This window comes from Xyrauchen texanus, chromosome 2, assembly GCF_025860055.1.
Source record: "Xyrauchen texanus isolate HMW12.3.18 chromosome 2, RBS_HiC_50CHRs, whole genome shotgun sequence".
Lineage (NCBI taxonomy): Eukaryota > Metazoa > Chordata > Actinopteri > Cypriniformes > Catostomidae > Xyrauchen > Xyrauchen texanus.
The window spans coordinates 8,126,820-8,251,725 of NC_068277.1; the positions used below are offsets into that span (position 1 = coordinate 8,126,820).

General features: G+C 38.0%; 2 protein-coding genes across 4 annotated transcripts; one reads left to right on the forward strand and one right to left on the reverse strand.

The window, feature by feature from the left end:
• Positions 1–1,781: 1,781 nt before the first annotated feature.
• On the reverse strand, positions 1,782–80,069 carry LOC127653970 (anoctamin-1-like). Of its 3 annotated transcripts, none has more exons than XM_052140871.1 (25): positions 79,911–80,069; positions 66,925–67,094; positions 64,289–64,627; positions 58,158–58,256; positions 56,643–56,794; positions 51,449–51,503; positions 50,553–50,604; positions 49,072–49,127; positions 48,943–48,984; positions 42,967–43,031; positions 35,828–35,962; positions 33,638–33,798; positions 28,831–28,913; positions 23,847–23,915; positions 17,840–17,914; positions 14,679–14,880; positions 14,466–14,577; positions 14,152–14,209; positions 13,815–13,915; positions 11,594–11,730; positions 8,411–8,563; positions 7,158–7,210; positions 6,634–6,818; positions 6,444–6,549; positions 1,782–3,464 (listed from the first exon to the last, which is right to left on the reverse strand). In XM_052140871.1, the coding sequence occupies exons 1-25, from the start codon at positions 79,924–79,926 to the stop codon at positions 3,267–3,269; spliced, it is 2,874 nt and encodes a 957-aa protein (XP_051996831.1). In that variant the 5' UTR covers positions 79,927–80,069; the 3' UTR covers positions 1,782–3,266. The 3 variants fall into 3 exon arrangements, with proteins under 3 accessions (XP_051996831.1, XP_051996841.1, XP_051996823.1); XM_052140881.1 differs by lacking the exon at positions 79,911–80,069 and adding an exon at positions 76,125–76,364; XM_052140863.1 differs by lacking the exon at positions 79,911–80,069 and adding an exon at positions 71,706–71,938.
• Positions 80,070–90,822: 10,753 nt separating this feature from the next.
• Positions 90,823–120,364, forward strand: LOC127654024 (apoptosis regulator BAX-like). Its single transcript, XM_052140960.1, has 7 exons — positions 90,823–90,966; positions 91,129–91,283; positions 99,980–100,028; positions 101,282–101,443; positions 106,053–106,185; positions 110,505–110,609; positions 119,329–120,364. Exons 2-7 carry the CDS (start codon positions 91,217–91,219, stop codon positions 119,425–119,427), a joined length of 615 nt encoding a protein of 204 aa, XP_051996920.1. The 5' UTR covers positions 90,823–90,966; positions 91,129–91,216; the 3' UTR covers positions 119,428–120,364.
• The last annotated feature ends 4,542 nt before the right edge of the window (positions 120,365–124,906 follow it).

The window sequence follows — 124,906 nt, forward strand, 5'->3', positions numbered from 1 at the left end:
CTTTGAGTTGCCACAGTATGAAATAGACTGGCATGTCTTAAGGTCAATATTAGGTCCAAAATGGCAAAATAGAAACAGCTTTCTCTAGAAACTCATCAGTCAATCTTTGTTTTGAGAAATGAAGGCTATACAATGCTTGACATTGCAAAAAACTGAAGATGTCATACAAAGGTGTTCACTACAGTCTTCAAAGCACAACTGGCTCTAACAAGGACAGAAAGAGATGTGGAAGACCAGATGTACAACTAAACAAGAGGATAAGTACATCAGAGTCTCTAGTTTGAGAAATAGATGCCTCACATGTCCTCCGCTGATGGCTTCATTGAATTCTACCCGCTCAACACCAGTTTCATGTACAACAGTGAAGAGAAGACTCAGGAGGCCTTATGGGAAGAATTGTAAAGAAAAAGCCACTTTTGAAACAGAAAAACATAAAAAAAGGTTCGAGTGGGCAAAGAAACACAGACATTGGGCAACAGATAATTGGAAAAGAGTGTTATGGATCTTAACCCCATTTAGCTTTTGTGGGATCAGTTAGACTGTAAGGTGCGTGAGAAGTGCCCGACAAGACAGACACATGCTTCCGCAAAACACTTCCTCTCCCTGTTGGCCAAAACAGAGGGAATGAGTTGGAGCTTCTTTCCTCAGGCCATCCGTGTCTTGAACCAAGGACAACACCAGGACTAGGTTCACTATTCAACACCACACACTAGAAGCAATATTACACTTTACGTTATCATATTATTATATTATCATTATTATACATCTACAACATCACCTCAGTAACATCAGCCTGTTGCAGGTCAACATTACTGCACAATTGCACTTTAACTTAAAGCAGAAACATGTCATCACAGTATGTTAAAAAGGTCTATTGTGAATTTATATATATCCCGATAGTGTATATCCTCGTAGTTGGGACTATATGTCAGAACTGACTTTATTTCATAATTTGAGTTTGTCTCATAATTGCAACTTTATTTTTTATCATTTTTATATTTTTTGTAATTGTGAAATGACTTTATTTCTCATAATTGCAAGTTGGTCTTGCAAGTGCAACTTTATTTCACGTAATTGTGAATTTATATCTTGTAATAGCGAATTGCTCGCATTTGGGTATTTATATTTTATATTTGTGACGGTCACAGTTGACTTTATTTCTCGCAATTGTTAGTTTGACTTGGAAGTGCAACTTTTTTCTTGTAATTGTGAATTTATATCTCGCTATTGTAACTTTCTCACATTTGTGTCTTTATATTTTGCAACTGTGACTTAATTTTTGGTAATTTTGACATTATATCTCCTAATTGTGACTTTCTCATAGCTGCGACTGTCACAATTGTGACTTTATTTCTCATAACTGTGACTTAAACTTGGAATTGCAAGGTTATATGTTGTAATTATGAGAAATAAGTCTGAATTAATTAAATGTTTTCCTTCCATAACGGGATTAAGGCACATACTATTTTACAAAATTAAATACATGTAGGGACCTCAAGGGAGTGATAACTCTTATGACTCAAAGATGACATGTTTCTTTAACCAAAAGAGTCGATTCGGCTAAATGAATCAAACTTTCCTACAGTATGGAGGAGGGCTGGGCAGCTTAAGTTTACTACTTCCTATTGCATTGCACCTACTTCCTGGGTGTATTGTAGTAAAAGGAGCAAACTATATGGGCACAGTAACAACAACAAGTTTTTGTTCCCTCTCTCCAAACAAAAACATCCTGGGTGATTGGCCTTTCAGTGAGTGTAAAAGTCAAAGAATGCCTATTGGCTATCCCATGTGGAATGTGCAGGACGTGTTTATTTAAGAAACATAATTGAAAAGCAAAAGTACAGCCATAACCCCAGTAAGCAGTTTGAAACATTGAAAATCTATAATGACGACTTTACATTGACAAAGACAAAGCTTTCTCTTTTTCATCACAGAGATAAACAGTATGTGGATTATGTAACATTCCCAAAATGGATTTACAATGTATATTCGTAATAAAGATGGAACCAAGGCATTTTTGGTACACATTGAATATAAGAAGAGCTGTAGTGTCTTTTGTATGATAAAAACAAATGTTTCCAAGAATTTTAATTTTGCATTTAAGAATTACAAAATGTTCTGTAGTAATTAATGCTCAAAGCACAAACAAACACACAAAATAATTAATTTGTTTTCAAGACGCTGAATATTACATTTGGATTAGAATAATTTATGTAAAAAAGCTTTTAGAGACACAAATAATCAGCTTACTTTGAATGGAAGACACATGCAACATACCTTACCAATGTAACATTTGTTTCAGTCTTTGTTCTCATTTAATCAGAGATTGTTGGACGTCATGAATCAAGACAAGGGAGAGAAAACATTCAGACAGGTAGACCAAAATCAAGAGACACATTTAAGTCTGTCTGTATGATATGAAACCAATAAATGCAGTGCATTTTCATCAATATTAAGGCCTCTTGAAGTTTATGGCATTGTTATATACAGCATACCCTATCCCAGGACAAACACATGGCATTTTCAGATGCACAACCTAAAAAAAACAAGCATTTCATTTCATGTGCACGGTCCAAAATCATGTGGATCAGTCGATATCCCTCCGTTGAAAACATCACCACATGTACTAGATAAGACTAGACAACTAAAAACGACCAAGTGAGGATTGCATGTTCTTAATAACTGCTAATTCACTTGACCAGAATGATCCTGAATGAAATGTCTCATAGTAAATAATTAAAAAAGCACTTTAAGCAACTTTGAGTTGGTATCAGTCCTAACCTACTGATCACTTAAACATAAATGTAACATATTCATTTGTTAAAAATTCATATAAAAGCACTGTATTTCTAAATAAAACGCTCTCTCCATAAATGCCACAGCAGAGCTACTTCACAAAAACTTGTACACTATTCTTCAGTCAACAAATAAAACAACAATACGCACCCTAGAGCCAAATTTCCAAATAAACCCACCTGCAGATATTATATGTAGCTAATAGAAAATATTATTATTATTATTATATATATTTTTTTTGTCGCAACTTCTTTCTGGTGTGCAAGTGAGATTGCCGTCACGTAACATTTCTTGTATCAAATTCGGTCCTAAGTGCCATCGTCCTCTCAGACCAAGTTTTCTACAGCCTTTCCATGTTGTCATTCAGCTTTTGAGAGGGTCACCAGAGCTGTATTGAGTTAACCGCAGCCTCTGGGACGGGCAGTATAAGTGATTCCCTCTCAGCACTGGGATAAGTGAGCGAAGATGGGCTATGCTTGCGAGCTGGGGCGAGACCGAAGTTGCGTTGGGCTTTGTTCACTCAGAGTATTCCTGTACTTCCTTCCCTGTTCCTCCTTCATGAAAAGCTCAACGATGAGGTTCCTCTCCTTGTGTATCTGGAGGCTAATGTTTTTGGGAATGTCTGGGATCAGCCAATCCACAAAGTCACTCATCAGCATTACAACATTCTGCATAGAGGGACACGAAAGAATCAACTACACTTGAATCACCCCAAATCAGAAGACAAATAAGACATTATATAAGCATAAGGCAAATCCAGCCATTAAGCATGTTCAGCCCCACTGTAATGAACAAATACTGTTATAATGTAAAATTAGCATATATTTTGATATTATAATGTACATTTTTAAAGAACGTTAAAAAAAATGTTTGAATTGCGCATAAAATTTTAAGCACACATGATATTATTTATTGCAGTGAATTTAATTTATGCTGATTTTAATAGTTACAAATATATATAATTTAATAATGTTTTATGTGTGTGTGTGTGTGTATGTATATATATATATATATTCTGTATATACTGTATATACACACAAATATAAAAAAGTATTGTCGTATTAAATAAATATAATAAAAAACTATATACATAAATAATAAATAAATCACTATGTCACGACAGTGTGACTTTCATTGATCTATTACAGTATAAGAATAAGAAAAATATATATAAAAAATTATATATTATTTAAATGATAAAGTACATGTGTAAAGAATGTCAATTTTTTAAATGCGTACATTTTTAAGCACACATTATGCATTTATTGCAGTGAATTTAATTAATTTTAATAATTATAAATACATTTTAATAATTATTAATAAATATTATTAATAAATATGATTTATATATATATATATATATATATATACACACATACATATACACACACACACACACACACACACACACACACACACACACACACACACACACACACACACACACACACACACACACACACACCGATCTGCCACAACATTAAAACCACCTGCCTAATATTGTGTAGGTCCTCCTCGTGCTGCCAAACAGCACAAACCCTCATATTAGAATAGCATTGAGATGATATTCTTCTCACCACAACTGTACAGAGGGGTTATCGGAGTTACCATAAACTTTGTCAGTTCAAACCAGTCTGGCCATTCTCTGTTGATCTCTCTCATCAACAAGGCATTTTCATCCACAGAACTACAGCTCACTGGATGTTTTTTTGTTTTTGGCACAGAATATCCAGACTGGTTCAAACTGACAAAGTCAACGGTAACTCAGATAACCACTCTGTACAATTGTGGAGAGAAAAATATTCTCTCAGAATGCTTTTGAGATGCAGGTTGGTGCTGTTTTGGCAGCACGAGGAGAACCTACACAATTAGGTAGGTGCTTTTAATGTTGTGGCTGATCGGTGAAGATATTGTATATGCACACACAAAAATAACATATTTTTGTCACACTAAATAAATCTAAAATAAAAATACCTAAATATATAATAAATTAAAAACTGTCAATAAACAAATGTCAGGACAGTGTGACTTTCGTTGTAGAGTTTAATTGTAATAATTTATATATATATATATATAATTTAATAATGTTATACTGTATACATACACACATGCATACAAAATATTTTCTCATTAAATAATAAATAAAATATTATACATAAATAATAAATACATATGTCAGGACATTGTGACTTTCGTTGCTCTACTACGGTTTAAGAATACAAATTATTTATTAATTTATTTTTGCATTATGGTATTGTGAATTTGGGGCAGAAATGTGCTTAATAGCCTTTAAAATACTGTTTCAATTCAAAACATATTAACCCTTGTGCATCCTAGTGGACATTTTTGTCTGTGTTAATGCTAACTGCATACAATTTTCCACAGGTGTGAATTTTTATTGGAATTTTAATATTTCACCCTATTTTCTTTAAAAAAATATTTTTTGCACTAGTTACACAAAATACTCCCTCTTAGCGTCGTTTTGGACAAAAATGGCACATTGAAACCCATTAAAACTGCGATTTTTAATCCCAGTGCCATTTAACTATAAAATTACGCAATCTTGTTTAACATGCTTTCATTATGTTGGCAAGGCTTCAAAATTTACATTTTAAATATTTTTTACCAGATCGTGCCATTTTTTCAGGTTTGGCATATCATCGCTTTTGTTGTTGTTTTCTGCTGTTTTTGGCTTATGCATATTATAGAGCCAATTAGATACATTATGAATATATAATTGTGTGAGTGTGTTGGTATGGATTTCAGAGTGTGGTTTGTATGTGTCTGAGGCTCTAATAATAAAAATAAAAAAATTCTGTTTAGCATTTATTAAATTGAAAATAATTATAATTATTATATTTTTTATAAAAAACAACAGTGGCATTATGTAAACAAACCGGCGTTTAAAGTGTTAAAATTCTGAAAATAAATGAATGTTTGGTAATTATGATTAGAACTGATGCTGGTTAAAATATAAGTCAGTGAAAGTAGAAAAAAATATTATTCTATAATATTTTTGACAATTTTTGACATGGCCATTTTTGTCCATTATGGACCTAAGTGGTAGCTTTTTTTTAAATCTGATACTGCATAAAAAATATGAAAGCATCAAAATGAATGTTGTTGTTAATCATTGACATATCCGAGGCTCTAATAATCAAAGAAAAAAAATTCTGCTTAGCATCTATTAAATTGAAAATAATTACTATTTTTCATTTTTTCCTAAAAAAACAACAGTGGCATTATGTAAACAAACCAGCGTTTAAAGGGTTAAAATTCTAAAAATGAATGAATGTTTGGTCATTATGATTAGAGCTGATGCTGGTTAAAAAAATTATGTCAGTGAAAGTGGAAAAAAATATAAATCTATAATATTTTTATGACAGTTTTTGGACATGGCCATTTTTGTCCATAATGAACCTATGTGTAACTTTTTTTAATTGATGCACAAGGGTTAATACACCAAAAGAATATTATGTAAAAATAGGACGCAAAATACCATTTTAAATATTATTGATTTTGTTTTGATTTTGAGGTAAAGTATGACATTTCATTCTCTTCAGAGATTCACACCTTCAGCAACCGCAATCAAAAAAAAAATTGCAAATATTTGTAATTGCATTTTAATAAATATGGTTGTGACTGACCTGAAAGACAATGACAAAAGCTAGCCGGGCAGCCAGAATTGCCCAGAATTCTCGGGAGAACTCGTATGGTGTGTCAGACCACGGAGGATCCCTGTAATCTTTATATCTAGGTATAATGTAAACATTATGACAATATTAAATACTGATACACCACATTTAATAAAAACAGTCTAAAGAAACCAACATATACCTGCAAATTTCCACACTGTATCCCAGGTGCAAAGGCTCAAGCGGTTCTGTGCCCGGCTGAAAATGACTAACATTGAAGTACGAGAGGGTGTGGTTGACAAAGCCATGAAGAGTCCCGTCTGGACTGTACATGTACTGATAGACCAGCCGTGGGATGAGGTCAGAAGTGAATGAGATCACGAAAGCCTGGGGAGTGACAGGAGGATTTATTTTCTTAGGCCTTAAATTAACGATCATCTAGAAGAATATCCATGGGTGTGGCAAGTAAAATATGTGCTAGTTCTGGTGTTTACAGGACATTTGGTGTGACTGGTGTTTAAGCTGGGAGCCCAGTTAAATTCTGCAGTTCTTATTTTGTGCACTGGTCTATGTTAGTACAACAACAGCATTTTGAACAGTAGCTTGCCATGGTGTTGCCACACAGGTGTAAATGTGTTCTGATTGTTGGTGCTTTAAGCATATAGCTATGCTGTTACTCGGGTGTTTTGGGTGGTAAGAAATAAAAACATGAAATCGGAAACCTACATTAACAATGACTGCCACTTTACTTAGTCCTCTCAGAAGGGTGTACCAGATTCCTTAAAGACAAAGATAAAAAAAGACATTACACAAAAGGTGACTATTTGAAAAGTGTACTTTTGTTTACACACACACACACACACACATATATACACATACATATATATATATATATATATATAAATAGGACAACTTAAAAGGATGAGATCAGTGTTTATAAACCCATACATTTTAAAAACATAAATGACTAACTAAATACTGCTGAATGAAGACAGAAAAAAAAGATATTACCACTAGGTGGTGATACAGGGCTGTCACAAAAAATTTTGGCCACGAACGTATTCGTTTTTAAAACATTTTTAAAACATTAATGACCAATTACTGAATACATCATCTGTAGCTAAACATAGCAGGTGCATTTGTGCATTTGTTTAAAGCCTTTTTATTCAAAAATTACAGTAGGAATCGACATTATACTTAGGATAATGAAGGATACTGGGGCTAGTTGTCAAATTCTTTACTCTTGTGAACATTTCTCAAGGTAGTTTTATGTTTATAAGTCAAATTCTGTATTAGCGACATACCTATAAAGTCCTAGTTTTAAAAAAAGCTATTGAATATTTACAGTGGAACGCAAAGTATGTTAATTTAACACACACTGACCACACTTTGAGTATGATGTCACAATAGGTATTTATAGTTTTGACGGGAAAAAAGCTCTAGCTAGACAAAAACAAGCATTTTTGCATCAGGACATTTGACTCAAAATGTTATAGTTACTTAGATATACTGTAGCCACTGTGACAACTTGCCCCAGCGTCCACTAGATGATCGCAAAGTTAAAAACATTGAGCAAATCTTTAAAGACCCAAATTAAATCTGGATTTATTTATGAAAATAATGAATTCTTCCAAGAAATACAATGATTTAACAAAAAGCGAAATGAAACAAAAAAGAATGCATGAGTGTTTAGCCGCCCGATCTCATGAAATTTCTGGGATAATGGCAAAATTTTGGCAAACATAACAGTCTATGAGTAATAGAGTGAAGAATAAGTGTTCATAGAGTCCTAAACAGCCATATTATCCTTGATTTGTGTGAAAGTGAATAAAAAAACACAGATGTTGTAGCGCCTTTAGTGTTCTTTTGACCAGGAAACTGCGGCGAAACGTAGAAAGCGGCACGTGAAACTCAGTTTGCAAAAATGTAGTTATAGTAACATTTATTCTATGAGACGAAGTCAGTGTTTAGATGCTTACCGATGTCTTTTGCTCTCATTGCGATAGGTCGTCTCAGCTCTGTGACAAACTTTTTGGCATCGAGTCGGATCTCAATGACGTTGTTGAGAAGAGCGAAGAGGGGAGCCAGAGGGAAGGAGGCCACAAACAAGGTCACCATCCCAAACTGGATGACTAGATAAGAAAAAAGAAAATAAAAACACAGTGAAACTTCCATAGAAGGTTCTTCTGAAGCTCGCAGACCATAATATTATTTGTAAACTGATGCTGAGAACATCTTATCAAACAGTGAAATAATTCATCGTAAGATGACATGTCAGGGAAATTGTTCTAAAAGGGATAGTTCGCCCAAGGCTGAAAATTCGGGATGTTGTTCCAAACCCATATGACTTTCTTCCGTTGAACACAAAATGAGACTTGGCAGTATGTTTAGTCTCAGTCACCATTCACTTTCATGTTGCATGAATGTGAATGGTGACTGAGGGCTGTCATTCTTCCTAAAATCTCCTTTTGTGTTCAACCGAAGAAAGAAAACACATAACGTTTCTTTAAAACATTAAAATAAAAAACACATAAGAATCGCCCACAAAGTAATTCACAGGGATTGAATCATGTAATCATCCTCAGAGCACAGCAGTTTCTAATTTTTTGTCATTTCAGGTCTTTTCAAAATGGTTCAAAATGGTTTGCGATTGCTGACGCTTCTAGCTAACAGCATTAGTGTTACTAGTTAAGGGTCTCAGGAGTTTGGGCATTGCCAGGCTCATATAGGGAGAAAAGGCTTGGGAGATGGCTGATGAGGGGGTGGGCTCTTATTAATGAATACAAGCCAGAACTAAAGCTCATAATCACACGCTGCTCTGCCAGCCCCCCTTTTGGCCCATAATGCCTCTCTCTTAGCAGAAGGCCAGCCCACGCTATAGCACAAATGAGGCGAGATAAGAGGAGGGACCAACAACTCCATATATACTACAGCAGCTCCTTCACAGAAACAACATGCATTTACCATTTTTACTGTGCACACTGTTTGGGCTTGGATAACAGCTTTAAACAGAGGGGGCAAAGATAAATAATTACAAATCTGTCCAATTGTGAATTAAATTGGTTCATACGGAATACAACTGAATTTAAGGACCTATTATTATGCACAGTGGAGTGGGTGTGAATTTAATAACCATATTATAATTTATTAAAATAGTAATAGTTCTGGTCCTGGATGCTGATTGGTTAATATAGCATTTCAGCTGTGCTAATAAACAATATAGTGACATCTATGACACTTAACACTTGTTCACTTAACTACTATATGACTACGCAGTACCCACAGTGAATCGCTATTTTTGTTGCATAGCAATGTGTCTTTTATTTCTGGGATTATTTTATATATAGCAGAAGGATGGCAAAAATGAATATGATTAATAAAATTGTTTTAAAATGGTTTTATTAAAGTATGTACTCACAGTTGTATTTAAAAAAAAAACGTTCTGGAATCCCAGCTTAATATCCATAGACAATAAGTAAGCCATAAATAGGCTGATTCCCCCGAAATATGATTCTCACGAAACCTGTCAAAAAATGTCCTGGTCCTATTTTACTCCACAATAAATAGAAACAAATCAGTTATATTTTGGATATAGAAAATTAAGCCTATTTTTCTCCCCTTTTCTCCCCAATTTGGAATCTCCATTACCCAATGCGCTCTAAGTCCTCGTGGTGGCGTAGTGACTCGCCTCAATCCGGGAGGTGGAGTTGCCTCCACGTCTGAGACCGTCAATCCATGCATTTTATACCGCGGAGACATAGCGTGGAGGCTTCACGCTATTCTCTGCGGCATCCACGCACAACTCACCACGCACCCCACCGAGAGCGAGAACCAGATTATAGCGACACGAGAAGGTTACCCCAACGTGACTCCACCCTCCTTAGCAACCGAGCCAATTTGGTTGGTATGTTTTGGCTAAGAAATTTTGAGTCTGGGTCATTTAAAAAATATGCTCAATTTCATTAATATCAGTCTGTATTGAGGCATACTGTGAAATTCAACATTATGGTAATGATTTAAAACCAAGTGGCAGACATGGGGAGTGTTCGGGAAATCACTTTGAAAACACTCTTTATTTGTGCAATTCCATTTTGTGCCACTAGAAGGAAAAATTGCACACTTCAGGGCAAATTCACTAAACAGTTGTGCCACTTTTACACGTGATCTTTCAACACAAAAATCTGCATCTTATTCATTAACAACCACACAATCAAGTTTAAGCAGGTGCAATCAGCACTGAAATTGAGTTGCATATGGAAAATTTAAAGTTAGTCATTGTCATTGCTTTCCATGCAAACACTGCTTTTTATGTAAATTAGGCTCATGATAGATTGTGCTTCATTCACATCATTCATAAAAATTGCCTGCCACAATTTACATAGCGTTACTGCCAGATGAAAGCAAGGGGTAACATTTATTTTCCTTTAAAAGAGATGTGTTTGTACATTTCTTTCCATCATTTCAGCAGTAATTCATAAAATAAATTCTAAAATAATGGAAGAGCGTGTTATAACCTTCATATATCCAGATGCTTAGTTTAGTCAAGTGCACTTTCGGCATGTTAAAGAGATGATTCAGGTGTCTGGATCACAGCAGTCAGTGATGCTGTTCAGTCCTGCCGAAGTGTGTCAGATCATGGTGGTCTGCTGCATCCTCCGCTATATAGTGCAGCTCGCAAGATCAGAATTGTGAGATTTTGTGGCCGTGATTGCGCCGTGGCCTGATATGCACAATTTCTTTAATGAATTGGGCGATAAACCAGTGCAGACAGTGCATGTAAATAACCGGTGCTTTTACCAGGTGCAATTCATTGTTAGTGAATTTCCCCCTCTACTTTTAATATTCACATTATGTAGTATAGTAACAATAAAAGCAATAAAGTACACAAGGCTGTGCTATATTGTGAAAACCATCAAGGCTGAAGGGGTTGCTGTGCGTCATGCCTAACAATGCCTTTAGCAATATTCAACATATAGCACAGTCTCTACCTTATTGCTTAAATTGGAAATGTTCCTTATGATAGATGTTTATTGATGCTATGTTCCAACATGACTACAGTGGACAGAGCTAGCAGGACAAGAAGAGAATGCAAACAAATGTTCATATATGTGTGTGTGTGTGGGGGGGGGGTTCAGTGAGCAGTGTAGTGTGCAGTGACTCACTCATTTCCATGTACTCTGGATTGAGTCCCACAAAGGGCCCAAGGAAGTGGTCCTTCTCGTGGCGATGAAGCGTTTTGTTAAACTCTTCCTGCTGCTTTGAATCCATCTTGCGTTGCCGGAGCAGTTTCTTCAGTTTCCTGCGACACACATACATAAATAATCACTGTTGTTTTAGCATATAAATAATGGGGTAATTTCGGTTATGCAGAACATTTTCAGGTTCCCATCATAAAATATTAAAGTCAGTACTTGATGGGGCCAATTTTAAGAGGGGTTAAAAGGCAGAAATGTAAAGCTTATAATTGTATAAAAGCACTGACATTTATTCTCCTGTTACAACTTGTGTATTATTTGAGCTGTAAAGTTGTTTAAATTGTCACTTTTACTGTTGTTTTATGGTTTACAGCATTATGCCGTCATGGTAACGAAGTTGTATTTAATGTTTACGAATTGGCCCCCATTCACTTCCATTGTAAGTGCCTTCAAACTGATCATTTATTTAGGTATTTTTCCAAATAGATTTTAAATATAGATTTGTACTTTTTTAGACTTGTCCCAGACCTAGACTTTCAATATTAAACTATAAAAAGCCATAATAAAAATACAATGCATTTTTTAATCTATGATAATCTAAACAAAGAGTAAAATGAACAATCTGTTTAAAAATGTACAGTGAGAAAAATATTTCTATAATTTCCACCACACCAAACAATTTATTTTAGTTAGTGTACTTGTTAACCAAGTTGACAAAATTGTCAGTGATGCATCCTTGAGATAAAACATGAGTGATGTTTGAAGAAAACAAAGAACATTCAAGGTAAATATCACTTTTATTGTTGTGAATAGTGCACCTTTAATTGTGTGTATTTAGGATACATAAAATCGTATTTATGAAATTAGCCTTAGCCAGACAAATGAGGTGACTTTTTTTTTTTTTTTTATTAAAACAACACTAAAAACATCATTTCCATCACCGTCATTTTTTAATTAAAATCACTGTCATTTCCATCACTGTCATTTCTATCACTGTCCTTTCCATCACTGTCATTTTTTTATTAAAATCACTGTCATTTCTATCACTGTCATTTTTTTATTACAATCACTGTCATTTCCATCACTGTCATTTCTATCATCACTGTCATTTCCATCACTGTCCTTTACATCACTGTCATTGTTTTATTAAAATCACTGTCATTTCCATCACTGTCATTTCTATCACTGTCATTTCCATCACTGTCCTTTACATCACTGTCATTTCCATCACTGTCATTTCTATTACTGTCATTTCCATCACTGTCATTTCCATCACTGTCATTTCTATTACTGTCATTTCCATCACTGTCATTTCTATTACTGTCATTTCCATCACTGTCATTTCTATCACTGTGGTGGGAATTTCCATGATTTCCAGAAGAAGAAAAAAAGAAGACAAATCTCATGTGATGTATGTGCATACACTGTTGGACTTATGGTTAAAAAACTTGACCAGAGCATATTTTTGAAAGTTTGTTATACCTTTTTTCTAGAAATGATCTTAAATTAAAACAAAGGAATATAACGTTTTAAAAGATACAGAACTCAAAGTATTGCGTAATGACCCAATTAACAAGTCATGTATCTGTCTATCCGTTTCATTATGCACTCATTTGTCACATGACTTTATTTACAATTTATTTAGTTTGAGAGACAGCAACTGGCTAACATGGTGTCCTGACCAGGGCTGATGGGACAAGTTGAAAAAAGTTACTTATCCACAGTGAAAGCAAAAATGCTGCACAATGTAACAAAAACAGATCAGATTTGATGTTTAACAAACATCTGTATGGAGTGAGATTTTGAACTGATGTGATACTGCAGAAATAGAAAACAAGAGACAGACTATATGTCATGTCACAGTTCACAAGAACAAAAAGCTAATTTTTACAAACAGTAGAAGAGATGATATATTTGCATTCGCCCACATACAACACAATGCATTTACTGTACAAGCACAGCAAAAGAAAGGGATTACATGAATTATGCATCACTTTCAGTAAAGGGGTGTAAAACTCTGGTTTAAAAAACAAAAGACAATTATTCTCGAAATGAACCACATCAAGAAAAGGTGCACCTTATCTGCACAGCGGGAACAGGTTACTATTGCATCACTTACAATGCTGCAAGCGTAGCGGTTTTAAAAAGTGTCTGTATGTACTGTATGCTTGGGTACACGTGTACTCACGGTATGCCAATCTCAAACAGGTTGTTCTGGATGAGCTGCTTGCCAAGCATGGTGATGCAGAGCTGAATACACAGTTCCATCAGACAGCCGGCATGGGCACACTGCAGAGAGAGAATTCAGTGAGTTATAGTGGAGTCGACTGGCTACACACCTCCAAATGGGTTAGTCATCAGGTCTGAGGTAACTAGAACAATCTGTGAAGTAACTGTACGTTTTCGTGGAGGATGTGTGGTGGAGACTATGAGAATGGAGCATGGTTAAGAATGGATTTTGCTTATACGCATCCAATAGGAGGATGTTTTGGCTAAAAAATAAAAAAATAAAAAAAGATATATACCTCTTCCATCCGGTATGACCCCATGACGTATATGTAGTTACCTGGACGTCCGATGAGCCTGGAGGAATTATGTAGAGGAAGGTCAAGAGCTGAGTTTACTAACCACTGTGAAATCAAGTGGAGATTTACATACAGTAACAGGTCTAATAGGGGTTTTTTTTGTGTGTGAATCTCATGAAACCTGTCAATAAATGTCCAGGTCACATTTCACCCCCAAAACCAAAGAAAAAAAAAAAAGTAAACAATATTTTGCATGAAGAAAACGCAGACATGCATTCAGTTTCAGAGTGACATGTTGGTCCCAATGCTCTCACCGGCCTCTGAAGAATGCCAGGTACACAATGGGGGTAAATGCGTTCGCAAACTTTAGGATGAACGTCTTGAAGATCAGCCTCTCCTCGAAACTTTTGTCTGTTTTTGGCACCTCTGATGGGTTGAAAGCATAGGTAAGTAGTAGTACTACAGTAAACAAAGCGTTTTGCAAGACCGCTTACAAACTTCATGCTTTTAAGAACAAGCAGACGCACCGAGAACAGTGAGCCAGCGTGCGATTGCTCCGTAGATCTCATCCATGATGATGATAATGATGAGATTGATGACAGCCGCAGTGGTTTTAACGGTGGCCCGTACATTCGAACGGAATGTGGACGTTGAGCTCATGTGCAGGGCAGTCTTGATGGAGATCCTGTACAGCACCACGCCAAACACGATGGCCAACGTCACACAGATCTAAGAAGAGCGCACAGTAAGTAAAGTAACTCGACATGTTAAACAAATTGGCCCCGTTTACACCTGGCTATTAAGATTTGTCTCAGGTGGACAGCACTAAATGTGTGTGTAAACAGGGGCCAAAACAAATAGTCACATTTGAATGTGACCATGTTGCATTTGTAGTGTAAACACTAATACTGTATGCAGCATTACACAGAAGTGAAAGTTTACGGATTTCATTATAGAGACACCCTATTCACAGACACACTAAGATAAAGTGACTAGTATTTGGCTGGTCATGTGATCTCAATATGTCAGCCCCCATGAGTGGAAGCCATCTGTATGTTACATTATAAAGCAATAAGCTGTAAAATCATTATGAGTTTATGCACAGACTCGAGAGCCTTAATGCTTTTAGAAAATGATGGCAACAACAATATGATAAAAGATTGTTCAATAAACAGTTACATTTCTCATTATTAATGTTTTTAATAATAATTATGATTATTGTTTCAGTGTATTTTTATTCAATTTAGTATATTAACTAACCATATTTTGTATATTAATTTATTATGTTATTTGTATATTTATATCAATATTATTAATAATGTATTAATATATTTAAAAATATTGTATTCATATAAAGATTTTACTTGTATTAATTATATTAATTAATAAAATTAATTATTGTAAACTTAGAGTATTGCCTTCATAAAACATTTACATTTATCCTTATTATTATTAATATAATTATTATTATTATTAATAATAATAATAATAATATTTTTCAATGTATATTACTTCAATTTAGTATATTATTTAATTAATTTTATTATTTTTGTATTTAAATCAATATTATTAATATTAAAGTATTAATATATGAATACATTTTGTATCATTATATATATATATATATATATATATATATATATATATATATATATATATATATATATATATATATATATAAATTATTTGAATATAAATACACACACACACATATATATATATAATAAAAATAGTGTAGTTTAATTTTATTTATTACTATTTGAATTATATATATATATATATATATATATATATATATATATATATATATATATATATATCTATAATAAAAATAGTGTAGTTTTAATTGTATTTATTATTATTATAAATATTATTCTTATATATATATATATATATATATATATATATATATATATATATATATATATATATATATATAATAAAAATAATGTAGTTTTAATTGTATTTATTATTATTTAAATTATTTATATATATATTTATATATATATATATATATATATATATATATATATATATATATATATATATATATATATATACCGTAATTTCGGACTATTGAGCGCACCTGAATATAAGCCGCACCCACTGATTTTTAAATAAAATATTATTTTGAACATAAATAAGCCGCACCTGTCTATAAGCCGCAGGTGCCTACCGGTACATTGAAACAAATGAACTTTACTAGGCTTTAACGAAACACGGCATGTATCAAAAATAAATAGGCTTTAACGAAACACGGTGTGGCAGCGGGGGCGTGGTCAAGCGCCCGTCCGGGAGAGAAAGCGGTAAGGGCGCTTACACCTGAGCTAAATTATGTCTAACACCGGTGTCTAATTTCAGTAAGCATGGGGAGAGCGGCATAAAAGGCAGCAGCCACAGAGCTGAGAAAGTGACACACGTCAGTCTAGTGTTGGCGCATAGAAGAATTGAGAAACTTTATAAAATTGATTAAACATTGCTGTGGCCATTAAAAGCCTTACCTGGAACGTCAAGTGCCCTGCTGAAAACTGTCACACTGGTGCCCGTGTGACAGTTTTCCCAAGAAGGACACGTGAAGCAGGGCACTTGAAATTAGACACCGGTGTTAGACATAATTTAGCGCAGGTGTAAGCGCCCTTACAGCTTTTCTCTCCCGGACGGGCGCTTGACCACGCCCCCGCTGCCACACACGGCTTGTAATAAAACATTTGCAGTAAACAGTAGCCTACCAAGTCATTGGTCACTATCTTCCTCGTCCTGTGCACTGAAACCACTGAAGTCATCTCCTTCGGTGTCGGAGTTGAATAGCCTCAGATTTAGTTGTCTTTTTGCACTGAGTCAATTCCTCACGCTGCTGTTTCCAACGTCTTATCATCGACTCATTAAGACCAAGCTCCCGTGCAGCAGCTCTATTTCCTTTTCAACAGCCAGATCAATCGCCTTCAACTTGAAAGCAGCATCATATGCGTTTCTCCATGTCTTTGCCATGGTGAGGGTGACAAAATGACTACCGTAATCAGAATGATGGGAAGTTTGAGCGCGCTCGATTTAATCTAAACTGTAAACAAAAAAAGTTGTTTTGACCTTAACCCGTTCGGCAATTTCATTGGTCTAATGAAAGCTTCACGCCGCCAAAAAACTGAGCACGTCACAGAATGTTTTTTTTTTTTTAATAAAATTTGAAAGCGGGAAAAATCCATATATTAGCCGCGTCATTGTATAAGCCGCGAGGTTCAAGGCGTGGGAAAAAAGTTGCGGCTTATAGTCCGGAAATTACGGTATATATATATATATATATATATATATATATATTAGTAATAGTATTTAATAATTTAATAATTGGAATAAACATTTAGGTCTAGCCAAATAGTACTGTTCATTATCCTAACTGTAGGAGTTCAGAAGCAAATTGGCACATTAATATAGAACATGCAGTAGCATGTGTGTTTATAGTCCTCTAACAATGGCTTTTGATCCCATCACAATTTAGAGTCACAAATGTGTAAAACTTGTAGTGAAAAAAATCATTTAGTGTATCTAAACTGTGAAACAAAGAGTTAAAATGGCCTTTATTTATTGTGATATTCAAAAACTATGCAGAGTATTAAACCATGATAGACCTAATCCATGACATATAGAATGTATACATTATACATGATAGAATATTTGTGAATTTACCAGGTCTTACCAGAAAAATCATCATGATGATAATGGTCATATATGCTGGCATTCTGTCAGTGCATGTCAGCTTCTCTTTTCCTGGCTAGAATAAACATGAATTGGCAAATGTGAGAACATGAATTATAATCCAGACACACCCTAACACATACGTTTTCTAATTGATCAAAAAGCAGAAGCTTTGTTGACCTCAGTTGTGAAGGCACAGGCCTCCAGGATCCCTCTGTGAGGCTTTGGCCTCAGAAGGGACAGACAGGGTCAAGCCAAGCGAGCAAATACAAGCCCTTGGACATGGCTCACAGCTGTGCAATCACATCATATTTCAGTATACTGCAACTGGGTCAACATTTACGGAGCGTAATACCCAGAAATCCAGGCTACATTATGATTGCTGTCCTGGCATGTAAAGTCAACAAGCAAAATTCATGCAACAAATCAGCTTTGCCTTTGCATTGCAAATAAAGGCTTAGTATCGCATAGCCAGATTTTACTTTCAGGATAAAATCTGGTCCACCTTGAAGCTTTAAGGAATATTTTGGGTTCAATGCAAGTTAAGATCAATCGACAGCATTTGTGGCATAATGTCGATTACCAAAAAAAATATTTTCAACTCGTAACCCAGAATATTCCTTTAAGGTTAATATTGCAAATATTCTCTATTGACGAACTCAATTGCAAAATGGATTGCTGTCGACAGTAGGATTTGTTCAGTGATATGGGAATTAAACAAACAATATTTTGACTTCTAAAGCCACTTTTTGGATTGTCTTAATTCTTTATTCATCTGCCACAATAATGCAATATATTTCAATCTAAATATCTGATTAATTATTTGAATAATTATTTATTCGTTATAATGAATCGTCTTTATTTGGGAGCCTTTCTCAGCAAATATTGATATATGTGATTAATTGTGATTATAATTTGCATGTCATGTAATTAATTTGATTAATTAAAACATTTTAACAATTGACAGCCCTTGTTAAAACATTATCAGAATCTTTTCATGACTTGTTTCCCCCATTCCTTATTTTCCATCAGGGTTATTTAAATTCCTTCTTAAATGAGTCCTAAGCCATGAACCAAACCAACCAGCTCCAAAGTGAATCACAACATTACAAACTTTGATTTGAAGTGAAAAAGTAGTTGAAAATCGGACAAAAAGACAAAAGGTACAAGACTGTCCTTTAAGTCTTTATTGAGGGAATGAACTAATAAAAAATACAAAAGGCAACTAATAAAAAAGACAAAAGGCAACTAATAAAAAAGACAAAAGACAAAAGGTACAAGACTGTCCTTTAAGTCTTTATTGAGGGAATGAACTAATACCCCAAGCATTGCGAATTACATGATTATAACAAATTATTTCTAAAGTATAGAGACAATAAAGATGGTGTGTATTTTATTGCACAGTATTTAGATATTAGAAAATATATAAATTAACTTTATTGTGCAGGAAGCAGGGGCGGATCCACCGGGGTAGCATGGGGTGGCAAATGCCCCCCTAAGAAAAAGCACTGCCACACCATCTGCCACCGCAACATAAGTATGTATCAATTATAAATGTAAGTATATTATCATTGATTTTGACATTGTGTAGGGGTTTATTCATATCGAACTGTTTATTCATATCGAACTGCCAATAACAGCATCGACCAATCACGTACCTACTACTGCAGTGCAGCCAATCACAGCATCAGCCAATCACGTACCTACTATTGGTCTGTGCAACACAGCCAATCACAGCATCGACCAATCACGTACCTACTATTGCAGTGCAGCCAATCACAGCATCAACCAATCACGTACCTACTATTGGTCTGTGCAACACAGCCAATCACAGCATCGACCAATCACGTACCTACTATTGCAGTGCAGCCAATCACAGCATCAACCAATCACGTACCTACTATTGGTCTGTGCAACACAGCCAATCACAGCATCGACCAATCACGTACCTACTATTGCAGTGCAGCCAATCACAGCATCAACCAATCACGTACCATCTATTGCAGCGCAGCCAATCATAGCATCAACCAATCACGTACCTACTAATGCAGCGCAGCCAATCACAGCATCAACCAATCACGTACCTACTATTGCAGCGCAGCCAATCACAGCATCAACCAATCACGTACCTACTATTGCAGCGCAGCCAATCACAGCATCAACCAATCACGTACCTACTATTGCAGCACAGCCAATCACAGCATCAACCAATCACGTACCTACTATTGGTCTGTGCAACACAGCCAATCACAGCATCGACCAATCACGTATCTACTATTGCAGCGCAGCCAATCATACCATCAACCAATCACGTACCTACTATTGGTCTGTGCAACACAGCCAATCACAGCATCGACCAATCACGTACCTACTAATGCAGCGCAGCCAATCACAGCATCAACCAATCATGTACCATCTATTGCAGCGCAGCCAATCACAGCATCAACCAATCACGTACCTACTATTGGTCTGTGCAACACAGCCAATCACAGCATCGACCAATCACGTACCTACTATTGCAGTGCAGCCAATCACAGCATCAACCAATCACGTACCTACTAATGCAGCGCAGCCAATCACAGCATCAACCAATCATGTACCATCTATTGCAGCGCAGCCAATCACAGCATCAACCAATCACATACCTACTATTGGTCTGTGCAACACAGCCAATCACGTACCTACTAATGCAGCGCAGCCAATCACAGCATCAACCAATCACGTACCATCTATTGCAGCGCAGCCAATCACAGCATCAACCAATCACGTACCTACTAATGCAGCGCAGCCAATCACAGCATCAACCAATCACGTACCTACTATTGCAGCGCAGCCAATCATACCATCAACCAATCACGTACCTACTATTGGTCTGTGCAACACAGCCAATCACAGCATCGACCAATCACGTACCTACTAATGCAGCGCAGCCAATCACAGCATCAACCAATCACGGACCTACTATTGGTCTGTGCAACACAGCCAATCACAGAATCAACCAATCACGTACCTACTATTGCAGCACAGCCAATCACAGCATCGACCAATCACATACCTACTATTGCAGCGCAGCCAATCACAGAATCAACCAATCACGCACCTACTATTGCAGCGCAGCCAATCACAGAATCAACCAATCACGGACCTACTATTGCAGCGCAGCCAATCACAGCATCAACCAATCACGGACCTACTATTGGTCTGTGCAACACAGCCAATCACAGAATCAACCAATCACGTACCTACTATTGGTCTGTGCAACACAGCCAATCACAGAATCAACCAATCACGTACCTACTATTGCAGCGCAGCAATCACATCATCAACCAATCACGGGTTCACGTGGGTTGATGAGCTTATTTCCTCAACAACAATGACCACAATGACAAATACGTAGAAAAACGTTGTTCCCAAGTATTCACTGAAAGATTATTAGATACACTGCTGTCAGTTTTGGGTTGAGATGGGTGAGACGTGTCCTTACCACTTTTTTAAATAGCTGTTGTCAGGTACGTGTATAATCCAGATGAAACATCTCCAGTTCTTGAGTGAGTGCTTTGACTGGCGATCCGGCGCTGGAATGTGTTATTATGAATGTAATGATAAATGTTTGTTGCAGCTGTTATAGGTGTCATTTAATGTCAGCAGTTTTTCAGCAGCTTGCGCTCTTTTCTGTGTCCCCCATTGTGTTGGCCTTCTCGGCCAAATTGTTTGTTTGTATGTAGTGTGTGAGTGTGTGTGTTGTCTTTTTCTCTTTCTCTCCCTCTCTCTTAATCAATCTCAGGTGTGGGGTAACCAGGTGAGCTGACTGTTGATGTGGCGCACCGGTGCGCAGTGCATTTCCTCCCTATATAAATGTGTTTCATTGCTGGGTTGTGCGACGGGATACATTTGTTTGTGCGCTGCATCATCTCGTTCAAGGGCGCTAAGGTGTATATAGATTTTTTTTTTTTTCCGGGTTTCTGCTTCTGGTGCGGAGAGTTTGTAGTTGTTGCGGTCTGAATTTTGGAGATTGCTGTTTTGTCATTTACAGAACTGTCAATAAATTTGTCTGTGTTTCTGCTGCTCTCGTCTATTTTATTTTTAAACATTTAATTTAGAAACACACATCCACTGATGTACAGATGCAATCTTGTTTAACTAAAATAAAAAGTTATATTTGGGCAAATTAGAATCCAAAACCTCTAAAAACTAAAGGCAAAAAGTTACCATTAGATCAATCATTCGTGTTCTTAATCAAAGTGCTGATCTACGTATTCATCTACCGACTAACAAAATCCCAAGACTGATAGAGGCAGATGTATAAATGAAATTACCAAATTATGTAAAATATTTGAGTGCTTGAAGCGGTCATTAAGAATGACTGTTGATCAAAACAAGTAACTTAAAAAATATTTTACTGTGCATAACATAATTAATATTCATGAGTTTTGCAGTACAGTATATCTTTATTTAGACCTAATGTTGTGTTAATCTTCACATTTAGATGGATTATTCCAGCTGTTACAAAGGTGATAGGCTTTCAGGACTTTATTAGTAGAATATCACGGGATATGCACTCTCCATACATGGGTGCACTTAACAAAGGTAGTGAAGTTTAGTCCAGATTGATGATTCTATATGTGAAGCTACGGAACATTTAGAATTTATTGACATGTTTAATAGACAATGTCTTGGTGCTCTGGAGATATACATTTTGCTACTTAATTTTTATTATGCAAAAAAAAAATCATTTTATAATAATAATAATAATATATATATATTAATATTGAGGTGGTTTGGGCATCTGGTAAGGATGCCCCCTGGCTGCCTCCCTAGGGTGGTGTTTCAGGCATGTCCAGCTGGGAGGAGGCCTCAGGGAAGACCCAGGATTAGGTGGAGAGATTACATCTCCACACTGGCCTGGGAACGCCTCGGGGTCCCCCAGTCAGAGCTGGTTAATGTGGCTCGGGATAGGGAAGTTTGGGGCCCCTGCTGGAGCAGCTGCCCCCGCGACCCGACTTCAGATAAGCAGTTGAAGATGGATAGATATTAATGTTGGCAAATCAGTATCAAAATAATTACTATGTGTTGTTCCTGTGGAAATGCAGTTGTATCGCAAATAATGTACATTTGTACTTTGATAATGACTCCAATTAATGAACTAGTACTTGTTGCAATGAAGCTTGGTACCTTAATCCATAAGAACTAAGCATGGGTGCTTGCTTTGGTGTTGCCACCCCTCATAGTTTGCATGCCACCCCATAAAAATTATTCTAGATCCGCCCCTGGTAGGAAGACCCAGTTGTGTCATTCGCAGTGATCATAGAAGTGGGCGGTCACTGCAAAGCTCTTTTGGTTCGCTTTGTTGGCCGCAATTCTCTAATTGGTGGAGCGTTTCTCTTTAGGATCATAGGTAGTGTAGCTCTTCACCAGGAACTCTGATGTTAAACACAATTTCTAAAAATGATGTTGAAATAATGCAGACCGATGGCCTTGACAGAAGATTAACAATCTCAGAGTTCAAGGTAGGTCTGTATTTAAACGTTTATAATTTAGCATTAAAAATGTATTAGCCTATGGAAAAAATGAATGGGGTTTTTACGTCCGGAATCAGACTGTTGCGCTCTATGTAATAAAGCCAATCAACTTTTTTTTTGAGCTTGCAATTTTAAGAAAGCTCTCGCCATTTTTATGCGGGACATGCAGCAGATGCAGGGCCTCCCAAACCACCACAAAATCAGACCATTAGATTAGTACTGGTGAAATACTTCACACAAGCAAGAATGTGATAGATGTTTAAAGACGACTTTGAAGATAATAGAATTTGTTAGTAAGAAAATGCAAAGATTAGGAAGGAAATAAATTCTATTAATAATGTCAAATGAACGGATACCAAACCTTATGCTTCCCCTATAAAAACAGGACAATAAAAACAAAAAACAGTTTCATTAAATGGCACTGAAATAGTACAAATCGTAGCTCTTGCCATTTTTGAGTGCAACATGCCATTTAAGGATGAGACCCACCTGTGTGGACAGCACTTTCTTCCTGGCCTTCTTCAAGACACGAAACTCGTACTCTGCTCTGGGATGACTCTGAGAAAGATATAGAAAATGATTCACAATGCATGACAAATTCAAACTCACTCTTTAAAAAAAAACTCACCAGTTAAAAAGTGAAATACAGCCGAAGCAGCCGTGTGCATGGTCAGTGAACGGAAACAGAAATTCTGGTAATAGCAACACATTGACACATTCAGTGGAAGTATAATCCTTAAAACCAAAAGCTCTCAGCGCCACAATAAATAAATAAATAAACAAATAAAATACAAATAAATAAACATTCCTTTCACATTCAGCAGTTTCAAGTTTAATTTTCTTTCCTCCTGCTTATTTTATCCACCCAAACAGTGGCAAGCGTGGAAAGATCAAATATGACTGCCAAAAGGAAAGTGAGCAGCTTTTGACCTGTAAGGCCGGAGGAGAGAACACGAGTCTCTCGCTACGTTCACACAGCAGCAGAACATGGTTGTCTGTCCTGTTTTAGACTGCTAATTATGTTTGGTTTGGGAAAAAAACAACAACCACCATTTAACAACCATGTAGTTCTATATTTAAGTGTAGGATGTGTTAGTATTGTGGCAACGTTTCTCAGTGCAATGGAAATGTTAATAGGGGACCTAATAGAGGCTAATTGTCACCCTATACCCTGAATCAGGGCTAGACTGGTTATCTGGCATACCGGTAATTTTTCCGGTGGGCCGACGCACTTTGGGGCCGATTAGGGACGGAATGGCCATTGGTAGAACCGAGCGGGCCAGTGGATCGGCTGCAAAACGTGCCGAATGGGCTGCGATAAGCAAAAATGGGCCGTCGTGTTATGCAGAACGGACCACAAAAAGGTGCCACGATATGCAGAAAAGGACAGTGAACATAACACCACCCTCAACATTTGGGCAAGTTGCCATGTAAAATCTCAGGCCAATTTCTCTTCCCTGTCCAGCTCTGCGCTGAATGCACTGAATGCATAAATGTATAGGCTATTGATTATTTTCAGCATTATTGCCCAGGAAAACTTTGTCTTTCCATGACAACATGCCCCAATGACTTGCAACTTACAAACCATCAAACTATTATTTTTGCCAACAAATACTGTAATTGATCAATTGTATAAATGTACAGAATTTAATACACACGTGACAACCTGCTCCAGTAAAAATGAGATAACTTGCCCCGACTTCACTTTCATGAGATATAACACAGTTTAACCTTCCGGTAAAAATTTGCCTTCATAATATAGTTGACTCTTGTCTGAATGTCTGCCGTTTTGGTTTGATTATGTTTACTTGTTCATCCAACAGCAATTAATGTTTTAATTTTTATAATTGTCATAATTCACAAATATGATTCAAATTTTAGAGGGTTTTGAACTTGGTGATTGAAACCAACATACAAAACTTCTGAGTTGTACTAGCTTGTTTTAATTATTGGGGGGTTAGCCTGCCCCTCCCCCCAAATACTTGGACTTTTGACTTAAGACTAGGGGTGTGACGATTTATCGTAGCACGATAGATCACGGCTCAAAAATGTGATGATGCACACCGTGGATATGGGGTGTTTTCGTTTAATTTAATTGGCATTTTTTAATTATTATTTTAGCATCTGTTCTATGCAATAACGTGGGACGTCCTAAGCCTACGTAACGCAGGCACACAAATGGAAATCGCTTCATTGCACACAAGGAGCTATAAAATACGATTACACACTAGCAGCCACAGGTGTTGTACGATGAGTTCGGCTAAACCTGCGGAAACTGAAACTGAAACCAGCAGCGGGAGAGAGACGCGCCTTTTCTGTGCGAGGGATCTAATGTCCTTTAGAAGCGCAAGAGTGATCTGCTCTGACACAAGTGTGCTGCACAAGCCCTCAAAAGTGAAGCCAAATCGTCTCGATCGCCCCCCGGTGACTGGTCCTAGTATAGGTCATAAACCCCTCCTCCCCATGTTATTCAACGGGACGTGAGACCAACTAAACAATGAAATTACACTTCACATATCTTTTTTCTAAAGATAGTTTCTGTCATTTACTGTAGTTTCCATCACGTTGATGTAATTTCAAGTGTTTGTTTTCAAAATAAGTTTGTTTTTAGTTATTTGATGCTATAAAAACGGTGCTCTGACATCATGATTGACAGCTGTGATTGACAGGTTCTCTGAGCGAAGTAGTCACTGAAGCACCAACTGACTTTTTTTCGGGATCTTCGGAGGACTGAGGAGATTGGAGCTTTAAATTTAATATCTAAATTTCTCTAATTAATTATTTCACACCGTCATAAGTCAAAAGTCAAAAGTGCAGGGGCGTGTGCTTGCGATTTATTCAGCGAGAGTGAGGGCGGGGCCTTGATTTCGCGGCTTTACTTCCTGCTCACTACTGCGCAGGTCTGGTCCCGAAATCGCAACTGCGCAGACTCAAGTCCCAAGATGTCAGCGCCATATCGGGACATTGGCGGCGTCAGTTCTCACCAATGGAAAAGAGCGAAGGGGCGTCGTCCATCTTTTTTTACAGTCTATGCTCTGACATTACATGAGAGAAAATGAAGGTTACAGAGGTTTAATGATAATATGAATCTAGTGTATACAGTAGATTATATATATGCAGAATATTATGAATAATAATGTCAAATGTTATGTCTTTTTATTATTATTATTATTATTATTATTTAAATGCATAAGCATGCACTTCCATTAAATATGTATTTATATGTAATCAGAGACAATATTATTTGGGACAAATACGATTTTAATCTAAAATATTTTAAATGTATGTAATCAGTGACAGTGTGTAAACAGTGTGTAAACATAATTATTCATTTTTCAGTTAGCAGAATTATTAGGCAGTATTTCCATTTGGTGTCACCATTGCCCTGTTCTGGGCAGATTTGTAGTCCCATTACATCTCTGATAAATCATTTAGCACTTTTAAGAACAGTGCTTTTAGATACATTTTAGGAACTGTTGGTAACACTTTTTATGAAGCCTATATTTATAATGTGTTGTTAAGGCATTATAATGCATTTGTAATATCTCAAAATATGTTACAACTTTAACCACAATAATAATACATTATAATACTTACCTATTCATAGTTATAGCTTAGAGTATAATGCATTATAACACAAGCAACATCCAATTTTATCTGCAGAATTATAATGAATTATATATTTGTAATATATATAATAGGTATGCTTTAAGTAAAGTGTCCAAAGCAATGTCTTATGACCATTTAAAAACATATTATGGATGTTTATAAGACATTACGAGTTATGCTGGGAGTTATATACATTACACATGCACAAAATACAAAATAACACACATTGAATGTAAATTTTGAGATATTACGAAAACCACTTGTAAAGCTAAAAGTTGTAACGTGGCCAATCTTAAAAAAAAGACAACATAAATAAATATCTAACTGATTCTATACTGGACTCTTTTCGATAACATTTGATGTTTGTTCATCTTAGTTGGAGACTTATTTTACAAATAACTTCCATTGTATAAGTTTGACTTGTAATGTATTTTACAAGTTTATGTTATGGCTGTTTATAATACGATATTGCTTTTGAAAATTAAAGCAGGCAAAAACCCACTTTTGACTGTTTACACTATGCTGCTTTTGCATGACAGCACTTATAAGATTCACTTCATTAGCCTTTGCTGTGTTAAAATTGGATGTTGGTTGTTTAATAAATAGTGCAATATACTCTACGAATAGGGAAAGACTTATAATGTCTTATAACTGCAGTTATAATTATTTATGAGAAGTTATAACTTATTATAAGGTGTATTACGAGACATTATGAATGCAGTATAATGCATGTATAACGCCTTTACAATGCAAAATAAATATGGGCTTCATAGAAGTGTTATCGAACTGTTTTGCACATGTCATTAAAGTAATAACAACAAAAAATTTTTCCATCTAAACATTTCTTGATTAAGGCTTAGTACGTGAACCGTACTGAACCGTCAGATGAGTGAATCGTTACATTCCTACTTTAAAGAATATAGTTACTGTGATTATGCCCATGTGACCACTAGCCCCGGTCTCTGCTATATAATTACAAAAATATATTAAGTAAATAAAATAGACCAAGATAGCTAGATCACCATGCATTTTCGCTGTACGGAAAACAGCAACCTTGATATTTTGTTAATAACTCTTTAGTGTTCCACGGGACAAGTTTCAAATGACATGACAGCGTGTACTGTAGCTAATAACTAAAGTTTCAGTTTAAAGCAAATGATGTGTAGAAGATGCGACTTGACTCAGTTGTGTAATAAAAGTTTCCGGTATTATGGAAGTCGCTTTCGTCACCCTCACTACGGTTGCAAGAGTTGCTGCAATCACGGGACAGAGAAAGGGCTTATTCCCTTATACAGACTGTAATTCGATTTCCTCCTGTAAGTTGTTGTGTGAACGGTACCATTTAAGAGTCACACCTGTTAGGAACTACGGTTGTCATTCCCAAACACTGACTGTGTGAACGCAGCCTCCCGGACCTCCACAAAAACAGACCAAAAGATAGAGGAGTGCTGGTGGAGTACTGTACACAAGCAAGAATGTGACAGATGTTTGAAGACGAATTTAAAGATAATATGAAGAATTTGTTAGTACTAAAATGCAACTGTAAGGTTAGGAAGGAAATAAATCCGGTTAATATTGTTGAAATGAACCAATTCCAAACCTTTTGCTTCTCCTATACAAAAACAGGAAAAAAACAAACAAACAGTGTAAAACACAGTTCGATTTAATTCCACTGAATCAATAATAATAAAAAAAAGGCAACATCTTCAAAAGACACACTCAAGCCTCAGGATTAAGTCAATACAAATAAAATAATGGTGCACGCCTACAAAACACACATGCACCCACATCACTATCTTATCAACATGGGCATCCATGTCTTACTGTTGACAGTTTCCTTGATCAACATGGGTGTGGGACTAACCTCTCCGTCTTCGAAGCCGGTCAGATCCCAAACGTAATTGAGTCTCATCTGTCTTCTCTTCCAGTGCTCCATGAACATGGTGGCTGTGTGAATCAGAGCAGAAAACTTCATCAACAAACCAATATTTATACATAATGATCGGTTCAGCCCTGCTCAGGGTGGTTTAACAATGAACATAAATACAATTGACATAAGCAGTTTCTCAAAGGCTTGTTCAAATAATGAGATCAACAATGCAGATGAAGAAAACACTCTGAAAATTATGGTTCTTATTTGGTGAAGCATCTTAAGCTCAGAAAAGATATCTTTGCTTATCTGGAACTATTCTTCTTGAGGTGGCTGTATGAGTCTGCATTGAAAATGTGAGCGATTCAAAATCTAATTTAAACCAGGAAGTAAAACATTGTGCCATAATTGAATACAAAATATGTACGATTCTGCACTGCTTCCAGGTCATTGTTCAAATTAGCATGTTGGCTTCTGTTGAAGCACAAAAAATGCTTTTAGGAATGTTTTCAAACCACGCTGGATAACATCATGGATCATCAGGTTTTGCACAAACTTGTGGAGTCCAGGCCAGCTTGAGTGCAACGTTAAGGCAGAATGGGGACTTGGCGAAAGAGAAGACATTCTGAAATGCTAATTTTCCAAATCAACTTTTCATTAAAATTATGCTGATAATATAATTTGTAATGAAAAAAAAAATGATGAAATTAGAAAAATGCAAAATAGATGCATTTTTACAGGCTAACTTTTAACTAACATACTAACCCCACTGTAGATGGTTTCCTAAAGAATCATGGAACTTATAAAGGTTCTCCAAATGCATCAGGCTCTAAAATGTCTTTATTTTTAACCCTCCTGTTATGTTCGGGTAATTTGTGACCCGTTTATAAACAGTGAAAATCTAGTCTTAATCCAAATGCATTTTCACCAAATACAAGATTATCCACAGCAATGAATAAGAAAAAAAAATAAATAATTAAAAATAGAAGTTACAGTGAGGCACTTTCAATTGAAGTGAATGGGGCCAATTTTTTTGGAGGGTTTACATACACTCACCTAAAGGATTATTAGGAACACCTGTTCAATTTCTCATTAATGCAATTATCTAATCAACCAATCACATGGCAGTTGCTTCAATGCATTTAGGGGTGTGGTCCTGGTCAAGACAATCTCCTGAACTCCAAACTGAATGTCAGAATGGGAAAGAAAGGTGATTTAAGCAATTTTGAGCGTGGCATGGTTGCTGGTGCCAGACGGGCCGGTCTGAGTATTTCACAATCTGCTCAGTTACTGGGATTTTCACACACAACCATTTCTAGGGTTTACAAAGAATGGTGTGAAAAGGGAAAAACATCCAGTATGCGGCAGTCCTGTGGGCGAAAATGCCTTGTTGATGCTAGAGGTCAGAGGAGAATGGGCCGACTGATTCAAGCTGATAGAAGAGCAACTTTGCCTGAAATAACCACTCGTTACAACCGCGGTATGCAGCAAAGCATTTGTGAAGCCACAACACGCACAACCTTGAGGCGGATGGGCTACAACAGCAGAACACCCCACCGGGTACCACTCATCTCCACTACAAATAGGAAAAAGAGGCTACAATTTGCAAGAGCTCACTAAAATTGGACAGTTGAAGACTGGAAAAATGTTGCCTGGTCTGATGAGTCTCGAATTCTGTTGAGACTTTCAGATGGTAGAGTCAGAATTTGGCATAAACAGAATGAGAACATGGATCCATCATGCCTTGTTACCACTGTGCAGGCTGGTGGTGGTGGTGTAATGGTGTGGGGGATGTTTTCTTGGCACACTTTAGGCCCCTTAGTGCCAATTGGGCATCGTTTAAATGCCACGGCCTACCTGAGCATTGTTTCTGACCATGTCCATCCCTTTATGGCCACCATGTACCCATCCTCTGATGGCTACTTCCAGCAGGATAATGCACCATGTCACAAAGCTCGTATCATTTCAAATTGGTTTCTTGAACATGACAATGAGTTCACTGTACTAAAATGGCCCCCACAGTCACCAGATCTCAACCCAATAGAGCATCTTTGGGATGTGGTGGAACGGGAGCTTCGTGCCCTGGATGTGCATCCCACAAATCTCCATCAACTGCAAGATGCTATCCTATCAATATGGGCCAACATTTCTAAAGAATGCTTTCAGCACCTTGTTGAATCAATGCCACGTAGAATTAAAGCAGTTCTGAAGGCGAAAGTGGGTCAAACACAGTATTAGTATGGTGTTCCTAATAATCCTTTAGGTGAGTGTACATTTACATTTACATTTATGCATTTGGCAGATGCTTTTATCCAAAGGGACTTACAGTGCACTTATTACAGGGACAATCCCCCCCGGAGCAACCTGGAGTTAAGTGCCTTGCTCAAGGACACAATGGTGGTGGCTGTGGGGATCGAACCAGCAACCTTCTGATTACCAGTTATGTGCTTTAGCTCACTACACCACCACCACTCCAGTTTAATGCAAGAAATGTGAAGCTCATAATTTTATAAATGCACTATATAATGTATATGCATGTATAATTCTTCTGTTAAAACTCATTTGAGCTGTAGAAATGTTTAAATCGTCATTTTTGAAGTTTGTTGACATTACATTGTCATGGCAACAAACCTGTAAAATTGGCTATACAAATAAAAGGGAAGCGATTTTAGCACACTAAAATCGAGTCAGGGGCCTCATTCACTTCCATTGTAAGTGCCTCAATGTAACCCAGATATCAAGCTCCTGAAGTTTGCAGACAACACTACTGTCATCGGGCTCATCCAAGATGACGATGAGTTTCCTTACAGAAGGGAGTTTGAACGGCTAGCTCACTGGTGCAGTCAAAACAAAAAAGTGGGTTCTTTTTCCACTCAGTTCACTTTTTTGATCCATTAAACCCATTTGTAAGCATGTAATTCAGGTTCTCTTTACTCCATCTCCCTTTACAAAGTCTTTTTTTTCCACTAGATGGCAGCAAGTACTACGAAAATATTTTTTCCTCAATTACCTTCCATCACAAAATTCATATCTGAAATGTAGGTGGCGCTCTAATGCATTTTAGCCCTCCCTAATGAGCTGGTTATTAGACATTCAGTCTAGTTTTCAGTTCATGCACCACTCAGCCTTTGAGTGGACTAGAAGCGCAGTCTAGGCGTCCTTACGCCGGTTTCACACATCCTCCGTGAGCGTGGCATGAGCGGTGCATTTTCATTTCGGAGCCTGTATTAATATATTACATCATTCCCACTGCAAGTGCGAGTTGCGAGGTGATGCATCCCAGAAGCATCCCAGTCGTAGCAGTGAACGGATAGTTTTGGCGTTGAGCCTATTTTTTTTTGTCCGCGTGGCTCAGTTGAGCTCAGCGGCTCTGGGTGCAGTACAACACTAAAATAGTCAGATGATTATAGAAAAGACACAAAAGCAAATCAAAACTATTCAATCCGAACCTATCGTACACTACAATTTATATGACTGCATGTAAGTAAACTCAATAAAATAACTTAATAAAGGAAATAATGAATAAACTGCCAGACCTTTTGCCATTCTGTGTATTTAGGTGTACAGTATAGACACAACATTAACCAATTACAACCAAGTCTGCTAATAAAGATGAAGTGCACGTGACTGCCCGCTGTTGTCCTTGAAGCATCACTAACCGTAGCTTATTATGACCTTGTTAAAAAAAATTGGCATAGGACCCCATAGATAACTTTATTTTCTGCACAGAGGTGTCGCTGTTTCTCGCGGAAGAGACGCGGCCAATGTGAACATCCAACGAGTCCGTCCCACTCACGTGATGCTCGCGCCTCGCTCATGGAAGTTGTGTGAACCCAATGTTAGAAATCTGAGATTATCCTCTTTGCAATGATATAAAACATTTGATCACTTATAGTCGATAACATATTATACTGATGATTTGTTTAGCATGCTTTTCCATGCTTTTTAATATTTGAGATATAATTGGATTATTCACCCAAGCAAGCTCACAGACAAATAAACAGTTTTAGAAAACTGCCTAAGGTAAAAGCCGATATTACGTTTTTAGCTATTTGGGGCTTACGGCTGCATTGATCGGCGCATTAAAAAAGATGTTTGTATATGATGTCTAACAGGAATCATATTTCAATTTGTGATTCTTTTGAAAATCTTTCAAATTTTGGTATTGGAGCAACAAAATAAACGGTACAGTCACATTCCTGAGAATGAGAGCTTTCATTTGATATATGACTTGTCCTTTAATGTGCAAGACGTTTATATTCACATTAATATTTCTACCACATTACCTCTAGGTGGCGCTTTTTTCAACACGGATGCTTTCAGCCCTTATTTTGTTATTCATAATTGATTCAAAGCGTTCAAATGATACCCCATATGCCTGAATAATGTATCCGGCGGGGACTTAAACGTTTTAAGCGTAAACTTATTTTGCGATATAACGCCCCCCCTGTGGAGCCGCTGGCGGGTCCATAAGAAGTTTATGTTTGGTTCTTTTAAACAGGACTTAACTGTAGCTTTGTTGTAGGGTGTTATTTTCCATTTCAAAGCTTGTATCTATCGGGAATCAAACCACCACAGGCAAATGTAGGGCTTCAACTCAAATAATCTGCTTTTTAAGCTCAGCATCAGTGCTGGATAATTACAGGGGGAATTAATGAGAAGGAGGGAGACAGAGAGCTAAAGCAGAGCCCAAATCTCTTCAACATTTGTCAAATCTGCCCTCAATATGTACATTACACATAACAGTTGGTGTACAGCATCAACAAAGCATATGGGTTATAGAAACAGAAAAGCTGCTGACCCCATAGTGCCATAAAGATGGCGAAGAAGACAGTGGCGGCGTTGTCGAACAGGTGGCTGGCCCTCGCCGTGCCGCAGGCGGTCACCAGCTTCCAGTAACTGCAGGCTCGGTCACACAGTGGACACATGGTGATGTTATTTCTCTCGTCACAGATCTCCATGCTGAGCATGCAAAGAACAAACCTGATTTCAAAATTGTGTCATCTGTTTATGTTTCCTAGACACCGTAAGAACAAACCTGATTTCAAAATTGTGTCATCTGTTTATGTTTCCTAGACACCGTAATTGTGCTTCCCTGAAAGCTCTTAATGACATGAGGTTACATGTCAGGTTACATTGGGTGTTTTTTCACATGTCTGAAAGCAAAGCACCTCTAAAGTAGGCAACTGCCTTTAAAAGAAGCCTTATAACTGAACATGTAACCTCATAAGTGACTGATTTGAAACACACTACACAGGGTCGTTGCTTAAATTCCACATTTTTATACACTTATGTGAAGCACACAAGAGACAAAATCATTTGACGTTAATATGCAGTATGTCATTATTTTTAATGATTTTACTCTATATACGTTATAATACGTTATAAAAGTTACTGTGATGAGGGGGAGGGCGTGGCCGGGCCGTGTGGGTGCAAGACTGCCGCTGAGTCTCACTGTCTTCTTGCCCATCCTTTACCCGTTACATTCCAATGTAACATGGGAAAGGAGGAGGCGGGATCTGGCAGAACAGTCAGCATAACTTTACTGTAAATGTACTTAAAACAACATAAAACAAACATACACAAACAGCACCCGTGTCTCTCTCTCCCTCTCTCTCTCTCTCTCCCTTTCTCGAACTGGCATCTCCAGCTCTATATTTCACTCAGTACTTAAAAGCAAGTATCAATATGATATATTTGGAAAATCATATTATCATTTCACACTTTGTTAGTATGTAGCATGTCCATTTTTAATGAGTTTTACCATTTACCAAGTACTTGTACGCCATGTTTGGAAAAGAACACTATCATATTACACTTAATCTGACGTTAGTAAGCAGTATGTAATTAAACTATTTTTTACGGATATATTTTGTACTTATTTGCTAAGTTTGGAATTGCATACCATCAGACTTTGACAACACAGTCCCCCTTGAATTTGTTTTTACAAACCGACCACTGCTTTTAAGTACTGAATGAAATACAAGTCTTTATATGGCATGTTTGGAAAAGCATGCTATCATGCAACTCTTACTTTTGCTGCAGTATTTAGTACATAGTGCATAGTATGTGATTTGTTTTGCAGGCTATGCAGGGAATACTCAAATGACCTACTACATTTCCTGAATTGAATTGTGTGAGTGCACAACCGAGTACTGAGTACTGTATCCAGCAATGCAATGCGTCCAACCTGACTTGCATTGTAACTAACAAACTAGAAGTCATTATAGTTGTGATTTTTAGCATATATTTATTGACTCATTATTTGATCTTACATACAGTTCTGCACTTTATTTGCAACCACCTCATCACAATGCATTATGAGATTATGAGATAATGCTGCCTTAGACTTTGTCAGAAATTAGGTGTCTTACAAGGCAGCATGATTATGTAACCTTTTGGAGTAGCCTTTGCGTCAGAAGCCCACCTACAGTAATATTCTGTCTAGGTAGGCAGCTCAAAAGTCATTGTCTTCAGCAGTGACATTTGTGGTATTAAGTAATAATGTGGTGAGAAAGCCAACGAACACTGAGTCACTCTCATTATATGCTACATTACAGTCCATTTCAGTAGCACCATTTCAAACACACTCAACTCCCCAGTCACTACTTGCTGCAACAGCATTTGTTTTCTCTCAAAGTTATGTAGCAATTACTTTCTTAAGTGACTTGGCATATTCTTCCCTAAAATATCTTCCCACAAAGTTCAAAGCCATTGCTGAAGAGCACATATTGCTGAAGAGACACTGTCAGGACTTGTTTCCAAGGGGTGTGAGACTGTGGAATGTGTTTCAACTCGATGACACCGATATATACTGTATGTGTCCATCACAAGCCTTGGTCTATTCAACACAAGATATTCCTGTTTATTGAAATTCAATAATAGGCTGCTAATATGCATAACACTGTTAAAATTGTTGAGAGCTGAATATAAAATGCTATTTAGCACATTATGTATAGAAGTCCCAGTAGATAAAGTTCATAAGGTTGACCTGGGTATGTTGTCGTCCACAGTGGCACAGCCATATAAGAACACAATGACGCCCACGACTGCTGCAGGGATTAGCATCTGAGTGTACACACCCAGCCAAGCGAAGTACAAGCCCACTTTCTCACCAAAGTACTTCCTGAGAGAGAGAGAGAGAGAAATAATTTTCTGTTGTGATTGACTTTATTAAATGTTTGGATTTCCAGAGATGCAATTACTGTACATGGAATACATAAAATTAATGACGTCACACACAGATTTACAGGTTTTTCAGGGCAGCAGTTTTTAAAGGGGTCACGACATGCCATTTTTACAATTATTTTATGATGTACATTTATATTCACTTATACTATTAGTAAACATTTGGTATATATTTGTAATATATATTTATTATTTTTCACACTCATTCTGACCCACTGTCAGAAATGCTTGGTTTTGGTGCTGCTTCTCCTTTAAGACTTGACATATACGCCCACTGTTCTGATTGACTCTCTGCTCTTGACTGACCTGCTCTCTGTTCTTGCCATCTCACTGCTAACCACTAATGGGCAAGCTACGAAAGTGATTAAAGTGTTGATATGTTGTTTTGGAGGCGGTCACATGCAAACGTATACAACAGTGTGACATCATAATGTGGAGGAAATGGAGAACGAATCGTTTTGGCAGCTTGGCCTTAACAAATGCTCTTTTTATAGTGAGAAGGAAGTTTTGAGTTCTGAAACATACTGCATGTTTTTATAGTACAACGACCTCTTATGTGTCAAAAGATCATGGAGAATGTGATCCTGTGTGTCATGACCCCTTCAATTGTGTTTATGAGCAGTGCTGCAGTTTTAATAATATTTTAAGCATTATATAAATTAATAATGTTTGTTTATGTTAATAAAAAAAAGTTATTAGGAGGCCTGGGTAGCTCAGTGAGTAAAGATGCTGACTACCACCCCTAGAGTTGTGAGATCGAATCCAGGGTGTGCTGAGTGACTCCAGCCAGGTTTCCTAAACAACCAAATTTGCCCGGTTGCTAGGGAGGGTAGAGGCGCATGGAGTAACCCCCTCGTGGTCACAATAATGTTGTTCTCTCTCTCTCTGTGGGGTGAATGGTGAGTTGTGCATGGATGCCGCGGAGAACAGCGTGAAGCCTCCACACACACTACGTCTCCGTGGTAACGCGCTCAACAAGCCATGAGATAAGATGTGTGGATTGACGTCTCAGACGCGGAGGCAAATGAGAATCATCCTCAGCCACCCGGATTGAGGCGAGTCACTACGCCACCACAAGGACTTAGGAATTGGGCATTCCAAATTGTGGAGAAAAGGGGAGAAAAAAAACAATGTGGCAAGGTGGAGGGCGGGCCAGGTCGTGATTCCGCTCACCCAACCCCTAATTAGGCTGATGAGCCCGAGAGGGATAAGGCCGACCAGAGATGGCAGTGCGACAGAGAGATACGGACAGCTGTCCGACACCTGTGTGTGTTCGTCTTTTTGGTTATTAAACTATTATTTATATTTTCAAGGCGGTTCTCGCCGCCTCCTTTCCATTGAACTGCTTTAAACCTGCCCCAAAGTGTGGAGTTTTGCTCTAAGGTCAAGAACGCATTGAATTAGTTTTTTACTAATTTTTACCTTCCTCCCAAGCTTCCCTTATGACGTCAAGCATGCCGCTTGCCGGTGCCCATACAGTTGCTTAAATGGCGAAAACCCGGTGGAGGCTTGCGGGACCTCTCGTACTGCAGGGGTTCAAGCCATTATGCCAGTTTTTAGCATCTTTGTGTACGAACTTAAGAATCATGTTTTTAAGGTCTTATTAAAACGTTCGACCAACCCGTCGGTTTGCGGGTGATAAACGTTGGTACGAATCAACTTAATGCCTAATAATTCCTATAGTTCGCGAAGTGCACGTGACATGAATGTTGTGCCTTGATCAGTGAGGATTTCCTTTGGAATCCCCACTCGAGAGTGTAACGCAGTTCAATGGAAGAGAGGAGGCGAGAACCGGCTTGATAATATAAATAATAGTTTAATAACCAAAATGAAAATCACACAAACAGGTGTTGGACAGCTGTCCATAACTCTCTCTCTCTCTGTCATACTGCCATTATCCCTCTTGGACTTCATCAGCCTAATTAGGGGCTGGGTGTGCGGAATCACGACCCGGCCCCGCCCTCCGCCCTGCCACACAAAAAAAAAAAAAAAACATTATTATAAAAGGGATATCTATGGTTTACAGTGGGAAAAAATGTTGGTTCTTTCTGAATTACCTGCAAAACCAGTTTTAACTTAATCATACAGGCCTATTGAAACAAATAACAGGTTTATGAAAACACATCCTCACATGTTTAACACTTCTAACGCTTGAGAAATGTGGCATATAATGATTAAAACTACTATCAGACATACAATGTGCATCTTTACTGCTTAAATTATTGGTCCACATACAGTAAATAATATTGACTTCAACATCATCATATTACTTGATAAACAGGTTCAAGTGAACAAGTTACTTACCGGTACTGTATTCAGAATAAATGCAAATCATTTTAGAAGTATTACATTACTTTTGCATATGCTTTAACAAACAGTATGGAGATGGGGTCCCGATCATCCCTTTAGATCTTCCATGGTGGTATAAGATCATCGAAAGATCATATTTGACCTCATATCTGTCGCAGCACGAAACAGCCCTTTTCGATCGGAGTTCATAAATATCATAAATGTTGTCAAATCTTCAGGTTGTCCTGATCCACCGGTACTGATGGAAATTTAAAGAAGCCAAAATCTTAAATAATCTTTTGGAAATGGGCTGTATCAACTCTTGACTTTTTGGGCATTTTCAGCACCCATTGAAAGAAGTTATTTTCTGGGGTGCCAAAAGAACCCGGAAATACCGTTTGTTTGTAAACTTTATCTATAATTCAAATAATATATTTGGAATAAACATATTATTTTCCCTTCAAATTCAAATTCTGAATTAATCACAACCCAGTGTACAGATATTGCTGAAGAATTAATCCTCTGTAGTCAACGATACCAGAATTAATATCACCATCACCCTCATGTTGATCCAAACCCATATGACTTACTTTCTTCTGTGGAATGCAAACAAGGCCCTGATATATACTTCATATTAAATCGAAGTACAAATGAATATGACGTCATTTAGAACAAAAATTATTAAAAAATTTTTGCATTCGTTTCGCTTGGGTGAACTTTTAGGAAATATTCCTACCAGTTGCTAAACACTTCTTATTGCCATTGGTCCACGTCATCGTTAGGTGTGACCTGAAGCTCCACCTACCTTGAAGTCGACATCTCATACTGTTTAAGTTGTTCAGTCAACATGAACACAATGCCGTGCAGTTATTAGCGAGCTGGTGCAAATTAGCCTACATCTGTAGGATCGTTCACTTAGAGACATTTTTTTGTGCTTCGTTTAATTAGTCTACAAAAGGAATCAAATCTACTCAAATACTCTCAAGTGCCCCATTCACTCTAATATGCTGCTTTACTCATGTGCCAGCTGCAGCACATTCACACCAGAGGTGGGAGCAAGTCACAAGCAAGTCTCAATCATAAAGTCTCGAGTCAAGTCTCAAGTCCAGTGCAGACAAATCAAGCAAGTCGAGTCGGGTCAGTGACTCACCTCAAGCAAGTCAAGTCGAGTCAGTGACTCACCTCAAGCAAGTCACAAAAAAATCTCACAAAAGTGTGTACACCCCTCACATTTTTTGTAAATATTTGATTATATCTTTTCATGTGACAACACTGAAGAAATGACACTTTGCTACATTGTAAAGTAGTGAGTGTACAGCTTGTATAACAGTGTAAATTTGCTGTCCCCTCAAAATAACACAAAGCCATTAATGTCTAAACTTCTGGCAACAAAAGTGAATACACCCCTAAGTGAAAATGTCCAAATTGGGCCCAAAGTGTCAATATTTTGTGTGGCCACCATTATTTTCCAGCAATGCTTTAACCCTCTTGGGCATGGAGTTCACCAGAGCTTCACAGGTTGCCAATGGAGTCCTCTTCCACTCCTCCATGATGACATTACGGAGCTGGTGGATCTTGTGTTCCTCCACGTCCCGTTTGAGGATGCCCCACAGATGCTCAATAGGGTTTAGATCTGGAGACATGCTTGGCCAGTCCATCACCTTCACCCTCAGCTTCTTTAGCAAGGCAGTGGTCATCTTGGAGGTGTGTTTGGGGTCGTTATCATGCTGGAATACTGCCCTGCGGCCCAGTCTCTGAAGGGAGGGGATCATGCTCTGCTTCAGTATGTCACCGTACATGTTGGCATTCATGGTTCCCTCAATGAACTGTAGCTCCCCAGTGCCGGCAGCACTCATGCAGCCCCAGACCATGACACTCCCACCACCATACTTGACTGTAGGCAAGACACACTTGTCTTTGTACTCCTCACCTGGTTTCCGCTACACATGCTTGACACCATCTGAACCAAATAAGTTTATCTTGGTCTCATCAGACCACAGGACATGGTTCCAGTAATCCATGTCCTTAGTCTGCTTGTCTTCAGCAAACTGTTTGCGGGCTTTCTTGTGCATCATCTTTAGAAGAGGCTTCCTTCTGGGACGACAGCCATGCAGACCAATTTGATGCAGTGTGCGACGTATGGTCTGAGCACTGACAGGCTGACCCCCCACCCCTTCAACCTCTGCAACAATGCTGGCAGCACTCATACATCTATTTCCCAAAGACAACCTCTGGATATGACGCTGAGCACGTGCACTCAACTTCTTTGGTCGACCATGGCGAGGCCTGTTCTGAGTGGAACCTGTCCTATTAAACCGCTGTATGGTCTTGGCCACCGTGCTGCAGCTCAGTGTCAGGGTCTTGGCAATCTTCTTATAGCCTAGGCCATCTTTATGTAGAGCAACAATTATTTTATAGATCCTCAGAGAGTTCTTTGCGACGAGGTACCTTGTTAAACTTCCAGTGACCAGTATGAGGGAGTTTGAGAGCGATAACACAAAATTTAACACACCTGCTCCCCATGCACACCTGAGACCTTGTAACACTAAGGAGTCACATGACACCGGGGAGGGAAAATGGCTAATTGGGCCCAATTTGGACATTTTCACTTAGGGGTGTACTCACTTTTGTTGCCAGCGGTTTAGACATTAATGGCTGCGTGTTGAGTTATTTTGAGGGGACAGCAAATTTACACTGTTATACAAGCTGTACACGCACTACTTTACATTGTAGCAAAGTGTCATTTCTTCAGTGTTGTCACATGAAAAGATATAATCAAATATTTACAAAAATGTGAGGGGTGTACACACTTTTGTGAGATACTGTATGTATATTAGTAAATTGTGTTAATGAACACGCACAGTATTTTTATCGTGGGCACTTAAAAATACTGTGAATACTTCTAGATACCTTATAATCCTAATTGTTTAGATTATTAGAATTAACCAGTTAAAATGTACACTGCGTGTAAAATGCTGTGTAAATGTGTAAAAATGCAGTCAGATTTTCACATTGATTAACAAAAACGGCAGACGGGCTGAATGAAAATGCAAATTCACTCTCTGACTGTAGGTGGCGCTTATGCAGCAGAAATATAGCTGTTACCCTTTTAACGCCTGAACACAAAGCATCCCTGCGCTTATAAACAATACTTTATTAGGCATTATACGGAGGTAAGATGAAAAGAAAATGCCATCGAAACTTTTCTGAAGACAGTCAGTTCCCTTTACTGAGAGACATTTATATAAAATAGTCATAAAGGTATTGCATTCGAGGGCTTTATTTAAAGTCTTCAGAAGTCATTATCACTATGAGAGGGCTTGGATTTCGTCACGAGCCATTCTGTATATTTTATACTACTTTTTAAATAAAGTGTTGTGACTGCAAATCTGCATGTTATGTTTTTATATTGCCAACAAATGGTTACGGTATATTGTTGACTGTTGAGAAGGTTTAGAAAAGGCGTTTTTTGAAATGTCTGATGAAATTCGAGGTTGTGGTGGCTGTAAGTCACACAGTCCATTTCGAAATCCTTATATCTAAAGGTTATTATTTTGGTAACTCGACAATCATCTGCCAATCATTGGCATGTTGTGAGCACAGCATTAACTGCGCAGATGCAGATCAGTGGTGCTGGCGGGCTTACATTTTTGCATATGAATTAATTGATGTCGCAATATTTATTAAGCACATTTCATTAATGTTATAAGAAGTTATTGAAAATAATAATAATAATAATAATAAACATTCAAGTCAAAGTCAAGTCATTTTCTTCATTTAGTCAAGCAAGTCACAAGTCCTTAAATTTGCAACTCGAGTCCCCCACCTCTGATTCACACATCTGCCCAAAGGAAGACATGCCTATCATCCTTCTTTTGTCTGTATTCTGCACATTTTTATATACTCATCTTTGCAGTAGTATCAGTGTCATCATAAAATACAATAACAGAGTGTAATCAGCGCATATTATGGCATATTAGTATAATAGCGTATTGAATTCAGAATGTAAAGAAGTCAAATTAAACATTTTTGACTGCATTTAAATCATCATCGTGTGGTTAAAACATTCTTTTACTGATCTCATGTGAATTCTACTCCTATAATGAGGCATGAAGTCATTGATAACACATTTTAATGTCACGTTAGTTAAGGTCTTGCTAAGCATCCTCAAACGCCTCCCACAGCGGTGAGACAGGTGTCTAAATGTTGGCAAACAGTATCATGTTGATCGGCTATTTTGAACTACTTTTTACCCTCTGAACCATGAAGATCTTCTCTGGAAGAATATCTTTGCCTTTAGGCAGTATCATTCAACCTTTTATTTAATTCCATCTTTTTTCCCCCACACAATGAATGCGAATGGTGACCAAGGCTGTCATTCTGCCTAATATCTTCTTTAGTGTTTCAAGGAAAAAAGAAAGTCATTCAGGTTGGGTGAGTAGTCATGAGGGTGAGTAAACGCCTTTTGGGTGACCCATCCCTTTAAAGACTATGGAGTCTCTCAGGAACAATACATCTCCTTCCTTTACAAACTGCCTCCTGAATAATACATATCAATAAGGCATTTCTTAAATCTCTCCTCTGGCTAAATGATAATTCCAGGGCAAACTCTTGTCTCTGTGTCTGGTGGTCCACTCATCGTCTGTATAATACCTGATCAGTCCAATGGGCTGGTACTTGTAGAATATGCTGTAACTCGCCCACTCCTCACACAAGAGCTGCGAAGACAGTAAGAGAACTCAAATGACATACTGTACATCCTGGAACAACCGCAACGATACCATGCACACGCTGTGGTTGAAATACACAGTAAGTGCATTTAGAGGTTTAATGGAGATGTCAAAAAATGATCGATTATTCCAGTGAAAGCTAAAGAAAAAGGCCTTTCAAACATCATGTCAGTAATTTGAAATGTAATGACTTTGGTTAGGTGCACCTCGGGGATGTAATGTCTACGAGTTGAATGCATGAGCGCTCAGTGCTAAGCCTTTCTAGAAGACTGATGCTAATTTCCAATGCATTGCGATTTCTTGTCTGCAGTGTATACTGCACATAAGCACACTTTTCCTACACGGTAAGGCCAATGGCGAAGTGTAACTGGGTTGGGATTTGAGAACTGGTTCGAACTCAGAACTGGTTCAATTTTTGTAAAAAATGTTGGAACTGAATTATTATCATGATGTGCAGTTCCGATAATGTTAAAGCTGCTTTCTGCGCCACATGTGTCACCAAACGGAATTGCAAAAATACATGTTGCGGTCCTATATTGGGTGTCTTTAACAACTAAGGCATGTACTAACATTTAAATTCAATGCACTTATTGTGTAACAACATATTGCTCAGCAATATTCACATTTGCTGCTACTGAGGTTGAAGTATGGGTAAGTGTAGGGTTTAGGGTGCTTTAGGGTAAGGGTTGGGGTTGGGTTAGAATTAGGGGAAAGATTTACATTGTAACTATAGATGTAATTAAAAGCAGGTACTTTAAATGTAACTACAATGCAACAATATGAATGTACATAATAATGCTGAAGTACATAGTAGTTAAAGAAGCCTAATATCAAATGGGTCCAGGTCCCACTTTATATTAGGTTTCTTTAACTACTATGCACAAGTCCTGCCCCAAACTCATGCCATTGGTTGAGTCAGTGTTGCTGTGTCTGGCTGGTCACAAAATAATTTCAACTTATCATTCGTTTACTTAAAAATAAAAAATAAATAAATAAAAAAAAGCCAAAATCTTGGTTTCAGTGAGGCACTTACAATGGAAGTCAATGGGGCCAGTCCATTACATTACATTACATTTATGCATTTGGCAGACGCTTTTAAGGGACTTACAGAGCCCTTATTACAGGGACAATCCCCCCGGAGCAACCTGGAGTTAAGTGTCTTGCTCAAGGACACAATGGTGGTGGCTGTGGGGATCGAACCAGCAACCTTCTGCTTAACAGTTCAGTGCTTTAGCCCACTACGCCACCACCACTGTCCATAAACAATAAAAATACACACTTTTTCAAAAGTCTAGGCACAAGAGGCAAATATACGTGTTAACACGGTTTGATTGCGATAAACTCAGGGATTTATCACTCTAAAAGTTACAGTGTTTATGTTTTTTTCTGGTGTTACATCGTCATGACAACACCATTGTAATATTGGGTATAACTTCACACAGATAATGTTAGTAAGCAATTTGATCTCCTCTAGAATCAGGTGAACACGTAAAATGTTTTATATCTTTACTTTTGAAACTATTTTAATGATTATGGTCTGGCCCCATTCACTTCCATTGTAAGTGCCTTACTTTAACTGTGATTTTCACTTTTTTTTAATTAAAGGGATAGTTCACCCAAAAATTTAAATCCTCTCATAATTTACTCACCTTCATGCCATCCCAGATGTGTATAACTTTATTTCTTCTACTGAACGAAGATTCTGTAGATCCATATAATGCAAGTAAATGGTGGCCAGAACTTTGAAGGTCCAAAAAAAGCACATAAAGGCAGCATAAAAGTAATCCCTATGACTCCAGTGGTTAAATCAACGTCTTCAGAAATGATATGATAGGTGTGGGTAAGAAACAGATCAATATTTAAGTGCCTTTTTTTTTACTATAAATTTTCCTCCCTTCCTAGTAGGTGATGATAAGCACAAAGAATGTGAATGCCAAAAACAAAAGAAGAATGTGAAAGTGAAAGTGGAGATTTATAGCAAAATAAGAACGTAAATATTGATCTGTTTCTCACCCACACCTATCATAGTGCTTGAGAAGACATAGATTTAACCACTGGAGTTTTGATTAGTTTTATGCTGCCTTTAAATGCTTTTTGGACCTTCAAAGTTTTGGTCACTATTCACTTGCATTGAATGGACCAACAGAGCTGAGATATTCTTCTAAAAATATTTGTTTGTATTCAGCAGAAGAAAGAAAGTCAAACGCATCTGGGATGGCATGAGTGTGAGTAAATGATGCGAGAATTTTCACTTTTGGGTGAACAATCACTTGGGAGAAGGGAAAAGTCGAAAAGATTTCTTATGGTAATAGACACTATGCCACAATTTGAGCTTAACTTGTATTGAACCCAGAGCATTCCATTAACAAAAAACATAAATATGTTAACACAGTAGTATTTAGTAAATAATTAGGACCAATTGTTGTTTCTTAAAAGTACTAAAAGTATTTTTAATGGAATCGCAAGCCTATGAAACCATCCATCCATCCATCCATCGTCAACCGCTTATCCTGTGTACAGGGTCGCGGGGGGCTGGAGCCTATCCCAGCTAACATTGGGCGAAAGGCGGGGCCTATGAAACCAGAATAATTGTATTCTTCATGATTCCAATCACTAATTGTTAAAGCTGGCACGGAAACCCGATGATGGATTAACAAAATGGGAACGGCAAGAGAAGCTACAGTAGATATTCTACAGACATCTGAAATGTGATTTTTTTTTATTATAAAGGAATCAGGTCCAATTTGGGTTACTGCCATTTATTTTAATTTTATTTTTCATTTAAAATAACCGTGCCAGTTTATTTTGAGAATGCCTGCACTAAGACTCAACAGTATGTCTGCAGGGGTAATGCTCACAGATGGCTGAATAGGGTAATAATCCTGTTGCCTTGGTGACTTACACACACTGATACTTATTTTGTGGTTGCTGCAGGCAGGTCCAGAGTCTCACCGGATTTCCTCGATACAAACCAGGTCTTGAGATTTCGGAGCCAATTTTTCAATCTGACAAGATTTAATTGTACCCAAAGTGGTCAATAGCTTCTACACACTTCCATTGCTTCACGATATTATGCTGTAAAACTGTCCAAAAAGGTGGAACGGTGGAGCGACAAGAATCATTCAGAGGACAATTAAAGTGGTGATAAAACAGATATAAGCCGTTTTAGAGAGAATGCATTGCTCACGACTCTTCCCACCTTGACAGATGGGAGAACAGAGGCCTGAAGGCATCTATTCAATCCTATTCAAATTTATTCATATCGAACTTTCCACAATGCAAATCAGTCCAAAGCAGCTTTACAAAAAATAGTGCCTTATAAAACCCCTGTGAGCAAGCCAAAAGTGACCATGGCCAGGAAAAAAATATTTAGCATTATTAAATATTGATTATCCTCCTTATTACAGGCACCTTTAGGCCAATGCAAATACTCCAAATATAAAATTATGGATTCATTATCAAAAGCAGGTGACACAAAATGTCATTAATATGGTATTATTTCTAGGGATTAGGAATCATCGGGAATGTAACAATTCTGGTTCCGATTCCACTTTTTTATTCTCTTAATTATTATTAGTTTAAAGACTCTAAGTAATTTTTTTGTAAAAAAGGAATGGATGTAATTTTGATTGGGAAAGAAACTCTTATTGCAACCTCTAACCGGTTGTAAAATGATCTCTATGATATGGGAACATGTTATATGATAATATGTAAACTATTACTTGTTATGCTCAAAGGGAGAGAACGACAGAAGTGGAGAACCCAAATGCAGATTTATGAATAGACAAAGAAAACACAGGGATTCACGGAAAAACTGAACTGGATACAAAAACAAAGATGAAGCTGAATGCAATACAGATACCGGAGATATCTACTCGAAATCTATCACAAGAAGGAATGGCGAGAACATGTAAATCCAGACGAGACTAGGCCAAGAATGAGAGCCTGAGGTGAGAATTTAAAGTGTTTGTGATGACATGATTAATGGAGAGCAGGTAAGCGTAATTAATATTCAGGAGAGTTTGAGCGGGGAAGAGAGGGAGCAGAGACTGATGAGGGCCTGACAGTTATGACAACTGCAACAGTTAATCGACAGAAGGCGGCAGATGATCTAGAATCGTTAAGGGAACTGAACGTCATAAAAATCATTCAGTTCCACAAAATATTTTTTTTTTGCTGCTTGTTCAATGTACTTAAAGGAGACCTATTATGCCCCTTTTCACATGAGGTAAAATAAGTCTCAGATGTCCCTAGAATGTGTCTGTGAAGTTTCAGCTCAAAATACCCCACGGTTCATTTATTATACCATGTTATAAATGCCTCTTTTTGGGTGGAATCAAAAACACGCTAATTTCGTGCATGTCTCTTTAAATGCAACTGAGCTGCTGCTCCCCACCCCTTTTCCGGAAGAGGGCAGCTTGTGCTTCAGTTACTACAGCAACAACAAATCAGAACCAATATGACTGACAGCATAAATACCGGAGTTCAGGTAGGGCTGGGAAGAGTAACTGGCCAGAGAGTACTCTTAACTGGCAAAAAGTTAAGTGGGGGTTGGGGTGTGTTCGCAGTCCTTTTATGCATTTTACGGCGCCGTTTTGTGGTCCGTTCTGCATAATGCGGTGGCTCATTTTAGCTTATTGCGGCCCATTCGGTGGCCAACCCACCGGCCCGCTCAGTTCTCACGATGGCCAGTCCGCCCCTGAATGGCCCAAAGTGTGTCGACCCACCGGGAAAATGCCCGGTATGCCAGATTACCAGTCCAGCTTGTCCACCGCGTCTTCAGTGGCTCTGCCGGGAGTACATGAAGACTCTTATGTTAACTTTTACAGCCAACAACAGAAAACTTATGACGCTAACGAAGCTGACACATTATTCTTCTCACTGAATCTGCTCCAGCGCGGAAAAAAAATGGCGGACTGTGTGTGTAGATCACCAAGGGGAGGATCTATGATAATAGGGTGGAGTCCGTCACCAGTTGTGGGCCGTTCATTTTGACACACTGTTTTTGATTAATAGAAATATAAGAAAGAGGAGTGGGTGGACTTTTAACATTGTAGGTTGGTTGTGTACACACAGCTGACTCACATTTATGTACAAACACCATTTAAAAGTGAATTTTGCATAACAGGTCCCCTTTAATTCCAATGAATAAAATCAACACAATTCTAGAACAACATGTCACAACTTGATTTAAATGCAGTCCATCATTTCAATTTGTTTACTTATCCATTTGAGTTGGTACTGCATGAATATGTTTTGCAGAGTTATACTGTAGCATTGATGAAACTTGGTGGGGAATTTCCATTCCCAGCTTGCTTTGCATGGGACGCTTCATAGGGAAAGTAAATGTTAAAATGAAGTGTTATTTTATGTGTTTTTGTGCAATGAATGAATATAAACGAGGATACTTGTTAGTGTGTAATGTTTTTGGGGGTTTCCAGGATTTAGCTAACGACGAGGACAGGTAGATGTCACATATGAAATTGATTGCTCGCTTCATTGAGCAAATGCTAAGCTAACCATAACTAAACTACACTTTGTAGTTCTTCCAACCAGTATGTAAACAGCTTGCTAACATTCACTTTCACTAGTTAGTACATAAAGAAATTAAAGATTTATTTGAGTTATATTGACATATCTAATTGTGTTAGCTTCTTTATACACAAAGTATTTGTGTTGAGATTACATAATAATTATACATTGAAAAAACAAATTTCAAACACTTTAATACACTGTCCTCGATTAAATCAAATTTTTACATTTTTTTGTATTACTTTATATTTCTATTTTATTATTTAATATATTTTTTAATATTTTTAAATGGAATCAGTTTCTCTATTCCCAACCCTGATTGTCATACACTCCCACACAAGTCCCAGTCTTTAAAAATGTATTTTACCTTTCTGTCATTTGGTTCAGCATCCACATCATCGATATCTCCCTGTTATTAAATAAAGAACATTTAAGGACACAAGAAATAGAACATGTATCAATTAGAGAGAAGTGAGTAAAATGTGATATCACTCACATCATGCAGGGGGTAGGCAGCAGTGTAGATACCATTAGCAAGTAGACTGCTGAGGCCTGTGAACATTAAATTATTTCAAATGGCTTTAAAATGTTCAGAACATCCATGATACTTAAAATGACACTTCCATTGTCTATTTTTCAACCCAAACCAGTATTGTTTACTGTCAAACCAATACTGCCAGTGCCAGGATACAGCAGGTACTGTGTATAAAAGCTAACATGATTAACACGTTAAACACAATGAGAACATGTTCCTGAATCAACATTCTTACCAACAAATAACTTACACAATAACTTAATAGGTGGGATTAGGCAAACTTTACATAAAGAATCACAGATTAGGTCTGACAAGATCAATCCCAAAATTCTGTTGTCATGCACATAGCAACGGGAGAGCTGATTCTTGACAAAAGGTCAGCAAACAACATAGAGGAAAGGTTTCCTTAAAATAAATGAGACAGTGGTTGGGTTGACTTTGTTTTTGCTCATAGCTGTTCTCTTGCTCGTCAGAGACAATCCACACACCTGAATACAGATCGCCTAGATTTCAAACAGCTTTGAGTAGTTGTAGATGCTCAATGTCTCAAATGTGTGCTAGGCTTTAGAGTTAGAGCTAGGATTATTTGAAAGCAATGTTGATCCAGGAACATCCTGCTTGTGTTCAAACTTATGCAAAATGCATTACATTTCCAGCATTCATAATGAGTGAACCATTGCTAACCATAGTTATGCACATTTTGACATCAGTGCATAACTTTTTGAAAAGTAAATTATCACTTTTTAACAAAAAACAAAAAAACAAAAAAGCACAATACACAGCATTTAATCAAATAAAATATTCCAATATGTAATGCTGGTCAGTTCATCAATACAAACGTTGATGCTGTAATCATTTAAAATAGTTTTAAAAGCTTGAAAGTTTAAAAGTTCTACTGTAGATCAGGTCAAGTGCCCAATACGTCGAAATGTTTATAAAAATAAATATAATGTATTTCCTTCTTTTAGTTTCTGTCTGACTTGCACTTGACGAGTAAATATTGACCAGGCGAGGTTTTGTTTATTCAGTTGCCATGACAACTAGGTTTGCGCATACACGCCTTCCAAGGACTTCTGAGAACAGAGCGCGAAATTGCGATGCTACTGCCCGGATTAGCCAAAACTGTCTGATTCCGTTCAGTGCAAGTCATCAGAATAAGGTCAATGCCCTGGCTATTGTAATCTATTGTGCTGTAGGTGTTTTGGGTTTAGTTTTAAAACTGAATGATATCAACATTGAACATTATTATATGTTTTTGTATTAATTAGAAGATGAATTCCATGTAGGGATACATGCAGTAGTCCCAACAAGCATTTTCTTATTTTAAATGAAACTGTGTTTTTTTTTTTAGTTGGTAGATCTTATTGAGTTGGTCATTTAAAAGTAGATCATCACACAAAAAAGTGTGGGCACCCCTGGTGTAGATGGATTAATATTCTTACCCATTATATACTTCGCCCGTGTGCACTTTGTTCTTTTTAAAATCTCATATACCTGCAAAAGATTATTATAAATATTATGATTATACATTTTACTCAAAACCTCATTGTCATTGGTGATACTAAACTAAAAATGAAACTAGAAAGAAAATATAGAAAACAAATACATTTTAAATCTAACCTACATCAATCAGTGTAAATACAGCAGTCAGGACATTTAAAGGAATATTCAAGTTCAGCTCAGTTGACAGCATTTGTGGCATTATATTGATTACCACAAAAAATACATTTGACTTGGTCCTCATTTTCTTTAAAACAGCAATGTTAACCAAACCCTAAGCATTACCATAACCCTAACCCTAACCATAACCATAACCCTTCCAAAGAGGCACTTACAATGGAAGTGAATGGGGCCAATCAATAAACATTACAAATTCTCATTATTTCAAAAATATAGTCCCAAGACATCAACATATGATGTTAATGTGATATAATTGCTTACCTTTTCTGTGTAAAATTATAGCCAATTTTACAACTTCGAAATTTGGCCACATTAACTTCCATTGTAAGTGCCTCACTGCAACTTGGAAATGGATAGACGAGCCGAATACATTTTATGCCAAAAATGGTGTCGATAGAGCTTAACTTGTATTGAACCTGGAACATTGCATAAATCTCTGAGGACATCCAATAAATGAACCTTTAAGAGACCTCTAAAGTGGCTGTAATAAATAAGCTGTAGAGCATAAGCAGCTAGATCAAGCGATTGAAATTACTCTCCAAAAGAAGACAATTTAACGGCATAAATACACACATCACCTTTCCGAATCAAATCATGGGATCAATCTCTGATTGGATGGGGAAAACATTGATGGTTTCCTATAGAGACTGGTACTTACTATTGAACTCCTGGTTTTGCTGTCAAAGAATGAACTTCTGTCTGATATATCAAAGCTGTGAAGAGAGAGCTAATGTTAGGTCATTCAATTTACCGTTTAAATTGAAGGCCTGGAGGCATGCAAATTGCTTAATTGAGGATTTTTAGTGACAATCCTCCAAAATAAGGCTCAATAAAAAACTAAAATGCATTTGACAAAATCAGCCGTGATGATTTTCATTCATCTAAGTCATTTTTAAAGGTGAGGTGTTGGTGGTTCTCAAATAGTTGACCCAAAGATCAGCCACAGGTCTGTTCTGATAGGTTCGTAGACAGCAGGGAAAAACTAAAGTATATACAAATAGTCAAATGTACAGTGGCAAGAAAAAGTATGTCAACCCTTTGGTAAATGGTTAATCGTTCTTTGGCCACAATAACCTCTATCAAGCATTTCCGGTAGATGCGGAGTAAAACCTGCACAACATTCAAAAGGAAGTTTGGACCATTCTTCCTAACAGAACCTCTTCAGCTCAGCCATATTCTTAGGATGTCTGGTGTTCAATCGCTAGATGTCATTCTACAGCTATGGTTGCAGCGGTATACCGGTTTCATGGTATACCACGGTTTGAAAATTGACGGTTATCTTACCATGTACATTTGCTTATATATGGTATTGAGAAAAAAATGCAACCGGGCGTGCGTGCGCATCTCCTTTCCACCTTGTCTGCCTGTCAGACTCGTCAACTTGCGACACACGCACGCGCGCAGCGGAGAAAATGTCAGAGAGAAGCGAGGTGAGGGGGTCTGATATGAGCAATGCTATGGTTCTCCCATTGAAGATAGTTTGGCGGCCACCCAAGGTATAGACTATTTAGGACTGCCGACGTAGATTTAATGATAATCTCGTAAACAGCTAAAGCAGACATGGGCAATTTACAGCCTGCGGGCTGGATCAGGCCTTCCACATGGTTTAATGTGGCCCGTGGCTCATTTATCGTAAAAGCGTTTTTATTTTTCATTGGATATTTCAGTTAACTTGTATTGGGACGTCACGCGTCTCCACAAGTGTTTAACATGCTCAGGGTTGCCAGATAAGAGACGCAACACCCCCAGTTTGAGGTTTATACTTGCGCAAATTGGAAATATTCCACCTAATGTAATACTTATTTTTGCAATCTGGCAACCATGCACACGAATGCGCTTTTTCCATCTCTTGCTTTCCCCTTTGAACAAACTCAACTATCTGTAGTGCAATATTCTGCTCAAGGAAATGTTTTATAGGGCTACTCTGTGTCCATTCTTGAGGCTGCTTGTGATGTTTGGTGCTACTTTGCAGGTAAACCTTCTCAGTGATTAAATTAAATATAAAAGTAGATCTTGGCATCATTGACATGCGAGCAAAAGCAAGCCAGAGACAAATATGTAAATGTATTTATTATTTGTGCAATTTAGAAAGGTTGAAGTCCCTTCGCACCTTTGTTAATCTAACTCTTGCAGTAATCATTTATCATAGTCATGCAGTTGTGTTATTCAGTTGTGTGCTGAAAGTCAATCCATCGAGGAGACCGGATGACCCTTTTAGCATGTAAACGGTTAATGCTTTAGAAAGTAAACTCGCCCGCTTTGCCCAAACATTACAATTTTTATACATTTCTTTATTTTATTATTATTAAAACTGAATAATAAATTAACAGGGAAGTAGAGATGGTTAAATAAATGTATAAGCTCAGCCTTTATTCCGTTGTTTAATGCCTGATTGAAAAGTATCTATCTTTGTAGAGCAATATAATACTTCAGGCAATTGCAGAATAGTCCCATTAGTCACAGATACACTTCAGAAAGTTGAGTACACAACTATTTCTGGGCTTAAAAGTTACAAAAACCAAATCAATGCAGAACATTGTATCTCAAAAGAATACAATATGGCCCCCCCATGCACTACTTACAGCCCGATGTGGCCCATTGTCAAAATAGTTTAAAATATTAATAATTACACATATCACCTTTACAAATTTGTTTCAGGATTTTACATGAGTAAAATAAACTAAAGTTATATTATGAGAAAATGTTTCAGTTTAATTATAAATAATCTAAAAGTAGAGTCTATTAGACCTCACTTTATATCAACAGTGGCAGTTTTAGTTAAAGTTTCAAGAAGGGTGTTTCAGCTAGTATTTATTTTTCATAAATACATTAATTTATTATTATTATTACTTCTATTTAAGACTAGCACACTGACCTAACCATGGTAACAAGGAGCCTTTCCTTCTGTGTAATATGTGTGTAAATATGTAATATTAGGTAACAAACAGGATAATAATGGGTTCATATAAGTTATGTACATTTTTAAAAGGGGGAGAGAAAACTTCCTGTAGATTTTGTTGTTGACATCATCAACAAAAATAATGTCACTTGATGCATGTCCTTGTACTGGAAAACCATGAACAAAACTTTGCAACAGAAAAGGAAATGCAACCCAGGATACATTAAATACAGGTTATGTTTAATCTATGGCAGGTCGACACTTGATTTCCAATGTAAAATCTGTCCTGAAGCAAAACCAGTTGAGAACCACTGAGTTAAAGGGACAGACAGGAGCAGTCTGGCCTCACTGTCGTGCACCTACAGTATATGTTAACTGTTAATAATCATAGGACATTACATTAAAAGCTCACACAGCTGATGTTATTCTTCATTTAGTAGTTCATTTAACATGTAAACTAACATGCTTTAGTTATATAACATGTTATAGTTATATGATATTTTATTAGCATGTTTATAATTCTGTTTATTATTATTCTGTTAGCTTTCTTATTTATTCTATTTATTTTATTTTCAAAAGGGAGACATTTTTTACACATATGTAACAAGAGTGGACGCCGCATCATTCTTAAAAGTGTAACACATCAATAAATAAAAGGTTTCAAGTTTCAAATATAATAAAGTGTTTGCTCAAAAATAAATAAATAAATAAAATAACCATTTTCACTGATAATAGTAATTGTGTAATACCGTATACCGTGATATTTTCAGAGACGGTTATCATACCGTGAAAATCTCATACCGTTGCAACCCTATCTACAGCATCTCATTTGGGTTAAGGTCTGGGCTCTGACTGGGCCACTCCAAAAGGTGGATTTTCTCTTTTTAAAGCCATTCTGTAGTGGACTTACTTCAATGTTTAGGGTCCTTGTCCTGCTGCATTACCCAACTTTTACTGAGCTTTAGCTGGCACACAGCCACCCTGACATTATCCTGTAGGACATCTTGATAAACTTGGGAATTAATTTTTCCCCTCGATGATGGCAAGCGGTCCAGTCCCCGAAGCAGCAAAACAACCCCAAATCATGATGCTCCCTGCTTCATACTTCACTGTTGGTATGTGGAGCCCATTTTACATCATACATAGTGCTGCATGTTTTCCCCAAACTATTCAATCTTAGTTTCATCATTCCACAAAACATTTTCCCAGTAGCGTTCTGGAGTGTCAAGGTGGTCTTTGGCAAACTTCAGGTGTGCATCAATGTTTTTGTTGGAAAGCTACTGCTTCCTTCATGGTGTCCTGCCATGGACACAATGCCTCCTTAATGTTTTCTATATAGGAGACTCATGAACAGAGATGTTAACCAGTTCCAATGAAGTCTTTAGCTGTCACTCTAAGGTTATTTTATTTACCTCATTGAGAATTCTGAGGTGTGCCATTTGAGTAATCCTGGCTGGACGCTTTTTTTTTTTTGCAGACTCTTTTATACAAAGCGACTTACAGTTCACTTAATACAGGGATAATGCCCCCGCAGCAACCTGGAGTTAAGTGCCTTGCTCAAGGACACAATGGTGGTTGCTATGGGGATAAAAACAGTAACCTTCTGATTTCCAGTTACGTATGTGCCCACTACACCCAGCACCACTCCATTTATAGACAATTTGTCTAACTGTGGTCAGATGAATTTTTAATCTTTTCAAGATAAAGTTGTAACCCTTTACAGCTTTATGCAAAGCAACAATTATTGCTCCAAGGTCTGCTGAGATCTCTTTAAACGAATCATGGTCCACGTCAGCAGATGCTCCTTGTGAATAGCAAACTTAAAATGTTTAAGTGCTTTTTATAAGTCAAAGTAGCTCTAACCCACACCTCCAATCTCGTTTCATTAATTGGAAGCCAGTTTTGCATCTCCTGACTTTAATTAGCTTATGTTAGCATCATTAGCCTAGGGCAGGGGTGTCAAACTTGGTTCCTGGAGGGCCACAGTCCAGCATAATTTAGCTCCAACCCTAATTAAACACAACTGAAGCAGCTAATCAATGTCTTCTGGAGTGCTTAAATATTAAAAGGAAGCATTTTGGAGCAGGGCTAAACTCTGCAGGGCTGCGGCCCTCCAGGGACTGTGTTCGACTCCCCTGACCTAGGGGTTCACATACTTTTTCCAAACCACACAGTGTATTTTTGAATGATGTATTCAGTATGCACTAGAACAATACAATAATTTGTGTGTTATTAGTTAAAACTAATTGTGTTTGCTCATTACTGGAACACATTTATGCATAAATGCAAGTTCACATACTTTTTCTTTCCACTGTATTTGACCATATAATTGTACATAAATAAGCTATAAAGGCTTCTCAACTTTTAAAAGGGAGGACAAAACCACTTCCTGTTTCTTTTCTGTTGACGTCAAAGGCTGTGCATCTGATCAAACTCCACGGTATTTTGGCAGAAATTCATATATCACTTGGTAGATGAATATCTAGTTTACTTGCTAGAATCAAATTCTTCAAACAAAACTCTGAATATCTGTCAAAGATTTGAGGTGCCAAACTTTGGCAAACCCAATGATTATTGCATCTTTGCAAAGTGTTTGTAGTTTCAACCCGGAACCGTCTTTAACATGACTGTTTCCAGGCTGACTTGGAAAAAAAAACCCTGTGTGCTCTTACTCAAGGACGTTACGTAAAGCCTGCCAATCAGATTAGAGCTTACTAGATCGAAAAAAGTGCTTTTACAGTTTTGTGTGCAATATGCATCAGACAGTCAGTAAACAGACTGTGGGTGTACCATCTGAGGCAGATGTCCATTGTAAAATCTGGGTCCTGGTGAGAACCACTAGTAAAAATCGTACATGACATCAGGTAAAAACAGCAATGAAGCTGCCTATATGGTAACTATCATCCTATATATGAGCTAAGGATGGACGCACATGACCATTTTCTGTACTTACAGATGCTGTTTTTCCCGTGAGAATGGATAGGAGAGATGTTTCTCATTTTGCATTCGATTCTCCCCAACTTTTGGCTGCAATGGTGCAGTAACTTTGTGCATAAACATGTTGATCTTCTCCACAATGTTACTTCCCTGACTTACTTCATATTTCTGTAAATGTCATGAGAGGACAATTTTTCTTTTAGGTCAGATGCAAGCAGAGCAGTAAGATCAGAAGTTAACTTTTTATAATATACACTGGCGGCCAATAGTTTGGAATTTTGTACAGATTTTGCAATTATGGAAAGAAATTGGTACTTTTATTCACCAAAGTAGCATTCAACTGATCACAATGAATATTCAGGACATTAATAACGTGAAAAATTACTATTAAAATTTTTTTCTTCTTCAAAGTTCTCGTCATAAAAATCCTCCATGTGCAGCAATGACAGCTTTGCAGATCCTTGGCATTCCAGCGGTCAGTTTGTCCAGATTCTCAGTTGACCTTTGACCCCACACTTCCTATAGCACTTGCCATAGATGTGACTGTCTTGTCGGGCACTTCTCACGCACCTTACAGTCTAACTGATCCCACAAAAGCTCAATGGGGTTAAGATCCATAACACTCTTTTCCAATTATCTGTTGCCCAATGTCTTGAGTTTTTTTCTCAACTCTAACCTTTTTTCAGTTTCAAAAGTGGCTTTTTCTTCTCTTTACTCTTGCACATGAAACTGGTGTTTAGCGTGTAGAATTCAATGAAGCTGTCAGCGGAGGACATGTGAGGCGTCTATTTCTCAAACTAGAGTCTCTGATGTGCTTATCCTCTTGTTTAGTTGTACATCTGGTCTTCCACATCTCTTTCTGTCCTTGTTAGAGCCAGTTTGTCTTTGAAGACTGTAGTGACACCTTTGTATGACATCTTCAGTTTTCTTTAGGCAATTTCAAGCATTGTTTAGCCTTCATTCCTCAAAACAATGATAGACTGATGAGTTTCTAGAGAAAGCTGTTTCTATTTTGCCATTTTTTTTTTTACCCAATATTGACCTTAAGACATGCCAGTCTATTGCATACTGTGGCAACTCAAAAACAAACACAAAGACAATGTTAAGCTTCATTTAACGAACCAAATAACTTTCAACTGTGTTTGACATAACGGCAAGTGATTTTCTAGAACCAAATGAGCAATTTAGCATGATCACTCAAGGATAAGGAGTTGGAGTGATGGGAGCTGGAAATGGGGTTTGTCTAGATTTGATCAAAAATGACTTTTTTCAAATAGTGATGGTGTGGTTTTTTACATCAGTAATGTCCTGACTATACTTTGTGATCAGTTGAATGCCACTTTGGTGAATTCAAGTACCAATTTCCTTCCGAAACAGCCAAACCTTTGGTTGCCAGTGTTTAAAAAAAGTTATTAAGGAAAGAAGGAATGTCTTATGGGTTTGGAACAACATGAGGGAGAATAAACAATGACAGAATTGTAATATTTGTGTGAACTATCCCTTTAATTTCTGACTAATAAATGACAAATACCTTTATTGTTGGCATCTTGAGCTTCATAAACTCTGCCTCTCGACAAAGGACTTCCCAAGGTGCATGGATCTTCAAAAATCCCACACCTGAAATTTTAAACTGGAAAAACAAAGAAAAGCAAAAATGCAGTCAGCATTTCAATAGCACTCTACTCTGCTATCAGAAGTAAGACAGATCTACATGCAGTCTGACTGAAGGAAGAAGATATCTGCAGTTGAGTGTTATAGCACATTTAAATGAGATTTGAATGATATATTTTCTAGAAAATATGAATGGCACTTAATCATACAAAAGTTATCACCATGATGCTAGAGTGTTTTCGCTGGTATTTAGCATGTTGTTATGCAGTTGCTAGGGTGTCTGGGTGGTTTTAAGCCCATTCCCATGCGGTTGTGTTCTGAGTGGTTGCTTACTAGCCCAAGACAAAAAACAATTCCATTTTCACTTTTACATCTAAAAGTCACATATGGCGCCCGTTTAATTTCACTTTCACATCAGAAAGTGAAAGTGGAGATTTAGAGTGAAAAAAGGACTTATCATATCACTTCTGAAGACCAGGATTTAACCACTGGAATCATATGGATTACTTTTATGTTTCCTTTTTGTGATTTTTGGAGCTACATAAAGGTCTGGTCGCCATTCACTTCCATTGTATGGACCTACAGGGCTGAGATGTTCTTCTAAAATTCTTAAGTGTCCTGCAGAAGAAAGAAAGTCATACACACCTGGAATGACATGAGGGTGATTAAATGATGACAGAATTATAATTTTTGGGTGAAGAATTCTTTTAAATTAAGAAAACCATTAGTTCTAATTGGAAGTGTAAACACAAATACCATAATTGTTGGCATTTTGGTCCCTAGATATGGCTCGGGTACCTCCTTGAATGTAACTCTATGAGATTTAATTTAATTAATGTTTTTATTTTGTGGGTGGCAAACATTTACAAGTCTGATAATTTAGGAAAGTTAAAGCACACCGCTTCCCAACAAGCCTTGCAATTTGAGGTATCATTCATGCCCATTTGTTCAAATAATCTCAAGCACGTACAAGGTTAGGACACTCTGACAAAAGATAAAGCAGGAGTAGAAAATCGTGATTATCCATGTCGTGGAAAGACATGCCGTCAAATTGGACAGACGGAGAATTGAAAGAGCTTCTCTCCAAATGAGCACGAAGAAAATGATTGACAGATTACTAGAACAGTTACAGATTTGCTTAAATAACAAAAAAATAACTTGCCTCTTTCAGGAACAAGGTACTGTATACACATGACCAAAGACCCAGTGATCATGACATCACAAAGGTTTAAATGCATTTTGGTGCAAACATGTGAATGGTACCAATGGAGCACAAAACTACCATTAATTTTTTCCATAGACAAATTGATTTTTACCAATATCTTACAAACCTTTAAAGACAGACCTACTGTGAGATTCGAAGTTGATAAACAATTGTATATGCTTCTGTTGAAGCTATCAGTCTGCTTTATTTCAACTATATTGTTAAAAAAATGTTGTTTAATATCAGAGTTCCTGGCAAACAACTACACTACCCGTGGTCCAGCTGAGAAAGATCCACCAATCTGAGAACTGTGGCCAAGAAAGCCTGCCAAACACGCCCTGAAGCGACCGCCCACTCCCATTACGCACTGTGAATGATGCAATCGAGTAGGTCTCCCTTCACCCTCAAACTACTTTTATATTTGTATATATATATATATATATATATATATATATATATATATATATATATATATATATACATATCGAATATTTTGCAATAAACGTCAAATAAACTTTCAATACTAATAATCAATAACCTACAATCAATAGGTTCCATCGCTTTATTTTTGGTATTGTAGTTCATTCTAGAGGTAGACCGATATATCGGTTTTACTGTACCGATTAATCGGTGGTAACAAATGTTGATAGTTGCCGATAGTTTTTTAATAATTTCATAATAAGAGCCCCCTGCATGTTTCGGGCTTGTTTATGCGTTTTGCATCAAATCTTGGGTTTTTGTGTTGAACCTAAAACTGCATCTGGGATTTTATTCATTATGGATTGATTGCATTTTGTCTTTTCCCACCATAGTAAAGCAATATATATATATATATATATATATATATATATATATATATATATATATATATATATATATATATATATTTGTTTTAAATTCTACTGTATAAATCGATCTTTAGAACTATCTGCCTTTCCCACCATCTTAGTTATCGGTATCGGCAAAATCCACTATCGGTTGACTTCTACTTCGTTCCCTCATTTAAAACGATAAGAACACAGTCTTGTACCTTTGTCTTTTTATCTGAATTTAGAAATGTTTTTGCTTCAAAACGAAGTTTGCAATGTTGTGATCCCCCTTGGAGCTGGTTGATTTGGTTCATGACTTTCAGCTCTTTTATGAATGACTTTATGAAAAGTCTATGGAAGAAATTGATGGTAAAAATACTTCCAGAACCAAGAAACTGAAAAAGTGGACGGGCACTGTTGCGCTCATTAGACCTAGTCCACAGCAGCTCCAACTTTGATTTTTGACAGTAATGACAATGAGGCTGTGAGGTATATACACTGTACTTATATATATACAGTACAGCCCCTTCAATTGGTTGAACAGCATGTTTTTGGATTGTTCCACTGTCGAAACACTGAAACATGTTTTGTACTGTATGAATTGCTTTTAGAAATGTCTTGTTTTGGTGTGTAGTAAATGTAATTGTTAGTGTTTTATGTTGAGACCAAAGAACAATTTTTAGCAATAGCTGGACAATAAAGTGAACTAAACTAAAAATTTAACAAAAAATATCTTTACTAGATATTTCAGTAGACAAAACCTCCATACAACATGAACTGTGGAAAATGAGATGTGATCCACAAGATTTTGATTGCTTTATACAGTGAATGGTAAATGGTCTGCACTTATATAGCACCTTTTTAACCTTAGCGGTATTCAAAGCGCTTTACACTGCGACTCATTCACCCATTCACACACCAATGATGGCAGAGCTGCCATGTAAGGTGCTAGCCTGCCATTGGGAGCAACTTGGGGCTCAGTGTCTTGCCCAAGGACACTTCGGCATGTGGAGTCATGTCGGCCAAGAATCGAACCACCAACCCTGCGATTAGTGGACAACCCACTCTACCACCTGAGCCACAGCCGCCCCTTAGTGCATGTGATCGATTTTTGACGGGAATGACAACAAGGCTGTGGGGGATAGACTTACCGTCTCTTCAAAGATAGCACTACTGTGAACAAGGTCTACATGGATAAAAGAAGGAAAGGTGTTGCATGTGTGAGTAGCAGATGTGGTACATTTACCAGCAATTTGACTACAATTTAAAGGGTTCCATGTGTGAAATTGGCTATTCAGAGAACACAAGAGTATTCTTAAACATGAGAAACAGGGAAACCATTCATAAAACCTCTTAAAAGACTAGGTCTTTTCTTCACAAAACACCTTGTTGTGAGCATATAAATTCACAGAAAAAAAATCAAAACCATATCTGTGAAGAGAAGGACTGCTCTCTTGGTTTTCTGAAGCTGACAAGAGTGTTATGTAAGATTTGCTTCAAATGACCCACTCTTGTTATAACTCTCAGCCCACACAAGGGTCTGACCCTGTCTGTTCAATCCCAGCCATTGCTTTCTGTACAGAACAACACAAAAGGGTATTTCTACTATTTAACAACATAAAATAGTATACAACATCTTCAAATGTAATTTTTTTTTCTACTGAAAAACATCTACAGTATGTTTAATGAACACTCCCAAGGGAAATGAACAAATAACCCTCTTAAATTAAGCAAATTGTGGAAATAAACATTACATCTTCTAATATTGTCCAATTACACCCACACTTCATTTGCTTGCAAAACACGCTTTAAATGGACATGGTCCATTTGGTCCAAGCATGGAGGTTGCTAACGTTCCCATGGCTCCACCTGACTTGGTGGTGACGCATTTAGTAACATATTTTGTGGTGTCTGCTACAGAAATCACTATTATAAATTCTCATTCTTATGGTTAGGGGGTTTGTTGAGCAGGGACATAGAATCCAGGGGTGAGGTAACCCACCCAATAATCAAAACAAGTGAGTACAACCCCCCCCAATATTTATACCATGATCAATACAATGATCAATGGAAACATGTTCAAGCCAAATCGACGCCCTTGGGCATGAGTGTTACCACAAATCGTGCGGCCTATTGAGGAGAGGTGTATTTTTTACTTTTCTAAGAGATTGGGCTTACTATTTGAAATAGGCTCTTATATGACTAATTGAAAAATAAAACAACAAGATGACGATTAAAAAGATTCCAACTACTTACATTTGGATGAAAATTCAGAGAGCTGCTAATCCTAGGTCATATTACACTAATACTGCGATTTATTATCATCCGCACAATAACACTCTTACTTTGTTGACGATTAGTCCATTGTTGCATTTTGCCTAATTCTAGCTGGATTGTCCTTAAGAACATCCAATGTAAAACAGAGAGCTAAATCCCTGTAATCTGTGCAATAAAGCAAATCTACAGAGCAGGTTAACAGAAGTTGAGCTTCAAAGATAAGACAATAATAGTATTTGGCTTAAGTTCAGTTTTTGGCAAATTAATCATATTATACAGTAATAAAATGTTCAGACAATTGATCACTTCCATTAATACCAGCGTGTAATGTGTTAGCTTGTTTGATAATTGCCAACAGTCAAATTAACTCATTTCACAATTATAGCCCCAGTGGGACAAGAGAACAAAATTTAAAAAATAATTTCTGATGGGTGACAACTTGTTAACATTAGGTCTTACATTTTTCCAGATAAGCTGACCCCAACCTCAATAAACACCCTATAATACATAGAAATACAATTTCTTCAGATTTCCTGAACTGTAGGGCTGTAAATCAATTCAAAATGTAATTATTTCAGAGTTTTCTGTGATTAATCGTGCATGACACAGAATCAGTGGGCATGCTGTAATTAAAAGTTGCCATTTTCTAGTGGACTTTTTTAATAAGAGGATCAAACGGGCAGATTCAATTTACATCAAGCCTTATTGGCAAGTGCACATTGCCAATGGATTATAAGACAAAATATCCTGTATACAGGTATAAAACAAATTGAATGCTGAAATGTAATTTACTGAAGTTTAAAATCGTCAAAATATAATTTTCTCTGGCTGTCGTTCAATCTCGCACACGCTTGGTCTCTCTCACAGTGAGTGAGCCTTTTCGGGCAATGTTGGGCAATACGGGCAGCTTGCCGTATCTCTCCCACACCTGACTCACCACTTGTGGCTTAAGTCTCCTTTGTTCATTTAGTAAATCTGTAAGCATGCACCACTCAACAAAATTACTTTCTGTGCAAGAATGCACAGAAACTGATGCATGAGTGAGTATTGACGCTGACTACCACCTCTGGAGTCGCGAGTTCGAATTCAGGGTGTGCTGAGTGACTCCAGCCAGGTCTCCTAAGCAACCAAATTGGCCCGGTTGCTAGGAAGGGTACAGTCACATGGGATAACCTCCTTGTGGTCATGATTAGTGGTTCTCACTCTCAATGGGGTGTGTGGTAAGTTGTGCATGGATTGCGGAGAGTAGCATGAGCCTCCACATGCTGTGAGAGCATTCTCCAAATGTCATGCACAACGAGCCACATGATGAGATGCACGGATTGACTGTCTCAGAAGCGGAGGCTACGGAGACTGGTCCTCCCCACCAGGATTGAGGTGAGTAACCGTGCCACCATGAGGACCAAGTAAGTAGTGGGAATTGGGCATTCCAAATTGGGGAGAAAAGGGGATAAAAATGTCAAATTAATTGCATTAATTTTTTTGTATACAATATACAGTCAACTATTAATTGCAGAAATTAACTGGGGGTTCAAATAATTGTACTTTATTTAAATATTGATTGGACACATGTCTGGTACAAATATGTGGTAGCTTTCTCTGCATATTAAGTTGGAATTGAAGAAGGAATTTTATCATCAAAATCATTACACACTTCAGCTTTTAAAAAATTCACCAAACCATAAAATCCTGCATGAAGATACAAAGCATCATATATACACAGTATATATATATATAAATAATAAATGAATGCAAACCCACCCCTTCTTCTTTCTCCATCTCAAGTCCCATATCTCGCAGATTCTCCTCAAACTCCTCCCTGCGGAGCCACTGGTCATCTTCATGGTAATCAAGCCTCTGCCCTTGGGCTGCAAGTTCAGGGTCCTCTTGAGCTGATGGGTTGTCCCGCTCACGTCTGAATCTGCGGCCCATGCTTTCTCTCAGGCCCCTGCAGCATGAGTGGGATGATTGCCTGTGAGTGCTCTGGGGCTTCTGGACCTGGTAGGTGAGGACGTAATCTATACGCCTCTGGCCATCCTCGAAGTATGGCTCTTGTTTCGAGTGCCTAGGTCCCTCATCGATCTTTCGAGTGTTCCGGAGCTGAAAAATAAAGAGAGGATTTAGTTTGTAAAAGGGGTCACAATTTTATGCATCTGTGTAGTTTCTCTTGTGCATTAGTTCATGATTTATTTTCCACAGACATCTTGGGATAGACACTTGACCCTAAATCCTGTTTATGTCACTGAGGTAGTATATTTGTTGGACTGATTTATTTAGTGTAAAGTTTAGAGAAGACAGGAAATAAGAATAGAAGTGTGGGGAAAACAATCTGGAAATGTTCCGAGCCAGATTCAAACCTGCATGTGCACCACGACACAATGTATGAGCTCCAAACAATAGTCCACAGCTCCACAAGGTACCGGTAGTATATTTTGTCTCTTATAAATTGAGTACATCTCAAAAGACATACCACATATTTCTTAAAGAATTATTCCACTAAATATATTGTTATTCAATTTGACATGTTATTCCTTCTTGCTTTGGTTAAGATGCTGTAAAACCCTCACGGGAAGGAGGACAGGAAACGAAGGTTACAACGAGAAAGGTAAGGTTCTTTAATGGCTGTCTGCCTCACAATTATTTACAAAAACAACCAACACATAACAACACAAGCGCACTGGGTTGGCTTGCTCTGGTCGGCTCCCTCTGCTCTCAGGCTGCTGGCTTTTTCACCGCTCTCCTCACTCTACTGCAATTAGAGACAGGTGTTAGTCATAATTTGGCCCAGGTGTGAGCCCTTACCGCTTCTCTCTCCCGGACGGGCGCTTGACCACGCCCCCGCTGCCACAGATGCCAAACAAATAAATTAGACAGCTTGAAGACCTTACAAAAACAAAGCAGCTTTGGCGTTTGTCATGGCCTTCAACTCTCGAACAAATGTGTTTTATGCTTGTTCAATTTACTAAACTAAAATGAGCTACAACACAAATATTGAACTTTAGGCAAGGGTCAAACTCTTATCGCCAGACGACTGGGGCAGAGCATCTCTGAAACGGCAAGGCTTGTGGGGTGCACCCGGTCAGCAGAGGTAAGTATCTACTGACAGTGGTCCGAGGAGGGACAAACCACAAACTGGCGACAGGGTGTTGGGTGCTCAAGGCTCATTGACTTGCGAGGGCAATGATGTATGTGGCTGCGTAGCCGAAAACTGATCAGAGTGTCTATGATGACCCCTGTCCACCATTGAAAGTGCCTACAATAGGCACGCAAGCATTGGAACTGGACCTTGGAGCAGTGGAAGAAGTTTGCCTGGTCTGATGAGTCCCATATTCTTTTACATCATGTGGACGACCGTGCAAGTGTGCGCCGTTTAACTGGGGAAGTCATGACACCAGTATGAACTGTGGTAAGACGACCAGCCAGTGGAGGGAGTGTGATGCTCTGGGCAACAACATCATTACAGACCAGGTACACCCCTTCATGGCAATGGTATTCCCTGATGGCAGCGGCCTCTTTCAGTAGGATAATGCGCCCTGCTACACTGCACACATTGTTCGGGAATGGTTTAAGGAAGGGTTCAAGTTGTTGCCCTGGCCTCCGAATTCCCCATATCTCAGTCTGATTGAACGTCTGTGGGATGTGCTGGACCAACAAGTCGGATCCATTATTTTGGATTATTTGTTACAGACCCAAACAAACAAATCACATTACAGCCCCATCAGAGCAGGAAGTCAAAAGGGAAAAGTAATTTCTCAAAAGGGAAAAATAAGGACACTCAAAAAATACCAAATCTGTAATACTGCGTCCACCACATTCACAAATGGCTGTAAACATTTGTATATAGTTATTCAGGCTCGGCAGAGGACATTACAAAGAACCAACATGTCTTGTAGATTTGCATAGGCGTTCAAATCATCATTCAGTATGCAAAATAGCTTTGCCCACCCATAGGGTACGCAAAATCGGCAATTCTTAAAATTCATTGCACCATCTGGAGTACTGGAAAGGAAAATGGTGCATGAAATTGTGTTTTGCCAAGAGACTTTTGGCAAGCTTTGGCTACTCACAAAAATGTATTTAGGCTGTTTTATGATTTCAGTCATAAGAGATAATTGATAATTGCCTTCAATGAACACTAAGATTTTAGTGCAAATTTAACTTCTTTTGTGCAATTTAACCTCCCTAGCTTTAATTTCATTCATCGCCTGTTCCCAGCGACAACGTGACAAACTGAATCATTCAAATGTCTATATAATGCAGGTCTCCATGGTTTGCCTGGCAAATTATTCTGAACTACAAAGAAAAGGTAAACTGAGAAGTGTTTGTATTGGAGCCGGTAATCTTTATCTCTGAATGAAAAATGGACAAAATGAATGCAGAGCAATGCTCTTACTTACAGCAGAGTCATGCTGAGGGTATCCAGAGTCACTTGTGCCTTTTGAATTGTCTTCCTCAATCCCCCTCACATCCAAAGGGACAGATTCATACTTTTCATTTCGCCACATGCTGTCCTCTGCCGACTCTGTTAGCTGCTCTTCGGTGCTGTTAAAATCCAAAAGTTTCTCACCTGTTGAAAAGCATACCCAATTTCATCAATGCAAACTGTTCCTTTGTGCTAGAAACACAATGCTGCAAATGCCAAATGAGATAAATCATGATTCTTATTGACATTATGAATTGCAAATAATAAAAGTATTTTCAATAACCAGATGGGTCAAACTAAGATTGTAAAAATCTAGTATTTGGACACATGAATGTCCAAATGAAGTATTTGGACACAGAATTTTTGGAACGACTTTTAACCACAGCATAGAAATAAAAAGCTAATGGCATCTGCAAGCAAAATGATGCTAAACATTTTCATCTGAACTGACTTCACTTTCTAAGCTATTTTTGGAATGACTTTTAACCAACTGTGCCTTCTTTCATCAAAATAAATGTCACTTGGTTGGATATGTTCTTATATAATGCAATGCCATTTACACTGTTTTAGGGCCAGTGCAGTGAGATTAAAGTAAACACAAATATGTAAATCAATGGGTCTTAGAATTTGAAAGGACTAGCAGTGATTTAGCAGTGAATAGCATCTTCCTGCTCACTTCTTCAAACAAAACCATGCATGGCTATTTGTAATAAATATATTTATATACATCTATATATACATGTTCTAGAGGTCAATATACACTCACCGGCCACTTTAAGTACACTTGTACACCTACTTATCCATTTTTTTACATTTACATTTATGCATTTGGCAGACGCTTTTATCCAAAGCGACTTACAGTGCACTTATTACAGGAACAATCCCCTCGGAGCAACCTGGAGTTAAGTGCCTTGCTCAAGGACACAATGGTGGCATCTTGGTGGTGCTGGGGCTTGAACCCCCGACCTTCTGGTCAGTAACCCTGAGCCTCAACCACTGAGCCACCACTTATCCATGCGCTTATCTAATCAGCCAATCATGTGGCAGCAGTGTAAATATATAAAATCATGCATATGGGTCAGGAGCTTCAGTTAATGTTCACATCAACCATCAGAATGGGGAACATTTTTATCTCAGTGATTTAGATCGTAGCATGATTGTTGGTGCCAGACGGGCTGGTTTGAGTATTTCTGTAACTGCTGATCTCCTGGATCATCAGCTTGGACCAATCTGGCCATTCTCCTCTCACCTCGGTCATTAACAAGCCATTTTTGCCCACAGAACTGCCGCTCACTGGATGTTTTTTTGTTTTTCGCACCATTCTCTTTACACTCTAGACACTGTTATACGTGAAAATCCCAGGACATCAGCAGTTCTTCACGGCCAGATTGTGTAACAGCTTCTTCCCCCAAGTCATCAGACTCCTCAATACTCAGAGACTGGACTGACACACACACACACGTGTACACCATCCAACTTTTGCACATGTCCAGAGTTGTCCTGGCTGCTACCTCAATAACTGCTATGTCCATAGAACACTATTTCACAGTATGTTATGTTTACATTTAGCATTTTTAGAAAGTGTCATCTTTTTGAACTACTCATTATAAATGGTCGGTGCTGCACTGTCTCTTACTGTGTCTATTGTCCCGTTCCTTTTAGTAATTTATTGTACAGTCCCGTACTTTTTTTGCACACGTTTGCACATGCACTTTATGTAGAAATATTATGTAGAAATGTTATTTAGTCTGTGTAGTCTCATGTGGTTCTGTGTTTGTCCTATGTTGTTTTATGTAGCACCATGGTCCTGGAGGAACGTTGTCTCGTTTCGCTGTGTACTGTACTAACTGTATGTAGATGAACGACAATAAAAACCCCTTGACTTGACTTGACAGTTAAAGAAATACTCAAACCAGCCCACCTGGCACCAACAATCATGCCACGGCCAAAATCACTGAGATCAAATTTTTCCCCATTCTGATGTTTGATGTGAATATTAACTGAAGCTCCTGATCCATATTTACATTTACATTTACATTTATGCATTTGGCAGACGCTTTTATCCAAAGCGACTTACAGTGCACTTATTACAGGGACAATCCCCCTGGAGCAACCTGGAGTTAAGTGCCTTGCTCAAGGACACAATGGTGGTGGCTGTGGGGTTAGAACCTGTGACCTTCTGATTAACAGCCCTGTGCTTCAGCCACTACGCCACCACCACATCCATATCTGCATGATTTTATAAATTACACTGCTGCCACATGATTGGCTGATTAGATAAATCACATGAATAAGTAGATGTACAGGTGTACCTAATAAAGTGGCCGGTGAGTGTATCTTCAAAATGAACGGGGCAGTTCTTAGAGATCGGATAACAGTAACTGCTTCAGACCCAACAACAGAGCAACTGAAACCAAATAAATTCCATTTAAAAGTGTTGCAAGCAATATTTTGCACATTTCAGCAGTTTTATCTACAATCCCCATAGAAAGTCATCATACCATGTCAAAATCCTTATCATTTTTCACATTTCACCCAGGAAATTTAAATAAATTCAATGCAACCCAACCGTTTTTAGCTGCATTTACAAATTATAACCTTCAACATGAAATGGAAAATAACTTTCTGAACAATCATTCAAAATTTATTAGTAAAATACCTGGTTTGGATAAGTGATCAGCCCACTACGTGTAACTATTACAAACTTGCTCAGGTGCAACCAATCACCTTTCAGATCACACCTGGCTAATTGGCTCCCACCTTTCATCAATTGTAGTGGTTTTGATTACTTCAGAATAAAACCGGCAGTTCCATGAGGATTCTATTACTAGCATTGCACGGTAATTAATTAAAAAAATAAATCAGCACTGTGGGAAAGGTGCTTTTAAAAGGGTACTGGGATAGAATTGTGGAAAGGCGCAGATTAGGAGAAGGGTAAAAAAGATTTAAAAGGCTTTAACTATACCTCTGAGTACCATTCAGAGCATTGATAAGAAGTGGAAAGTGCATGACACCACAAAAACCTTGCCTAGATCGGTCCATCGCTCCAAAGTGGATGACAGTGCCAGGAGGATATTGATCAGAAAAGCTATCAAGAGACCAAAGGCAACTTTGAAGGATTTACAAGCCCATATGTCTGAGATTGATCGGTCTGTGCATGTGAAAACAATGCCCCAAGCTTTAAACAAAGCTGGCCTGTATGGCGGGGTGGCAAGAAAGAAGCCTCTTCTGAAAAAGTGCCACACTAAGTCTTGTTTGCAACATTTTGATGATTTGGATGCCATGCGACAAAAGGTTTTATGGTCAAGAGGAGACACAAATTGAACTTTTTGGACTGAACTCCAACCACTAAAAAGAGAGAAAACCAAATGCCACACACCACCCAGAAAATAATGACTGTCTTTAAAGCAAAAGATAGCTCCTAAGTAGTATTATATCCAAGGGTATGATCACTTACCCTGTTATTGTAGTTTTTCATCTTTTATACATTTTTGGAACTGTTGCCTTATTTCCTTACTTAAATGTTGTAAGGCAAAATTTGTAAATTAAACTAAAGTTTTTTTTATGGGTTTTGATTTCAGGCTGTAAGAAATACAAAATTACTTCCAAAGGGGTATGATGATTTTCTATAGGCACTGTACGCCCAAATTCAAAGATAAAAAGAAATATAGTAACACGCAACCTTTTTGAGAACTTATGTATATAGCACTATCTAGAGATATAAAAATATAGATGTTATTTTCAGCAATTTAGGCAACACTTCAATACTGTGCGATTCATGTTCCACTGAAATGTTTAACGTTTATATTTCTAGTTTTCGAAAGTACAGATTCTGATTCCCGTATAGGGTACAAAAGGGCAAAGATCCCTTTGCTGCAGGGGCTTAAGGCCCCCCATTAATCGAACTGTATTTCTTAAGTGGGGTGCAATAAATTTGTCATGAAGAATGTTAAAAGTGGTCAAGTCACACTGACTGATCCAACCACAATGGAGATTCATCAGCTCATATAATTCTTGAGATGTTATAAAAGTGTCATACAGGAAATGGTGCACCCTTTTCTGTAGGGGTTAATTTCAATATGCATTCTCTTAATAGCATCTTGATGTCTAAAAAGTATTTCCATAAGTTGACCAATTTTGTCCTATAACTATTGCCCGTTTTTCCACACTGTATCACAATAAACACAACGAAAAGAGGCTGCTTAGTGCAAAAGCCTTTGCATTATAGGCAAATCTAACAAGAATAAATCATCTCTAAACGCCCACTTCACCGCGGGGTGACCCAACGCGAGAAAATCCCCTCTGACAACTCGGGTTTACATGCACCGCCCCCTCAAATCAGCGTCTCTCTGCTCTCATCCTCAGGTAAAAGATGATGCTGTGATGGATTTTCCTCTTGTGCACTCATGCTTTCAGTCTGTTCGCAGCCTCCGGGCAATGCGTGACTCCATCGGACACAAAATTCCAACCCAAAGCGACAGTGTCCATTTTATATATATATATATATATATATGAGGTTATCTGAATCATAGTAGCAACATTAGAATTAACATATTGTTGGATAATGCCCTGTTTAAAATAAAAGCCACGTGTATTTTTAGCAAGATTTAAAAGGTACACATTTGGCACAATAAACAAACGTTAAAAATAAACAATTGTCAGTAAAATAAAATATTAAATACCTTTCGATTTTTGCAATAAAAATAATAAAAGGCACACTCAAACTACACCGAATAAACAGCACAAGCAACTCACCAGATCCATCAGTTTCATCATCTTTCCTCGCAGTATTTACATCACCTTCACCCTTCATTGGCGCGCGGGGCGAATTTGCGTTTTTATCTTACTAAGTAGATGTAGATGTAGTTGAAGTTGTGTCGTTTTCGTGGTGCGGATAGAGAGAAATATTCCTCCACGTTCGTTTGTAGAGTATTTACATAAACTCGAGGAGAGGATTGGATACGTGCGCCTCGGCAAATGGGTTTTCGTCTCCTCCACCAGCCGTGGCTCTACACATCCCTACATCACTGCCAACCTCACAACCAGTTGAATGCTCGGTTTATCTCATCCTGCATTTTGTCTCTACGCTGTTAAGAAATTACAGTATCTGTTGAGCGCTTATACCGGCTGATTTTCCCATGCAGTTTGAGTTTTTCCTTCAAAACAGTCCGCCAGATGTAAATAGAGCAATGTATATGGGACTATCCCGTCCCGTCTATGCCAAGGATAGGTTTAATAAAAGTTATTAAATTCCCTTAAAGGGATAGTGCACCCAAAATTGAAAATGCTCTCATCATTTACTCGTCCTCATGCCAGACGTACGACTTACTTTCTTGTTTTTTTCTTCTTCTGAATGAACTTTCAAGGTTCAAAATGCACATAAAGGCGGCATAAAAATAATCAATACGACTCCAGTGGTTTAATCCATGTCTTCAGTAGCGATAGGATAGGTGTGGGCGACAAACAGATCAATATTTAAGTCTTTATTTTATTTATTATAAATTCTCCTCCCTGCACATTCGGTGGCGATATGCACAAAGAATGTGAATTGCCAAAGACAAAAGAAGAAGAAAGTTAAAGTAGAGATTTATAGTAAAAAAAGGAATTAAATATCGATCTGCTGAATTTGTCTGCCACACCTATCATATCGCTTCTGATGATATGAACTAAATCACTAGAGTCGTATGGATTATTTTATGCTGACTTTGTCTCCTTTTTGGAGCTTTCGGAGTTCTGGTCACCATTCGCTTGCATTGTATGGACCTACAGAGCTGAGATATTTTTTTTAAAAACCTTAAGTTGTGTTCAGCAGAAGAAAGAAATTCATAGACATCTGGGATTGCGTAAGGGTGAGTAAATGAGGAGAGAATTTTCATTTTTGGGTGAACTGTCCCTTTAAAAAAATCTTCATGCCACCTAGTTTCCACCAAAATAAGCTACTTTAAATAGTGCTACTAAAATACTTGGCATTAGCCACCATTGTACAAATAGCAAATATGCTATCATAAAAATAAAATGTTTTACTATGAAAACATGTGTTAGAGTACATCTTTGAGCTCTGCACTGTGTCTCTGTTTTTTCAGCGTCTCACGCAGGAACGCCATGTTTTTAAGATACCGTGTCAAGTTAAATAATTTAAGCTGTTAAAAACACTTCTGTATACACCAGCGTTCTGCTCTATACACCTTATTCACAGTGTCACCATATTTAATTTTTGACGGGAATGAAAACGAGGCTGTGAGGGACAGACTCTCTTCAATGGTATTCATTGTATAAAGCTGTATAAAGGTTCTAGATCACATCTGATTGTCCACAACTCGTGTTTTCTGTTAAATTTTTTTCTATCAATGTTTTGTCAGTGGAACAATCGAAAACCACTTAAAAAAAAAACAGTACAACCCATTAAAGAGATATACTCGTAAGTCTGAATTTTAAAAATGTCTACTTTGCTACTGGAATGCCACCCGAGGTCGGACATCCGACTTCTGAATTTGATTGATCTACACCGACTTCAGCGTCATTTGAAGTCAATTAAAGAAATGGTGGCGACCAATGAGCATAAACCAGAGCTGGGTTTTGTGAAACGTTTAAGAAATGTATGAACATGCAATTTACAATAAATATACAAGAGTATGTTAAGGAGAATTGTTTGTGCATCAATCAATGCTAACGTTTTCACCTATTGTGCTCATTAAATAGCTACTAGATAGCCTGCTAGCTAGCATCTGGAAGGCTGTACATGTGTGATTAACGTGGGGAATTCAATTTGGATAAACGCCCCGACTTATTCTGGAATGCAGCATGAGTCTATGCATCACAGCCTAATTTTCATTCACATCAGATATTAAAGATGGCGCTGCATTTATTGTTTTTAGCGCAAGAACATTTTTGTGTGAGTGGCTCCTGAAGGCATTTGAGGCATGACATCCACTTTCAACAGATGTTTAAAGGTGCACTCAGTAACTTTTGTCTTTGTGTCATCTTGGATAACACTGAAACCTAGCGGCTTGGATGCAGCATCAGCTGCCATTGTGGAAATGTAGTATTCACAGTCAGCCATGATGACTTTAATCAATGAGTAAAAGTGTCAAATAACAGGATGGTTACTGAGATTAAGCGAGTAGTATTCGGCTGGTCATGTGATTCTAACATGGCAGCCCCCATGTGCGACCCGCTCCATGTAGGATAAAACAGCTTTTATAAGGTTATTGATATGACTGGAGTCATTTTAATGCGAGTGCTCATGATTTCCTACATATACTGCACAAGTACAACTCATGTCTTTAGGAGTTTTTCATGAGGAACAAATTACCGAGTGCACCTTTAGAAGCCATTTTAACCATTTAGGGTGTGATGTTACACCCAAACCACCATGGATTGACACTTACTCATAATTATATATGATTGTCATTTTTATATGGCATTGTATTTGTATTATTATTTATGGCAGCCTAAACTCAACATGACTGACGAAACAGGTGATGCATCAAGTCGCCTCTGGAATTTCTATACTATCTTCTATTGCTGAGGACTGATATGTAACTCTATCATTTAAAATCAATGGGAAGGAGAAACGTAAAAATAAATAAATTTACCCTTCACGAATGTCAGTGTCAAACACCTTTCTGCAACACTTGTGAAATAGGCTACTACACATAGGACCCTAAAAATAATACAATGAATAACATAATGAAATAGGCTAATGATAAATACAAATAATGTAAAATACTAAAGAAAACCTAAAAATAACCATTAGATTGCATTTTTAAAAGTTATTTTTAGGTTGTCACAAAAACCTCCATGCAACATTTTGGGAAGATTAGTTTATGGTTATACACAAAAAAAAAAACTAAAAATGAAAAAGAACGTTCCAATTTGGTTCCTCAATATACAATCAAATGGGAACCATAAACTAAAATGTTAGGGGAAGGTTTTGTGTTTGCTGGTTTAGTCCATCAAGGGGGTTCATTATTTATTTATTTAATTATTTTTTTTTATTTTCTCCCCAATTTGGAATGGCAAATTCCCAATGCGCTCTAAGTCCTCGTGGTGGCGTAGTGACTTGCCTCAATCCGGGTGGCGGAGGACGAATCTCAGTTGCCTCCGTGCCTGAGACTGTCAACCGCGCATCTTATCAAGTGGCTTATTGAGCGCATCCACGCACAACTCACCACGTGCCCCACCGAGTGCGAGTACCACACATTTTAGTGACCGTGAGGAGGTTACCCCATGTGACTCTACACTCCCTAGCAACCGGGCCAATTTGGTTGCTTAGGAGACCTGGCTTGAGTCACTCAGCACACCCTGGTTTCAAACTTGCATCTCCAGGGGTGGTAGTCAGCGTCTTTACTTGCTGAGCTACCCAGGCCCCCCAGGGGGTTCATTTCTTACGTTTTTAAAGTAGGAACACTTTAAAACCTTATATATATATATATATATATATAAATCCCTATATACATTGAATGCACTGTAAATAGCTTTGGATTAAAGTGTACGCCAAATGCATAAATGCATAAATGTAAATGTAGGTACAATAACGGTAGTACCCTATTTGTGATATTTTAGCTGGAACTATGGTCATGCTAAATCTAATTGATTGGGTTTGTCCGTTTTATTATTTACCTTTGTTAAATTTTTAATTGGAGAATGGACAGTTGATCATTTTTAGCTAAATGTACCTATATGTATAGACTGTGCATTATGTAACCAAACATTTGCAAGGCATATCTCCCATATCTCTCTTGATTATTGGGGGGGTTACCTCCCCCCAATCCCACCAAGGTATCTACGCCGCTGATTCCGCCTGTATAGAGAATTAAATATGCACAGGATTGTCTATCTAATCAGTACTTGATCATGATCAGCTGAGGTAATCGGACAAGGTGCTTAACCTCCAGTTCTTTCAGTTTTGAACAACTGACACTAGCATCAAATTCCGCACTGTGCAGTTTACTTTTTTTAATTTAACTAATTGTTTTGTTACCTGGCTCGAGACAGGACTGTATTTGGGTCTTTTTAAAGCGAGAACGCGCTTCAATACGTTTAAATCATGCTGGAAATCATAAATGTTGACAAATTGATCATAAATTCAGACTCAAGACAAATACTGAAATTACAGTAATACAGCGAACTTCAGAAGTGAAGAAGATAGTTTATGAAAATGGTAAATCTTACATGTGCTGAGGCTGGAAATCGCTCCAGTGCTCCCGGTTGCTCCGACTGACTGTTTGCTCACCTGGTGCAGCACTTTGTTTATCACTTAACCGCTGCAGAACATGTAAATTGCTTTCCTGTTCACAACTTCCAAAGAGCGAAGTCTTAGCCATTTAAAGGGCCATACTTTTTAGCATGAAATTCACAGTGCGATGGACAAAATGCAACTTCAAGCTTACGTGCAGTGCGCTTATGACGTATTCAAAGGTGTTTCCCTGTTCTTATCACTGTAGATCCGGAATGTGGTCAGGGGACTCTGTAAAACTCATATTAACCGTTTTAATGAATGGGTTACGTGTTTTCTTCTAGAGAACACGAAAACAACAGACGTAATGAGCACGAACAGTTTCCCTGTCTTGAACTTGTGACAAGTGTTTGTTGAAAGCATGTTTCACTGAATCTCTAAAAAAAATGACTTGTAAGATTTACTTATTTTGCACACAGTCATTTTTATGGTAAATCTACTTCATGACATGCTTATTAAAGTGAGTAAATTTACCTTAAACGTTTCAGTTAATACAGTAACTTTTACTCACAAATCAGATGCACATTTAATAAGCACATTTAATTTTAAATATGCACATTTAATTTTAAGTTAATTAAAATTAACTTTTTTGAAACTTTCCTTATAAGTTGAATCATGTACCAAATGACATACGGAAGACACAGGGAAGGTTAATGCATGCTATGTAGTATAATGGACAACATAAACTTGCTTAAAAGAACACGAAACAGGCCTGCGCGTGCACACCTCAAACAGGGGCGTCACTTTGTTTTAAAAAGTGGTGGGGACCGTATCTATTAAGGGGGAGAGGAGAGGAGGAGGGGGGTTGTGATGTCACAAAGTGGCAAAACGCATGAATATTATTTAGGCTACGTGCAGATAATGGAAAATAATATTTGACTGCTATCATTATGACCAATTTCAGCGTTCCAATAAATATTTTGCATGATTAATTCGAGGACTTGATCCACACTGTGCATCTAACACTGTTAGTACTGGGATTTTGATTGTCTGTGGATAAATGCATGGATTAGAAGAGCTTTAGCCAGACTGGCTCAAAGGTCTCATGTTAAAGTTTTCTTCTCCATTGGAGCAAGTAGATCATAGATCGCGCATCTGGATGCATGAGAGAATGTCAGTCCCCGCTGTCACTCAACGCCACTAATAACAGCCGCACTGAGGACTCATCATAACATAAACAATAAACTCCAGCGCTAGATCGGCACTTATTATAACACGCATGAATGCATAGAAACTCCTTACACTTTCCTGACGAAGCTATTTCAAAAAGAGGTGGGGACAATGTTGGCAAAGGCAAAAAGTGGTAAGGACATGTTCCAAATGTCCCACTCATAAATAACATCTATGACCTCAACACTTGCTGCGCAAACACAATGACAGTTAAAATCAAAAGGTCATTTTTTTTTATCATGAACAGACAATTTTGAGTAGAAAACAAGAATTAAAATGGTGTAAATAAACTTTCAAGCAGTGAAACCATGCTAGCTCATTCATTCTTTAAACCTGGTGCATGCCTGATTTTGAAAAGTTCACTTTCGAAAAGTTCACTAAAATGCACTTGTTTTATTTTCTGTGAAATTTACTCAAATTAGGGAACACATATGACATAGTTGTCTACTTTAAGAATGATAAATGATGATGCTTTGTAAAGATAAATAACAATCATGAATAATATTTGTTCAAGTTCATGCTTAAACTAACTTATACAATGTATAAAGCACTTGATGTATTCTGCTGTATTTATTTAACCACAAAATATTTTTTTTCAGTGTATAAAATTTTGAGCACCATTTCAGTCCTGCAGATGTTACTCATAACCAGCTTGCACTCTGTCTTCTTGCTTTTTCATAAATGGTCTTACTTCTCATATCTTTATGCATGGATGTAACCAATTCTGAATATTAGGGTGAATGTGGCCCTGGTATTCAAAAGTGTAAAGGTCTTTCAATATTTGTTGGTGTAAGTTTGTGGTTTATTTTAACCTACCTTTGATGCAAACATGGTTTCTTGGTGTGAATGTATTTATTTCTTTAATGGTACAGTATTTTTTGTGCCACATAACTCCAGATGAAGCATAACTGCGTAACATTTGTGAAGGTGTTCATCTGGGCTATAAATGCTTCACCTTCCTGTCATTTGCTAACTGTGGCAAATCAAACCACAACACTTGGTTCCCAAATGCTTACGGCTTATTTGAGGGTTGTGTCGCATGCTTTGACAGTTATTATGAGAACTGACCACTGACTTGTCCGTATACTGTAGGTCACATTTGCACATAGAGTGCAAAACTACCAAGCCTGGTGCAAAAGTTTACTCTTCATCTCTGCTAGCCATTATTCTTTCTTTTATGCTGTGGCTTGGTTTATGACTTGGTTCCTCATTTGTTTTCATGGTTTAACAATGGTATTTGTGTCCCACCCTAAGTGTGAAGCTGATTAAATTAACAAGAGTGGTTTACTATGATGGTTAACAACAGACTGGAATTTAAAGTGATACATAACTGAGTTCAACCGTAATTGTTGTATAAGTGTTTATTTTAACATCTCAAATTAGGGACAATATATTACCAGTATAGTCTCCTCCTACACTCTTATCTCATTCAAACACGCTCTCTTTCTATATCTTTTCTACAGAATGCCGTTAAAGCACACTCCTATATATACCTTGGGCCCAAAAATTGTGGCACCTTTAAAATGTATAAATGTTATTACATTATATTATATTGCATATGCGAAAAAATTATGCTAGAACCACCTTTTCTCTGAAGTAATGCTGCTATCAAGTGCACCTGGTAAGCTCCTATGTTCAACTTAAGCAGTCATTAATATGACATGTCATGCATTCAGGTGAAAAACAAATTACAGACAAACAAACTATGGATGACCTGACAAGCTCTTGTTGCACTAGGGGATAATCATATCTGAATACACCTGCATCACTTTTACACAACACATATGATTTATTTATTCAAATAACTAATTTGCATAAAGTAAGCCAGAAGAGAAAAGTGCATCGTTCGCTTTATATTGGTTGAATAATATCTTTGACTTTCAAGCAGTGTTGCTTTCAGCCAACACCACAAATCAGGTATCATAGAGAATTCCAAGTTTCCCAACTGGTAAATATGAGTTCACTTCATTTGAAGGCATTTTTGCAATCACTTTTAAACAACTGGTCCCAATGTGCATATTTATTTTTTCAAGTGAATTTATGATGTCAGAAAAGTACTTCCTTTTCTTCACAAAATGCTATCTTATGACATCAAAACCCTTTAACTACATTTTACTGTTTGCATCACCTAACCAACTACATTTACTAGTTTGTTTGCATGTAAATAAATTGCTTGGTAGCTCAACTGATAGAGCGATGCATTTCGATGCAAAGGACCGGGTGTGGGAGTCCTGAAGAGCTTGCGAGTTGACACGTGAGACGCATCACAAGAATTACGTGGTTGCTTCAGCAAATTCGTTTTCCATCTTGCATTTGCTTTTTATGACACTATCGTTAGGTTCAGGTTTAGGGTAGGGAGGCAGGTTTTGTTGATACAAGATTAACATTCTCGGTTTGGGAGAAAACTCTGTTTTATCGGCACAGTGGACCTCTCAACTCAGAACTACCACGATACGTCTAAGGAAATGCGCAATATCGTTTAACAAAAATGTTGCCACGGTCATGTCATTTTTGTTATCTTTGTGAAGTGAATTGGGGTGGTATCTCTTTACCTGCTGGTTGCAGCATCTCAAAGCTGGATCTCTCTGTGACCTCTCTTCCTTTTGATCAAAACGTCTGAATCACTGAGAAGTGAAATCCAGTCTACAGAAAAATACTCTCATCTATAAATCTTCCATGCATGTTTGAGCAAAAGTGGATGCTGGACTGCTTGTCCCTTAGCCTGAGTGGGCAGTCTCAGCCCTTGGTGGGATATATGCACTGATTTTAAACAACCCTCCCCTTTGCTGCAAACAAATCATCATGAGGAACCAGTTAATTAGTCTCATGGACCAGTGAAGGGTTGGTCAACTAACAGTATGTCTTTTTAATTCAGTGAAACACCCCATCGTGCCCAAAAAAATAAATAAATACAAATAAAAATCACAAAAAAGCTTCCTTTTGATCCAAATGACTTTCTTTATTCAAAAGAATAAAGTGGAATACAAAAGAAGACATTTTGTGCACACTGCACTTTTCCATTCAACAAAAGCATGTAGTGATTAGGGGCTGTCAAGCTCGAAAAAGGACCACAAAAGTAGTCCATATGACTGACTTTGTGTGAGGAAAAGTCTAAAATGTAATTTGTAAAAACCTTCCCGTCTGTTCTGTTGCATTCAAATGTAATTTGCGCACCACCCGTTTTGACGTTACAGAGCACGTTTACATAATGCATGATTTTATACGATTAATAAGTCTACAACATGTAAGGTCATGTGAACACCTTAAACAGTGTTCCTTTATTGGGATGAGATCATAAACGGTTTATGTATAACCTTAAAGTATATATTTTGACATCAAAAGCAGAGAATAACAGAATAAACAGAACATAACATATCACATAAAGGAGGTGATTATCTTTCCAGCGAGCCCACACACAACGTAATCGTCTGCATAGTTCATAAGATAATCCACATGAAGCACAATGTGCACACAGCATATAATGTGCTATATGGCTATAAACATGTTATCTTTCCTGAATCAGATGATTTCATTGGAATAATAAACCAATCGGATTGGATCAGATTGGTGCAAAAATCCTCCATATTTAGGCAGAGAGACATGTGATTGGTGACTTACATATGGCGCCAAGCACATGACACTGATTCAATGATGACTCAAATGGCACAGAATGAACCTCATTCTGTGAAATCTCAATACTAAATCTGTGTCTGCGTGCTATGTAAACCTTTAGTTCATTGTTTTTGCATGTGTATGTTACCAGTTCTGCTCACCCTGCTCCAAATGGGATTCGAACCGTTGTCTCTGGCATGAGAGGCGGATGCGCTAACAAGGAGGCTAAAGGCTACAGACTCTAGCGTCAGTTGCTAGTGCACCTCTTGAGGTCAGGATAGCGAGGTTTTCACACTGTACAGCTATCTATAAGCTGGCTCCCAATACATGTAATTAGTTTTCAAGTACAATTATTATGTTTTATATGTTTGGAGAGGCTTTTGGCTCTTGGAGACATTTTTGACATTAATGCTATAACTTTTGATTGCTTTGTTGTATCAACACAGAATTGTACTCAGATACAGGTGACATGATTGGGAACAAAATAAAAGCTGTTATTCAGAGCCACCTTATTTACACTCTGAGGCATATCATTTCAAATCATTTCAAAATATGAAGAAAAACATTTATTTTTTTGTCTCAAGTTCTTTGTGATTTTATTTAGCAGTTTCTTTAGCTGAGAGTCTCAGAATTTATCATAAAAAATGTTAAACGTTTTTTTTTACAATGATACCAACACTTGACCCTCCTTGTTTTTATAAAGTTATAAGCCTTTAATTTTGGGTGTGCCACTGAAACAGGAAATCTTTAAAACACCCTCAGAGCTTAAAGGGTTCAAACCTTTACATGACACTCTCAGTGGCAGCTTGATGCTACTGGATTGGACAGTATACAAACTTTATCTTGCACTACAACCAAGCCAAAGGAAACATGATTTTGTTTTTGTCTCAACAAGAGGAGTGATGCTATATTTAAATCTCTAATCCTGTTCTCACAGTAAATGGCAAACATTCGTTGTTGGAATCTCTGCTGCGTGATGCAGTATTCGATAAAGCAAGGAAGCTGATGACTAAAGTATGCTTTAGAAAGAAAAACAACAACAACTTTCCACTGGGAATGCAGCAACAACAGGGTCACAAAGCTCCAGCACCACTTCCCGTTTGTCAGAAACTTTGTCCTGACCTTTGAACCTAGGCCCTCCATGGTTGTGCTGACATATCCCTTGACAATCTAACCCCATGTATATTTTCCCCTTAACAACACAGACACTTGAACATTTGGCCTAACTCCTTTCAGCCCAGAATAACTGGATAACTAAACGTATCTGGGTGTGTGCGTGCGTTTCTGTAGAAAACGTGTGCGATGCTTGCCCTGCTAATTTTCCACCACAATGTGAAGATGTACTAAGTGTTTTTAGAGAATCGCTATTCGGTTGCTAGGTGGTTTTGGGTGGTTACTTATTTGCCTAAAGTCAAAAGTAATCAAGTTTCAGATATTCAAGTCCTTAGATACTGCTCTGTTTCCTTTTTCAATGTAAGTCTAGATTGTTTTCCCATCTGGTTGCTGAGAAAAGTAATAGCACACCTCTCTCCCCAACAAACTGCACAATTTGATGTATGTCATGTCCAGAACACAAATAGTTTGTGACAAGTTATGTGCCAAAGTTTATTACTAACCCTAGATTTGAGCAACTGTAGTAGTGAAGCTTGTTTTGGCACTTAAACAGTGTTATGGTATTAAATCAAACTAAGCAGATTGATCTCTGGAAAGTTAGCTGGTAAAGATAAAATTAAACATTACATTGTGTGGCTTGGATAAATGGACAATGGTTAGGAGTGTGGACATAAGCAAATAAAACATCTTGTTGTTTCCAGTTCTCCAGTGACAACAGAAAGGAATAATATTTGCCTGTTAATGGCCCCAAGTTAGAGAAGTGGGTTGAATGCAGGACAGAGACATTCTCAAAGAACACCGATACAACGGCTCAGCGTTTATTTGTGCATTAAATTACACATACTGCATGACTTTTGTACTTGTGGATGGTATTCTGTGCAAAGAAACTAATAAATATTCATGCATTCTTCTGGTGCGTGGATTCAGTTGCGGATCCTGGCCTAGGCGCCTAGGGCGGCAACGCTCTCTGGGGCGGCACAACAGGGTATCTGATCGATCGCCCCTCCGCAGAGCTCGGAAGATCGTGGTGGGTGCCCCGAGTTGTTCCTGACAGGCTACCCAGCCTAAATGGCTCTAAATGGTTTGGATTATAAATGTTCATAATGCATTCTTACGTTCTAAACAAACATAAGATAACCATATACCATAATCAACAGTGTAGGTACATCGTGACACAGGATCGACTCAGTGGTCTTGAGAAAATAAGTATCCACCATGTGAATGCTGGGCAGATCTGACAAAGACATTGATGATTTTGCATCAGTGTAAACTAGGAGGGGGGGGGTTACATTTGAAATGAGGAATTATGTGTAATAGCACAAGCAACAATCTGTATGTATTCTGCCATTTTCTTTATTTATTGACTCTATATACTTCATTTCTACATCATTGTCTATATATACCCCAAAATTAAAGAATTATACGATAAAGAAACTCATAAATGATGTATGAATTTTCATGAGATCGGGTTGGGAAATCCGTCCATAAAACTTCTGTAGTCAAAATCACCAAAAATACTTTTTCCACATTATAGTCATATGGTGAACATTATATGAGGCTACACCTGATACATGAAACATAATCTGAAAACCACAAAGTAACATATGCATTTGTATGCATTAAACACTATTTGCTGCGTAATTTAGATTTTTACAACACTTTATTTACAGCTTTTTCAGAATTGCTAAAACACATTTCTTGAAACCATTTACAATGCATTTGGCAGACGCCTTTATCCAATGTGACAATCCCCCTAGAGCAACCTGGAGTTAAGTGCCTTGCTCAAGGACACAATGGTGGTGGCTGTGGGAATCAAACCAGCAACCTTCTGATTACCAGTTATGTGCTTTAGCCCACTACGCCACCACCACTCAACCTTCACCCATTTGCTTGCAACTTTTAACTACATTCACAAAACCCCTGACTCGTCTGGCAAAATCAGACAACCGCCTCAAAACCATCTAATCTGTGTTCAGATTCACAGCCAGTCAATATACGTATAAACACTACAGAGCATTCATTAGACACTACATCAGAAAATGGAGAACACAGCGTCCAGAGCATGTATTGCAGAAACTAATGTTTATTGTATACAGTAAGTACATTTTGCAATTACTGTCAAAAAAGTATAGTAATCACAACTCACAGTAGTACAGTGACTATATTGTATACTGTAAGTACTGCATGTAATACAGTATTGAATGTCTGTATATTCAGCTCTTGCATACTGTAAAAATACAGCTGTCCAACTGCAAAACCCCAGAGAACAAGGAACACTTAATGAAAAACACATTACAGGACACTAACTCAGAAATGTTGTGCAACTGCAAAATCAAAGTCAATGAGAGATTCATTCTGCCTCAGCATCACATTTTCACATCATTAGAAACAAGTGTGAACAATTTTGAGTCGTTGTGTGTAAACGATGACAACTGTGTTGTAGTTGTGTTCACTTTTGCTGCCTGTATTTACTGTTTTGCAACACAAATGCATCACAGTGCAAAATGTGTTTTAGTGCGTGAGAATGTGTTTAGAGATTTGCACAAAGAGTGATTGATTTGACAAATGGTTTTAGGCCATTGAGCGTTTGGCTCAGAGAATGAGGTTTAGTGTTTTAGCAACTCATAAAAGCTGTAAAAGAAAGCAAAAATGGCGTTTACATTAAGGCACTTACAATGGAAGTTGATGGGGCCAGTCAACTCATTGTTTCAAAAGTTTGTTTAGATGTAAACAGTTTATATGTTAACATAATTTTTGAGTGATAAAATCTCTCAATAATCTTGTGCTTGGAGTGGTGGTGGCATAGTGGGCTAACGCACATAACTGGTCATCAGAAGGTCTCTGGTTCGATCCCCACAGCCACCACCATTGTGTCCTTGAGCAAGACACTTAACTCCAGGTTGCTCCAGGGGGACTGTCCCTGTAATAAGTGCACTGTAAGTCGCTTTGGATAAAAGCGTCTGCCAAATGCATAAATGTAAATGTATGTAAAGTTATACTCAATATTAAATCATTGTTGTCATGACAAGGAACCCCTGTCATCTCGGTATTGGATTTAACTTCACACAGATAGGGTTGGTAAAATATTTTATCACACTAAAATCATGTTAGCATGTCAAATGTTTAGGTCTTGTTGCTATACTTTTGAAACGCTGTGCATTTCAGTGTTTAAGGACTGGCCCCATTCACTTCCATTGTAAATGCCTTTCTGTAACCATTTATTTTATTTTGAAATAAAGGGGGGACGAGTCTAAATTAATTTGTGTGGCAATCAACATCATGCAACAAATGCTTTTGATTGAGCGTAACTTGTATTGAACCCAAAATATTCCTTTAAGGAACCAGAATTGTTAAGTTCCTTTAGATTCCTTCCCTAATTTAAATGGTCTTTCAATTAAAAGGGATATTTCAGGTTCAAAAAAGCATCTGTGACATGCTGAACATAATTTTGACTTCTCCCTCGATTTGTAAAAACAAGCTAAAGTCTTGTTTACAGTCATACACCTTCAATGGAAGTCTATGGGTCAAGACATGATGGTGGAGTGGTGGTCTAAAGCACATAACTGGTAAACTGTTTATCAGAAGGTTGCTGGTTCGATCCCCACACTCACCACCATTGTGTCCTTGAGCAAGACACTTAACTCCAGGTTGCTCAGGGGATTGTCCCTGTAATAAGGGCTCTGTAAGTCACTTTGGATAAAAGCGTCTGCCAAATACATAAATGTAAATGTAAGACATGGTAAACATTAAGGTTATTAATATTTCAACCACTATAAAGCGCATGTAAAGCCAATAAACTTTAACTTTCACACATTGCATGCAAGGATACCCGAAAGGGACTGTGTACATAGAAAAATCTCCATGCTCAGGAATTAGTCATATAAGCAAATAAACAAAATAAGAGCAGCACATTTCTGCTTTTAAACAGTCCGGATTGCCTTTCCTCTATACTTCCATTGTAAGTGCATTTCTGTAAACAGGATTTTTGCTTGTTTTACAAGGGACGAGCTGAAATGATTCTCATTGGTACAGAGATGGGAAAAAGCATGTTTTGACAGAGCTGCATTTTGAATTTCAACAAACAAATAATATGAGTAGAGGCATCAAATCAAATTCTGTGTGCTACGGGTGAGATCTCAACTGCAGAAATAGCTGACCATCAATTAGTTACAGGACTAGAATCCAAACATTGTTGGTGGTAATGCACTCTCCATGGGAAATATGTCCATAACTCTCCTCATCCCAATCTGAAATGGCTCCATTAACAAGTTCCCATACACTGACCACTGACCTCCTATCCCCCATACTTCCTGCCATAATTTTCATCTTAAATTAAAACAGGCTGGTGGATCAGCTTGCGCTCCATCACAAACGCTCAAAGTGAAGGCTTGTCACGCAGCCTAGCCATTCATGGAATGGTCTGAATATTTTCTCACAGCCTCCGTCAAGCCATCAAGATAAAATGAGGGTTAGCTGGAGACTACAGTTCATTTGAAGATGAACGGTCTGAATCAAGAACAAAGAGAACATCATTTCTATGATCTGTCCACAACTTCCCCTCTCACAAATCTTAAATACAGCATCATCTCATTGTAGTGTGTGTAAATGTGTGTGATGGTATCAGTTATGGTTCACCAAGCCAGTGGTGGCTCAGCAGTTAAGGCTCTGGGTCACTGATGGGTCGGGGGTTCAAGCCCCAGCACTGCCAAGATACCACTGTTGGGCCCTTGAGCAAGGCCCTTGACCCCTTGCTCCAGGGGTGCTGTTTCATGGCTGACCCCAGCTTAGTTGGGATAAGTGAAAACAACTGGATTTCATTGGCTCTGTACCTGTACTCTGCACAATGACAATAAAGTTGAATCTTAATCTTAAGGCAACCGTGGGACTGGGAAAACTGGAATTCTAGTGGGGGAGCTTGCGAATACATCCTGTGCATGCCGAGGAGGAGTACTGGGCATCAGAGATCTTAAATAGCCCTACTTAAGCAGATCAATATTTAAGTCCTTTTTTACCATAAATTCCCAGTAGGTGGCGATATGCAGAAAAAATGTGAATCGCCAAAAACAAAAGTAGGTGATGGAAATTAAAGTTGAGATTGATGGTAAAAAAAGGACGTAAATGTTGATCTGTTTCTCACCCAGACCTATCATACTGCTTCAGAAGACATGGATTTAACCACTGGAGTCTTATGGATTACTTTTATGCTGCATTTATGTGCTTTTTGGTGCTTCAAAGTTCTGGTCACCATTCACTTGCAATGTATGGACCTACAGAGCTGAAAATTCTTCTAAAAATCTTTTGTTTGTGTTCTGCACAAGAAAGAAAGTCGTACACATCCGGGTTGTTATGAGGGTGAGTAAATTATGAGATAATTCTCATTTTTGGGTGAACTAACCCTTTAAACATCTGCCACGAACACAAGCGGAGTAAACTGTCCCAGTGCTGATGATGTGAGCTATCAGCATGCTTGGAACGCCTCTCGTCCAATCATAATCGATGACCCGAACAAACTGTTGTACAATATTAATTAGGGATGCACAATTTGGACAAAAAAATTAAAAATGTAAACATTTTAAAAATCATATAGTGACTATTATATAAACAATATTGCAATTGCGATTTAATTAGTTTTATATTGTGTTGCTACTGCTCTAGAACAACAAAAACAAGAAGGCATACAATTACATTAAAACAGCAGCTATCATGTTGAACATGGTGTAATAACAACAAAAGTGATTCCTTTTAACCATAATTATGCATTTTTGCCAAGATGGCATTAAACACCCCTATAGTCACTGCAGCTCCATATTTTATGCAATATAACAGACTTAGAATAGAAAATAGGAAACCAGTGATGCACATAAAAAACAGGAATTTCAGTTAGACTGACCATGAGATATATAATTATGTCTGACCAGCTAGGTGATGTCCCAGTACTTGCACTGAGGAACTACAAGAGCAAGTTGTGTGCACACTGGCTTCTTTTTGTCCATCAGTATCTTATTACCTTTGTGGTAAAACTCCATTAGTTTGACACACCTCTCCAGGCCTCTACTCTGAGTTGAGTGAATTGGTTAAGCCTACAGCCCGAATAAATGCAAACAAATCTCTCCAGTGAGTTTAGCAATCAGTTTAAGAGGGTTGTTTGAGGTTATGCACTATGTGTAATGAAATGTGGCACGGCAAAGCTGACAATACAGCATTACAAATACTGACGTATAAAGTGAAGAGTAGATTAGGAATAGCCTACAAACATTCAGTTAGTTCTTGTCAGATTCCCCAACAAATATGTAAAAAGTCACACAATTTTAGCAGTATACAAAAATGTTTACAATATGTAACACACACACACGCACGCTCCAACACACCTGCAGTGCTCTATAATACAGCAAACAGAAAATAAGAAAAAAGCATGTATTTGCTCCACAGGCTAAACATCAGAAAAATGGCGCCATCTGGTGGAAAATATAAAGAATTAGCATTTTGAAGCCAGTGCACCGGAATGAAAGCATAATATCACAGAATTCATGATTTTATGCTTTAATGGCACTGGGATCAAATATTGCAGTTTTAATGGGTTTCAATGGGGACATTTTCGTCCTGAAGATCCTGAGTGTAACTATTTTGTGTACACAATGTATCATAGATGTATTATAGGAACTGAGGTTGAAATTCCAAAATCCCCCCCCCCCCCCAAAAACACACCTTTGGCCAGATGTAGGCCATTGGCATAAACACACCCAAAATGATCGAAAAAAAATCAAAAAATTAAAAAGACAAAAATGTCCAGAAGGTCACTGTTCAGTAAACGGAACGGATGTCTTTGTGCGCCGGTCCGCTGATGGTCTTCAATAATATAGACAACAGCGACATCTTATGGTGGGAATTGTGCATTACAGTCTGTTGCATAGAAGGCTCATCCTTCAGTGGCAATACAGTCTAATAAATATCCAAATTGGCCTAAATGCCAATATTGTACCCCCTCTGTGTGAAAGAACCCTAATCGGACTTAACTGAAGAGTTAGCTCATGCGATAGAGAAAAACATCTCAGGGTGATTGTGCAATATATGACCATAAAAATGGGCCCTATTAGATCTACTAAAGGGATTTACTGTAGTACTGTCCACTTGGTCATTCTCAAAACATATTGACTTTCGACTAATAAAACATTTACATTTTCATTCACTCATTAAATGCTGAGTTAATAAAATAAAAATACACACATTGAAATAATTTCCCCCCCATAAAAAACAACTTGACTGTATAATTTAATGTTGTTTCCGAATGATGGCTGTAACACCAGAGACAAAGTCTCTTAAAAGATGAATTTTAGAAGATGGTGTCAATAGCATTACAAAACATACACAACTGATCAGACTAACATTAATAAATCATACCATTAAATCATTTATTTTAATTTAAAATCTTTCACATGGACATTGAACAATGTAACACCATTGACAAAATTAAGTTAAAACATAAATAACTATTTTGTGTACACAGTGTATCATAGATGTATTATAGGAACTGAGGTTGAAATTCCAAAATTCCCCCCCAAAAACACACCTTTGATCAAAAGGTTATGTTATAGAATGATGCCTTTTAAATGGTTTCTTGGCAATTTGACTAAAATGTTTTTTGTTTTTTTTTACAAAAAAATCAAGGGTCATGCTTGTCACCATATTTTGATAATGAGTAATGACCCACCTGCACCATAATATAGTATTTGGATATTCTCAAAGCCTCTGCATAAATTCATAATTAATAACTGTATAATAAAGTACAATTTAAATACATAAATATTTAACTAAAATTAATAAATGCACTATTTGTGTGAATCTATGCTTATAAAATTACACGAAATGCGTTTTCTTTGGGTTACAGTATTCATCATTCACGAGTTAACAGCAAAGTCCCTTTTCAAGGCAAGTCAGTCCACTCGGCGGCCATCTTTGGAACGCTCTCGGGAAGCCATTTTCAAAAAGTGGCATAAAAGTAGCATCCAGCTCCTATTTACTTGAATGACGGAAAGACCGACATTTTCAAAACAGTTGGTCAAGATTACAACCAAAGAACATATCTCAAAACAGCAGTAAAATCTGACCACAATAGACCACAGATTGTGATGACGCGTTTCCGCTTGATTTATCAGCGTAAATCTCGTAATTTTCTTTACATTATACATTTTTTAAATATCGAATGTGAATTTATAAAAGTATGCTTTGTGTTTTATTACCCTATAATTCGTTTAAAAAAAATTAATTACCACAGCTTGCTGAGTGAAAGTAAATTTGGCATCTTCTCCCATTTTACATTTACACATTTGGCAGACGCTTTTATCCAAAGCGACTCACAGAGCGCTTATTACAGCGCCAATCAAAAAAACGCAATTCTTCAGGCTGTTCCAGCTATTGGGCATGAATGTTCTCGAGAGGGACTGACAGGCTGTCTGTCTGCATGAAAAAGGTGATTGGCTCTTTTATATGTGCGGCGGGACTTCCTTTTCTACATCCGCAATATTGGGCGTTCCAATTTCCAACAGAAGTGGTCCGTTTCGTGCTAAACAGTCTCTGGTTATACATTTCATGTATACAGCATTTTTTTTTACCAAATAAAAAATATATACAACGTGAAATTTAATTACTGTGGTTAACCCACAGCGAATCTGCCGTTATGTTCACCTCGTAAAAGAAAACGCCTTCTACATTTCAGCGTTACTTCCAGTTTTGGTACCGAGTTCCTATGTATTGGTGGAGCTCTTGTTAAATTTTCTCGACCACTATTACCTACAGATCATGTTTATCATCTTAATAGTGCTACCGATGAGGACATATAAACCACAAGCATCGACTACGTCAACAAATTATGTTGTATATTGTTTGAATTTATAAGTGTAAATAATATGTGTGTATATATGTATATATTCATATCTATGTATATGGGAGATAAGCTGTGCTATGTTATTTTTATTTTTTTGTGTGTGTTAATATATATGTATATATTATTTTATTTTATTTTGCTCGAAATAAACTTCAATCAAATCAAATCTGTGAATTTAGCTCATTCATAAGTTGTTAAGCTGGTCCGTCTAGTTCGCGAGCTTGAGTCGGGGAGGTTTTGCTTAATATAACTATGGCTGAGGCGAACGACGTAGAGCGGACGGACGAAAACGAGCTAAAGGGTGCTACAGTTGGAGAAGGTAAGAGGTCCGATAAGACTTAAATGTGAATGAGAGTGACTTTAATGTGTTAGCCGTCGACTTCAAATGGCACCTTTCCACTGAACGGTACTATTCGACTCAACTCTACTCGCTTTACGTTTCCCATTCTTCAATTCATGATTATAGGCTGTTCGTCATAGTTGCGCCGCCTCTACTATCGTGACATCATCTTAAACGCGACACAAACTGACCAAATCAATAACACGACCGCTAGCTGTTAGCTCTTGTGCTACATGGTGATTTTACACAAGTGTAACTGTTAAATTGGCCTGGTTGTTTTAGAAGCAAGCTTTCCAGTAGCTAGTCAACTAAATAAAGTGAAGTTTTCAAGCAGAATATAGAGTTTACGTGTCACTCTCCCTCCTATTGCTCGCCGATCTAGATAGCGTTCTACCGAACCATTTCCAAATTACCTTGATGGTTCTGTAGTCACTTTTTAGTTTTTTGTTACTTTCCCATATACTGTTGGTATATCCGTTGGTAGCCGTGTGCGGCAAACAGCTGATACACATCTTGAGATTCGTTTTCGTTTCGCTCATCGCTAACGAGTGGACCGTCCGTTATTGAACACGGCGTGGTTTTGCGCACAGCCATTTATTTTTTCACAATTCGAAAGTCCCGTGAACAAATTATACTGTTATCGCTGTTGCTAACTTTAAAACTAGCCGGTTGATGTCGTCAAGTGTCGGAAATGTAGCGATGATTCTCTCTGACCAATCAATGATCTGCAGGATTGTGACGTCACATTTAGTGTCGGCTCGGCTCGCTTGAATCCTCGACCGAGGTGGTACTAGAAAAAGTATCAGGTGCCAGGTACCATATGGAATTACGATTGTGCCAATAATAATGAATGTAACTTTATGAAACTGAACGTAACTTTTTCAGAAACTATCAAAAATATTCCATTACAAAAGAAGAAAAACACAATTAAAATGAAAAAAATGAACTCAGTCGCACGAATTTAACAGGCTCTTCAAATATCCTTCATTTTTTGTTAATGTTTTTCAAAGATTCGTTTTCGCAAATCGTGGATTCTGAATACATTGCCACAGATTTCGCTTACGCTTCGCAGTTTTTCGTTTGCTGTTTTGACACAAACCTCTCGTGGGGGTGGGCTTAACAGTGATCTACTCTGATTGGATAGTGAGCTTTTGATGGACAGGTGCTCTCTCTCGGATGTACAGACGTCACTCAGTGGCCCGCATATTGGAAAGCTCTCGCGGTGATTTGTAGTTATGCAATACGTCGTGCTTTGTTGTATTACTTACTAACAATATGTAAATAATATTTGACCTATAATTATATAATTTAATATTATATGAGACCTTCGATCGTCTAATAATCGTCTTCGATCAGTCTGTAAAGATGAGCTCTCAGGAGAGACACGGAGCGGCATCATCTTCCTCCTCCTCTTGTCCTTCAAGGCAGCTTGAAGTAAGTTCGTGTTACTGAAGTAACCAATAACATCGATAAAAGTTTTATTCATGTAACGTTACAGTGTGCAACAGTTCTGGCTTTATTTTGCAAATTTATTGTTTAACCACTTCAGCTCTGCAGGATATTTTGAATTTTTTAGAGAATTAGGCATATCTGAATTTAAAAGAGCGTCCTGCCCACATTGGAGTAAATGGATAGAAATTGTCTCATTTTACAGAAAACACTCTACATTTCAACACAGTGGTGGAATATTGCATATATTCTATTATATTTATTCACAATGTTTTGATAAACACATATAAAATATCATATTTTTATATATTTTTTAATAATTTTTTTATTGTCATTCACAAGTTTGCAATGCACTGATGTCATGTCATGATGTTATGTAGTTTGATTGTTTGCTCTTTTGCACAGTTATTATATTCAAGGACGTGTCAATGTAGACAGTGCAGATATCAAATCTAATGTTTCATTACGAATAATCAAGCTAAACTTTGACAGCATATGCTGTAAAATGTCTTCTTGCATTTGTTCCTACAGGTAAAAAAAAAAAACAAACAAAAAAAAACAGCCCCTTAAGGATAGTTAAGACAATCCTTTTTTCTCTTTCTCTCTCTCTTTCTCTCCAGTTAATTTGCACAAAGTCAGCCATCATCATTATAAGGACTAGCAAACCAGTTTTACCCTAATTCAGCTGTATAATTTATATACCATCATTCAGTGCCTACCTGGAAAAGTGACATTTGTCTTTGGTCCTGACAAGTAACGTTAGCATTAAAAGAAAGGAAGATTAGGCAAACATATTATTTATATTTTATATTTATATCTATACATGGTATCTTGATATATAAAAAGTTTTTTAAACAATAAATTTGCAAAATAAAGCCAGAACTGTTGCACACTGTAACGTTACATGAATAAAACTTTTATCGATGTTATTGGTTACTTCAGTAACACGAACTTACTTCAAGCTGCCTTGAAGGACAAGAGGAGGAGGAAGATGATGCCGCTCCGTGTCTCTCCTGAGAGCTCATCTTTACAGACTGATCGAACAGAGGGGTTACCAGGATATCATGTTTGGGGGGGCAACATAAACAATTGAAAAAATCGGCGAAAAATTAGGCTATACTACACACAATCTGTTTTAGTGCATATCTTTTTCTAAGCCAGGAACCCAGAGATAGGCACAGGGCCCCTATTAGACTATAGGGCTTAAAATGGATTTGTGTTGTGTCAGACCTCACTCATCTGCTAGCGATGGAAAAATATGCACAAAACAATCCACTTTTAAATTGTAATTTATCATCAGATGCAGAGGCGTTTCCAGCATTGAAGGACATCCGGGGCTTAGCCCAGACCATTTTATTTTCACACTAGCAACCACTTCTCTGTAGTCCAAAGCTGGTGAGAGGGTATTCTTTGAGTTTTGCTCTGGCTGGGCCTGTTTCTACAGTTCCTAAATCTTCCACTCTAGTACTATCCTCAACATCCTCTCTCCTCCCTGAATCATCTGTGATGCAAAAGAACAGATACAGCACATAACTTATTGCAAATCAGCTTCAAACAACTAATTCATCAAGTGCTACATATGTCAAATTGTAGATCAATACCATTGAAGAAAATGTATTGGGAAGAGCAGATCAGTGGGATTGCCCTTAGATCTATCATGATTCTTGAATTGTCATGTACATTAACATAAAGTCATCACAAAAGAGTTATATTATAGTGAGTAAAGTGAGGTAAAAAAAATATTGAATATAAATAATTTCTATTTTTTGACATAAATAGTCAAAATGATGTATAAGATCCTAAGTTAAAGCAATACATGAATGACTTTAGTTCATTGACACACTATGGCATCGAACTGTATATAATTCTCATCATCTCTATGAGAATAATTCATCTGTCAAAATCCTTTCATTAGGATCATTGAGATAAACAATGTTTCACTTTTAACTTTCTCTAAAGTAAAGTGATGTATTAATTGTTACCAGTTTCCATGCCTGATTCTGGCACAGCTGCTGCTGCTGCTCCTCAGTCTGTTGCTCATCTTTGCAACACTCTACAAAACCATTTAATCAAATCAAAGTGTATATTTCCTACAAACTAATATCACAAAACAAGTCACACATACATTTTATGCTAATGCTTATTGGTTATCCTTAGCGAAAACAACACCTGATAAACAAGAAAAGTACACTTCGATTGGGGCTCGAACGGGGGTCTCTGGCGTGAGAGGCGATTGCGTTAACTCGGAGCTACCAAGCTGCATCAATCAAGCAATGAAATAAGGCATCTTATGATTTCGGGGGTTTACATAGGCTTCTGTCCGGTTTTATATTTGTCAGTCAACTATTCAAAATACATTCGGGGCTGCACTCAAAACAACAGATGGACAGATTATTTCTCAAATTCTCAGGGGAGGCAGAGCTTATCCTAGGGGAGGCACTGCCTCCCCCTAGACACGCCCCTGTGATCGAAGACGATTATTAGACGATCGAAGGTCTCATATAATATTAAATTATATAATTATAGGTCAAATATTATTTACATATTGTTAGTAAGTAATACAACAAAGCACAACGTATTGCATAACTACAAATCACCGCGAGAGCTTTCCAATATGCGCGCCACTGAGTGACGTCTGTACATCCGAGAGAGAGCACCTGTCCATCAAAAGCTCACTATCCAATCAGAGTAGATCTCTGTTAAGCCCACCCCCACGAGAGGTTTGTGTCAAAACATCAAACGAAAAACTGCGGCGTAAGCGAAATCTGTGGCAATGTATTCAGAATCCACGATTTGCGAAAACGAATCTTTGAAAAACATTAACAAAAAATGAAGGATATTTGAAGAGCCTGTTAAATTCGTGCGACTGAGTTCATTTTTTTCATTTTAATTGTGTTTTTCTTCTTTTGTAATGGAATATTTTTGATAGTTTCTGAAAAAGTTACGTTCAGTTTTATAAAGTTACGTTCAGTTTTATAAAGTTACATTCATTATTATTGGCACAATCGTAATTCCATAGTACCAGAGAGTTGCGACAACGGAAGTTCTAAATGCTTGATCGTCACGTGATTCACGTAGACTTCAGATAGTTCCAGGAAGTGCTTTTACGGCAGTCACTTATTTCCAGGGGTTTCAGTACAGCGTAAAAATGTGACGTGGTAGTGTAGGCGTTCTCCTAATTCAAAATTTGCATCAACAAAAACATTTACCGATTTCCCTATTTTGTCTTAGATTCTCCATGGCTGTTCCATCAGTTTGCTGTCGCTGTTATGAAAAGCCCGCGATGAAAATATGAAACGCCCGCGGAAAGAAGGCACTACAATGCGCATTTGTTTTATGTCATGGCCACGCCCCTTGTGCGTCGCTGTACTGAAACCCCTGTACTTTAGTGAATGCCGTGCTGTTACGGGCATTCCAAACTGTTAGAGTGACAGAACCAGGGGCGAAAACTTCATCAAAATGTTGGGGGGGACAATAAACATAACAATTCTGAAGAGCAATTTTTGAAGGGGACACCAAGGTTTTTTTTTGTTGTTGCCCCGTTTGCATTTGTATTATTTTATTTCTTAAACAATTATTTTATATCATTATATTATTTACAATACACATATTTTAATGATATTTTAGGGGGGGACAACCCTCAGATAGGGGGGGTCCTGACCCCCCCGATCCCCCCGCGATTTCCGCCTATGGACAGAACTGCGATTTCTGGTAATTAGTACTCAATAAATGCATTTATTTTATATATTTATGTAACATACCGACATATGTATGTAGCATGAGTATGTTGTTACAGCGATGTTGTTTTTTAAAGATCAAATCAGCTAATATTTGAGGATTAGTGTTCGCTTACCATTATTTGCCTCAACTTATTTCAGGCTAGGGTTTCTGTTGCCTTTTTATGTTACCTCATGTTCATTGTTTTCACTAATCTCATGGTAACTAATGTCATATTTATGACTTTTTAGATAGTACAGAGACAGGCTGGTGACAGGTGATTTCCAGCTCGCACCGCACAATGGGTCAATGAACTATTAACTATTAGCAGCAGTTACGGAAATGTAAAATTTAGTGAAATTAAGCTTATTGTTTACAATTCTTACAATTCTATATATAGTAATATAATTATTTATGTATTATAAATATTATATATCTAATGTATAATTCTTACAATACTTATTCATATACACAATATATTCAGCTTTAAAACAACTTAAGCATACTCGTAGCCTATATAAACTGCCGTTCAAAAGTAATGAGGCTGAAAATTCAGCTTGGCATCACAGGAGTAAATTACATTTTAAAATACATTAAAATAGAAAACAGTTATTTTAAATTGTAATAAAATTACGATAATACTTTTTTTTGTATTTTTATTCAAATAAATGGAATAACTATTTACAGCAATTCATGAATACATTTCTAATAAATTAACTAGCATGCCAAGCATTTTGTATGTGTCCTTTCTTTCATGTTGTCGTTGCATAGTCTTCACCATGGTTTGCTGGGGATGCTCCAATCGCTCAGAGAAAGGTGTGCGAATGTATGGCTTCCCCACTGACATGAAGAGGAGAAAAAAATGGTTGGCTCAAGTCAGCAGGAGCAATCTAAATATAAATAAAAATTACAACAACAAAAAAATGTGTGAGGTATTTGCAAAGATTTTACAATTAATAGGGTGTTCGTTACTAACTTTATCCAGCTCCAATCCTTGCCTAATCTGTTAGTTATCCGATAACATCCTTTATCTCCTAATTTAATGAGTAATACTCAACTATAAGGTTTTAATTTACAAGTTATTTTTATTTAGATGTACTAATAATATACAGAATAAGATAATATTATTCTTTAAACGTCTCACCTTTTAAAAGTGCGTCGCAAACGGTTTCTGCTGCATCTCTACGGCGCGGCATGTGTTTGCTGCTACTTCCGGGAACTATTGAGAGGCTCCACGAGCCGCCATTGCTGTAAAAAAAAAAAAAAAACGTTCCATTGAAGTCAATGGAGTTGTCGCAACTCTCTCTATATGGCTCTGCCAGGTACTATCCACAGTGAAAGATACTGAACCTCAAGTTGCTCCCAATGGCAGGCTAGTGCCTTGCATGGCAGCTCTGCCTTCATTGGTGAATGTGTGTGTGAATGGGACGCAGTGTAAAGTGCTTTGAATACCGCTAAGGTTAAAAAGGCGCTATGTAAGTGCAGACATATTTTTATTTATTTATTTTTTTGTCACTGTGGTTATGTTTTATGTATTGTGTGGACAGTATGCACATTTTCCCGTAACTGAATCAAATCAGAAAGTCTGTATTTGATACCCAGCCCTATTATTCACATTACTTTATTGACAACCAATTTAATCAGATTGCTAATAGTATGCATTTTTACAGGAAAAAAGACGAATAAATGGATCTCGCATGTATGAGGTCATGTGACAACAAAGTTTGAAAATGTATTGAGGAATTTGTCCTACTGTTTCACATACTATTTTAGAACTAGTATGCAGTATGCAGTGTGTACTTGCACAGCATTCCATTCAAACAAAGCCTGTGGTTAGTCATTCTCATTGGTTATGTTAGAAATGGAATACTTAGTGATCACTAAATACTGCACAGTGCACACGGTATACTGACTACAATATTTAAAAAATAGTATGTGAAATAGTATGCATATGCAACAATAAACATTTTGAACAGCAGTATGCTACATGGTTGACTACACTACTGTTCAAATGTTTAGGGTCACTTGCCGGAAATGTTTCTGATGATCTGAAGGCGTATCCTTGAATGTTTGAAATTTGTTTTGTAGACAAAAATAAAATTGTGCCAACATATGAATTTATTTAATTATAAAACCAAAATTTTATTTGTAAAAAAATGTTTTTGAAATTGATGACTTGGACCAAATAATTAAGAAAAGGAGCCACTAAGTGCCCAACATAGATGGGAACTCCTTCAATACTGTTTAAAAAGCATCCCAGAGTGAAACCTCAAGAAATTGTCAAGAGTACATTTCTGCAAATTCTAGGCAAAGGGTGAGGACTTTGAAGATGCTAAAATATAACACAGTTTTTATTTATTTTGGATTTGTTTAGTCACAACATAATTCCCATATTTCCATTTCTACTATTCCATAGTTGTGATGACTTTACTATTATTCTAAAATGTGAAAAAAAAAAAAAAGTAAGTGACCCTAAACTTTTGAACGGTAGTGTACATATGAATTCATATTTTAAATGTATTATACATATTACTTTAGCGCAAGTAATGTACTTAAAGGTAATTACTTTAATTGAAAATCAGTAACTGTAATCTGGTTACAAGAAATGTGTTACATTACTTTAACTAAAAAGTAATTAGATTACACCGGAACAAGTGTGAACACTAGTTGTCACATGACCACACCAGGCTGCATGCGAGTAACGTCCAGTTATATCGGAAATAAATTCAATTAAAGTTTTTGTAAAAATGTCTTAAAACAGTTCGATCAGAAACATTTTAAAAATACTCCCGTTCATTTATTTCACTGGCAGTGGAGTGCTTTACATTGTGCTCTGGTTGTATACTGCACGGTATACTACATACTTAAGAAATAGTAAGAGCAGGATGTGAGTATGCTATTGCGAAAATTAGAGGTTCATGTTATATGTCATATTAGCAGATACTGTATACTTTTAAAACAAGGCTGTACAGAGAGAAATATTAAGAATAATGCATATACCACCAAATATTGTGGTGTTGATTAGAATAGAAAAGAGAAGTGAGAATAAAAATGTGGCAATAGTGTTATTTGGCTTCAAACATTCGCATAAACTGTGACCAACTGGTGTCAGAACAGGAAGTTGTGCCCAATAGAGGTCAGTGTTCACCACATTTTGGAACATACATTTAACACTGTGTGAAAGATCTGCACTTTGAGCTTGTTTCCTTTTCAAATGCTATGCAGTTATTTAGAGTAATAAATATGTTCATATTAACTGGAGTGGTGGTGGTGTAGTGGGCTAGAGCACTAAACTGTGCTCTAGCCCACTACACCTAAACTGTTAAGCAGAAGGTTGTCGATTCGATCCCCACAGCCACCACCATTGTGTCCTTGAGCAAGGCACTTAACTCCAGGTTGCTCCTGTAATAAATCCCTGTAATAAGTGCACTGTAATTAGCTTTGGATAAAAAGCGTATGCCAAATGCATAAATGTAAATGTAACTCACAACAGCTTTTCACTTTTTCAGATGTCATTGATGATGTGATTGTCGAGCAAATTGCAGTTCTACTAAGATGGTAAATTGATGTTATCCTACTCTGTGTGTATAGATCCTGTGTGTTTTATGGGTCTTTCCTTTTATTCAGTATATTTTGAACTCTGAAACGTTTAACAAAATTTTATATTTGTAAATGTTTCTTTTAAAAGGTATACCACACTTTCAGAAATATGTCCTAGTCAAACTAGGGCTCTTAAACTTCATTAATTAATACTTGATTAAAACGGACCATTTACACAATTTCAAGGAAAATATCAGGATGCCTGAACTTTGCGTTAAGTAATTATCTAAAAGTCGTAGTTTCAGTTAATTGATTTTTTAAAATGTTGATATTGCGAACAATATTTCTGTAATTTTATCAGACAGGATTGAATGTTTTACAGTGAGACAAACCAACATAAAAAACATTCCAAGAATTCATTGCTTATAGTCTTTTGTAGAATTCCTTTAAAATATGACAAGGCAGTTCCTTAATGACATCATCCTCCAGGAAGTGACATCATTTTTGGTGGGAAAACACCAGCATAAACATAATTAGGTAATAATAATAACAAAAAAAAAAACATTATATATTGTAATGTTGTATATATATATATAAAACTTTAGATTTAAAAAATGTATTAGTAAATGTTGAAATTAACATTAACCAAGATTAATATATGCTTTAAAATATTGTTCATTGTTAGTTCACTTTAACTAATATTAACCAATGGAACCTTAATTATTTAAAATTCACCCCTGTTTTTGCTTAATTGTATTTTTTCCAACATATTAAAGGTGCACTCAGTAACTTTTGTCTTTGTATCATCTTGGGCTTACACTGACACCTAGTGGCTTGGATGCAGCATCATTTAAAATAAACAAAATTCAATTTCAGATGCCATTGTAGAAATTCACTAGTATTCACAGTCAGCCATGATTACTGTAATCGATGAGGGAAAGTGTCAAATAACAGGATGGTTACTGAGATTAAGCGAGTAGTATTCGGCTGGTCATGTGATTCTAACATGGCAGCCCCCATGTGCGACCCACTCCATGTAGGATAAAACAGCTTTTATAAGGTTACTGATATGACTGGAGTTTTCATTTTAATGTGAGCGGTCATCATTTCCTACATATATTGCAAAATTATAATTAATGTCTTTAGGACGTTACACGTAAATGTACTGCATATATGGAATGACCCGTACATCTCATTCACATGTGACCCGCTAGCAAAATGTATTTCTCACTGTTATTCTGCTTTGGTCTTTTCATTGGATTCTAATCAAGGTACATTATTGAGCGTGCTGCTGTAGAGTATCCAAACATGCATGTGAGCCATGAGGACCTTGGAGGAAGACCTCAGAATGCATATGATCCTAAATTCAAAGAGTTTGTAGATCAACTTCTGAGGATAGCAGATGAGCTTAACAGGAATGCTGAGCTTCAACAGTATGTATTTTGTTCCCCTCCTGTCACTTACTTCGACGTTGTGTCGAAGTAAGTGACACTAGGGGTTTGTGTGAGTTGTGACACTAGGGGTTGCTCTTGGGAGCCCGATTCACATTCAGATCTTTGAGAAAAGGATTTGTCATTGGCGAGTTGAATTTGCATGCTATTCCTCCCTCCACTTAGTGCCCCTTGCCCAAATTTTGGACACGTGGTTGTCGCTTTCAACCTGTTGCGCTGGTTGGCCAGAACCATCCGACTCGTCTATGCGATTCAATTCGCCAGGCGCCTGCCCTGGTTCCGCGGTGTTCTCTTCACGTCAGTGAAGGACGAGAGAGCCGCCGTCCTGCGAGCAGAGATCGCGGTCCTCCTTCAGAAGGATGCGATAGAGCCTGTCCCTCCAGCTGAGATGAGACAGGGGTTTTACAGCCCTTATTTCATCATTCCCAAGATGGGCAGTGGGTTGCGGCCAATCTTGGACCTGCGAGTTCTACACAGACTCCCTTTCAAGATGCTGGTGCAGAAGCACATTTTGACGTGCATCCGGCATCAATATTGGTTCGCGGCGGTAGACCTGAAGGATGCATACTTCCACGTCTCGATACAGACACTTCCTACGGTTTGTGTTCTACAACCGGGTGTATCAGTACAGGGTCCTCCCCTTCGGCTTGTCCCTGTCCCATCGCGTATTCACGAAGATTGCAGAGGCAGCCCTTGCCCCATTAACAGAAGTGAGCGTCCAAATACTGAACTACCTCGACGACTGGCTGATTCTAGCGCATTCTCAAGAGTTACTGTGTGCACATAGGGACCTGGTGCTCACGCACCTCAGCCGTTTAGGGCTTCGGGTCAACTGGGAAAATGGCAAAAAAAAGAAAACGACACAGACACCTGTTCACAATGCACTTTGGTTAGCACTGACGATTACTTTCATGCCACATGGACCTGTCAGCCAATTTATTCCCTTTTGGATAGCAGTGACTGATAAACTTTCCATTATCATGGGCTGTAGAATCCCTCCATCACCATCACTTGTTTACTCTGTAACACCATAGAAGTCGATAATCTTCCAACCAAATATAAAAACCCTTCCTCATCTATCTAACTATCGCTGTTAGATAGTTAAACTGGAAATCAAAAGGATCTATACATATCAATCTTACAGAATACATCACATTAGAAAAAATACAATTTTCACCCACAAGAAGAATATATTTACATTTAATTTCATCTGAAACCCATTTTTAATTTATTTGAATCTAAATCAAACACCTGGAACGGATCTATTTTTATAATAGATAAACAATACCTGAGTATTATTTAATATACTGTTCTACAATTATTTATAGATTGATGTCATTTAAATATATTATAATGGTTTATATGCTATACTGTATATCATTTCTTTTCTATATATATGTACATTTTGCATGTAATCGTTATAGTTAATGCTATTATTGTTATTGTTGATGGGGTAGTGGTGGTGGTAGTTATTTATATTATTAGTTACAGAACAATTTGTCCTCCCTCACACCCGCCTCCCTTATAAAATCCAATTCCAAAAACATTCTATTTATGCACTTATAATTGATATACTTTATTATCTGTCTGGGTCTGGCGACTGTTCTAGTGCTGTCGGTTGGTGCGGTTGTCTTGTCTTATCGGCATGGGCATTACCTGTTTGATTTTTGGTTTACGTGGCCCCTCCCTTTGCCGCCTGTGCCGGCGGTCCCTTACCCAATTACTGTTGTTGTTATTATTATTATTATTACTAGTATTATACTACTACTACAGCTATTATTATTATTATAACTATGATTGTTCCATATCTTTTTATCACTCAGCTAGTTTAAATCTATATCTTTCTTTTTCTCTCTCTCCACCACATCACCAGAAAAATCTTATTAATAATAATGATTACTGTTATATGATTATAAATTAACCTATTCCTTAAACTAATCACAGTATCTGTAGACACTACTATATCTATGCATCTATAATTGTGTTTGTTTTTTGTTTTTTATGTGTGTGTGTGTCTCTAACTTATATAAGCTGCTATGTCTTGTTAATTTGTGTTTTGTTCAATAAAAAAAAAAAAAAAAAACTGGGAAAAGAGCAAGCTCTCCCCGGTTTAGAGCATCTCTTTTCTCGGCATGGAGTTAGACCCTGTGTCAATGATAGCGTGCCTCACAAATGTCGGTTCTGAACTGCCTGAACTTATCCAGGCAGCAAATGTCGGTCCCACTGAAATACTTTCAGAGGCTGATGGGGCATATGACCTCTACTCTCTGAAGTGGCATATCTTCGCCAGGTGGTGTTCTTCCCGTGGTGAAGACCCAAAGAGTTGCGCAGTCAGGTCAACGCTTTCCTTGCTGCAAGAGAGACTGGATGGGCAGCTGTCCCCCTTCACTCTCAAGGTTTATGTAGCTGCTATAGCAGCATATATCCACGATGTTCAAGTTAAGTCCCTCGGTAAGCACAACCTGATTATCAGGTTCCTGAGAGGCGCCAGGAAGTTGAATTCTCCTAGGCCATACCTCTTTCCCTCATTGGACCTCTCTGTGGTCCTCTTGGGCCTACGGAGAGCCCCCTTTGAGCCCCTTGAGTCAGTTGAGCTAAATGCCATCTCTCTGAAGACTGCCCTCCTGACTGCGCTCACTTCCATCAAGAGGGTCGGGGACCTGCAAGTGTTCTCTGTCAGCAAAGAGTGCCTAGAGTTCGGTCCTGAAGACTCTCATGTGATCCTGTGACCCTTACCGGGCTATGTGCCCAAGGTTCCCATGACCCCTTTTAGGGATCAGTTGGTGAGCCTCCAAGCACTGCCCCCGGAGGAGCCTGTGTCTGGTGCATGCTTTGCGCATCTACTTAGAGCATCTAAAGATCTGCGTGCGGTCCGAGCAGCTCCTTTTCTGCTTCGGTGGACAGCGGAAAGAGAATGCTGTCTCCAAACAGAGACTTGCTCACTGGATCGTGGATGCCATAGCATTAGCCTACCAGGTCCAGTCCGTGCCCGCCCCCTTGCGGATTCGAGGACACTCCACGAGAAGTGTGGCTTCCTCGTGGCACTGGCCAATGGCACCTCTCTAGCCGATATCTGTAGGGCAGTGGGCTGGGCATCACCCAACATCTTCGCGAGATTTTACAATCTCCGGGTTGAGCTGGTCTCGTCACGTGTTCTTTCAGGTACAAGTAGGTACATTTCGTTAGACGGACAGCTGGCCATGTGCATCGCTTGTGTATTGCGCCTTTCCCCTCCAGGTAGGTGAAGCCTTGCGCTCTTTCTCCCATGCGTGTTCATGAGTTGTGTACCCTGGATGCTCTTCCTCCTAGCCCTCTGACTCACAAATTCAGTGGAGGAATCCGTAGTCAGACCCAGTACGAGTGCTAACAGGCCCTGTAATGGGGTAAGTGCTCCACAGGTCTCGGCTAACCTAGTAACCTCCTGTGTGTATTTCTTCCGTCTTTTTTCAGTAGACCCGCATCTACCTTTGCAGGGCCTCCTCTGCCCGGTTGCTGTGCTTGTAGAAACGCCTCCCCTATGAAGGGGCTGACCTACCACTGCAACTCTTCCATGTGTGGTTCCTGTGGGCCCATATGATGTATTCGCCACTTTCATACCCTCCCCCTCAGGGCAGGGTGTGGCCTCCGTGGGGTCTTTTCCGCATGAAAAATAGGAATGGAAAAGAACACCTTCCCCAGCGCATTTTATGGGACAAAGGCCCCAGCCGAATAACATTTTCTAAGTGGAGAGAAAGACTTAGACCTGCTCCCATACTGGAGAAAACACAATGTTTTGGGGCGTCTGGGGAGGTTCCGTGCAGTCCGAATGCATCTGTTTCTACACTCATAGTAGCTTGCCTACACCTGCATCAGCAGTTCACGTGACCAGTTCAGCCTTTGTTGCATTTCATATTGGGACCCCTATTGTCACTACATCGACACAGTGTCGAAGTATCTTAATCTCCTCTGACCTTGTTTTAATTTGAAGCCACTATTGATGAGAAAGGAAGTATCAATTGCAAATGGCTTAATTTATATTGGCTTTAATGTTTTTTGGGAGGCAGTTTTAAAAATGACTTTACTTATGTTTGCAATGTTTTATGTATGCTAACTTAGTTCACCCATAAATTACACTTCTGTAAAAATTTGCTCTCCAGGATGTTGTTCCAAACCTGCAGGACTTTATTTCTTCTGTGGAACACAAAAGGATATGTTTGGCAGGATCTTAGAAGCTCAATCATCCTTCACATTTATTGAATTTTTTCCTATACAATGAAAGTGAATGGTGGCAACATTTCACATCATCTAATCATTCATTCGAGCAACAGTGATCAAAGAGTAAAACTTTAAACCAGTACATTGTAGATAAAAAGTAGACTGGAAGCTTTTTAGTTTACATGTAGTAACATCCCAAATAGTTTATGTTGCATGCTTTGTTCCTTCTTTGAATGCGGATTTTGGGAAAAAAAAATTAAAAATCAAATTGAAACAAACTTTGGTAATAGAACAGTTGCAGTTCCATTTTTCATTTGTTGCAAATTAATGTTAGTGAATAATTGCCAATTGATAATGTATACTGCATGACATACAAAATGCTTTCCTTTCCTTATAGTCTTATTAGTACTGTGGAAGCTAACTGCGCTCAGGATGTCTTCATGAGCGTAGCCAGGAGCATCATTGAAGATGGCATTAACTGGGGACGTGTCATGTCTCTGTTTCACCTCGCATATCAGCTTATTTGCAAGGTAAAACACCCAGTTTATACAGTGGATACATATCTGTGGCAGACAATCCTCTTGTTCGGTAGGGAAAGGAGAAGCAGGAACCAGATTAACAATCAACAAGAAATTAATTACAACATAAAACTCTGAACTGAAACATAAAGACACATTGACACGCACACACACAGCAGCTGCATTCGTCTCTCTCTCTGGCATTCCCGGCTCCTCCTTTATCTCTCTCCCGCTGATTGGGCAACCCCCTCCTCATCACAATATCGAAATATCAAACCAAATATGGTTAATGTTCATGGTCAAACTACACCTGTGTAAAAGTATGTTAACACTTTGGAATTACCTGCATTTATGTACAGAGCATTCATAAAAATTCAGACCCCTTAATTTTTTTCACATTTTGTTATGTTGAATCCTTATGCTAAAATGCTTTAAATGTATATTTTTTCCTTATCAATAAAAATACTGAAATATCATATTGACATAAGTATTCAGACCCTTAACTACTTAGTTGAAGCACCTTTGGCAGCGATTACAGCCTCAACTTTTGGGTTTGATGCAACAAGCTTTGCACACCTGGATTTGGGGATTTTCTGCCATTCTTCATTGCAGATCCTTTCAAGCTGTGTTTGGTTGAACCATAGACTGTAAAAAAAGATGGAGGACGCCCCTTCGCTCTTTTCCATTTGTGAGAACTGAAGCCGCCAGTGTCCCGATATGGCGCTGACATCTTGGGACTTGAGTCTGCGCAGTTGCGATTTCGGGACCAGACCTGCGCAGTAGTGAGCAGGAAGTAAAGCCGCGAAATCAAGGCCCCGCCCTCGCTCTCGCTGAATCAATCGCAAGCACACGCCCATGCACTTTTGACTTATGACAGTGTGAAATAATTAATTATAGAAATTTAGATATTAAATTTAAAGCTCCAATCTCCTCAGTCCTCCGAAGATCCCGAAAAAAAGTCTGTTGGTGCTTCAGTGACTACTTCGCTCAGAGAACCTGTCAATCACAGCTGTCAATCATGATGTCACAGCACCGTTTTTATAGCATCAAATAACTAACTAAAAACAAACTTATTTTGAAAACAAACACTTGAAATTACATCAAAGTGATAGAAACTACAGTAAATGACATAAACTATCTTTGGAAAAAAGATATGTCAAGTGTAATTTAATTGTTTAGTTGGTCTCACGTCCCGTTGAATAACATGGGGAGGCGGGGTTTATGACCTATACTAGGACCAGTCACCGGGGGGCGATCGAGACGTTTTGGCTACACTTTTGAGGGCTTGTGCGGCACACTTGGGTTGAATGGAGACCATCCATGGACAGCCATTTTTAGGTCTCTCCAGAGATGTTCGATTGAGTTCAAGTCCGGGATCTGGCTGGGCCACTCAAGGACATTCACAGAGTTTTCCCTAAGCCACTCTTGCATTGTCTTGGCTGTGTGCTTGGGGTCATTGTCCTGTTGGAAGGTGAATATTCGGCCTATGCTGAGGTGCACTCTGAACCAGGTTTTCATTAAGGATATCTCTGTGTTCAGCTTTCCTTCAACACTGACTAGTCCCTCAGTCCCTGCCGCTGAAAAACACTCCCACAGCATGATGCTACCACCACCATGCTTCTCAGTTGGGATGATATTGTGCAGGTGATGAGCGGTGCCTGGTTTCCTCCTGTTTGGAATTGAGGCCAAACAATTCAATCTTCGTTTCATCAGACCAGAGAATCTTGTTTTTCACAGACTGAGAGTCCAGTGTCTTGCACTGAGGAGAGTGTCTTGCACTTCTGTCTGGCCACTCTGCCATATAGCCCAGATCGGTGGAGTGTCGCAGTGATAGTTGTCCTTCTGCAAGTTTCTCCAATTTCCACACATGATCTCTGGAGCTCAGCCAGACTGACCATCGGGTTCTTGGTCACCTGTCTTACCAAGGCCCTTCTCCCCCGATTGCTCTTTTTGGCTAGCTCTAGAAAAAGTCCTGGATGTACCAGACTTCTTCCATTTAAGAATTATGGAGGCCACTGTGCTCTTGGGAACCTTCAATGCTGCCCAAATGTTTTTGTAGCATTCCCCAGATCTGTGCCTTGATACAATCCTGTCTCTGAGCTCTGCAGGCAGTTCCTTTTGATCTCATGGCTTGGTTTTGCTCTGATATGCATTTTCAGCTGTGACACCTTGTGGATTGATGTGAAAAAAAAAAAGCATTTTAGCATAAGGCTGCAACATAACAAAATATGAAAAAATTGAAGGGGTCTGAATACTTTCTGAATGCATTGTTTAAATACTTCATCTAAGTTACAATAATGAACAAATACAATTCTTTTTTAACTAGTAACACACAAATTATTGTTATTGTACATATTGAATAGATAATTTGAACATTCATAGTGTAGGTTGGAAAAAGTATGTGAACCCCTAGGCTAATTTAGAGTCAGGAGATGGCAAACCTGGTATCCAATTAATAAAAATTATATTGGAGGTGTGGGTTAGAGCTATTTTGGCTTATAAAAGCACTCAAACATTTTGAGTTAGCTATTCACAAGAAGCATCTGCTGACGTGGACAATGCCTTGCAAAAAAAAGATCTTAGAAGACCTATGGTCAAGAATTGTTGTTTTGCATAATGCTGGAAAGAGTTACAAAGTTACCTCGAAGAGCTTAGATATTCATCTGTCCAAAGATAGACAAATTGTCTATAAATGGAGATGATTTAGTACAGTGGCTACTCAGCCTAGAAGTGGTTTTGGGACCTGGAACGCTTACCATCATCGAGGGCAAAATTAATTAACAAGTTTATCAAGATACCCTAAAGGATGATGTCAGGGTGGCTGTGAGCCAGCTGAAGCTCAGTAGAAATTGGGTGATGCAGCAGGACAGTGACCTTAAACATTGAAGTAAACCCACTACAATATGGCTTCAAAACAAGAAAATCCACCTTTTGGCTTGGACCAGTCAGAGCCCAGACCTTAAACCAATAGAGATGCTCATAGAGAATGACCTCAAGAGAGCCGTCCACCCCAGACATCCTAAGAATATGGCTGAGCTGAAGCAGGTCTGTAAGGAAGAATGATCCAAAATTCCTTCTGAACGTTGTGCAGGTCTAATCCGCATCTACCGGAAATGCTTGCTTGAAGTTAGTGCTGTTAAAGGAGAATCGACCAGTTATTAAATCCAAGGGTCTCTTACTTTTTCCACAACACTGTGAATGTTTAGTGGGATGTTTCAAATAAAGACATGAATGATTATATTTGTTTTTGTGTTGTTAGCTTAAACACATTGTGTTTGTTTATACTTGTGACATTGATAGAGATGAGATCACATTTTATGACCAATTAAGGCTGCAGAAAACCAGCTAATTCCAAAGGGTTCACATAATTTTTCTTGCCTCTGTAGGACTTGAGGACTTGTGAACTGACTTCATTCACACACTACAAGTCACCTTGACACCCAGTTAGTTTAAGGAATGTTCCGGACTCAATACAAGTTAAGCTCAATCGACATGTGTGTGTGGCATAATGCTGATTACCACAGAAAATAATCTTGGCTCATCCCACACTTATTTTGAAGCAAATATCCCGGATAAAAGGCACTTACTATGGAAGCGAATGGGGGCCAGTTCATAAACATTAAAATACACACGGTTTCAAAAGTATAGCCACAAGATGTAAAAATGTTATATTCTTGCATGACTTTAGTGCCATAAATTCAGGGATTTACGAACTTAACAACATTTTCCGATGACAGGGTTGATCTGAGCTGTGTTGTCATGACAACAAAGATGTGATGTTCGATAGACCTTGACACAAATAAGTTTAGTGTGTGATCTTTCTAAAATCATTAATTGATATATTGTTTTACGCCTTTGGGCTATACTTTTAAACCAGTGAGCATTTAATATTTTATGCACTGGCCCCATTCACTTCCATTGCTTTACTGGAAACATTTAAAAAATATATATATTTTTAAATAAGCAAGAGACAAGTAAAAATTATTTTAGTGATTACATTATGCCACAAATGCTGTCGATTGTGCCTAATTTTAAAAGTAATCACAAAAATAAACCTGAAATATGGCCTTAACATAATTTGTTTGCAGAAATGTATAATTCATTTATTTACTGTGAGTTGATTATGATTACAAGTATTGCCTATATTGCCATGAGCTTTTCTTGAAAAGAAGTGTTGAATGAATTACTAATTAACATGCTGTAATGTAGGAGGAACAAGGACGTTTTTTTCTGCGACAACTGCGTCAAAGTCTTAACAAATGCTGTATGATATATCATCATAATTTTAAAGTTCAAGTTTTTAAGAACATTATTCCTCTTCATTCCTTCAGGCACTGATTGAGAACAAGCTTGAAGTTGTCAAGATGATCATTAGCTGGTTTTCACAGTTTATGAAGGAAAATATTTTTCATTGGGTCAGACTGCAAGGCGGATGGGTAAGTTGCTGTTTTTTGGATATATGTGTGTATAAGTGTTAATATGGCCACCCATGTGGAGCCACACAGGTCGAGCCAGACATGAGCCACCACACACACAGATGCACCCACTCGGGCCAGGAAGTGCACTGGCACAAACCCAGGCACATTCCATCTAGTAATACACAAACACAAAAACCCACCGTCCCATTATGGCACCCAGCTAGACAATAGTGATTGGATACATTGGAACGATTGTAATATAAACATCATATAAACTAAAATAAATATGTATGGATGTTTGATTAAACATACAGATCTAATTCTCATTAACACCTGCACAAATACATGCATTTACAGTTGGGTTTAAAAGTCTGCTACAGAAAACGCTTAATACGATGTCTTTCATTACAAATTATATTACCATTATAACAATTAAAATGTGGCGGAGCTTAGCGAAGGGTCTGTTGAGCACAGACGCCATCATATCTTTGTCTCTCATCCAACACCACGACAACACGCATCTACAACGCTCCCCCAGTGGACTTAATTGTAACTGTGAGATTTGGTTTTACAGATTTACAGTGATCATGGCAGGCAAATGTGCAAAGGAAAATCAATTTGCAATATTCAATTTCTGTTGACTATTGCAAAGGTCAATTCCCCCATAGCAACCTGGAGTTAAGTGCCTTGCTCAAGGACACAATGGTGGTGACTGTGGGGATCAAACCAACAACCTTCTGATTACCAGTTCAGTGCTTTAGCCCACTAGGCCATCACCACCACATTGCAAATGTCTAAAATCATCTGTGATTAGCCACTGGCTGGTAAATATTCAAATCAATGTAATGACATGTACGAATTATGCTTGTAAACAATACACATGTAGCAATATTTATAAGTATATATTAGGGCTGTTAATCAGTTAAAAGTTTTAATCTAATTAATTACATGGTATGTCGATTAATTAATCTCAATTAATCGTATACAAAATATTATGTGAGAAAGCCCCTCAAATAACAATAAGTCATTATTAAACATTTATAAATAGTTATATTTAAATAATTATAAATTAATTTAATTGTAAAGGGATCAATGGAAAGGAGGAGGCGAGAACCGGCTTTTCAATGTAAATAATATTTTAATTAACAACTTAAAACAAGGACACAAACACACACATGACGGACATGTCCGTAAACTATCCCTCTCTCCCGCACGATCCTCTGCAGTCGACCTTTATCCCTCTCGGGAGGCTTGATTTGCCTAATACGGGACCGGCTGTGTAGGATCACGATCCGGCCCCGCCCTCCGCCCTGCCACATTCCTCCCTCGTTCTCTCAGGCTGGGGAGCCCCCAGCATGACTTATACCCCCCCCCCCCCCTTTCCCTGGGGGAGGGCGTGCCGTAAGCCCCGTCTGCTGGTAGGTCATCCCCATCTACCTGGACGAGGGAGGGGACAAGGGGATGGAAACAGAAATTATTAAACTGGGGGGTACTTCCTGTAACAGTGTAGTACACCACAAAAAAACACTGTAAAATTTAAATGAGAGGGAAAAGGCCAACGCGGAGCGGCAGTGAGAGAGAGAGAGGAGAGAGAGATGGGAAAAAAAAAACTTACTCGCCAGTTCTCCGATACGCCGTAGCTTGCTCCTCGGCCACTCCTCCACCCTCTATCGGATGACAGCCGCGCCTCTCCGGGCGGATCCGAGGCAGACCTCCAGCCCCTGGCGGACGGAACGCCCCGCCGCGTTCTCGGGGAACAGAAGGGGTCTCCTCCGCCCCTGGCAGTGGTTCTCTCGCTCCAGGCGGTCGGCAGTGAGCCCCTCCCCGCTCGCGGTCGGCGGTCTTATACCCCGCCGTGTTTCAGCGGCTGGTAGGGAACTCCTCCGCCCCTGGCAGCAGCCCTGACCGCTCCAGGCGATCTGTTAGGAGATGGCCGCAGATGGCCGCAGATGGCCGCGGCTGCTCCGTTTGGGTGGACTGTAGTGGCGAGAACTCTACTACGGCGTATCCCTCCTCCTTCCCGGGTTTCTGGCACCAGTGTAAAGAGATCAATGGAAAGGAGGAGGCGAGAACCGGCTTGATAATATAAATAATAGTTTAAATGACAAACTTAAAACAAGGACACAAACACACACACGACGGACATGTCCGTAAACTATCTCTCTCTCCCGCACGATCCTCTGCAGTTGACCTTTATCCCTCTCGGGAGGCTTGATTAGCCTAATACAGGACTGGGTGTGTAGGATCACGACCCGGCCCCGCCCTCCGCCCTGCCACAGTAATATTTTATAAAAAATTATAAAACAGATCATTAAAATGCATGACATTATTTTTGCACACAAGTGAAGCATTAAATAAGACAATACAAAAAGTGGCTTTAGAATGCAAATATTGTTTATTAAACATAAGCCTATCACTGGCCTACAGTTTACTGTCCGAGATTTATTCTAAGTTTAAGTTTATCTTGTTTAAGGACACGTCAATGTACACCTGCGTCAGACGGATGCTTTTGGAGTGGCTCTGTTGCTTTGCGTGATAAACATACAGTTTTTAGGTCGCTGTGTCAAGTTAAACGAAGTTTGAAACTTAGAAAAACACGCATTGAGATCCCTGCCTTTGGATATGTGTTTGTACGCAAGAAAGTGTTCTCATTTGTGTTGTCTGCTCTCAGTAAGTGTAGTTTATTCTATGTCTGTTTGAGCTGCGCGTTGCATATACAGCGAGTTTCGCTTACTGCCCCCTGGAGAAAACAGGTGGTACTCCATGCTTGAATTGCTCATATGGAAGAAATATTCCTCATTATGGACGTGATTAATTGTGTAAATTTTTTTAACGTGCTATTTTTTATATAATTAATCGTACTGAATTAACATGTTAAATAGACGTCCTAATATATATGCATTAAAATATATGCAATTTCATCATATTTATTGATGGAATATACAGATTAGTTAATTTTTAAAAAGCTAAAATGTGAAAATTCTAAAATTATGAAAACATAATGATAAAATAAAATTTGTAAAATAGAAATTAGAAGATCCATTTAGCAATTAACAGCATTAGCTGAGAGATAATTAATTTCATATGTAAGCAAAATATACATAACTCCAATGAATCAAAATCGAATCAAGGACTTGTGAACTGAATTGGAAAATATGTATCAATACACTACCCTAATCGTCATTGATATCAAGCCCAGCGTTTCACTTTTATGGGGCTTGTTGTTTTTGGAGCTCACCAGCCCATTAGTGTATGAAAAAGAGTATTTTAGATATCCTGCAAACTGGACTGGACAATATTCACTATACAGTTTTTTTATAATTTGCCTCACACTATCCTGTCCTTACTTTTAAACATGTTTAACTCCATCTGAATTTTAGGGAATGTTCCATATTCTTGGAAAGAAGCAGAAATCATTCCTATTCCAAAGACTGGAAAGGATCATAATGGACCTTCCAACTACCAACCTAGAGCTCTGATGAGTTGTTTATGTAAAACCATAAAGAGAATGGTAAATAAATGACTTGAATGGATGTTGGAGTCTCAACATCTTATTAGTAATGCTCAAGGTGGATTTTGAAAAGGAAGACGCACTGTAGATCACCTCATCTGCCTTGAAAGTTTTATATATATGATACTTTTATCAGAAAAGAACTGTCTTCTTTGACTTGGAGAAAGATAACAATACGAACTGGAAGTATGGTATTTTGAAGGATCTATATCAACTTGGTTTTAGAGGCCATCTAGAGGCCATTTAGAGGTCAGCAGCCATATCACCCTGTAGCTCAAGACTGGTTGCCTGCTGAAGCTAAGCAGGGTTGAGCCTGGTCAGTACCTGGATGGGAGACCTCCTGGGGAAAACTAAGGTTGCTTCTGGAAGAGGTTTAAGGTTTAAGCTCACACTGTGCTCACACTGTGCTCTATGTGGGTTCTAATGCCTCAGTATTGTGAGGGGGACACTATACTCTAAAAAGGCACTGTCCTTTGGATGAGACGGTAAACTGAGGTCCTGATTCTCTGTGTACATTATAAATCCTAGAGCACTTCTTGTAAAGAGTAAGGGTCTAACCCCAGTGTCCTGGCTAAATTCCCCCCATTGGGCCTCTCAATCATGTCCTCCTAATAATTCCCTTCCCCTAATTGGCTCTATAACTCTACTCTCCACCTACAGCTGGTGTGCGGTGAGCACTATGGCTGCTATCGCATCATCCAGGTGGATGCTGCACACTGGTGGTGGTTGAGGAGAGTCCCCTGTTCACTGTGTAAAGTACTTTGAGTGTAGTGTCAGAATAGTGCATATAAATGTTACGTTCATTCATCTACCCATTTTTATTGCCAATGTTTTATCGAAGACATTTTATAGTCAGGATAGGCAATACCCTATCGGACTCATACAGACAAGAGTTAGGATTACCGCAAGGAAGCATCATATCAGTGACCCATTTTTAGTATCAAAATAATAGTGTTGCAAAAGTCGTTGGATCAAATTCTCATTGCAGTCTTTATGTAGGCAACATTTGTATGAGCAGTATTGAATGTAAAATCCAGCTGACAATTAATGAGGTTCAGGCCTGGTCTTTGTCCAACAGGTTTAAGTTTTCAAAGAGTAAAATAAAGTCTGTATGCATTTCTGCCAGTTACACTCTCTCCATTATGACCCAGATGGATAACGATCCTATCAAAGTTGTCAAGAGAGACCAAATTCCTTGGAAAAACCTTTGACAATAAATTTTATTTTATCCCTCACATAAAGGTTTTAATAGATAAATGCCATGGATATTTTATTGTATTTTATTTTCTCCCCAAATTGGAGTGCCAAATTCCTTAATTCCTAAATTAAGTCCTCGTGGTGGCGTAGTGACTCGCCTCAATCCGGGTGGCGGAAGACAAACCTCAGTTGCCTTCACGTTCGAGACGTCAATCCGCACATCTTATCATGTGGCTTGTTGAGCACATTACTCTGGAGACATAGCATTTCTGGAGGCTTCACGCTATTCTCCACGGCATCCACTCACAACTCACCATGTACAACAAGGAGGTTACCCCATGTGACCCTACCCTTTCTTGCAACTGGGCCAATTTGGTTAATTAGGAGACCTGGCTGGAGTCACTCAGCATGCACTGGTATTCGAACTCACGAACTCCGGGGGTGGTAGTCAGCATCTTTACTAACTGAGCTACCCAGGCCGTAATATACAGCAGAGGCCAATGCAATTATTCTAGCACTGGATCAAATTAAGACCTCACAACAGAAATATTTCTTAATAATAACACTTTCAAAATCATGCCTTCAAGCTCTTGCATCACACAAAAATGACCACCCAGACCTTGTAAAGATTTTAACCAAATGGTCAGCTCTGGATGCATATCATTTTTATGTTTTCTTTTGCTGGGGACCAGGCCATTGTGGAATCTGAAGAAATTAACAAGCAGACTCTGCTGATAAGAAGCACTTTCTACTAGGGCTGTCGATTTAACGCGTTAATTCAGAGCGATTGATTTTACAAAAAAGAATGTGTTAAAAAAATGTACGCAATTAATCGCAATGCCCCCGGATTGTAATAAGGAAGATTCCTGAGAAATGCAAGCTTTTAGTACAACCTGTTTACTCCAGAGGGCAGTAAGTGAAATTTCAGCTGTATGAGCAACGCACAGTTTATACAGTGAAGAAAACACTTCAGTAGGCAGAACAACACAAACATGCGTTACGTTCTTGCGTTCAAAACACTCGAAGGAGTGCAAATACGATCTAAGGGATCTCAATATGTGTTTAAAGATTGAGTATTAAACTATATTTAACATGACACAGTGAACTAAACATTTTATGTTTATGATGCAACACACCAGAGAAGGCTGACGTAAGTGTACATTGACGGGTCCTTAAACAAGCCCTCATCATAAATCTCCAACTGATTGACAAATTCACTTGTGAAATGGATTGCTGTGAACTGTGTGCCAATGATTGACTTATGATCAATAATATGGTAGTAAACAATACATTGTATTCTAAAGCCGCTTTTTGTGTTGTCTTATCAACGATTAACACTTCTGCTATAATAACTGTATAACTGTAATGCATTTTAATTATCTGAATATTTTTTATTTTATATATATATATATATATATATATATATATATATATATATATATATATATATATATATATATATATATATATGTAACGTTATTCAATGGAAAGGAGGAGGCGAGAACTGGCTTGATAATATAAATGATAGTTTAATGGTAAACTTAAAACAAAGACACAAACACATATGACGGACATGTCCGCTAACGATCTCTCTCTCCCGCACGGCCCTCTGCAGTCAGCCTTTAAACCTCACAGAGGCATAATTAGCCTAATACGGGACCGGGTGCGCAGGATCACGACCCGGCCCCGCCCTCCGCCCTGCCACAATATATATACAAATTTTCAATATTTAAAGATAACTATGTATAATTATTTCAACAGGGCCTTTATTTTCACCAGATGGCAGGAGGGTGAAGAGTGTGTGTGAGGGGTGTGTGGGGTCATCCACAATGCTGGTTGCTTTGTGGATGCAGCGTTTTTTTGTAAATGTCTTTGATGGAGGGAAGAGAGACCCCGATGATCTTCTCAGCTGTCCTCACAATCCTCTGCAGGGCTTTGCAGTCCGAAACAGTGCAAGTCCCAAACCAGGCAGTGATGCAGCTGCTCAGGATCCTCTCAATAGTCCCTCTATAGAATGTAGTGAGGATGGGGGTTGGGAGATGTGCTTTCCTCAGCCTTCAAAGAAAGTAGAGACGCTGCTGGGCTTTCTTGGTGATAGAGCTGGTGTTGCGGGACCAGGTGAGGTTCTCCGCCAGGTGAATTTGGTGCTCTTGACGATCTCCACAGAGGAGCCGTTGATGTTCAGTGGAGAGTGCTCACTCTGTGCTCTCCTAAAGTCAACAACCATCTCTTTTGTTTCGTCCACATTCAGAGACAGGTTGTTGGCTCTACACCAGTCCGTTAGCCGCTGCACCTCCTCTCTGTATACTGACTCGTCATTCTTGCTGATGAGACCCACCAAGGTCGTGTCATTGGTGAAGTTGATGATGTGGTTCAAGCTGTGCATTGCTGCACAGTTGTGAGTCAGCAGAGTGAACAGCAGTGGACTGAGCACACAGCCCTGGGGGGGCCCCAGTGCTCAGTGTGGTGGTGGTGGAGATGCTGTTCCCGTTCTGGACTGACTGAGGTCTCCCAGTCAGGAAGTCCAGAATCCAGTTTCAGAGGGAGGTGTCCTGGCCCAGCAGGTCCAGCTTTCCAATCAGGTGCTGAGGAAATATTGTGTTGAATGCTGAGCTGAAGTCTATGAACAGCATTCGAACGTATGAGTCCTTTTTATCTAGGTGGGTGAGGGCCAGATGGAGGGTGGTGGCGATGGCTTCGTCTGTTGAACGGTTGGGACGATTCACAAACTGCAGTGGGTCTAGTGGGGGGGGGGGGCAACTGGGTCATAATGTGCCTCATGACGAGCCTCTCGAAGCACTTCATGATGATGGGTGTGAGTACATACACAATACCAGACAATTCAACCTGTACAATTATGTTACATGGCTGCTAAATATACATTCTCCATTTATTTACAATAGGACAACACTAAACCACCAATCTTCTTCCGAAAAAAATATGTAAGAGTTGAATACAGAGGAAAGGTTTATCTTAATTTATCTCATAAGAAATGAGGGGGATCCACATTTATGATATCACAAAATTATATCCTTAAAATCGACTGGGCGAGAAGCAACACATTATTATTTATTGTTGACTTAAAGCGGAACTATGTCATCTTTTCAATTTTAAATTATTTTCTCCTATCCCAGCTTAATATGCGGAGACAACTATAACTATAAGTAGGCCTTTTGTAGGTTTTTATTTGTTTACTGTTAACACTATGGTTGGGATGCTATGAAAATTCCTGTATGTTTTGAGCAGCCCGTACTGCTCGACACAACAACACTGACTCAACCAATGCCGTGAGTTGGGGGTGGGACTATCTGTTAGTGCGACCACTGGGAGACATAGGGCATGTTCAGAAAGCTGTTTTAAAAAACGATGTTTATTATGCAATACTGTTCAGTGGAGCTAGTGGCACAGAAATGACACACTTCAGCTTTAAATATTATATTAATTGGAATTTAAAGAAATTTGTAATTTTACCTATCAAACAGTACCAAACCTGAGTGGGTTTCACAGGATATGGCTCCAGAAACAGCAACATACAAACCCACAATCAGTCAGCTGTCAATTGTGGCTATATTTGTGAAACAGTGTGTAGTTAATGTTTTGTGTACTGTACCTGATACTTACATTGTATGTGCCTTATTGCACATTTTTTGAGTGGAATGCGTGGAATATAGATATATTATGCTTGCATATTTAATAGGTGTCATTCAGTCTCAAACTTCGTTTTCAGTGTGTCAGGCCTAATACGGTGTTCACATTTAGTTGGACTTACCATAATTACAAAATGCCAACTTGTAAATTCTACTCGGTTTTATTCACATCCTCAGAATCACAAATTATGTTTCATGACAAAGCTCAAACTCTGCTCACAATGCTCAAAATTGTTCAGTACGGTCTAGTCAGAGATTTGTAATATTCTGCATTTCCAACTTGTAATGACGAGTTTGGTGAAGACGCGTTGTGAACGCATAATGGTAAATCCAGCATGACGTGAGTTGTGAATGCACCCTAATACTTTGTTCTGTGTTACAGGGAGGTGTTCTGCATATGATACCAAGATGGCGCACTGTGTCCTGCATTGCTGCGGTGGCGTTCATTGTAGCTGCTCTTTACTGGAAAAGAACTCGCTAAGAAGTCATGACCAGTCATGCCGGATGTGCAGTCTCACAAATGTGGAAACTTGTATCAAAAGCAATACAATGTGTAATTGTTGCAAGTAAACTTACTCATCTTGGGTCAGATGGACCAATCATGCGGCAAATATCTTTTCTATTTAAATTAACCTTTAAAGACTTAAAGTTGTGTAACTGGTAAAGTTACAACGATAGATACCGTTGCCCTCAATTCGATTTTGTTTTTCTATTAAGGTGTTCAATGCAAGAGGGTGAAGGAGAAATTTTCACCTTGATTTATTTATTGACAGGGATGTGTTTCTTTACTCAAAGATTTTAAAGACACTGCACTTTTCTCCATCAGTGCCTTTTTACTGTAAGGTGTTTTTTTTTATCAACTTTTTAATGTGCCACAAAAGTTACCAGCCTTACCTCCAATCAGCTAAATATCTGAAATCAAATGTTTACTGTCAAGTTTTTAAATGATGTCATAGGGCATAAAAAGTAGTCAAATGCAATATATTAGACCTGCTTAAAGAAAGGTAAACCTAAACAAGGGTTTACAGTTTTTTACAATCGCTATGACAATTTTTTTAGTACTTTTAACAAATTTCCTAAACTCTTAACGCACCAACACACAATTGGCAAAACATTTAATTTCATGCTCAAAATCACACATTGTAAACTAAACTCCAACACTAGTTTTCAAAATACAATAATACACTAGCAACAATACACTATGTCTACCAAAACACTGCAAACATGTCTCAAAATCAAATCATTTTTCAAAACACTAACGTATGTTCTTGTCCAACAGGAAGATTTAGTCAATCACAATGTCATAAAAACATCAGATGGAATTACAGAAACTGCATTATTTTATATGTGTCAGGTCTTATACAACAGACAGTATATTGTATTGATCATAGATTGTGTTTTGCACTGCATTTTCTTTTCAAGCCTCTCTACATTTTTGTTTTGTTGGGTTTAGGTTTTGCTGCAGAAATTCAATAAAAAAAGAATTTTTTTATTGCCATTTATTATGTGAAAATACAAAATATACGAACAGAAAAAGCACCAGAAGAAGAAAAAAAAGAAAAGAAAGAGTCTAATCTGCCCGGTCTTCTGCATTTGGCCACATGTTCTCATCCACATCACACCTGATATCTTGTCTGGCAAGGCATCATGGGAAGAATCTTTTGGCATGCCTTATCCACCCCTGGCAGTGTTCTGCTGTGATGTCTTGGCATGCAGCATCCATTGCATCCAGGAGGGACATTTGGTCCTGTGGATGATGGTCAAAAACCTTCCATCTCCAGGATGAGAAAAACTCCTCAATGGGGTTGAGGAAAGGGGAGTAAGGAGCAAGGAAAAGGGACATCATCCTAGGATGGGCGTCAAACCATGCTGTGACTGCACAGGAATGGTGGAATGCCACATTGTCCCACTCCTCTCCCTTGCCCTTGTCCTTGTCCCACTCCTCTCCCTTGCCCATATTTTATGCAATATAACAGACTTAGAATAGGAAACCAGTGATGCACATAAAAAACAGGAATTTCAGTTAGACTGACCATGATATATATGTATATTATGTCTGACCAGCTAGGTAATGTCCCAGTACTTGCACTGAGGAACTGCAAGAGCATGTTGTGTGCACACTGATTGATTGATTTGATTGATTGCTTTATTATTATCCCCTTAGGGAAATTTTTGTTGCTTGTGTTTCAACATGCGTACATATAAGACCAACAATATACATGTAACAGATATGCAGATTTATATATAAAATAAATAAAAACAAATTCTAATCTTCACTGAGACCCGCTCAGTGAACACCCTGTCATTTAATAATTTTACTGCGTGTGGCAAGAAGGAATTTTTCCCCCTGTTTTTAAAAATTGCTGGCATCCTGAATCTTCTACCTGAGGGTAATATCTCAAATTTATCAAACAGAGGATGTCTATTGTCTGATATAATTTGTCTTACTTTACTAAGGCATCTAGTTTTATAAATTTGTTCAAGACCTCTTAAAGGGATACCAATTAATTTACTCGCAGTAATCAAGACCTTTCTAAGCGAACTTTTTTGCTTCACTGTGACATTTCCAAACCAGCAGGTGATGCAAAATGTAAAAACACTTTCAATAAAAGAATCATAAAATACTCTTAGGATTGAAACATTTACATTAAATGTCAGCATCTTCCTAAGGATGTATAGCCTTTGCTGTCCTTTTTTGTGCACAGCTTCAGTCCATTTATCCCACCTTAGTTTGTGATCAAAGACTACCCCAAGATATTTATACTCATTAACACTCTGTATTGGTACCCCTTTAATAGTGGTCACACTCACTGAAGACTCCTTCCTAAAATCAATACTCATCTCCTTTGTTTTTGAAATAATTAACTTAAGGTTTGACGTGTCGCACCAAGTAATAAATTCATTTAAAACAGGTCCATGACTGTCCTCATCCCCCTGGAGGAGACTAACTAATGCAGTATCATCTGCAAATTTAATTAAATATCTCCTTGGATGGGTACTTATGCAGGTATTTGTGTACAATATAAACAGTAGTGGTGAGAGGACACAGCCTTGTGGGGATCCAACATTAGTAATTTGTTTCTCCGATAGTGATCCACCCATTCTCACTCGCTGAACTCTGTTCCTTAGAAAATCCCGCAACCACAGAATAAGTCCTCCATCCAGGTTGAACTCTATGGCTAATCTTTCAACCAACACAGTAGGCAGTATGGTATTAAACGCCGACGAAAAGTCAGCAAATAGGATTTTCACGTGATTTTTGGGAACTTAAAGATGCGAGTAAACAATATGCAACAATGTGAATATTGCATCGTCCACTCCCTTGTTTGACTGATATGCAAATTGCAACGGTTCCAATAAATGTTGCGTTTTTAACACCACATACCTTTTAACAAGCCTTTCAAAGCTTTTAAACACCAAAGAGGTCAGTGCAATTGGCCGATAGTCACTAAGCTCTACTGGTTTATTGTTTTTAGGAAATGGTATAATAGTTGAAGTTTTCCATATAGTTGGTACTAAGCGTTGGTCTAAAGATCTTCGGAATAACAAAGTAAAAACTGTGGATAGTTGCTCAGCACAGTTTTTTAACACTCGTCCACAGATGCTGTCAGGCCCCGGGCTCTTATGTGTATTGCAACTCTGAAACATTTTCTTTACATCAGCCTCTTTGATGGCAAAGTCATTAGTTGATGCCAAGAAAGTTTCTTCATCACTGTTAGTAACCTTACTATCCCCCTCGAAACGTGAAATTTTTTTATTTAACCCATTCGCTAGTTCCAGATCCCTGCTTTTCCCCTCTGTAATTGTCATGTTTGTATTATACTTTCCTTGACTTTTATGTGGTACACTAATCATCGTCCTGATACCTTCCCATGCCTGTTTAGAATTTCCCTGTGACATTTTAGCTTCAATTTTTTGTTTATATAGGGCCTATATAGGGTTTATATAGGGCCTAGCTTCTTTTCGTCCATCAGTATCTTATTACCTTTGTGGTAAAACTCCATTAGTTTGACACACCTCTCCAGGCCTCTACTCTGAGTTGAGTGAATTGGTTAAGCCTACAGCCCGAATAAATGCAAACGAATCTCTCCAGTGAGTTTAGCAATCAGTTTAAGAGGGTTGTTTGAGGTTATGCACTATGTGTAATGAAATGTGGCACGGCAAAGCTGACAATACAGCATTACAAATACTAACGTATAAAGTGAAGAGTAGATTAGGAATAGCCTACAAACATTCAGTTAGTTCTTGTCAGATTCCCCAACAAATATGTAAAAAGTCACACACTTTTAGCAGTATACAAAAATATTTACAATATGTAACACACACACACACGCACGCTCCAACACCCCCCACAATTTTAGCTGCATCATTTATTCAACTACGCCTGCAGTGCTCTATAATACAGCAAACAGAAAATAAGAAAAAAGCATGTATTTGCTCCACAGGCTAAACATGAGAAAAATGGCGCCATCAGGTGGAAAATATAAAGCATTAGCATTTTGAAGCCAGTGCACCCGGAATGAAAGCATAATATCACAGAATTCGTGATTTTATGCTTTAATGGCACTGGGATCAAATATAGCTGTTTAAATGGGTTTCAATGGGGACATTTCGTCCTGAAGTTCCTGAGCGTAACTATTTTGTGTACACAATGTATCATAGATGTATTATAGGAACTGAGGTTGAAATTCCAAGCCCCCCCCCCCCCCAAAAGATGTATGCCATTGGCATTAACACAGCCAAAAGATGTGTTACACATATCCCAACTAGATCGAAAAAAATCCAAAAATTTAAAAGACAAAAATGTCCAGAAGGTCACTGTTCAGTAAACGGAACGGATGTCTTTGTGCACCGGTCCGCTGATGGTCTTCAATAATATAGACAACAGCGACATCTTATGGTGGGAATTGTGCATTACAGTCTGTTGCATAGAAGGCTCATCCTTCAGTGGCAATACAGTCTAATAAATATCCAAATTGGCCTAAATGCCAATATTGTACCCCCTCTGTGTGAAAGAACCCTAATCGGACTTAACTGAAGAGTTAGCTCATGCGATAGAGAAAAACATCTCAGGGTGATTGTGCAATATATGACCATAAAAATAGGCCCTATTAGATCTACTAAAGGGATTTACTGTAGTACTGTCCACTTGGTCATTCTCAAAACATATTGACTTTCTGACTAACAAAATATTAACATTTTCATTCACTCATTAAATGCTGAGTAAATAAATAAAAAATACACACATTGAAATAATCCCCCATAAAATAACAACTTGACTGTATAATTTTAAGTTGTTTCCGAATGATGGCTGTAACACCAGAGACAAAGTCTCTTAAAAGATGAATTTTATAAGATGGTGTCAATAATAGCATTACAAAACATACACAACTGATCAGACTAACATTAATAAATCATACCATTAAATCATTTATTTTAATTTCAAATCTTTCACATGGACATTGAACAATGTAACACCATTGACAAAATTAAGTTAAAAAATAAATGACCTTTTCAACATGGTGGAAAAGGGTTTTGATAAAAGGTTATGTTAGAGAATGATGCCTTTTAAATGTTTTCTTGACAATTTGACTAAAAAAAAATAAATAAAAAAAAATCAAGGGTCATGCTTGTCACCATATTTTGATAATGAGTAATGACCCACCTGCACCATAATATAGTATTTGGATATTCTCAAAGACTCTGCATAAATTCATAATTAATAACTGTATAATAAAGTACAATTTAAATACATAAATATTTAACTACAATTAATAAATGCACTATTTGTGTGAATCTATGCTTATAAAATTACACGAAATGCGTTTTCTTTGGGTTACAGTATTCATCATTCACGAGTTTTCAAGGCAAGTCAGTCCACTCGGCGGCCATCTTTTGAACGCTCTCGAGCAGCTAATTTCAAAAAGCGGCATAAAAGTAGCATCCAGCTCCTATTTACT

Excerpts from the sequence above, each read along its gene's own strand:
- LOC127654024 (XM_052140960.1), top strand. The coding sequence starts at position 91,217 with ATGGCTGAGGCGAACGACGTAGAGCGGACGGACGAAAACGAGCTAAAG. Across the intron at positions 100,029-101,281 it reads ATTGCAGTTCTACTAAGATG|GTACATTATTGAGCGTGCTG; the intron begins GTAAATTGATGT and ends ATTCTAATCAAG. Across the intron at positions 110,610-119,328 it reads TCAGACTGCAAGGCGGATGG|GGAGGTGTTCTGCATATGAT; the intron begins GTAAGTTGCTGT and ends TCTGTGTTACAG.
- LOC127653970 (XM_052140863.1), bottom strand. The coding sequence starts at position 71,763 with ATGAAGGGTGAAGGTGATGTAAATACTGCGAGGAAAGATGATGAAACT. Across the intron at positions 50,605-51,448 it reads GCAAAACCAGGAGTTCAATA|GTATATGAGATTTTAAAAAG; the intron begins GTAAGTACCAGT and ends AATCTTTTGCAG. Across the intron at positions 14,578-14,678 it reads ACGCTGGCTCACTGTTCTCG|AGGTGCCAAAAACAGACAAA; the intron begins GTGCGTCTGCTT and ends TCAACCCATCAG.